General features: G+C 41.9%; 1 protein-coding gene across 8 annotated transcripts; it reads right to left on the reverse strand.

Annotated features, from left to right (window-relative positions):
• Positions 1-1,955: 1,955 nt before the first annotated feature.
• LOC144678843 (ETS-related transcription factor Elf-2-like) lies at positions 1,956-108,086 on the reverse strand. Of its 8 annotated transcripts, none has more exons than XM_078538841.1 (9): positions 107,905-108,086; positions 65,518-65,884; positions 58,103-58,268; positions 34,034-34,147; positions 21,398-21,571; positions 19,440-19,526; positions 16,714-16,906; positions 11,714-12,088; positions 1,956-5,142 (listed from the first exon to the last, which is right to left on the reverse strand). In XM_078538841.1, exons 2-9 carry the CDS (start codon positions 65,593-65,595, stop codon positions 4,503-4,505), a joined length of 1,827 nt encoding a protein of 608 aa, XP_078394967.1. In that variant the 5' UTR covers positions 65,596-65,884; positions 107,905-108,086; the 3' UTR covers positions 1,956-4,502. The 8 variants fall into 8 exon arrangements, with proteins under 8 accessions (XP_078394967.1, XP_078394959.1, XP_078394976.1 ...); XM_078538833.1 differs by having other exon boundaries at positions 107,856-108,086; XM_078538850.1 differs by lacking the exon at positions 107,905-108,086 and adding an exon at positions 106,740-107,156 and having other exon boundaries at positions 1,956-5,139.
• Positions 108,087-137,942: the final 29,856 nt, after the last annotated feature.

The following is a 137,942-nucleotide window of genomic DNA, read 5'->3' on the forward strand; positions in this document are numbered from 1 at the left end:
AGCACCCAAGTGTGGTGATACAATCGAGGCTTTCAAAAGGGAGTTAGATAAGCACCTGAGAAGAAAGCAAATTGCAGAGCTATGAGGCAAGAACAAGGGAGTGGGATGAGCTGAGTTGCTCTTGTAGAGAGCCAAGACATGAGTCAAATGCTCTGCTTCTGTGCTGTAACCTATGATTCATGTACAAGGACGCAGATCCCTCTGGATATCAACATTTTCCAGTATCTCACCAAGTGTTCTATGGATCATTCTCCAACTTATATCCCCCCCACAACTGCTACATTCTTGCCCACTCACTTAACCTGTCAATATTCCTTTGCAGCCTCTATGTACTCACCACCTACTTTCCCACCTACCTTTGTATCATTAAATCTGGGGAAAAAAATACACACACTCCTCTCATCTAAATCATTGATATGCACAGTAAATAGCTGAGGCCTTGCAGTATCCTGTTAGTTATAGCCTATGGAAAATAACCTAATTATACCTATTTTCTAACCATTAAGTAATCCCCAAGCTATGCTGATATTACACACTCAGCACTAATAGTGTATGATAACCTCTTCTGTGGTGCCTTATCACATGCTTCATGAAAATTCAAATACATTGCATCCACTGGTTCCCCCCTTACTCACCCCATCGATTACAACCTCAAAAAAATTCAGATTTGTCAAATTCCATTTCAAAACTTTTAAGTGCCTGTTACCGTTCTTAACTGAATGGTAGTAATGTTCATTTAAATCTGGACCTAAGTCTGGATTTTTGCTACGCGAACAGCAAATAGAAATCAGCACACTTTGAAACGAGTGTATAACAAAATAGGCTATACTTCAAATGTTGAAACCACAAATATTTTCCGTCAGAACAGTGGGTAATCTTCTCCATGATTGTTCATTAAGGAGGGAGTTTCAATACCAGAATGCTGTTTTAAAAAGCAGGTGGTTCTGAAGGGTTTAACATCTTGTTTCCAGGTCCCAAACTCACACCAAGGTGACTAGTTAATTGATGTGGAAAAAGGTCTTGAGTCAATTAATGGCCATGGGGGTAGGGACAGAGGTGAGGCAACTCAACTGTGGGCCTGATTTAAACTCTCTTACTGTGACTACTGTGTGAGTACTCATACTGCAGAGAGATAGATTTCAGATTTGCACAAATGTCCCAGCAAAGCCAGAAGCCTGGTTGCCTTCCTTGGGGCAAGGTGGCTGCCCAATTGTTCCTGACATCCTTGCTCCCCTGCTCTTCTGCCCCATGTTACTAGCTGGGTGACGACACCTGCACCACCCAACTGCTCACTCTCTGTGCCAAGAGTACCTGTTTGTCAAAGTCCCTGTCTGCACCCTTCACCCCTTTATGAGTCTGAGGTAATTCCCTATGGCAGCCATAACTCTCTTCCTTCTCTGCATGCAGGTACATTTACCTGGTCTTCCCCAGACAATATGTACTGCCCCTGACACCACCTCCACCACCCCCAACAATTAACAATCTCAACCAGCTTAATTTCTGTCATGTCCCTTAAACTTATGGTGATGCCCGTTTGAAGTGGAAACAAAATGGCAGCTGTCTAAATGGATGTAATAAAGTTGGGTGGAGCATCCCATCTGTGTTCAAATGCCATGCGTTCACTAAATAATGAGGAAAATACATGGAGCAAGGGCAGTGTGCTGCTGTTTGGATTCCCATACTGACTTGTGATAAAGAAAGATTTGAATTTGGTAATGTTGTGTCATGCCTTTATCATCGTAAATAAAATCCTCCAGCTGTAACTTCAGCAGAACTTTCAGAGAAGCAGCCATTTTAAGCTGTTTCTACAGGGATTCCTTCAGGACAATGCATGGTGATGTGAAGTGTAATCTAACTATTTATTGTCCAGCGCAACACACTGTGGAGTTTAACCATGTAACTAAAAAAAAAGTCAAAACTCCTTACAGTTAATTCTCGTTGCATACTCTTGAGAAAACTGTTCAAATCAAAGTTTATTTAAGTTTTCCATTTCTAAAAAGTGGGGGAGGTGCATTTGCAGTTTGCTGATTTCGGGATATTTACATTACAAAACATTTTTTTTCATCTTTTAAAAAATTAACTTTAAAGAAGATACGTAGACACTGGATATACTTTGTATTTCTTTACCAAAACACAATCAAAACAGGATTCACTGTTATATTTTGGTAAAATCTACTTGAATACACTTTGAAACAAGAGTACAACAAAATAGAATATACTTCAAATGTTGAAACTGTACAAACATTTTCAGTCAGAACACTGGTAATCTCCCTGATCAATCATTAAGGAGGGAGTTTCAATACCAGAATCCAGTTTTAAAAAGCAGGTGGTTGTGAAGGGTTTAACATCTTGTTTTGGTCCATTTGTTTCGGGTTTGAATACCATTGAACAGTGAGTACTGATGAAATCCAAAGGCAGTAACAGGGTACAAGAGCGTTAGTTACCATGTCAACGCTGAAGAGCATTGGTGGAACATTAACCCAACTATGCTCCAGCAATTAACCACATATGGTACCTCCATGTCTTCACGGTCAGACTAAGTAATTGAACTAGCCAATACTATAATATCCCCTGCCAAACGCAAAATAGTTCTTCATCTCTGTGTAAACAGAAATTGATTTTAAAAATGGATGGAACAAAAGGATGTTAATTATAAATTCTTGTAACAGTTTCCTTTTTAAAAATGTTGGGTCCTGATGGCGAGACTTCCTCTTTAACTGAAGTCAGCAGGCTGAGAACTACCTGAAAAAGAACAGCTCATTGCACAAAGCTAGACTGAACATGACCTTGAAGTGGCATTTTTTAAAAAAAAGCGAAATGTTTATACATACACCAAGGCAAAGTGACACAGGCATTATATAAAAAAAAAAGTTTATAACAGAAGGTCTGTCACTTAACTTGACCACAAACCATGTATCTGGCTGGCTCTAACTACCATAAAATAACATGTTACTCCATAACAATACTGTGTTTTGTGTGTAAGATTAAAAAGAGCTTTAAACAAAAAGCTAGGTCTTACATAGCTTATTTTTTCTTAAAAAATGGAAAAACTCAAGCTGTCATTTAACATTGTTCACTAACTGTAATTATACAAATCCTGAAATCCATCTTCATACCCTTCTCTCCAAATAAAAGCAGTAACTTCTATTTCAATTTAATCCTTCACATTCCATACAGTTGTTTTTTTTTTAAAAAGAGAAGTCACTTAGCACCAGTAGAAATAAAAGTACTGTGTGCACACAGTGTTATTTAAGCAAAGGTTGGTATGCATTTGAAATGCAATAGGCAGCATCCAGTTTTAAAGAGCCAGCATCACCAGCAACTTGCTTGCAAGTAACCAATTCAACAAACTTAAGATTGCAAGGCTCCTGGCTAGTCATTTGCTGATGGGCTGTCAGCAGTTCCAATTTCATCATGATTCTGCAACAGATACTTGAACCATTTTACAAATAAACATTTAATGTCAGCATTTTGATAATTTCAGGGACGAGAGCTAAGAGGCTGACCCCTAAATTAGGACATACTAAAGAAAGGAAGAGGACTTGATGAGCATGTTCACAGATATGGAAAACTTGCACCCAGAATGATTTAAGAACTAGGGGATACTGTATAAAATGTCATGGGAAAACAAGGAAATTGGGCAGCTTTAGTTTAAAAGAGTAGACACAGCAGGTCTGAAAAAACTGGATGAAGTCAAGTTAGTACATGAGATACAGGGTTATTAGTTTTATATTTATAATACAAAACCTGATGAGGGATTCATGGAAGGTGTGTACATAACGGCCAAAAAGGTTGATTATCAGCCTGTAAAATCCTTCCAATACGCCTGATGGCAGGCAGTAAGAGGAGAGTTTCCTGGTCAGCCACACTGCAGAAGGCAATGGCAAACCACTGCAGTACTTTGCCAAGCATAATCATGGACCAATCCAATGGGAGTCCATGGTCACCAACACCCTCTCAGGTCATGGTACCTGGAGGAGGATGAGAGATTGGAAGGATTGGCTAAAAGGACCAATGGTCTTCTGCCCAAAATATTAGTGGCTGTAATTTTTTTGAATAGTCTCATCAGTAATATAGCAAAAGGCCAGATCACATTTCAGTTCAAGACCTTCACTACAATGCATAGCCAGGACCTTATAATGAAGTTGTCTGTTGGGAGCAGGTCACAAATTCTTGATAGCACTGGTGCTTTAAAGCTTATGCAATTTTCAGAGAAACATTCCAAACCAGTCTTGAAATATTAGTGTTTCCAAAAATTCTTAGTGTAGACTTAAGATGTAGTGAAACACATGGTCCCTTTTTTGGGGTCAATATGCGTTTAATTGCATATGAATTCATTGAAATCTCATTTGTTCCTATTCAAAGAGTTTGTCAGCATTTGATGGTGTGGCTCAAATCCCACTGTGAAGCATGGGGTGGAAAAAAAAATTTGATACCTGCTGGAAACACTTTTTTTTAAGAAGTCTCACTTGACAACCTTTTGTCTCTTAACAGCTGCGCTATTATTTTTCACCAGTCACCGTGGCTTCTGCCTCTGTTTTCATTGTCAAAGGGAGGGCGATGGCTGAGGGTGCACTGACAACCACCCAGCGAGTCACAGTCTTGCTACCCTCCACAGAACGCTCTTCCTTAATCACAGGCAGATGATGAAGATCTGCTCCCACCTTTGTAGCCACGCCTTCCTGCTTGACCTCTGCCCCTTTGATGACAGCTGTAATAACTCGAGCAGGGCTCTGGCCGGTCGCTTGCTGGGCAGGAACTGCTAGTCTCATTACAGGTGTCCCTCCTGCTATTGACATGGGAGAAAGAGCCCGAATAGCTGCCTGTGCTCCAACGATGTTAATACTACCGGTTGTAGCCAAGCCTGTCTTTGTCTGTAAGTGACACTGGGTGATCTGGGTTGCGGGGATGGTGATGATTTTTGCCGGCTGCATAGTGATTTTGTCTCCATTCTCTACCGTTGGAGCAGGCACCATTGTCGGGATAGTTTGGATAAGAACCTTTGGAGTAGAGATGGTTGTGTTTGCGCTGGTTATTACTGTTGAAACTGGGTTCATTGACTGAACAGCCACCGTTGAAAACTTCTGGCCTGAAGAGGACATTACAACAGGCACCTGCATTGCAACACGAACAGTTCTGCTGCTGGCAAAGAAATGGAAAGAACAAGTTAAAAACAGAGAGCTACTTTTAGGCTCCGCTAATACTTCGTATCGTTCTTCCAACAGCGCCTGATTTTTTTTTATATGAAGACAGCATTGCTGATTACACGCAATGACTACAATATCCTCAGCCTTCAATGCCATTTGTGGGATCCAAATGACAGTTTCCCTTTTTCCGTGTTCATAAATACATCAATTATGTCGTGAATGTATTTTACATAATCTCATTATAGCATTCTTTAACATTTTCGGGACCAATACTACATACTCACTGAATACTTTTTGTAATACCGTTTCAAAACTAGTAGGTGCAGATGGGATAACTGGGAGCGGAGTCATTCCAATGTAACTCAACTCCTGCAGTAATTGAAAACAGGCCTTTTGTAAATCCTAAACAAGTAAAATCAATTACAAGTGCGTAATTTAGAGAGTCGGAATTTAAATGGTATGTTTAATTAGAATATAGTTTAATCTGCAAAACAATTTTTTGTTGTTACTGAATAATTCAACCATCCGTAGAGTTTACCACTAAAAGGAGTTGTTGCTGATAATTAACTGCACCCTCAGTCGTGGACCTTGAATCAACGGGCAGTAATTGTACTCCACATAGGCACCGCCAGTCAACAAGAGAGAAAACTCGATGCCTCTCCCTGGGACGACGTGCAGCACACAAGAACTGTGGCACTCTGACATGACCATTTTCTAAGTTTTATTGATTTTAGCTTCAAGAATAGTTTATTGGGGTTTAACTATAAATCCAGATGTTTACTTAGTTTTTCCTTTCTTCCCCAGTTTCCTTCCAGGTTTTCATTCACCATGACTTTCTAGAACTATGCCCAGGTATTGCTAGAGCAATTTATCCAACACAGCTGAAAAATCTAGCTAGCTCAGTTCTCTGTGCAGATCTTTGTGTATAATGCTCACTGCAGACTCCCATTAAAAGCATGCCCACCATCCCACAAAGCACAACAACATATTCTCACTGCCTATGTGCAGCACAATTACTGCCAGCTGATTCAAGGTCCACCACTGAGGGCGCAGTTAGTCACCAGGCTACTCCTCTCCCTCTTCACTCAAAACAGAGAGGTGTCAGCTGTGGCTCAGTTCATAGCACCCTCGCCTTTGAATCAGAGGGTTGTGGGTTCATGTCCCACTCCCGGAAACCAAGAACTGTGATTGTACTCGAAAGAGTTGTAATCTGTGACTGTTGATAACTCGAAAGAGTTTCACTCAAAACAGCCACTAAAAAAAAAGGACAAGGGGAAATGACAGAAAAGGCTGTCACAGACCAACGAGTGACTTCAAAAATGTTACCTACATAGCTTGATATTCATGTTCACACTAATAAGATCCAATCAACAACTTTAGAATCTAACCCCCTTGTGACATCTAGCATCTTCTTTCAGCTTGTTTCATTTTATGTGGGTCACCACAATGCTGGTTTAACACCCTTCTCTATCTCTTCCTGACAGTTACCCAGTTCCAATCCGATTGCATTTAAGTCTCTCGCCACCGCATCCTTCCATTGGGTCTTAGGCCTTCCCCTTCTCCTTCCTGGCAGTCCCATCTCTATCACTCGCCTCACCACATGTCCAGCTCACTCCCCAACAGATGACTATACCATTTCAATCTCTTCTTTGCTACTTTCTTCGATGCTCCCACAATCTTCACTGAACCCCCTGATGTGCCGGTTCCTGGTTTTGTCCTTCCTTGTCACTCCACACATCCATCTCAGCATCCATATCCAGTCATTGCCCAAGGTTCTGCACTATATACCAAGGCTGATCCCACAACTGTCTTTTAGATTCTTCCTTCGAGTTTCAGCAGTACTTTTCCATCAGATAACACTCCACTGTACTTCTTCCAACTACTCCAACCAGAGATAATCTGTTGCTTAATTTCCATTTTCATACTTCCATCTTCTGCCGCCACTGATCTCAGGTACTTGAAGCTATTCACTTTTGCCAGGTCTTCACCCAGAATCTTTACATCCTCAGCTCACATCATGGGTCCATATGCAGCATATTTATTGAGTCTTTGGTCGACTGATCTTTATACCCCTGTCTTCCAGTCATTTTTTCCAGTGCTCCACTCAGTCATGTTCTCCTCATCCCCATCACATAGCTCAGTGTCATCTGCAAATATCATTAACCATGACATGTCCTGTCTCACTTGCTCAGTTAGAACATCCATGACAATCAGGAACAGTAAGGGGATCAGTACTGATCTGACAATTCTTGCACAGTAATGAAAAATGACAAGGTCGAATGCATAGTCTCCAAGAAAACTCAGAATGGTCTATAAACAACAGAAATATTTTTCCACACTCATTACTAAATCCTTTGTTCTAAGCTTACTTTTCATACTTTGACCCCCAAGTTATTGAAACTGCATTTTATACTGGGACATTTATCAACAAAACATGCCATCTGACAAATTTAAACAAGCGGCCAATAAACTCTTGAAAGTGACCTTGATTTAAACCAAATGATACTGCCTTTTCAGAACACCAGCTGTTGAGAATTTACATATGCAAATTATGCAGTTGCAAGTGTCAAAATCAGATCTAGAGAGTACATTAGAAATCTTGTGCACACTGTTTTATGCAACCGGTCTGTCACACTCAGTTTCTATTTTCATCATACATTAATGGTGTATTTTAGTTTACCTCAATAATAGCACTTCGCCCTCCCTCTAAACCTGAACATCAGCCTGTGGCCCAGGCCAGATTTCTCCCCCGAATGTTACCCCATTTCAAGCATCTGAGAATGAGGCCTGTGATCACATGCATCTCATTTGGGCAAGGGAGCCGCATAGTCACAGGTCACATATCAGGCAACACCATACAGTGGAGTTAACTGCTCATTTCCAAACAGAATAAATTCAGGAATAAAAGGATAATTTCATTCTGTTCTGTAAATCACTGATTCTTGCATTAGTGCTCCTCAGTCTAGATCTTTGACATTCATGCTACTCAATTATTTTGCCTGCACCTTTGGACGTGTGACAAGATAACAACATTAGATGGCAGTATCGGAAATAACTTTGACATGGCCACATCTCTACTGCATCTGTTACTAAAGCAAAACTAATTTGTCTAAAAGTATAGCTTTAGCAAAGGGCAGGAGATGGCTGCACTGCTATGTTCCTCTCTAAATGAAAAGATTCTAGACGGATTTTTGCATCTTTGGGTGGTTTCCTTCCGGTCTTGCAGTTTAGCGAGAGCAGAACTGTATAATGGCTACATAGACATTACATATAATGCCAGACCTCAGAAAATCTGTCATAACTTCAACAGAAGATGGCAGGAATTTGAGAACTTTAACATGTAATAATTCCACTTATTCATAATGGGGCAAGAAAATCATGCAACACAGGTAATATAAAATCGACAAGCACTAGCTGTTCTGGCCTGTGGTTAAACAGAGTTGAGGAAATATTCCAGTAAACTGGAATCAGGTCATTTACAACCACTGAATAAAGTAGCTGCTCCAAGAAACCGTAACTCTCCTAACAGCCGATTGGTGAAGTTGGAAACCAGGAGCCAATCTAAATGTACAGCTCCTGCCGCTACTCCGACACTAGTGTTAATAAGTGTCTCGTTAATATGTGCGCAAGTAATCACCCAATCAATACCCTCCACCTGTATATACTTAACCTTAATTTACACAATTAACAATCCTAACAACATTTTCTATAACAACCACCCCCTACTCGTCTCAGTAAACATGACTGCTCAGTCATAGACAACTATGTGTTGTGTGAACTTATGATCTCATGTGAACTTTTGTCCAGCTGAACCCCCAAAACAAAGAGAAAATGGTTTTGGCTGGTCTCCTTAATTCCTAACAGCATAAATTTTTACATTTGTATAGTACCTCATCACACCTTTCAAGGATGATGTACATATGATTCATTACTTTTAAGGTGAAATTATTGATATTACTTTAGGGGAAGAGGGTGGCCATTTTTCCACAGACCAAAACAGCAATTTATATTTATATACCCCTTTAATAAGGTCCCATGGCAATTTACTGAAGCATAATCAGAAATAAACAGCTGTCAAGCCAAAGATGATGATATTAGGAGGCCTCATAAAAAAGGCTTGATCAAAGAGGTGGATTTTAAACAGAATCTTAAAGGACAGGATGGAGGGATTGAAGGAGGAAATGATGCTCCAGACTGAGGCTTAGGCATCTTAAGGTACGATAGAGGGGGAAATCACAAGAGGCCAGAATTCAGAGCAACAGATAATTTGTAGCAAAAACAGAATTACCTGGAAAAACTCAGCAGGTCTGGCAGCATCGGCGGAGAAGAATAGAGTTGACGTTTCGAGTCCTCATGACCCTTCAGCAGAACTGAGTAAAGTTAGGAGAGGGGTGAAATATAAGCTGGTTTAAGGTGTGGGGGATGGGGGGAGGAGAGAGAGAGAAGTTGTGGGGGGTGGTGGTTGTAGGGACAAGCAAGCAGTGATAGGAGCAGATAATCAAAAGATGTCACAAGGTGTTTACAAGATAATTTGTAGAGTTACTTTGTAGGTTCGGTGGAGGTTACAGAAATAGGGATGAAGGAGGAATGAAGAAATTAAGCAGCAAGATGAAAATTTTCTATCCGAGGCACTGGAGGATCGTGAGCCAATGTAGGTCAGCGAGGACAGGGATGATGGGGGCAGGATATGGGCTGCAGGAGTAGCAAGAGAAGCCCACTGCTGGAAAAACTCCGGCTGTGATCAGACAGGCTAGAGTGAAGTGTAGACAGTCCCTCCAAACTGGACAACAGCAACATCAGAGGAGGATGGTTTAGTTAACCTGACAAAGGCTACAGACGGTCAAGGGGAAACGATGCACCAGTCACAGAGGAAGTTGTTTAGGAATGTAACGGTGCTGTGGCAAAGGCCCTGTTTTGAATTTTAAAACAAGAGTTGCAGGAGAGGCAGACAAGGATGTGGGATGTGGCGGCACGTTCATGGGCTTCGAGAGTCTCCTATGGTAACCGTGTTACAGGAAGGATGTGATCACACGAGGAAAGGTAGGAGGAGATTCACAAGTGTTGTCAGGAATGGAGAATTTTAACTATGAGGAAAGATTGGCTAGACTGGGATTGTTTCTTTGGAACACCGGAGGCTGAGGGAGAATTATTTGAGAAAAGTAAAACTATGAGAAGCCTAGATAGAATGAACAGGAAAGACCTATCTCCCTTAGCAGAGGGGTCAATAGCCAGGGGCATAGATTTAAAGTAATCAGCAGAAGGATTAGAGGGGATCTGAGGAGAAATCTTTTCACCTAGAGGATGGTGGGAGTCTGGAATTCACTAATTCACTGTCTGAAAGGGTGCTAGAGGCAGAAAACCTCATTGCACTTTAAGTACTATAACCTACAAAGTTATGGACCAAAAATCAGAAAGTGTGATCAGGCTGGATAGCTCTTTTATAGTCAGCACTGACACGACGGGCCAAATGGCCTCCTCCTGTACTAGAAATTTTCAATGTTTCGAGTGAAGAGGATAGGGCACTTGAGGATGGAGGGGGTCAGGAGGTGGGAGCTTCCAAGGACAAAGGATAGCCTTTTGAGGGCGTGCGATGACTGTACTTTCAAAAGGAGAGTAGCTGATGAGGGGAAACATTTTCCAATGTCAGTTAGCAGGTGGGAAGCAGTTTAATGGAATTGCAAGTGGATCTGATGAACAAGGTGAGCTTGGAGAGGGCATTATGGGAGATAGGAGAGAAACCAGAGAGAGATCTGGGTTCAAGGCAAGGGAGGTTGGCTGGGAGTGGGTCAGTGGAAGTAGCAGAGGTAGTCAAATGGATTATTCCAAAATCAATGACAATGTTGTCCATGAGTTTATTAAACCTGTTGAAGGCGAGGGTGGAGAAGACAGCAAAGAGGTGTTTAAGGAGACTGGTGGTATTGGAGACAAGAAGCAGGAGCTGGCTTTGCACTCCAGGATGATTCTGGAGTGGGAGCAATTTTGGCAGCAGATAGTGAGGCCCCACAGTGGCTGATGTGGAGCAGCCAGATCTGGTGACTGATGGCTAAACCAGTAGCTAAATACAACAGGACTGTAGTGGAATTGCACTGTCAGTGCTCAAAGGCCATAAGAGCAGAGTGTCCACAGGAGATCGCAAGGTCGGGGAAATGAAATACGGGTTGGAGAGATTATATGAAGGGAAAGGTTAAGGGAGGGCAAGCTGGTGATTAATTCAGAGGAAAAAAAGAACTTAATTTTAATCTAGAACTCAGCTCCTGAAGAGAAGTGAATAATTAACTGCTTTTGGATGCTGTCTAAAGAAGAGTTGTTAGCCAGCATGCTGACAGGCTCCATGCCTAACTTTATAACAACAATTAACACAGGTCACCCTTCAACAAGACTCATCTTATACTTTTGTTTGGTGGTTTCCGAAAGATTAATGAAAAAGGTAGGATCTCTTTAAACATAGGTGACAGTTCCATCACCAGCCCACTATGCTGCCCCATCTCTGGTATTAAACTGACATCCATAAAAACTTTCAGTACTTACACAGACAATCGTAACATTTATCTGTAGAACCCACTAACCTTGGAACCGTTGTGGTTACCACTGGAAGGGTAGTTGTAGGCACCTGAGATAGGACTCCGCCCTGGCCAGACGATGAGACCTTCACTGTTGCAGCCCTCCCCATCTTCACCACACTCTGTTGTGCTGAGTTCCGAGCTCCTCGTGAAGCTGCTATAGTTTTTGATGATACGGGAGAGGTGATATTTTCTACAGATGGAGAAGTTACCCCAGACAAGTTGCCAATTGCATCAGTCCGTATTTCAGACGGATATGATCCTGCAGTGGGATCCGTTTTGTCTTCGTCAATAATTACTAGGTTTTTGGGCATCTCTTTGAATTGGTAGACCAAGCGTTGTCCTTCCACCTTGGCCAGGATCCCTCTTTGGTAATAATACCTAAAGAAAGAAAAAAAGATTTGCATTTATACAACACCTTAGAATACCCTAAAGTGCTTTACAGCAAATCAAGTACTTTCGCAATGTAGTCACTTTAGTAATGTAGGAAATGCAGTGGCCAATTTGAGGCACAGCAAGCTCCCACAAACAGCAATATGGTGATGGCTAGATAGCCTCTTTTAGTTATCTCGATAGAGTGATAAACACTGGCCAGGACACCTGAGAGAACTCTCCCGCTCTTCCTAGTGAAAGCAATACTACGGCCGAAACAAAACTCATCACTAGACTTCAAACCTTAAAGAGACACAAACATAATCTCCTGTTTTTGTTAAAGCTCCAGTCACAAGGGCATAAATGACATTTGTCAATAGACTTAATCTGTGCACTGGAATTCCAATATTCTGTCAGAAATATCTGGAAGGACAAACACAGACTATTACCCACTGGATATCTTTCGGAGCTTAACGGGACGCAGTAAAACAAATTCACACAGCCATCTTTATATTTCGTTTACAATTCCGATGACCAGTGCCAATAAATCGGGACCCACAGGAGAAAACAAGATTAGATACTAGGCTATTTACTTCGACGATGTACGGCGGAGTCACTTTAACGCCCTGGGTCACTGTTCGATGCCTGCTAATTTCCGACCCTTTACTTCAAAATCACGGGTAGCACAGGGACGAGTTGTGCCTCTGGCATGCGAGGCTCCCCTGCTGAGATTGCAAACTCAAAATTACAGCACGAATTGCTGCTTTCCCCCTCATAAAACTGATTTCAGGAAGATGCTCTTTACCCTAACCAAGCTTTCCACTGCTTGGGAGTTCACAATCTATTCTTTAATAATCATGCACTTAATGGAGTTCACTGGTGAGATAAAAAATGTATCAATTTAAACAGGTTTGATCTTGCAGCAGCAAAATCAATATTACTTATCTTTCGATAAAGCACAGTAAACTAGGTGCGGAATTTGTTTTATGCATAGAAAGACCATACTCCTGGAAATTTAATAAATAACTTTCTGTTCTTGCAGTAAGATGTTCCACCACTAGCACAGACATTATAGTGTTAAAACTCATCTTTACAACCCCAGAAGCTATATGCTCTTCAGAAATTAAAAAAAACACAAACTTGCATTTAAATGATGCCCTTCACCACCTCAGGTTTTCACAGCACCTCGCAGCCAACTAAAGACGTTTTAAAGTCTAGTCAATGTTGAAACACAGCAAAATTCAATAACAGCAATGAGGTAAACAACACCACAACTTGTTTTGTGGGTTCACTAGGGAAATCGGCCAGGACAGCCCTGCTTTTCTTCAAATAGTGTCACGGGAGCTTAAATGACAAATTGAAGGTGGGCCTTTAATCTAATGTCCCAACCAAAGGATGCTGCTCTGACAATGCAGCACCCCCTCAAAGCTGCAATGAAGTCTTGGCCTAGATTACGCAGTAAAGCCCTTGGAGTGAGACTTAAACACACGACTTTCTGATTTGGAGGTGAGGATGGTGCTACTGAGCCAAGGTTGACACGCTAATTAGTTCATGAAGAAGAAAATGAAAGAAAGACCTCAAATGAAAAGATAAACAAAAATGAAATTCAAAGTTTTTTTTTTAAAATAGAAATTTCCATAGTTTACAGACAAAAAGCCCTTTGATTTTCCAATTGCAGAGACATCCCATAAACAAGTCAATCATCCTTTAATGGCTTACAATTTCTGACAGAACTGACAACACAGCAAGAACTTAACTGGAGGCTTAAGCCACATGATTTCCATCACCAGAAGATCGCACAACTTTTATCACGGTGATAAGACTTGCAGAGGCTCTCTAGGAGACTCAGTGGACAAATGGACTGTCTGCTATGGTGCCGAGCCAGAGCACGATGGACCCATATTCAGTCCATACTCAGTGGTAACTTAGTTGACAATCTCAGCTACGGCAGATGTTGATCCCTGCTCGATAGTGCACACATCAACACTGAACAAGAACGGGGACAGGGATGGTGCTGGTGGTTACCATCTCTGGCCACTGTCTGAGGCTAAACCAAATGATTCACAAACTCGCCATCCTATCTGAGCCCGTGATGAGTTTCCAACTCCATATCCTCTCCATCTGAAAGGCTAGTATGCAAGTACAGCAAGTAATTAGGAAAGCTAACAGAATGTTATCATTTATTGCAAGGGGAATTGAATACACAAGCAGGAGGGTTATGCTTCAGTTGTACAGAGCATTGGTGAGACCACATCTGGAGTACTGTGCACAGTACTGGTCACCTTATTTAAGGAAGGATGTAAATGCATTGGAAGCAGTTCAGAGAAGGTTTACCAACTCATAACTGGAATGGGCGGGTTGTCTCATGAGGAAAGGCTGGACAGATTAGGCTTGTATCCGTTGGAGTTTAGAAGAGTAAGAGGCGACTTGACTGAAACATAGAAGATCCTGAGGGGTCTTTCCTCTTGTGGGAGAATCTAGAACTAGGGGGTCACTGTTTAAAAATAAGGGGTCACCCATTTAAAACAGAGGTGAGGTGAAACTTTTTCAGAGGGTCGTGAGTCTTTGGAACTCTGCTTCCACCATCTTTTAAGGAAGAGTGTCTTTGAATATTTTTAAGGCAGAGGCGGATAGATTCTTGGTAAGTAAGGGGGTGATCGGTTTTCGGCGGTAGGTGGGCTGCAGATTTCAGGTTACCATCAGATCAGCCATGAGCTTATTAAATGGTGGAGGAGGCTCGAGGGGCTGAATGGCCTACTCCTGCTCCTTGTTCGTATGCCCACTTCCACCTCAGCCTACCTACTGAAACCTTCATCCAAACATTTTTTACCTGCAACCTTGACTATTTCAATGCTTTCCTGACCAGCCTCCTACCTTCCACTCATCCAAAGCTATGCTGCCTAAATCCTGACTCGCACTAAGTCTGGTTCACCCCTGTGCTCACTGACCTACATTGCAGCAAATTTAAAATTCTAATTCTTTTGTTCAAATCCTACACAATCTGGACTATCTTCACCTCTTTCTCTAACTTTCTCCAGCCCTACAACCCTCCCAAGAGCTCTGCATTCCCCCAATTCTTGCTTCTTGTGCATCCTGAGATTCCTTCACTTTCCCTAGTGGAAGCCATGCCTTCTGCTGCCTAGGCCCTAAGCTGTGGAATTCTCTCCCTAAACCTCTCCGCCTCTCTACCTTTAAGACGCTGCTCAAAAACTACCTCTTTTACTGGGCTTTTTGTATCATGCCCTAATAACTCCTGTTGTGACCTGGTGTTGAATCTTATTCGATGATGCTACTGTGAAGGACCTTGGAGCTTTTAACACGTTAAATGAGCTATATAAGCACAAGCAGTCACTGAATAAATGGACTGGTAATATAATCTAGGCTCACACAAGAATTTCAACTTGGGTAAAGAATCAGAATTGTCAGAATTTATGCAGCCAGCTGGCCTACAGCTGGGCAGAGATAAACATCATGTGCACGCACGGTGAAGTTGCAGAATTACTGAACTTTACCAACTGAATTGGAAGACTTTCAGTACAGAACTCAGAGCTGATAAGAAATCTATATATAAAGTATTCATTATACTGGCTTGTGAAATGACAATTCTTAATATTCTAATTTTAATAGAATGGCACAATCTGACAAGAAGTTACAATTCTAAAGAAAAAAAAGCGATATTCTCTTGAATGTTATACTTTCTTCCTTGTTCAGGCAGCCCATACCATTCACAGCTCAGAGAGTAAACTGGAGACCTGGTCCCGGGCCAGGTCACTGTCAACGCACAAGGATGGACAAGGACAATTCATCCTCCAAGTATCTCTAAGTTTTAGTGAACCATTCTAATTGAAGTATAAACTTAGATAACATTCTACACTTCTTTTCAATTAAACAACCTTATATCCCTCCCCAAATGCAGTCCACTGTCAACACAGTGCTATTAATGAAGACGATGCCCAACTTGTTACCAATGTCAAGTTATAATGAGATAGAAATAACATCAAGTCAGTCTGGAACAAAAAGCCTTTGCACAAAGTGTACAGATACGAAGAATTAATTCAACGTGGCATAATCAGCAGTTGACTTTCCTGTATGTCGCAAAATGTATCTGGAGAGAGACCTGCATTTTATACATCTTTAAAGTTTACATATAATTCGTCCGATGCCCTTAACTGTGGTGGTAAAATGTCAACAAATCACCAAGTGACAGAACTACAATAATTCTCTGATCCAACTACTAGTTGATTCAACTGCAACATTGGGACTTTTTTTTCCTTTAAACGCTCAAGTTTAAAAGGTCACAAGTGCAATGATCAGGACTTCCGTGTGGACTATTAAATCGTCTCATTTTGCATACGCATTACATACGCATCAATTCCTCTTCCCCTACCGCAGTGAACAGCTAATGTGATTTGACACTCACTACAAGGCTTTGCACAAAGGGAAGCTAGCACTGCACTTACAAACTCAATCCAACTTATTTAACTAGCAAAGCTTGTTTCAAAAAGAACATTCTCTTTAGAGTTACTCTCTTTACACCATTACATTCTTTTCCGAAATGGAGTAATTCTACAAGATTGTAAACTCAATAACTGCTAAGAACTCCAGCTTTATTGATTTTTTTACAGTGTCGTTACCTTAGTGCCCTACCCATTGTCTCATAGTTCATGTCTGGCTTGTTCTTGTGTTTGCCCCAAAGCTTGGATACTGCCTTAGAATCAACCAGCTTGAAGATGCCCTTCTCCCGCTGAGTCCATTTGATGTATCGGGGGCAGGTGTTTTTGTCTTGTAGTAAATCCAGGAGGAACTCCCAGAGGTACGTAGTGTTCCCTGGTGAAGCAAAGCACAGCAGAATATGCATGGCACACTCCAGACAAGTGTAAAGTTCAAGGGTTAATTACATCAGTTCAAGCTAAGTGGGAATAAAACATATAATCTTCATCAACGTTTCTCATAAGCAATGTAGCACACTGTTTCAGCAAATCACAAGACAAAAATAGTGAGATGCAAGTTTCAGCTCCCCCTTTTCCTCTCCCCACTGGAATTCCTAATATCTGCCAAGAGGGGGAAATGACCAGGGGGCAGCTATCACTCACCTGCTAGGCACAAGCTGACAAGCGTCTGTGAAGGAGACATTCAGAACTAGCTGCTCGAACTCACTTGACTACAGGAGGTACGTAAGAAAGCGAAATTTGAGCAAAGGGACCACAAAATAAGTTGAACATGATCTTCTGAATAAGTGAAGATTGCAATGCTGGTGAGAACAAGAAAGTATAAGTACTTTCTCCCAAGTGCTAGACTTATTTAAACAGCATGGTAATAGGAAAGCTATCATCGGGCTCCTCTTTGACCATTTTAAAATCAACCATTAGGGTGAGGACAAGATACAATCCTGCACTTTTAAAGTTCATATAACACTGAATAAAGGATGATTTGCCCAAGCTCCAAACCTTCTCTCCTGAAGGCGTTTACTCTATGCTGGTGTGTGGTTACACAACAATGTCACCCTCTGATACCCACAAGTAGTCTTTCTTCTTGTGAAACTAGATGGTGACTGTAGTAGGAATTCAGCTGTGGAAGACCTTGCCCAATACCTTACATCAATACATGCACTTTCCAGCAGGGGGGGTCATAGAATTTTCAAGTGGAAGAGATGACCATTTGGCCCATTGCATCTGTGCTAGCTAGTATCCTCTTCATCTCATTCTCCTATATCACTTCTAATGTGTTTTTTTAAACATTTAACCCATGCTCGCTTTTAAAATGGACGTGAATATGTGCCAAAAATTCCTTCCCTTACTTATCTGCCCTCCAGCTGCAATTCACCAACTAGTGGAAATGAAACCTTTTATAATTTTGAACATCCTTATCAGGTCTTTTTAATCTTCTCTGTTCTAGGAATTCCCCGGGTCACAGCCTTATTGGAATACTTCTACTCCCCCTTTTCGCCAGCCCACCTTGGAAAAATCTGGAGCACCAAAGGCTATGAACAAACAATTTCAAAATATTTCATCCAAACTACCACATTTTCCTCAGCCTCCCAGAGATATCAGGATTTGATTCAATTAAATAAAATAGAACACTATTCCCTTCTCATGCACACAACCTCTCCAACATCCATCCGCCCACCCCAACCCACTTCCCCAACACCATCGAACAAGCTTTACTTCAGTCTGTCCTTGGGTCAGTGGTACATAAGTACCTTGCAGCCATTTCTATTGTGGAGGTTATACCACACCTGACGTATGTTTTCTCCCCACAACTGCCCATGCTTTTCTGTATACTCTGCCTTGACAAATCACCAGCTGAAATATGGTTACAGTCACGCATCCTTCTGTTGGACTGTATGGACTGTTCTCCTTCATTTCTTTCCAATTTGGCTTGTGAACTCTTCATCTTCCTCTCCCAAAGACAAGATTCCTTGCTGGGGTAGAGTTCCAGGATTGGGGGGAGGTGAGGGGCAGGGTGGGGAGGATGTTGCCCTTGTGTACCTCCAATCATGAGGCCTTTCTTTGTGAGAGAGTCTGAACAGTGAGTGCTAATGAACCATCTGGCTGCAAAGAAATCCAATGCCCGCAAATATTCATTTTCAGCAGGGGGTTGTTAAATAGCTATCAGATGGGCAATTCTCCCCATCCTAATGTGTGGGCACGGAGGCCAATCGAACCCATTCACCCTCTCTGAATGACAGCCCAGCTGGGATGAGCAAACTCAGCTCAGATAGAGAATGAAACCAGAGACCGTGCCTGGCTGACTCTCAATAGTTTAGTTCCCTCAACGATCGGCTACATATGTTTACTCTCTTGTCTCGCTCAGTAATGCAAACTCTTCAAGGAAATTAAAATGAAAAATCAGTACAAGTTATAAGCGCAAAATGGTTAAGAAGGCATGTTTTAATCAGTCTTGTTAACGGAATTTCATGAAGCAGTGAATAGATATCAAGGCCGGTTATAAAAGTTCACATACATGCCAGCAGGCATCTCACCTCCTGCACATAACAGGAAAATGACAGAGCACCACCCACAATTATCCAGCCATAAAATGTGGGCAGTGCACCCATAACTTCCCAAGATGGGCGGCCACTTGGCAAGGCTCCCAGCTTGTAGAGGAACGCCGGGAAAATGATCCCTCTGATCTCACAGTAACGGATTTAGCAGTGACGCATTAGTGTGGCTATGGAAGATACAACTGCTTTGCCTCCAAAAACATTATCTGGATTTAATGGTTTGTGGTGAACTTTTAACTAATGTTCATCCCGCCAATTTACTAATCTTCTTAATGTGCAATATCCTTACAATTCACGCCCTCGTCCCTCCCGTGGTTTTGTTAGTGTGGGAATTAAGTCTTTGACAGCTACACTTACCCTTCCCTTCTCTAGCCTTCTTTTTCACAGACAGTTCCGACGTACTATTAGGCAACCCAGACTGCTGGTTCTTTGGTTTTCGACCAGCTGTAAGACACATTGGAATGCTCATTTACTATAAATCTTACTAAATCAGTGAAAAGGGCAACTCTGGCCCCAGTTCAATTAAAGGGGGGGGGGGGGGGGGAATAAAAAAAAATACCTGATAGAATGTGGCTTTATTACTGTTGATTTTGAATTGATGTTTACTTAGAAGATTATTTTCTCAATAAAATGAAAATACGATGATACCTTTTTAATCTCAGTTTGATGCTGGCTTCAGCCTGACAACAAATTACTTAAAATCTCAGTGAAACTTATTTATAATCATTGGCCTTGAAAGAAAACAGAAAAAAATCTTTATTTCCCAACTTCTAGGCATTTTTTTTTTTTTTTTTGCCCCCTCCTTCACCCTCATCCCATCCCCGCCCCTCGCTAGCCCCTATATCCCTGAAGAAACTGGTTCTTGCTTGGGCACAAGGCGTATGGGTGAAAACAGTCTTCCAGCACCTTACCCCAATAGGATGGTGCCCATGCAAAACTGTGTTCATAGGCAATTTGACATGGTGGGTGGTGGGGGGCATCGCAGTGTAGTATCATCTGACATTCATTGGTGCATACTTTCTAACTGGACACTCACTGGTTGATTTCCCTCCCCTTTCTCCTTCCAAAGGACATCTGTAGCATTTCAACTCTTACCCCTGGCTGCGAGTAGCACGGATTGTGGGGGGGGGGGTTGCCAGGGATCTTCTAATCCATTTGGCTCAGTACCAGATTAGGCAGTACCTTTACCCACTATGAGAGTGGGAGAATATCAGCAGAAAGTCGACAGCAATGGACAGGCAGTCAAAATGGAATAAAGCTAAATGACTCTGAATCTCAACCTATAGAGAAACACATCAGCAAAAGACCCAAGGGGCTAGCTAGGTCAGTCATCGTACATGAAAGTCCTTCGTGGCACCAAGTTTTAAACCTTAAAGTATTCGTTATCAAAATAGTATTCTTGTTAATAATATGCATCCAAAATGAAGGGGGTCAGTGTTGGAGAATGGGCTTTCTAATTTCCCATTTTTGTACATTTTGGTCTCAAAAATTAGCCCATCCGCAGCATGGCCAGATGCAGAGTTAAAGCTGCCCTACGCTCAAAGAGTGACTCAACTGCATCTTCGTCAGAGCATCTCAAATGCATCAACATAGACATTTGCATTCCCTGCACCAGCCAGCTGCATCCGAGGGAAATTACAATTTCAGTGTCAAACGATGCCAGTTAGGGGCAATTTAATGCTGTGACCTGCAGCCAGTATGGACTCAGTTCAGTTCGGAATATCCAAGTTATTTCGGTTAGGAACATTACCAATAGAGAGAGGCTTTTATCACATCAAATATTACTGTATTACAATTCAGGTGAAAGAGCCATGTACCAATCGCTTTCAGTTTAAAATTCTTGAAAGAAAATCTTATTTAAATTTTCCCAAGAAACAGTAAATAATGTCAAACAAGAACAGGAAAATGCTGGAAAAACTCAGCAGGTCTAACAGCATCTATGGAGAGAAAAACAGAGTTAACGTTTCGAGTCCATATGACTCTTCTTCAGAGCTAAAGCAAAGTAAAAATGTGATGAAATTTATACTGTTACACCCCCCCCATAAACAGTATAAATTTCATCACATTTTTACTTCTCTTTAGCTCTGAAGAGGAGTCATACGGACTCGAAACGTTATCTCTGTCTTTCTCTCCACAGTCGCTGTTAGACCTGCTGAGTTTTTCCAGCACTTTCTGTTTTTGTTTCAGATTTCCAGCATCCGTGGTATTTTGCTTTTACCTTAGTAGATAATGTCCCCTATTTAAGATAAAGTCCAGATAAATTCTTTTAGAAAATTCAGTACTTGCAAAGAAAAAAGGGAGAAAATATTTTGTACCTTTCTTCTTTTTGGTTGGTTCAGGAGTTTCCAGTATTGGTAACACAGGGGACGTGTCCATTGGCTCAGGCTCCTCTGTCGACACTTCCACTACAGTCTCAGTGATCACATCAGGCCTCATGGCAGCATGGACAAATTCTGGAGTCGACACACAGGGTGGCACAAATACCTGGACTACACGGAAAAGATTAAAAAATAAAATCAAACCTTACAAAATAATGATTTTGCCATTCATACCTTTACTCACACTCTCCAAATTACATTAAAATACTTCGATATTCACCTTGCTGACGTGGCACATTTCACACACGGTACTCAAGGGCTCTTTCATTTAGTATACTTTCTGACACCATTGATAACCGACACTTTCTCTCATTACAATCCAAAACGCTTGCTAAACAATCATAAACTGCCCCAAAACAGCACAGCATTAGATGTACGAGGTCTCTGGTTACTCTCCTCACCTTCAAAGTGTAGCAAAGACAACTTCGCATCCATACGCATCACAAGTTCCAAGGGGGCATAATTTTATACCAGTTAGTATCTCATGCACTGATCTCCCCACAAGAAGAGAGATTCAAGTACAAACATGATAAAAGCCATGTTACCTAATCCTGAATGAGCAGGAATAGCAACAAGGTGTGTGAATCTAAATCAAGTAACTTAATCAAATTAAAAGAGGATTTGCAGTTTTGTTTGATCTACAAGTCGGGAAGATTTATGGCATTGTGGACTTGTCTGAGCAGGTCATTAGAAAAGGAGGGTGCTCCTTTTACAAAACCAAATTGTAATATCTGACAGCTGACCATTTTATTCAGTGGGATTTGCTGTTCATACAAGTAGCCTGATCTCCAAATATTAAGCACAGTGATTGGAGACACAATTAATTTTGTGGTGTTCAGCTTTAAAATGACCAGCTGAATGGCCAGCGTCTGAAAGAGTGCAAAAGGAGAGAGGATGTACAAAAGAGACCGAACACAAAAAAGAGAGAGAGAGAGCGTGTGCGCAAGAGGGAGAGAGCGCGAGAGAGAGCGAGAGCGAGAGCGAGAGAGAGAGCGAGAGAGAGAGCGAGAGAGAGAGAGAGCGAGAACGAGCGAGAGCGAAAAAATGTGAAAGAGGGAAGAGAGCAACAGAGAAAAGGGAAACTTTTACTTAAATATCACCTTATCATAGCTCTCAGGTATGCCTGCAACACTGAAGTGCTGCCATGTCAATGAACATGGCAACCATTTTAAGTACAGTAAGGTTCCGTAAAGCACCAAGAGGGATGACCAGTTAATTTTTTTTTTATTATTGACATTGGCTATGACTGGCTGGTGAGGACATTAGGCAGGGTGTTGCTCTTTTTCAATTGAGAGCTACGAGATCTTAAACAGCCACCAGAACAGGCAATTAAGGCTTCAGTTTAACATTTCATCCAAAGAATGACACTGCAGCATATTGTTGGTGTGTCAGCATCGACATTATGCTGCTGTGAGGGTGGGCTCGAAACCTCAACCATCTGACTCAGAAGTGTGATCATCTACACCGAGGTGTCACCAAATCAAATTTAAAGAGTGTTAGGATAAAATGAAGCACAAGTTCTCCTGTGCATGACGCTCTGGATAGGAGCCTCAAAAATGTGCAAACTTCGACCCTATGGTGCAATTTTATATTTCTCGCTTGCAGAATTTTCCATTTCAAATCTCCTGGGCCTGGAAATTTGGAAAGCATTCTGCTTACCGCTGTCGGCCCACTGGTGGGTAAATCTTAAATTAGAAGGTAAGGTTGGTTCATATCCACAGCTCAAAATACATGCAAATTAATACAACACGTTTAAAAACTTAATATGTGACCTATGAAGCTCATGGTATATTGCGGTAGTATTTAAACAGCCCACGAGCGCAAAAAAACTTGAACTCTCTTGCTGTAATTTGCTCCTTTAATTTAAAATAGTAATTTTCAAAGATATTCTTTCGTGCAATTTAAACTAATTACACAACATTTAACTTGGTCTGGGAGACTAAAGGATTTGTAACTCAAATTATAATTGTATTCTAATACTTGAAATGTCTACCAAAGTTAGAGAACACAGACAATTCTGGACTGGACAATTTAATAAACTGCTTTTTTCACAGGATTCATAATTTCATACAAAGCCAATAACAAATTAGACCAAATCGGATCAAAACAAGTAATATGGGGTTTGAAGTTTCACCCATGCAATCTAAGCAAGTTCTTTTATGCATATACATGTAATAGGAAATCTCTCCTAATATTATGGCATATTTGGGCGGGATGCAATCAATCAACTGTGCAAGTTATTGATCTCAACAACAAAGAAAAAAATCCAAGTTTCTTTTTACCACAAAGAAAGCAGCAAAGAAGCTAAACTCTTTAATCCTCCCCCATCTTCCTCATCCTTTCCCACATCCCTCCCTAACATACTCCTCCTCATCTTTCTTCAGTCATTTGATAAATGGTAGAGCACCTCATAGAGATGGGGGTGTTGCAGGAGTTGTAACTCGATCTAGAATTGATACAACAATTTTGGCATCACCTCAAGGATTTTGTTCATGTGCAACACTTGGTCAAAGTGGAAACTCCTGTACTATTGGCAAGGCATTTTTGGTACATCCTGGAGACTACAATTTCACAATCGTAAACTATTCCCCACTTAAAAGAGCAATCAAATTTAGAGTGTCAAAATTAATGGCTTATTAGTTTGCCACCAATTGCTTACAGTTCGGAAGGTTGTGGGTTCAGGTCCCTCGCAGAACACGAGCACATAATACAGGCTGACACTTCACTGCAATACTAAGGGAGCACAACAATGTCGGTGACTTGCAGCTTTGGGTGGAACGCTGAACCCCAAGTTCCAGTCATTCCGATGGCCTTAAAAGAGCCCATGACATTACTTAAAAAGGAACAGATTTCTCCCAGTGTTCTGGGCAACATGCCTTACTCAGCTTAAAAAAAAAAACAAACTAATCAACTGGTCACTTGTCTCTCTGATGTTTCTGGGATTTTCCTGTGTGCCACATTCGCCTACACAACACTGACTATCTACTGGACATGAAGTAATTTGTTAAGTCTTGAGAGGGGTAATAAAGTGCAGAACATATACAATTATTTTCTTTTGAAAGAAGGGGTTCAATCTTCATGAAACGCATTTGCAAACTTGCGACATAATACACAAAGATATTTCTATCCAAATGGAATATACTGCTCTAGGAACAAGATTAAAACTAAAATTGAAAAAAAGGGGGTAAAATTGGCCCCTCTGCAGCCTTCCGCCAAGATCAACCATGCAACCATCCTCTAATGCCTGCCTCTCTTCCAATGTCCTCCACTGCCTTTGCTTGGTTCCACTTCTAACCGAATTCTATCCGAATATGGCCAGTGTACTTCTAGCAATGGCTTCTCATCCCACCCCAGCACCTCACTTCCAAAGGTTCCATCTTTGGCCTCCACCTTCCTCACCTACAATCTCCCCGGAGTAAGGAGTACACAGGTTCAAATCTCACTCATGCTGAGGGAGCAATACACTGTCCGAAATTGTGTCTTTCATGTAAGCACAGGCAAAGGCCTGCCTGTGCTCTTCAGGTGCACATGAAAGACCCTGGTGGAGAAAGAAGGGAGAGGGAGGAGGAGGGAAGGCTATTATGAGATGAGTGTTTTTGTCTAGGAGCAATATCATAGTCAGAAATAATTGGAATACATCATTGAGTAGATGGTATAACACCAATAATTGTAACAAGTTTATCCCGACTCTCAGGAGTACTATAGCAGATCCACGGATCCCGTGACATTATTCATTCATTAACCTGATGCTTAATTAGTCTGATGCTGCATCCCCTGTCGACATCCTGTACTCATGAAGAACTGTTCGATATAAAATGACACCACCAGATCCTGGCCACAATTCCAAAGCGAGAAATAATGAGGAGGATAATTTCATAGCAAATGCAACATGTGGTTTTATAGCGAAAGAAGCATTAGACCAGGTAATACACAAAGCATCATTCTGCTGCCAAGGTTGAACTGTGTTTAAGCTGACCACTCTCCAGGATTCCACAATATAATTGTTACAAGTCACTGGGAATCAAATTCTTGGTTTGGTAAAGGGTTTTGAATATGCTTGTGTGTTTCTGGTTGCACCTCAGAAACACCCAGTATTTCCAGATTGCATTGCAAATCAGGAAGGTTTGCTTGAAGGGCACATTTAAAAGTATATCAGAAACCTCAAGTATAAAAAAAAACTCCTGAATATTTTTCCATCACATTCTTCCGTCTCAACTTGGATGTGGTCATAAGATCTGCTGATACACATAACTTCTGCAAACTGACCATCAAAAGCAAAACATAATCTTGCTCCCAATTATACAGACGCAGGCTCTCTCCCCCAAGGCAAAGCTTTTCTACATTTTTTTTTAAAGTATCTATTACTCCTAGCTTTTTACAGAGCCAAACATGCAAATCTTTATGACAAAAAGAAATCACGCAGATGTCTGTGTTTAGAGTAGTGTAAATACTTCTGATTAACCTATTGTATAGCACATCGATGATTAAGAAAACAGCAGTGCAGCATGGAAGAGCAGAGAAGTTTAACATCAGACTTGTTAAATGAGAAGTGCTTTCTGTAATTTAGGATTAATTTCCAATAGCCCGAAAATTGCTGGAAAGATATTGATGCCATAACTCGCTCACCATTATGAGTTCATAAAAATTCAGCAACTTGCAGCAGAGAAAATACGGCACGGGTTCAGATTCTCCGCAAACCGCTGGACGTTTTACGCAGCTCCTCGACCAGCCTCAACAAATTTGAAAATATTGCAGCCTCTCCTTGAGCCTCTCCATTGAGATTAATTACCAGTCTTAACGATTCAGGGTTTGCTTCGTTAACAATGTCCCGTGTAATTTCTCTTTGCTGTGCATGGTCCATGTGATGCACTAGGCAGGCCTTAAAGGGGTAGCTGCCCGTGCGTGGCCCATTTGTCCTGTGCGCTCAGTCTTGCATTGCTCCATGGCCATGCAGTTTAGAGGGAACGCTGGCCATTAATGTGAATTAATCTGGCTGCAGCCATCTAGGGTTGGCGCAAGGACCCTGTTAATAATGTGATTTACGGCTGCGACATGACACTCAACCTCAGGGGCCCGGCAAGGAAGCAAACTGAAAGCCTTCGAGCCTCACTCCAGCAGGTACTGAATTGTTCCTCAAAGCTTTTGAAACTTTTTCTCTGCCTTGTGTAATTTTGCCCCAGTCTTGCCATCCACTCTCCTGTTAGTGCTGCCAGGTAATCATTTTCAGGGCGTAAAGCTGTTTCGGCACTCAGAAATACAAATAAGATAGACTTATTTCAAAAAAATAATCTTGGGATACAGTATATGAGTAATTTGAGACACAGAAGTATGACGTACTTCAGAGAAAAATGACAACTTAGGGCCTAAGACTGATTTCTATGATTAATCAAAGACTCATTATCATTATATCAAGTGACTACCAGGATAGTAGAAGGTAAATTAAATGGACCCTGGTCTCCTTCATTCTAGAAATTTCTGTGTTCCTATGAAAACACTGTACATGTTCATAATAGACGAGGCCCCTAGTTCTAAGTTTCACTGGGCAAGAATGTTTCTACATTTCTCACACCTACTCTCAATAACTGCTCAAGGAGCAATATAATAGTTCCCAAACACATCGGGTTACAAGATCCTTTTCTCGTTTCCTTACTGCCTCTCGCGCACCCCCCCTCCCCGCCCTCTCTTAACTCACAATCTTTCTTTCCCTCACTTGACTTCTCTTTCTGTATCTAATTTGAATCTTAATTCACCCCATTTCCTTCTCCATCATTCACTTGGTTTCTTTCACCATTTTTAAACTTCACTGGCTCATGTGACAGATCGTTGAACTTGATAGTCACGGAGTCCCAGATTTGACACTGGCAATCATCCTGCCATTATCAATTCACATTTCTAGTAATTTGTGACGCAAGTGCATTGCAATCCACAGAGCGAGGCAAAACGTTCAATAATGGCACTCGCCATAAGAGGCATCATTATCTCTTATTTTTGTCATTCCTAATAACCCGACACTGAGTTCCCAAGTACGAACAGCATCAAATACATGAGCAGTAAAAGATTAAATGCAAAATTCTGCGGATGCTGGAAATATGACATCAAAACAGAAAATGCTAGAAAAACTCAGCAAGTCTGGCAGCATCTGTGGAGAGAGAAACAGAGTTAACATCTCAAGTCCGTATGAGAGTCATACAGACTTGAAATAATAACTCTGTTTCTCCCTGAACAGTAAAAGTTGATAATGCCATCACTCCCATACACTGAAATCAGGGGTTATGGCAATGCATGCTCTTACTTCCTCCAAGGATGACACTATATGCACTAAAAAATTAATTACAATGACCATTATTTTTACTGCCTCAATGGGCAATGCCATAATCTCCTTCAGCTTGGAATAGTAAACATGGCTAAAAGATGTACAATTTCCTCTGATTAATGTGAACAGCATTGTTTTAGATCTGATATGTTGGATTGGAAAATCAATAAACATGTCATGTATTTAGTTTTGAAGATTTGCCATTTTAAATGTCTGCATTTGGCAACCAGTATTCTGTCAGGCCACCAGGTGTCCCTGCAATAGGATTCCCCATTGTAAAGGGAGCAGCTATTAGCTGCCATACACACAATCCAGTCAGCAACTCAGCCAGCATTTACACAGCTTACAAACCTTTCAAGACACAAGAAACAGCCAGAACTACAACCTGGCTGCATGGAAAAAGATGGACATTTTTTAAACAACGTTTTTTTTTTCTTGTTTTCTAAAAATCTGAATTTTACCAGGTCAGGCCTCAGGGTCTATCGCAACTGCACTCCACACTCCAGTCCCACCTCCCCACATCTGGGCCCCTTACTCACTCCACCCAGCCATCTCTGACAGCATCTTGTATGCATTTTTGAACATTGAAATTTTTTTTTTTTTACATGAAATATAAATCCTCAATTTCTTATTTTATTTCTAAATACTACTCATTACATTTTGCCAGTTCAGGGCTCCAATCTCATTATTTCCTGCCAGCCTCTCTCCAGTGTTAGAATATCTTTAGAGCCTGTACTTTTTCACCTTTCTAACTTAATCATCAAACACTCCAACCAGCCTCTATTCTACTTCCCCCTCTAGCGTTAAAGCCCTCCCTTGGCATTCACCTAATAATCCCCTGTGCCCTCTCACCAATGTTCACGTTAAGTTGTGTGGGCAAACACAGGGCTGCCTGGAGGATACTGCGCAGGCCTGGCTCTGTGACAAATACTGCGCATGTACAGCAGCTAAAGGGACTGCACTCAACAATTAAATTTTCAAGGGAACATTGCCTCTAACCCCACTGTGACTGAGAACTGCACTTGACCTCAATTCCCCGTGTGGAATGCTACAGGAGAGGAACTAATTAATTTACAAACCAGAACATATACTCTCAGTAACCTCAGTCGCTCTTTACTTAATGCACTTTTGAGTTTATAGGATACATAAGAAAAGCAATCGCAAGTTTGTCATTGGAATCAGTAAATCATTTTTGCAGACACACCCACACATACAGTTTTTAAAACCATCAATGCAAATTTTATCACAATAAAACTTCAAAAAAATTAGCTCCCGTTTTTCAAAATTCGAAGAAAAGCTACTGAGCATTTTATGCTAGAAGGTAAATAAATCATTCCATCAATACAGTAACTAGCACTGATGTACACTGAAAAATTAGGTATACTACATATAAGTAGACTGTACAATGCATAGTAAACTCATGAGTAAGTTCAGAATAAGAGGAGAAGTAACAAGATGGCTACGAAACAGCAAACACGGAATATTGGGTAACGGTAGTTACTCAGACCAACAGAAGGTGGGTAGTGATGTCTCACAGGTATCGGTGCTAGGACCAGTATTACTGACTATTTATATAACCGATTTTGATTTGGAAATAAAATTTGCAGATGACATCAAATTGGCGGATATAATTAAAACAGAGGACAACTGTAACAATATACAAGATAACTTTTTTAAAAACTTGTAGAATGGATGTGTAGATGGTAAATAAATTTCAATATAACCAAGCATGGGGGTGATACATTTTGGTATGAAGAATAAGGAGAAATAACAGTCTAAATGGGGTAGAGAAGCAAACGGATCTTGGGGTACAGATCCACAAATCATTAAATGTAGCAATGCAAGTTAACAAAGCCATGAAAAGTACAAACAAAACACAAGTTTAGGAACAGAATTGAAAAGAAGTTATGTTAATATAGAGCCTTGATTAGACCTCAATACAGCCTTGGTTCAAACACAGACAAAAGAGCTGAACTCCAGAGGTGAGGTGAGAGTGAGTGAGTAGCCTGGACATCAAGGCAGCCGGGCAAAACTGGAGTCAATGGGAATCCGGGAGAAAACTCTCCGCTGGTTGGAGTCATACCTAGCACAAAGGAAGATGGTTGTGGTTGTTTCAGGTCAATCATTTCGGTTCCAGGACATCAAGGCAGAGTTCCTCAGGGTGAAACCCTTATTCTGGACCCGAGTAGCTTGGAGTTAATTAGGATAAAAATAGGCCCAACCATCTTCAGCTGCTTCATCAAAGAACTTCCTTCTATCATAAGGTCAGAAGTGGGGATGTTCACTGATAGTTGCACAATGTTCAGCACCATTCACAACTCCTCAGATACTGAAGCAGTCCCTGTCCAAATGCAGCAAGACCTGGACAATATCCAGGCTTGGGCTGGCAAGTGGCAAGTAACATTCGTGCCACACAAGTGCCAGGCAATGACCATTTCCAACAAGAGAAAATCAAAACGTCGCCCCTGACATTCAATAGCATTACCATCGCTGAATCCCCCACTAACAACATTCTGGGGGCTACCATTGACCAGAAACTGAACAAGACTAGCCATATAAATACTGTGGCTACAAGAGCAGTTCAGAGGCTAGGATCCTGTGAAAGTAACTCACCTCCTGACTCCCCAAAGCCTGTCCACCATCTACAAGGCACAAGTCAGGAGTGTGATGAAACACTCCCCACTTGCCTGGATGAGTGCAGCTCCAACAACACTCAAGAAGCTTGACACCATCCAGGACAAAGCAGCCCGCTTGATTGGCACCCACCCACAAACATTCTCTCTTTCCACCACTGACACAGTGGCAGCAGTGTGTACCAGCTACAAAATGCACTGCAGGAACTCACCAAGCCTCCTTAGACAGCACTTCCCAAACCCACGACCATTACCATCTAGAAGGACAAGAGCAGCAGACACATGGGAACACCACCAGCTGGAAGTTCCCCTCCAAGCCACTCACCATCCTGACTTGGAAACATATCGCTGTTCCTTTACTGACACTGGGTCAAAATCCTGGAACTCCCTTCCTGATAGCACCATGGGTGTACCTACACCACATGGACTGCAGCAGTTCAAGAAGGCAGCTCATCAGCACCTTCTCAAGGGCAATTAGGGATGGGCAATAAATGTTGGCCTAACCAACGACACCCACATCCCATGAGTGAATAAAAAAATCATAGCTGGAGTATACTGTACACAGTTCTGGTTGCCTTATTACAAGGATATACAGGTACTGAAAGAGGTGCAGTCAACGAAGATTTACGAGGATGATATAAGAACTGCAAAGTTGTAACTGTCAGGAAGGACTTTATGAACTGGAGCTCTTTTGGCTAAAGAGTGACAGAATAGAAGTCTTTAAAACTTTCAAAGGATTTGATGGGGTGGACTAGAGAAATCGTTTCCACTTCTGAAGGGGGGTGGGGAAGGGGGTTGGGTCAAGTGGTTACGGTCATAAATAAAAGATAGCCACTAATAAATCCAATAAAGAATTCAGGAGAAACTTCATTACCCAGAGAGCGGTTAGAATGTTGAACTTGTGACCACATGGAGTAGCTGAGGTAAACAGCATAGATGTTTTTACAGAGAAACTAGATAAATACACGAGGAAGAAAGGAATAAAAGGATATGCTGATAGAGTTTGAAGAATTAGGGTGGGAGGAGACTAGCGTGGAGCACAAACACTGGCATGATTTGTTTCTGTGTTGTAATTTCTATGTGATAAATGTTCAGTTCACAGCACGGCTCTGAGAAAAAGATCAGGTTTCACTGCTGGCTTTTTGAGAGAGGGGCCAAGATCTTCAAGTAAAACCACTAATGAAGGAAGAAGGGCACAAAAAGCAATTCAACTGACAAGTTTACTGTTGTGAAAGAGATATATTTCTGATTTTTTTTTTTAAAACCTTATTTTGGACCCTAGTAACTTGGGAGTTAATTAGGATAAAAATAGTAATTGAAAAATATTTCAGCAAGTATTTTTGAGCGATTTGTAGAAATGTGGTGGCCAGGTTAAGACAAATTCAGTCACTAATTTAAGTACTCAAAACTCATTGCTAATGGAGATTATAATGGAAAAAAAAGCTGACAAATATAAATTGATAGGCTCAGTGATTTTAAGCTGTAACTGTGAACAGGAAGCGCCATCACAACAGGCTATAACTAGTTGGGTCTCACCAGGATCAGTGCTTGGGCCTCGGCTATTTAAATCCATATCAATGACTTAGAGGAGGGTACCGAGTATAATGCATCCAAATTTGCTGACAATACAAAGTTAGGTGGGAAAATAAGCTGTGAGGACGCAAAGAGGCTGCAAAGGAATATAAGCAAGTTAAGTGAATGGGCAAGGACATGGCAGTTGGCATATAACATGGAGAAATGTGAAGTTAGCACTTTGGTAGGAAAAATAGAAAGCGGGTTTTTATTTTAAATGGTGAGGGTTTGGGAAATGTTGGTATTCATAGGGGTCTGGGTATCCTTGTATATCAATCATAGAAAGTTAACGTGCAGCAAGCAATTAGAAAGGCAAATGTTACGTTAGCCTTTATTACAAAGGGTTTGGAGTATAAGAGTAGAAAAGTTTACTGCAATTGTCTAGGGCCCTAGTGAGACTACATCTGGAGTACGACATACCATTTTGGTCTCCTTACCTAAGGAAGGATATAGAGGGAGTGCAACAAATGTTTACTAGACTGATTCCTGGGATGAGGAGATTTTCCTGTGAACAGAGTAAGAAGTGATTACATTGAAAAGTTTAAAATTCCTTAGGGTAGCTGATAGGAGGTTCATCGTGAGTGGGAAATCTAAAGCTAGAGATAGCTGTCCCAGAGTGAAAAGGTCAGCCATATACGCCCGAGGTCAGGACAAATTTCCTCACTGAAACGGTTGGGAGCCTTTGGAATACAGTACCCCAGAGGGCTGTTGGTCCTCAAGTTGCTTAATATATTGAAGACAGAGATCGATAGATTTTAAGATACGAAGAGAATCAAGGGATATGGGAATAGCGTTGGAAGGTGCAGTTAAGGTAGACGATCAACTATGTTCTCACTGAATGGTGAAGCAGGCTTGAAGGGCCAAATGGCCTACTCCTGCTCCTATTTCTATGTTATGTATAACAGAACGTCATGTCAGAACGTGAAAACTGCAATTATCAGTGCTCACACAGCAATTTTGAAACATAAAAACAAAAGAGGGAATTTCCAATAAGTAAAACCCCTTCAAAAATTGCATGTCAATTCCAAATTATTGGCTACACTCTCAGCCCTATTACTAAATTGTGTCTTTTTAATGGATACCCAAAACCTAAAATACCTAAACTTTGGTGGCATACCACCACCAAAAGTTAATTTAAGTATGTGAGAAACTTCCTAGATTGAGAGTATTCATATTTCAGTCTCTACTTCAATCAGACAATACCTGAAATCAGTCGCTCTCTCCCTTCCCCTCCCCACCCACCTACTTGGACACAAATATGCTTTAAGCCTCAGGAGCTTAACTTCCCTCAGACAACAGGCTGCTGCTGGCTGTCACATCGATCCCTGAAGTCCCAGCCTAGCAATTCATTAAGTGTTCCCTCTCAAGTGCTAGGTCATTGAGGCCAAGTGCTACCCTGCAACCTGGGCGAGATCAGTGAACAGCACACAACAAACATGGGCCTGGTTAGCTCAATTTCACCCCAACCTCTATCTGGTGAGCCAGGGAGGGAGAATCTTTTCTGTAAATTAAATTAAAATGTTAGAACATTTAAGAAAAAAAATACAAACTCTTTTGACCAATGGGTTATGAATAAACTTGGCAATTTAAGAAATTTTGATCAAAATTTCAGACGTTCCTGACCTCAATTAAAAATTACAACAGGAAGCATAAACAAAATCCAATTGGTCAATCTCCCCAAAAGTGCCCTGATAAGCAACGTGCATTTTGCTACAGATCTGAACACAACCTCTCCAAGACCACTCCAATATGGCTTTTTAGGTCAACACTGTGAAGTTCCAATTCTGTGATCCATAGACTGCCCTTCTGGACCATATTCTGCAAATTAATTACATCCAAGGTGGAATTCACCAGAGGCACTTTGCCCTAACTTTAGATAAAGAGGGGAATTTCCGTGACACACCACAAGGAGCTTTCGAGCGAGCGTAATTCAACACCAGAAGATTTTCCTTTTATAAGGGTGTTAACCTTTCCAACAGACCAATCATAAATCATGTTCAATAAATAGCGAGCTTGGGAAATTGGTTCAAAGTGAAAAAAGGTATGTGTACATACCACTGTTCTTGTCATCCCTCAGGCTGGTTGGAGAATCCATATGGAGTAGTGCCTCTGCCGCCTCGATAGTCTTATCTGTGCAGTGGACATGACTGCTATTGACAGATGCTTCCACTGTAAGATTAGAGTAACAGAGTGTGTAAGCAAAATTACCAGTTTGAGATCTTAAACCAGCAGAACACTGGAGACTGAAGTTTGCAATAAAATTCAAATTACAGACACGTCATTAAATACAACTGTTGACAAAATTACTAACACTACAACACTCCAAGAGTCCCTTCCCCCCTTCTCCAACACAAGATTGTCTAACACCAATTTCAAATTCCTGCCTACTTGCAGTCGGGTCCTAATTCACAACCTGCCTGTTGGACAACAGTAGTTACAAATACACGACTGAGAGACTCCAAGTGATTTGGAAGGAGGCAGAACCAGCTTGGTGAAGAGTGTACCGTTAAGCTAACAATAAAACTAAAATAGTAGCCTTTGTTCTGAAATATTCTTCGATTGGGATTGGGTAGTGGATTGGTGAGGGGCGGAATATGACAGTGCACAGCCAGTCAAACACACAGTTATTTCACTTCTGGGAACTAGGTTAGAATCCAAGCCAGACAATTTTCCGCACCTTTTAAGAATACTAGGAATTTAGACAATGCCTGAGCATAATCCATAGGGAGCAAAAAGATGCTTATGGCGCAGCACGAGTTGGTACTTGCATTTATGAAGCGACGTGAATGATACAGTACGGGAAATAGAAGAAAAGGCACTCAGGCATTTCTGAGGAATCAATGCTAAATATGGACGGCTTCCTGCTAACTCCGGATGGCAGAAGTAGAAAAGTGAGGAATTTTCCAACACTGATATCCTTCACCTTGTTGAGTGCAGAAGGAAATGATAAAAGTAGTAAGAATCCTTGCTCAGGATAAGCCTTATTTTTAAGCGGGTGTAAAAAAAACGAACACTGGCTCCTTCAAATAGAAGTTGACCTTCAAATCTTGTGTGACTTCCCTGGTTTGAAGCAAGGCATTTAGGCAATTATACATAGAAACAAACTGGAAATCCTTATGTAATGCTGCAACACAAAACAGATAAATGTACAAAAAAGCGACCCATGTTATTTGTGAAGAAAAATCTCACTGAATTATTGTGTCTAATCACTATTTACATTCTACCCCATACAATGAAGTAGTGACTTTCTAGTGACTGCACAGGAAACCACAGTATTTAGCACCCAGAATGCAGAGAAAAATCACAGTGCTGCACAAGAGTCATGCTGCAAATAAAATAATTCAAAAACAGGTTTAAAATGTTGCCTTGTGCCAGACAGCTGCCATAAAAAACCTTTCGGTTTTGTATTTGATCCATGTCAAACATCTTCAAAAAGGCATCCACGTACAGATGTCTTCAACATCAGTATTGTATTTACAATCGAAAACACAAACTCGAAAGAAAATATTGCTGCAGCTGTTAATGGATTTCAACTCTGGGATGCACTTCATTAAAGGCGACATCAGTGGTAATGAAATTCCTACTATAATTCTAAGGAAAAAGTGCATAATTGAAAAAATACTTACTACAAGTAGATTAACATTCCTGCCAGTCTGCCAAGACCATCATTCTGCGTGTGTGCAAACCAGCCAGGCTGAGGCTGTATGTTCCAGCCCACCTGCAGCCTGCTTCATTTCCCCCAGAAAGCACAAACTAATGAAGCAACAAGTGAGAGGGAAGGCAGTTCCTACTTAGTTGCTTTTAAGAACCTAGACACCACATATTTAGATCTACTAAAGGAGAAATGACAGCCAGCACCAAGATTCATACTAGCTTTCAAGATGCAGTAACCAAAATCAGTTTTCACCAATGCATTGCTGCTAGAAGCTGAAGAAACCTAGTTGCAAAAAGCATTTTGTTTCCCAAGGCATCATTAATCCTTAACAAAGAAATATCAGCAGTATATGTCACTTCAACTCTGACATATTTCCAATGTTTAAATGATAAGCAGAAAAACGTTCCCCTGCAATATATTTTCTATATTGTGATTTCAACCTCCGCTGCAAACGGAGACGTTAAAAAATAACCAGGAAATAGAGGCATGGAAAACTTTTAAATATCTAGTCTTTATCAGCAACTGACCAGAGTTTCAAGGGGAGCGAAATTATAGAGTACTGTAACTTTAAAATTAAACTGGGTTCAGATATATTTAATAAAGAAAATGCCACTATGTTTTAGTATCATTAAACTCTCACGAGGTGAAACTACATTGAAAGGTGGACTTCTTAGAAACACGGTAAAATGAGAATTGCAGCATTTTGCTTCAAAGCATACGCTACAGCATGAGATTATTCCCAAGTGATACAAGTGCAACTATGCATCCTTTTCGAACATTGTCTAGAAACTGTACCTCCTCCACAGGACAAAACCAGCTTGTGAAAGCGAGAAGTTGGGAGGTCAGTAGTAAATTGATTCTTCAAGGTAAAAACATGGATGAGGAATCTAACTGCTGAAATTAAGATAGGCAAGCAAGTAGGCAAAGTTCATGAGGTGAAAGAGCACAATCACGGTGGTGGACTGGGTGCGAGGTTGAAAGCTCAGCTCAGTATCAAAAGGAATGCCGAGGCTACACTACACACAAGTTCAGGAGGTTGATGGGGTCATCTCATTTGTAATACCAACAATAACCTTACTGAGACAAACACTTTGAAATATAAAACTAACAATGCATTTAAGATTCAATCCAGCTGGTTCTCCTGTAACACTGGCTCTGATTTTGCGGCAGGAATACCAGTGAGGCTTTCGGCGTCCACCCGAATTCAAGTGTAAATCAACAATGAATTTCAAGCGTCCACATGTGTGCAGTTAAACACTGAAATCCAGGTGTTGCTGTCCGAAAGACCCTGATACTCCAAAAGGTCCACTACACCAGCACCTCACCAATGACTTGGCATTGAAATACATGATGGTCATGAAGTTGTGGCACTTATCCACCACCCACTAAACATGCTAATAAGTTAGAGCTTGTCCGTTTAAGTCTAAGTGAATTTTTAAACACATGATAAGACTTAATTACTGCCAACCAACCTCTCTGGCAGTGAAAAGTAGCTTTTATAAACCTGGAGTCTCATCCCCCAACTGTAATTATTGGTGGAGATTTTTTTAATTAAAAATGTTTAATTTTTTCTTCCTGTCTCCACTCTCTTTCTCAACCCATCTTTCTTTCCTTCTCTCCATGTTATTTGTAATTGAATTAACTATTCTAACTAGCACTTCCTGGTTCAGACTCTGCAGCCTAGAATTGGCAGGAGCAGGTTTACTGAACACAGGACGGAGTTTCAATTAGTAAATCCAGCAGCTCAGAGTAGGGTTAGGGTTTCTCCTTATGTCATAGAGTTTTAGCACCACAGTGTGTGTCTTTTTGTTTTAAACAGGATCACTGCCCGGCAGAGACCTGATAAGTAAACAGGCTTGGCTCCCAGCTGGACATGAAGCACTGCTGAGAAGGAACCTGCATAACCAGAAACGTGGAGCGGGGAAGCAGGTAAACCTTGGTGGGGGAAGCACTTCTGCTCCTCCTGACCTACAAAGCAACGGTCCAGCGGTAGTTACATTTTCCACGAAGCAGCCCTCACCACCCTTGAACAGCCAGGTTTCCTAGGGTCTGGAAAACCTAGCCTGCCATGGTTAAACCTGTAAGTCACAGGTCAAAGGTGAGCCTCCAGCATTATAATGCACTAACCCCTCCAGTCTGGAATGCTTAGGAGCAAGTCATTTCTGGATTTTGAAACTTTCTGGATTATAGAATGACATTAGGACACCCAAGCACATGTGAGAGAGCTGGAAAACAGGATCAATATAAATATTTTACCTGAAACATAGAACAATGATAAAACGTTATTAAGCAGAGGCCTCAAATATTTATGATCCACTGTATATTGATGACGTGAATGACAGGACCGCTGTATTGTAGCCAGATTTGCTGATGATACAAAGATAAGTAGGAAAACAATTGTGAGGAAGACACAAAGAGTCTACAGAGAGGGGTATGGATGAGTTCAGTGAGTGGGCAAGAGCTTGGCGGGTGGAGTATGATGTGGGAAAAAGTGAGGTTGCCCACTCGGCAGGATCAGAGAGGTAGTGTCTTATTTAAATGGACAGGGACTGCAGAATGCTGCGGTACACAGGAACCTGGGTATCCTTGTACATGAATCACAAAAAGTCAGCATGCAGGTGCAGCAGGTGATTGGAAAGACGGGCGAAATGCTGGTCTTTATTGCAAGGGGGTTGAATTGTGGGGTGGGGATGCTTTGCTGCAGCTGTACAGAGCATCGGTGGGACCGCACCTGGAGTACTGTGCACAGTTTGGTCTCCTTGCTTCAGGTCGGATATGCTTGCATTGGAGGCAGTTCAGAGAGGGTCCAGGAGGCTGATTGCTGGGATGAAGAGGTTGTCTTGTGAGGAACAATTGAGCAGGTTGGGGTCTATCCTCATTGGAGTTTGAAAGAGTGCAAAGTGATCTTTTTGAAACATACAAGATTCTGAGGGGGCTTGACAGGGTAGATGTTGAGAGGATGTTTCCTCTCGTGGGGGGACATCTACAACTAGTGGGGACAGTTTAAAAATAAGGGGTTTCCCATTTAAGATGGTGGTGAGGAGAATTTCTTCTTTCAGAGATGGTTAATCTTTGGAATTCTCTTCCACAGACAGCACAGGAGGGTTGGGTTGTTGAATATATTCAACGCCAAGTTGGACAGATTTTTACCTGACAAGGAAGTCAAGGGTTATGGGTGGAACAGGCAGGAAAGTGGAGTTAAGGCCACAATCAGATCAGCTTTGACCTTACTGGATGGTGGAGCAGGCTCGACGGTCAAAATGGCCTACTCCTGCTCCCATTTCTTATGATCTTGTGATATAGTAATAAAAATTGCTTTGCTCATCCAACCAAAATTGAAAGTGGAAAGTGAGAAAGTAGCTGTTCATCAACAGAGAGCGCAGCTAATTCTGGGGCCAGTGTTTCATCCAGTATGCTGGTTGATGGGATTGCTCTTGGTGATGCTGATGGTCTATGTGCACAGGATTTTCCAACCTACTATCCCGATTTGTTGCAGCGCCTGAGCAGTCGAGTGGTGAGTTGCTTAGGTCTGCTCCAAATATTTCTGGACCACTGGTGTTTCTGAACAATAGATTTTCAGACTGGCGAGGTTACAGTGTATTTAAATAGCCAATCTGGGAGCAGGCTAGTTGTCTGCACCCTGTCCCTTTTGTGTTAAACCCAGAAGTTAAGTGTACTGGAGGGTAGTTTGAGATTTTAAAACTTATACAACTCACCGAACACCAACCCACCTGTCTTTGGGAGTTAGAATTTTCCCCTGTGCATCTCCATAAGGATTCTTCAAATCGGACTGGTTAAGGAGGTACACCATTGCTTGCTCTGCTCACAGGTCCCAGACCCCCAGTGGAAAGTGCTCTCTAATAATCACAAGTTCCAGTGCAAATAGCAAAGGGCAAGTGTCATGAGCTGTTAGCACCTTACATTTGCAAAATCCAGGCCAACAGAAATTTCACCAACTGTTGAAAGCTAAAGATTGATGGTCAAATGTGAAATTAAATACAAGCATGAGATCACTTGGTCTCAATGCATCAGGTAAGCACCGTTCTAAAGACCAGTCCAAAGCCAGAAGAGTGCAGCAAATCTGCACCATAAGTCAGCACTGATGCAATTGGATCCCATGCAGCAGATTCAGAGATGTCATGCAATTCTGCATATCCTAATGTACGTGCGTTTATTGACTGGGGGGGGGGGGGGGGGGGATGGAGGGGTGGAGTGAGCTGCCAAAGTTACAAACAAGTAACTATGCTTAATAGCTGACATCAATAACATTGCAATGGTTTGCACCCGAATTTATATATCAAGTCTTTTTTTTTAAAAAAAAGAGAAATCAGCCACTCTGCCAAGAAATGACACGTGGGCCAGAAATGCCAGGGTCAATTTGAAATCTGTTCACTGATCTCAGCCAGGGTACTAAAGTTGTCAGCAGCTGAGAGAAGGCAGGGGTGGAGGGAGGAGATCAGACAGTTCAGTATTCAGTAACACTCCAGCTCTCCATTCGAAAATGCACACACAAACCTGGGGTGAGGTCAGGTTCAAGCACGACCATAATAACCCCTTAAGTAGAATAGCCTGAAGCTACACATTGCGTCACCTTCAGAATAGCAACTTGAGCAAGGTAGTGAGTGGGGCACAACCAGGGCTAGCAGCCCAAGAGGCAAGAAAATTGACAAGAATAATTGATAGATCTCCCAACATTTTATCACTCAGATTTAAATGACTAACACGACTTTTTAATCAAAGTGAATATAACAAACTACGGATCAAAAACTCCTGGACTCTGGTCATTAAAAGCAGCCTCCATTTTACATAATCCATCTGATAAACTGCAATGAATCTTATTCAGAATTTTTAAAAAATGAAATGCTGATACTGACGATGGGACAAACTTTGTTTAAAGGGCAGCTATAAATACAGTTGTGTCGTTGACATTAAATTGGGCGCTGATGCAGGGCCTGCAGTTTTGGATTTCATACAGTAGTCAAAGAACATTAAGTCAGAGCAGTCTGCTGCTGCTCCCTCCCTCTCTCCCTTTCTCTCACACACATACACACAAGCTCGTATAGCAATGCCACCTGTTACAGATCAACACAACTTTCACCAAGGTACCCTGCTTGCGGTTGCTTCCATTTATGGGAATGTGTTGGACGCTAGATCTTGCCTGGTAGGGAATCAAGTGTGCAAATAAATATATTTGCAGTTTGCGCAAAGCGCAGCTCTTGCCTCTCCCACCAATGTGGAGCTGCAGGAGAGAAGTAAACTTTTAATCTGGGAAGGAAGACACGGAATGACCCTCCCTCGCAGAGGACGTGTTCCACTACACGCTTCCATTTGCAAACTCAAATCCGAACAGCCGCTGACATGAACTATTTTCACTAGCTTTCATTTTGCTCGCTATTTATTAAGCCGCACTAAAATAGAAGTTGTTCGAACGCTGAAGGGTTTGTAACGGTGTCACGGAGCACACCGACTGGACCTTGCAACTCTGCTTCCCTCGGGAGGAATATACCGCAAAGGTTTCCATGCGCCCTAAATCTACACAGGTTGATGCAGCATCTGGAACACGACGAACCTTCTTCCCACCCCAACCAGCCAATTATCTGTGCAGTTCCCCAAAATAAAACCAAGTGGCAAGTGTCCAACCTTGGCCGTCAACATTCAACACAAATCTTGAGTGCGGAAGTACCAAGTGCAGCGCAACATCACATTTCATTAATAAAAACAAAGTTTCATTTTCCGTACAGATCGAGTTTTAGACTGTACTTTTGTTAGATCTCTCTTTTTCACCAATAGGCTAATGTTGGATGTTATTGCCCGAGTGGAATTTAAAAATATGAACTATAATAAATCATGTTTGGGACCAGGACTTGCTTAAGATTGCTTTAGCTCCAGCAATGCTCGTAGTGTATGCTGTTGTTGACTTATAGCGGATGGTTTTCGTCATTTACCCTAAAAAAAAATAAACCAGTTGTTTGGGGAGGGGGGTCTCTGAACTTTGACTATGCACGAATACTATTCAAAATCACAAGTTCCTCGTCAGATTCATTTTTTTGGCGAAGCTTTCAGCAGTGTGCGCGAGGGATACTATTTAAGAGGAAAAAAAACTACGCATTGCACTGGTGGAACTGCCCTTCCTCCGTGAAAATAAAACATTTCATAGTAAACACTGTCCACATGGTTACATATTAGGTTAACCACTTCCTCTTCAGTGTTCAAAACGTCAGTTGTACTTTAGGTCGGTTAATTATCAGATTGCGCCAAATAAACGTAAAGAAGGAAAATAAAACCTCTCACCAGGCCAGGAGCCCAGAGAAAGTCTAACACTTTTCTTTTCCCAGGGGAGGTCTCTCTCTCTCTCCCTCCCTCCCTCTCAAATGTGTGGCTAAGAATCACGATTAGGATTCCCACTTTATTGGTTACAGTGACTGGTGCAATTGTCAAAACAGAGAGAGAAAAAAACAAGCCGGGGTTGCTCATCATTGACGGGAGGCTTTTCTTTGTCGCCTCCCTCTCCCCCTTCCGCGTCTTTGCAAGAAGATTCCGTTATTGAATCGCGCGCTTGCTGGGGAGGGGGCAGACTGAATGAGAAAGAAACCGGGGGGGGGGAGGTGTGGTGTGTGGTGGACGGTGGAAGAGCAGCAGCATCGGCGGCGGCGGGCGGGCGAAAGCGGAGACAGCGACTCACTTCCGTATTTACAGAGCCCTCCCCCTCAGTCGCCCGTTCCGCGCTTGCCCTTGGCCCCTGGGCGCGCAACCTAACCCGCTGGCCAGCGCCAGGTTCCATTCGAACCCCGGCGGGGCGTTCGCGTTCCAATTCCGAACGTCGGCCCCATTGTCTCTCTCCCTCCCTCCCGGGCCACGTTCCAATCGAACGTTACATTGTTCTCCCTCCTCTGAAAGAAAACCCTCTCCGGCGGCGCTTCCGCCATCAAGATTGGTTGCAATTAATAAAATGAATTACTTAACGTCAAGATACATTAATCCCTTCCCCCCCAAAAAAATTAACACCGCCCCCTTTCTATATGTATATATAGATATAAAATCTCATTGTTGAAGCGGCACGTTTGCTCCAGCAGCAATTTAAAAGCCTCAAGTATTTGCAGAGCGAGACAGCGTGGCAAGACGTCGGAAAGACAACAATCCACCAGCACACTTCCTGGTTCACTGCCTATTAATATAAACTAACGGCAAACGCGCGCGCACACACATACACAGGGAAGAAACGCATCCCTGCAAATCAAATCTCCCCGGACCACTAATCTCTGCCAGTTTGCATCGACCCAAATGTATAAGGATTTTTTTTTTTAAAAAAACAGCAAGTTTTATTCCCCCCTCTCCCCCTCTGGAAGATCAGGAAGAGCCCAGCTCGCCGTGCAGGTTGCTAACAAGGTGATCACTTCCTGATATCCCCTCCTCCTCCCCTCTCTCTCTCTCTCTCTCTTCCTTTACAGTAACGGGACTGAAAGCTGAGTGCAGTCTTGATATTTCTCCCTCTTCCTCCCCCCACCACCACACCACCACAGCCAACAACAACACCACCACCATCAAAAAAACACTGGGCGACCCCCCCTCCCGCCAGCATGCGCGGGCTGCAAAGTTGTGACGGACGGGTTTTTACCGGCTTGGATGAGTAAATCCAGCTGGTTTTTCCGACCCTCGTGAAGTGAAGTCGCCATCTTCTCTGCAAAGAGCAGCAGCTTCCCAGAGAGAGAGAGAGAGAGAGCGAGAGGGAGGGAGGAAGAGAGAGAGAGAGAGAGAGGGAGAGCTGATGGTATCACTGCGCAGCGACAGGAAATCTTTCACATACACGCAGCCGTATCCGTCCGCAGAGCCACACACACCAAACCACAACTTCCAACAAATCTGAGCCCAGGAGGAAGGAAGCAAGCAAGAAATTCACCCCGGGGGGGAGATCGATGCAAAATGTTCCTTTCCGTGCTTTTTTTTTAAATTCTTCTGCCTGCAATAGGATTGAGCATTTTTTTTTTTACCCCCCACCCCGCCTACCCAAGTAAAATAAAATTCAGCAGAAAGGAGGGATATAGTTTCTCCCCACATTTCAGGGGGGGGAGAAAAAGATCCAGATCCTCAAGACAATGATCCTGCTCTTGTTTCAATGGCAGCCCGCCTCTTGCAATTTATTGTCGGGTGTTTTTGGGCTTCCCTCCCACCCACAGTGGGATAGCAGGTCCGCAGACATGTCCTCAGCAGGGGCGGGCTGATTCCATACACATTCGGAACTGTCCCTCCCCGTTATGAAACTAATGTGGGAGCACCCGAGCGGCTGTGCAGCGCAAGCAATGGATGTTGATTTTTAAATATATTCTCCGCATTCAGACTGTGCACAACTGGATAAAGTCCTGGAATCACTTCCTGTTTCACCCCGAGGATATAGAAAGTTGCAGTGATTCAGGAATCTAGTTCGGGTCATTCAAGTGACTCGGGGAGGCTTCAGGTGACTCAGGATTGCCAGGCTTTAAAAATAAAACGAACTTTATTGCTGGAAAGATAGTATTTTTTTTGTTGTTGTTCTCAATTCTAGATATTTAACAGATCGATACCTGTTTCCTGTGGCATGTTGTTTAATTGCATACAAGTATTTTGTAGGAGTTGTGGGTGTGTGTGTGTTCTAACTTTAAATTGACAGCCTAACAGCCCATCTCCTAAACACAAGCGTTTCAATCACATCTTCGCCAGGCCAAAAAAAAGATTAGTTCACCTCTCTAGCACAAGAAGGTAACGGGAAAGCGGTTTAAACCTGCATTGTTCTTGTAAAGCACTGGGACTGGGTTTAAACTTGTGCCCCTACTCTGTGAATCCTCAAGTCACTTAAAAGGTGAAATGCTGTTACAGAGACTCTTGCAGAATGCCAGGTAGGGTTGCTGGTCAATTTCCACTTCCAGGTCAATCTGCACACTTCCCTCTCCGATAACAATTAAACCCCACTTGACCTCCGCACAAAAATGGCCACAGGAAGAGGAGTTGGCCATTCAGCCCCATTGATCCTGTCCCACCATTCAATGAGAGCATGGCTGATCTGTGACCTAACCCCCAAATACGCACTTGTACCCAATATCCATTAATACCTCTGGTTGGCAAAAATGTATCACTCAGTTGTAAAATAAACTGATCTAACATCAATTGGCATTTGCACCTTTTTGACAATTTAAAGTGTCTCATTAACTTCCTTAGCCTGAAATTTTAAAGTTTTTTTTCAATATCATACAGGAAGGAAATATTAGTGCTACATAATATACAGGCTGTTGAAGCACAAAGGTCACTGAACAGTAAATGGACAGATATTTTACTGAAAAAAGTGATCCATGTAGTTTGGTTGTATCGACAATTATCGCCTAATAAGTCAAACAAAAACAATAGTTTGAAAATTATTCATTTTGTTTCTATTTGTATTTAAAATATAAAGTGTAGAAAATCATATCAAAGTAGACAAATCCCAATTTCTGTGTCACAAGATATTCATGGCTAGAATAGCTCTATAGTAATTTAAAACGTAAAGTCATAGCCAACAATAGACCACACAATTACAAAATAGAAGTGTAACAGTACACGGATGTTTGCCAGTAGAGGCTTGATAAACTTCAGACAGAGCCTGAAGATTAGCATTCTGCTTATTGCAAATGATTTATTTATTAGCGTCAGCTGGGACTCGGCTGCTAACTCACTCACCTCTGAGCCAGTGAGTTCACCCCAGAGACTTGAGCACAAAATCTAGGCTGACACTCCACTACAGTAACTTGAGGGAGTGCTACACTATTGGATGTGTCCTCTTTAAATGAGAGTTTAAACCAAGACCTGTTCTGCCCAATCGTGTGGCTTAAGAGGTTCTATCGCACTATTCTGAAGAGCTGGGAAACACTTCAGTGTCCTGGCCAATGTTTATCCTTCAACAAATATCACAGATTATTTGGCTATTTTCGAAATGCTGTTTCCGAGACCTTGCTGTGTTCAAATTGGTTGCCATGTTTCTTCCATTACAATAGTGCCTTTGCTTCAAAAGGTGTTGAATTGGGTGTTAGGTACTTTGGGATTTCCTGCCATTACAAAAGATACCATATAAATCTTTTATATTAAGTGTCTTGCTTATAGTATCTGCCATTGCTCTTCCTTTCTTATTCCCAACTACAGCACACTAGAGAGAAGTAAGCAACTGTTGCAAGCTAGGTTAGAGGCAGGGGGCACTGAACTTTTTAAAAACAACGATCCTTACAATTTAAGTAATTGTACTCTTTCTATCTCTCCAGCATTAAGCTCTCTTCTGGATGCAAATTACTTTTAAAATGCAGTTTCATCTCTCCCTCAAAGAACGTGCCAACTCCAGAATGTTCACCAATTCTTATTTATTGAGAAGTTGAACAAACAAAGCCAGGGCTCCGAATTGCAGCCTGATCTACAACTATACGCACCCACTTATTCTAAGAATCCACTGAAATTACTCCCGGTATTAAAGGTGACAACACCTATTTAACCATGTGTTAACTAGGGAAGAGTGTTTAAATAATATATTAAAAGTTTTGCCCTTCTTGTAAATGTAACAGTCATTTGTAATTTTCGTCAAATTTATAATCATTCCCAAACCTATTCTAATTCACCCATTTTCCTTTGAAATTTACCTCTGGCAAATATATGACTCTCCACTGACTTCCAAGTGAACACTTCAAGCTGTTTCAATCAGCAAATGGGATCCTATATATTTCATAAGACCGCGATTTATATTGTAAATGGACCTACCCCGACACAGGTAGATGATCAGGGTGCAGCAGCAATAGTGGGAATGGGACACAACTGCCCTGTTTTTGCCAGGCAGGAGACATTAAAATCCATCCTAACATATTTGACCTTTGCCACAGGAGATTCCCTATTCTAAGGGAGAAAAGATTTGCATTTACACAGTGCCTTTCATGAGCTTAGGATGTCCCAAAACACATTACAGCCAATCAGGTACCTTTGAATTGCAGTCATTGTTGTAATATAGGGAAATCTGGCAGCCAATTTATGCACAGCAAGCTGCTACCTACAGCAATGTGGCAATGACCAGATAATTACTGACGTTAATGGAGGGATAAATTTTGGCCATTACTCTGCAGATAACTCCCCTGCTCTTCGTCGAATTAGTGCTATGGGAACTTCTATGTTCACCTGAGGGGACTGACACAACCTCAGTTTAACATCTCAACCAAAAGACAGCACCTCCGACACTGCAGTACACACTGGACTTATCTTCTCAAGACTCTGGAATGGGACTTGAACCCACAACCCTCTGATTCAGAGTTGAGAGTGCTACCACTGAGCCATAGCTGACACTGTAAATATACTTATAGTAAATAAATTGCATATAAAATTGTCACATAATTCATGTAACACCTTTATATCATGGCAAAATTACATGGCAGACTTTTTTTTTAAGTTTTTTGGATTTATACAAACTTTATTCTACCTCAAAACAAATTTCTTCCAGCTGTCTGGGTAGCATAACTTATTTACTGCAACTGATGCACATTTATTAATTGGATTCATTCACATCTCAGTTTGTTAGAAGAGCAGGAGGCTAGTAAAAACCAAATCACTCAAGTATTTGAAAATTCTTGGAACTCCTTCTACCTGCCACTTTTTTTTCCCCCACAGTAACTGAAATTACGAATGTAAGATTTTAAGTTTAATAAAATCACAAAAAATATACATTTTACAATAACATGATTAAACTTGCTTATTAAATTGCACTTGTGTGTTTTGAACAGCTTCCCCCAAATACCTGGGCTTCAAGTTTATATTTTGACTTTAGGTCATCAGTGTGTTAGCTTCATGCATATATTACAGATTAGAAGATCTTGCAGTATTAACATGTGGTATGCACAATTTCACCACTATACATCAGCAGGATTTTCTCACAGTTGTTTGTCATGCAACAGAACTTTTGACTCACTACCTTCCTTCCAAATGATTGCAAAACATACTATGGAATAAGTTTTTCTCTACAGCTATGGTTTAGATCTTAACTAACTAAGCTGAATTAAACTGCTTAAGTTTTACCTCAGAGAAAGCATCGCAGCAACTTTGTTATTTATACCTGTAGCTTGGACAAAATTTCTTTTTCTCAAAGCGAATCAATCAACTCTTGCTTCACTAGAATTAGGAACTTTTCTCTTTTCAGTGATGAGGTGAAATCTAATTTCTCAAGTAAGCTGCGGAATTTTTCTACTTGATCACAAGATTGGTACTGTGCAACCATCGAAAAGTGAAAGGCCAAGAAGGAAAAAGTACAAAAATCAGTGCAGAATAAAAATTAAGGAAGGGTAGACTTGCCTCAGAGGAACTGCGACAAAGCTTCACTCACTTGATGCCTGGAATGAGAGGGCTGTGCTATGAAGAGATATTGAGTAGAATGAGCCGACATACGCTTGGGTTTTTGAAGAATGAGGGAGTATTACATTGAAACATGTAAAATTCTTAGTGGGCTTGACAGGGTAGATAGTCTAGACAACAGGGGTCATTATATCAAGATTATTTGTGGGGGGGGGTGGGGGGTAAGCCATTTGAGACTGAAATTTACACAGTCATAGGATTGTGAATCTTCAGCATTCTCTACCCCAGAAAGCTGCAGATGCTCAGTTGTTGAACACATTTAAGACTGAGATTGATATATTGTCGTGCGCTAAGGAAATCAAGGGAAAGAGTGGGAAAATGGAGATAATAAATAAGTTCAGCTATGACCTTAGAGAATGGAGGATCAGGCTCAGGGGCTACATAGCCTATTCACATTTATTATCCTAATCAAAAAGACAGATAAACAGTGTATGGATGGAGATGCAAAAATTGTGTACTGTTGCTCCTAGACATCATCCTTCTCCATCCCAATTACAAACCCATGTTTACCTGCCTTGCCACTTATTCACAGCAGTCAGCTTCACTTTGACCAGCCTACGCGTTTTGGTTTCACCTACAGATAGCCTTCCTTATTTGTTCCCATCCCATCAGCCTTGGTCCTATCCTGAAGGAAATTTTAAGCACAAAACTCATTTCAATTACCAGGCTTGCTGGCTGTACAGTAGTTCAATGAAATAGCATCAACAGTATAGATTATGTGCTTCAGTCCAGGAGTGCGACTTGAATCCGGAGCTTCCATCCTGTCTAATATTTTTTTAGGGCATCTCCAAATGCAAAGTACCAAAGTTAGTCCTCCAGTGGATTATGCCAGCCCATTCAGCCTTTTCCCCCCCACCAAAATCATTCCTTCTTTCAGCTGCTTCCTTGCCTAATCTGACACAGTCACCCAACCCATCTGCTCTTGGTCTTTCCATCACTTGTGAGATGCTGACCTTTTGGCCACTTTTTCTAAACAGCCCCTTCTACCAACCATCCCACTCACTCTGTGCATTCAAGTTTAGCTCCAGTATTTATCACTGCTGTGCTTGTGGCTGTGGTAAAGCCACAGTAGATCCGTCAGTAATTTGTGTGTGTGTTGAGGTGAGAAAAGAGGAAACAGCATTGTGAATTAATTTCAAGTTCTGGACAATGTTATATATTGCTCCGTCTTCGGTTGCTTGGTTTACAAAGTCACCAGAACCCTTCTATTATGGATTTGTTATTATCAGGGAAAATAAAAGCAAATAAATGCCACTCATAATGAACGACTGTACAAGTTATGGAGGTCCATCATGGTATTATTTTCTACTTATTCAGACAAGGAACTGATTAAATAACCTTTTTTTAAAAACGCATTTTGGCTTCAATATAAATACATGAAGGGCAAATGCAGAGTAAAATCACCCAGCAATTTAACCAACACTTGCTCAAGAGTAAAAGTAAATATTTTGCAAAATTACAGTTTAATGGAGGCTATCATTATGATCATTTTACTGCACAGTTAAGCATTTCAAACACAGGAAAATATTGCTAAAATAAAAAGATAACACAATCTCACTGAATATAAGTACTTAATATACACAAGTCCTGGGGGGATTCAAATTGTCAATAGTCTTTGTTAACTCAAGGGGCATGAAAATGTATGCAATTTCTTAAGCATATGATACATCAAAACACCATATTTGTCAAGTTTCATTACTTGGTTTTAAGTTCAAATTAAAATTGAAATTTAGCATCAAAACCAGCTACTGATGGCAACATTGAGTTTACAAACTGCTCAATTAGTGATATATAATTCTCAAATTTATCAGCAAGAGCCATCCAAACCATCTGTACATTTAATTAACACAATGCTGCGGTGGCTTTCTTCAGGAGCAAGTGGAAAAAGATTTTCATTAAGGTTGTTAATTAATTACAAATTGTGCTATTTAAAATAATACATAACAGCTCCATTCACCAAGTTGATTAAACAAATTCACCACAGTTTTATTAAAATTGTTACCACCAAATTACTCTGTCGCCTTTGGTAGGCTTGTGGTCAGATCGCATCTGAAAACACCTCCATGTCCAAAAAAAGACTAGCAGCAAAACCACTGGCAGGGTTTAGGGTAAGCGATGTATTACACACAAGATTGACAAAGACTTCCTTTGCCATCAATTAAGGAAACTGCTTTTCCGCTGTGGTATTATGACACTAGACTAGTTTCCCCATTATCCAGTCATTAATTACTTCTTATTATTCACCACCATATTATGGCCACAACATTCTCAGCCTCCCTCTTGCTTTAAAGCCAACGTTGCTTGCTCACCGCGTCAAAAAGTAGCATTCTGCTAGCAGAAATAATAGCTGCAGAAACAGATTACCTTAGAATGATATTCTGGGGCATAAATCAAACATAGGTCATATTCTGCTAAGGGACAGAGTAGTGTCGGTATAGTAAAACAAACCGTATGACTGATGATAAAGTAGCATTAGGTAGAACAGCTAACATCCTAGGAAAAAAATCCAATTGTTATTTGGCATACAGTGTTTATATTGCACTTCTTCAAGGGAGACTACTGACTACAGTATGAGACACATCCTCTGTATATGGCTAGAGAAATCGGTTTGACAACCACTGATAGCAAGCTTTTAAATCAGTTAATGACTTTACTCTAGCACCAGTAAAACAGAGATAAAAGCAAAGAACTGCAGATGCTGGAAATCCAAAACAAAAACAAAAATACCTGGAAAAACTCAGCAGGTCTGACAGCATCTGCGGAGAGGAACACAGTTAATGTTTCGAGTCCGTATGACTCTTCAACAGAACTAAGGAAAAATAGAAAAGAGGTGAAATATAAGCTGGTTTAAGTCATTGGCCCTCTATCCAGCTCTACCTGTCCCACCCTTCCTTAAACCAGTTTATATTTCATCTCTTTTCTATATTTCCTTAGTTCTGTTGAAGAGTCATACGGACTCGAAACATTAACTGTGTTCCTCTCCGCAGATGCTGTCAGACCTGCTGAGTTTTTCCAGGTATTTTTGTTTTTGTTTTGTGACCAGTAAAACAGTCGCCAGGGTGAAGAGTAAACAGGAACAATTCTATCTTTTGGTAAAGCAACATTAACTGGCAAAAAGACAAAAGGTGATACATGGTCTTAAACTCATGAATATCGCTGCGAAATAACTATCATACCGGTGTTTCCAAGAAAGCCAAAGTTTTTTTTAGTCCTACAGGTTTTGAAGCATTTCTCCATGTCCTGTTCTCACAGCTTAGAAAGTACTTCTCTAGATTTACCTTTTCCATTCAGTTTACTGTTTCAATTACCTCAAAAAAAAAAGTCACTTCTCACACACTTTCAAGATTGAAAAGGGTTTTTTTTTAATCTTTACTTATAACTCGCACCTTTGACAATCGGGATCAGCCTCATGCACTGCCTCCAACTCTTGGACAACTCCCTTGTGTTTCAGTGACCAGAATTGGACATAGCATTCAAGTTATGTGCGATTTAGAAATACACACACACACCTGGCTTTTATCATCTTTGATATTTCTGAAACCCACATTACTTTTAAACTTTATTATTCTGTGGTTACTGGATGTCACAACTTCCATTTCTTTTATATTATCTGAGTTATGTCAAGGTGAACATTACCTTTTGCAGCTTTCCTGACATAAGGGATAAAGCAATAATGCATTACATTCACCAATCCTGACTCTAAACCACTTTTCCTAATTTATATTTGTTTGAAGTTACCCATTAAAATAACTCTCCTGTTCTCAGAACCCTTTCTATCTTTCTTATGCTGACATAATCATCTGTAGCATACCATGTTCGTTTTTTTTTATGCATTAGCAATTTCTAACTAGAGTGGTTAATTGTCTAGCATTCCAGCTCCCAGTTTTATACAAGGTTACATTTCCTCCTTTTCTATCTACTATATACCCTTATCATTATACCTGTTACCATTATCTTGAATATTGCTGATATTCCTATCACACATTCTAGTTCCTTGCTGCCACAACAATCTCTACTTTAAGCATCTTATTTTAAATACCTCTAACATTCAGATATTTATTGGAGTTTTGCCTTCTTTCTCGGACTTTTGTCTGCTTTCTCATTTTTAGTTCATGAATGGCTTTTGAGTTTATGTTCACTTTGCCTGTTGGTTACATTCTACCTTTTGGTAAGTTTAGTTTCATATCCAGCCTTCACCTACCCCAACCCCACCATACATCTCACAATGATTCGCAATAGTTGTTCAATATTCCTTACAAGATCATGGTTTTTCTTTGTTGAGGAGTAGTCCATCTTTCCTACACTAGCCCCTTATATTCTGAATATTTTAAACAATCGACAGCCATTCATTTACTTTCTCAATTATCTTAATTAATTCCTCTCAACATAATACCAGAAGTACGTCAGAGAACAATACTTTGCATCCTCTATCTTTGAATTTGGGACTTGTTCTTGAGACTTTATGAACTCCGATGTTATTTCCTACTAGGTCATTCATGCTTACACAAACCACCACTTTTAAGTTTGTTTATCTCTGTTCCCCTTCAACTTTCTCTCTCTCTCTCAATTTTCCTCCCCACTCAAATTTTTCTCCTTTTCAATTGTTTTTACATTTTTTGCAAAGTAGGAGACTCTGGCCTGGCCACATTTATCCCTATTTTCCCCAAGGTGATGGGCTTTTTCCTTGAATCCCTGTAGGCCTGGTGGCAATGGTGTTCCCACAATGCATGTTTGGTAATGAATTCCAAGATTTTGGCTCAGTAACAACAAAGGAAGGGCAATACACAGTCAAGTCAGGAAGGTGAGAGATATCTCCCAGTTACCCAATTTTTAATAGGTTTTAATTTACAATTTTAATTGATCTCACACGGCCCCCTTAAATTTCTCTTTCTCATAAGTCCTTCCCTTTTGATTCTGTTACTGTCGCCTGTTTCCCTTTTGAGTTTAGCTTCTCTTATCTGTTCTTTTCTTCTGCCAATTACTACCCATTTCAAAATTCCTTGGGATAGATTACCCTTTCTTAATTCTCCCGTTTCCTTTTGAATTCACCTAGTCTTGCTGATTTTCCATTCCTGTATCTCTTATATACCTTTAAAATCACCTCTCAGGCGTCTCCTTTCCAAACAAACTGTTCTCCAATCTTTCCTCATAACACAGATTTTAGAATATCTCCCTCGTGTCATAGTAACCTGAACTGAAAACAGTGCTCAAGGTGCAGTCTGACCAGAAGTATCGTACAGTTTGATCAAATCCCTCTGATTTATGTTTTGGTTATGTAGTTCAACATTTCATTAGTTTGTTGATTGCTGCTTTGTACCGCGGTATTGGACATGTCGAGCATCAAGCAAAAAAAAGACACCCGAGTCTCTGAAAATTATCCTGAGCTTTTTCAGCACCATTTATTGGGTGTGTCGCCTATATTTCCTGTGTGCGTGCCTGCAGTATTTACCTTTGTCTGCATTAAATTTCTTCGACCGTGGTTCTAATCCCACCCCCACTTCCCACATATTTTGTTTGAACCTTTCTGTAATCTGGGCTCCTGCCTCAGTTTCTAGTTTCAGAATCTGAAGAATCATATTGGACTTAAAACGTTAATTCTGTTTCTCTCTCCACAGATGCTGCCAGACCTGCTGAGTATTTCCAGTACTTTCTGAAGTGACATTGTAACTGGCTGCAAGCTGTGTAGTTCTTTTGCTTAACACAATTAGTATTTATAATATCCAATCTACATAGAGAACAAGGAGACAAAAATATATTTTATCAGCATAAATGGAAATTGGAAGGGTGTCCAATGAAGTGTGACTGGGAAAACATCTCCCTCTTTACTGCTATAACTGGCAATGTCATTCTCAAACTCCAAGGCTGTAGATACAGCACCATAATTGTGATACACATTTTCATTTACCTAATGGACTCAGTCTATAATGGAGGATAAACAGGGCAGCTCCCAGGTCTTGTTCATTGGAAAATGTCATATTTCATTAGCGATCTTAGCCGTTTGCAACTAACATGTACAATAAATCCTCACTTAAAATTGTCGCTGCGTTCCTTAAAGTTGTTTCACTTAAAGTTGTGATTTTAAGTGAAATATTGGTTTCCATAGGAATCAATTGTTAAAACTGTAGTTAGGTTCTCAACCTTCCTTATCGGGGAAAAAAACAAATATTCAAACATTACCCCCCAAGTTGAAATACTTTATAAATTTATGTTGCTAAATTTCTACATTGGTAAGTGAAATAAAATAGGTTTAAAAATATAAAAGAAAAACGTAACTTCCTACTTACAGCATCTCCTGCTCGCCACGGATCCTGCTTCCCAAACCTTCTGCTCCCTGATCCTCCCCTCACTCTCCAACCTCAGAGTTGTGGCCTCTCCTCTCCCCGCACCCAGAGTTGCGGCTCCTCCCTGACCAACCCTCTGGTCAAATCTCCCACTCCCTGGCTCACCCTCTTGCCACTTCCATCCCTTGGACCTGCATTCCTGTTTCAAGATCCAATCCAAAGCTGGAGATCCAACGTTATGCAAGTGCGAGTCCCGACGGTGCATGACTGCCGAGCCGGGGCTGCTACAGAGCATGTTAATTTTTTAAATGCTCCTGCCTTGCTGTTCTTCTTGCAAGGAGGAGAAATTTTTTTTTTTTTTTAAATAAAACATGGATTGTAGCAGCCACAGCTCAGCACTTCTGCACCATCAAGACTCTCACTTCCATAACATCGGAGCTCCGGATTCAGATCAGATCTGGATCTTCAAACAGGAAAGCAGGTCCTAGAGAGCGAAGCGGCGAGGTGGTGAGTCAGCGAGTGGGAGGGTCAGCCAGAGGGTGGGTCAGGGTGTGGGGAGAGGCCAGAACTCAGGGAAAAGGATGGGGAGAGGCCACAACTGGGGGAGCTGGAGAGGGGGGGAGCTGGGGAGGGGGGGGGAGGGGAGAGAAACAGTGGGGAAGAGGCCACTCTAAAATGGTGTCAATCAGGGCTCACAGGAAACAACGTTAAAATGAACCTCGCGACACGAGATTAAGGGGGCCCATTAACTTAGCAACATTAAGGCAAAACAACATTAAATAAGAGCTTACTGTAAATAGAGTACACATTGGGAGTCTGAGCAGTACAAGTCTTTATGACCAAAGCCATTGAAGGAGTTTAAGGCTTAAAGTCTCCAGGCTGTAAAACAATCCACAATGATTACAAGGCTGAGCCAGTGATTCATCCTGTAAAGTGCAGAATTGTAAACCAGGTATTTCCCGTCGTCTTTGCTTCCATGCTCGCTTCTTTAGGCTAGGAGGCCTCCCCCAGAATGGTGGACCCTTCCACCAGCCTCCAATATTCGCCCTCCACCTGGACCCCTCCCTCTGGCCTCTTACACATTCTTGACCTTTTCACCGAGAACAGTTGGTGTGACATTGGCCAATCTTAATTTCTCTGCTCCTCTCACCCACTATAACCTGTCTCCCTCTAAATTCGCTGCACTCCATTCTCTCAGGTCTAACCCTGACTTGGTTATCAAACCTGCTGGCAAGGGTGGTGCTGTTGCAGTTTTTTGCTTTTACCAAACATTTCTACCTCCTTACCAAAATCCATAAACAGGACTGTCCTGGTAGACCCATCATCTCAGCCTGTTCCTGCCCAACTAAACTCATTTATTCCTATCTTGACTAATTTTTCTCCCCTTGTTCAGTCTCTGCCCACCTACAATTGTGATTTCTCTGATGCCCTACGTCATTTCAACAATTTCCAGTTTCCTGGCCTTAACTGCCTTCTCTTCACTATGGACGTCCAATCTCGCTACACCTCCCCCCCTCACCCCCACCAGGTTGGTCTGAGTGCTCTCCACTTCTTCCTTGAATGGAGGCCCAAACAGTCCCTGTCTACCACCACCCTCCTTCACCTGGCTGAACTTGTTCTCTCATTTACTTGTCTGACTTCCTCCAGCAAAAGGTGTGGCTATGGGTACTCGCATGGTCCCTAGTTATGCCTGTTTTTTTGTGGGTTATGTGGAACATTCCTTGTTCCAGTCCTACTCAGGCTCCCACCCACAGCTCTTTTTCCAGTATATCGATGGTTGTATCGGTGCCGCTTCATGCTCTCATCTGGATCTGGAAAAATTAATCAATTTTGCTTCAAATTTCCACCCTCTCTCACCTTCACAGGGTCCATCCTCAACACTTCCCTTCCATTCCTTCCCTTTCCCATTCCCATTCCACCTCACCTTCCATTCCGTCGCCTACAGCTATCTTGACTGCACCTCCTCACACCCTGCATCCTGTAAGGGCTCTACTCCATTGTCCCAGTTTCTCCATCGCATCTGTTCCGACGATGCTACCTTCCACAATGGTGCTACCGACATGTCTTCTTTTTCTCTCAACCAAGGATTCCCCAGCACTGTGGTTGACAGCGCCCTCAGTTGTGTTCGACTGATTTCCCACATTTCTGCCCTCGCCCCTTCCCCTCCCTCCCAGAACCATGATTGGATTCCCCTTGTCCTCTTTTCCACCCTACCAGCCTCAAAATTCCTCTGTCATTTGCACCACCTCCCATGTAATGCCACCGCCAAACAGATCTTCCCCTCCCATGTCAGCATTCCCGAGGGACCGTTCCCTCTGCCACGCCCTGGTTCTCTCCTCTATCACCCCCAACACATCATCCCCTTCCCGTGCAATCGTAGAAAGTGTAACACCTACCCTTTTAACTTGTCTCTCCTCACCGTCTGAGGCCCAAAACACTCTTTCCAGGTGAAGTAGTGATTTACTCATACTTTTTTTCAATTTAACATACTGTACTCACTGCTCACAATTTGGTCTCCTCTACATCGGGGAGACCAAACGGAGACAAGGTGACTGCGTTGCAGAACACCTCCGCTCAATCCGCAAGCATGACCCTGATCTTCAGGTTACCTGCCATTTTAATCCAACACCTTGCTCTCATACTCAAGTTTCTATCCTCAGCCTGTTACATAGTTCCAATGAAACCCAACGCAAGCACGAGGAACAGCACCTCATCTTCCGATTAAGCACTGTACAACGCCTTCTGGACTCAACAACTTCAGACCATGAACTCAGTCCTCCATTTGGATTCTTTTTGGCCAAATGCCAGCCTGTATCTTGCTTTCATGTTTTGCACACTTGTCTTTATTCTGCTACCAACACTTAGTCTGGACCAATGCTTTGTTCCTTTACTACAACCATTACCGCACCTTTTTCCTTTTGTACCATGACATCTTCGTGATTTAGCCTCTCCCGTCCTCTAACCTATTCCTGACCTTCCTTTGTTCTACCTCATCCTCCCCCCACTTTTTCGACAGCATAAAACCCATCACATCTCTCTCCTGTTCTGAAGAGTCATGTTGGACTCAAAACGTTAACTCTGTTTGGCTCTTCACAGGTGCTGCCAGACCTGCTGAGTTTTTCCAGCACTCTATTTCAGATTCCCAGAATTTTGCTTTTAATAACACTATCAAACTCAGCGCTGAACTCAACCAGAACACGGACAACCACAATTGTGTGTTTCGGAAAGCAGGAAAGTAAAAAAAAAAATCAGAAAGGAGAAGAAAACAATATATTGATGTTCCAGAAGGTGGCAGGATACTTACTCATAGCTGGACTGCAACATTCTATGCGCTTAATATTCCCATGGATCTCAGCACTCTGTGAAAACGCAAAAGCCAGGTGTTTTCCGACAAGGAAAATTTTTTTCAAAAGGTGGGGGAGGGGCAATCACTTTGACCTACTCATTCACTTACCTCCTACCGGGCAGTGTGGCTGCATGTTTCTTGCTTCCCCAACACACAGGAAACCAGACACATGACAGAAATATCACACAAAATAATTTAAGATTAATACAGATCAACCCTTTGCACAGAAGATTTGTTACTTTGACATCTGCTCATACCGAATGTGCATTGGTACGTCATTTTATTAACTATCAAAGCAGTTTTTGTAAGCATCTGCCAGAAAAACAAAACCGTTGTGAAAATGTAGGCGCATCCACTAATTTCCTTTCCCTCCGTTTTGGTGTGGCACTGAAGGGTGTGCGTTTTAATCTACAGGATCGGTTGCAAATGATTGTTTTTTTCCCCCCCATTGCTACAGCTCTTACCTGTTTCTGATGAATCTGTCTCAATCTCCTGTTCTTCTGCAACATCTTGCATCAAATAAGTTTCATCATCATAGACCAATATCTGTGCTGCATAGCCCTGGTCAAGCCTGGCACTGGGAATTGGCTCCACGATTACTGCAGGGTAGCCTGTACCCTTATCTGCCTCCTACAGGGCAAAGTATCACAAAACACAAGATAAATTGTAAAAATGCATAACTATAAATAAATAAATAAATAACATTGAATTGTTTGCATTCAGTCACTTAGTCACCCTTAGTATTTTCTGGCAAATCTGCCATTAATAAAACAACTGATTTGCGAGTCCCAGCACAATACGCCCATTAGCGACAGCAGCAGTCATGAAAAGAATGGCAGCCTCGATTTCTTCCCTTAGCTGGTGGTTCCTGTTTGAGCAACACTGACTTAGAGCCAGGCCCAGAGGGGGAGACACAAAAATGATCTGAAGGCTATCCTGTATTCTGTTGCTTGAATCACCTTCCAGTGTTTCTACCTCATATTCAGCCTTTGGACAGAACTCCAGCCCAACTCACCATCCATTTTAGCATGGAAAAGAAAACACTTTCCAAGTCCGATTTATTAATATTTGTGAAAAATGCTAACATTTCTTAAAAATTGAGTATCTATATTTTTTTTAAATCAACATAATATTTAAGGAGCCATGGTTCGACTTGGGACAGATACAAAACATGATCTAAAACAACGTCAAGGTGGTTCGAATGTCAAATACATCGAATGAATCCAACGGCCTGTAAAATTATTCCATTTATATCCAAGATAGTCTCAAATGCTGGAAGGCGATGGATGGGGGTTGTGGGGGGCGCAGGGCCCACTGTAGCCACTTGAATTTTGTACACTTTGAACAGCGGATCTTTCCATATTCCTTAAGTGATTCCAAATGTGTCCTTCAACTGGTCTCCACAAAACGGTGCAGTAAACCTCTTGGTGAGCTACTACTGGCTCCAGTACTCCTTGGCTAAAGGTGGGGGATGTGCAAATAAATCCAGAGTTCCTGATTCCACTTACCATCCAGTACCTCCTACTGAAAGTCCACGTTTGTGATGAACATCTGGCGACGACAGGATTGCACTATGCTATGCAGTCCTCCCAAGTTGAATAACCTGGAAAGACTTGCTCGTACACAAGGTACCAAGGAGTTGTTGGCACCCACGGAAAGGCACCTCCAAAGGAAACAGCATTTCAAGAGGTGGTGTGTAAATGGGTTCCCCAAGGAAAACTTGTCACACCCTGATTATGAAAGATCGGGAGCATGTTGGAACAGCAGCACCACCAATTTATTTATTTTTTGCTATGGCGGAGCCCATTTACTTCAGGTCTCCAACGTGGTGAATGTTCACCTGTGATTCTTGGCTTTGCCAACTTCACAAAGCAATTTTCAGTTGGCTTTATAAACAAAATGTTACATCCATTTGGAACAAATGGGTCATTCCATTTCCAACACAAGTCTGAACTAATTTTGTAACCTGACAATCAAAAGGTTTTCTAACAAATATTTGGAATGGAACAGCATCTCAAAAAATATTTTTAAACCATGGTTTTAGGTCTGAAAAATTAAACTGATGTTCTTTGTGTGCCACTACCAGAGTGTGGGACGGACCTTTAATCTCCTTACTAGACTGCAGTACTAATCCCCAATTACCAAATGCAAACAAGCCACAGCAAGGGTGGATAGATCAACCATTTCCTTCCAAGCCTGTCTGTGCTCCCCCAAAGATTAGCAGAGGCCTAGCAGCAGGTCACCTGCCTGCACTCGTTGCTGCTGGTTTGTGGCCTAGTGAGAAAATAAACACATTCATTTCCTCAAAACATTTCTACAAAAAAAAAAAAATCGGTTTGCTGCTGTTACTGTGCTATTCGAATTTAAAGAAAAAGTCAAACCAAGCCTGGGTTCTTGTCCCTGGTACGAGAAGAGCTCTAGAAAGAAGCACAGCAATTATTGCATATATTGGCGTTTTGCATCAGTCCTTCTCATTCAAATGGCTCAGTACAACACCAGGTTTTGTCAACCCTAACTGAGCCATCGAGGGAGTTATTTAGTTTATGCGGTGATGGTGGCACAGTGGTAATGTCACTGGACTAGTATTCCTGAGGCCCAGGCTAATTCTCTGGGGACATGGGCGGGGGAATTTAAATTCAGTTGATAAATCTGGAATATCGAGACGGTCTCAGAAACGGGGACCGTGACAACCATCATGGATTGTTGTAAAAACCCATTTGGTTCACTGATGTCCTTCAGGGAAGGAAATCCGCCATCCTTGCCTGGTCTGGCCGGCACGTGGCACCAGACTCTCAGCAACGTGGCTGACTCTTAACTGCCCTCGGAAACCATCCAGCCAGCCACACAGTTCAAGGGCAATTAGGGATGGGCAACAAATGCTGGCCTTGGCAGCGAAGCCCACATCCCGTGAAAAAATAAAGCAAAAACAAAAAAAAAAAATCACGAATGCTGACACAATGCAAACAAATACAAACCATTTATACTCCAGCACAATGGAAAGCTCACAGCACATATGTTGTATAAAAACTCCTGAACAAATTCTGGTGGACCACAACAGCCCAGAATATATAGTGGTAAAAATTAAATTCAGATTTAGTAGGCAAGAAGATTTACCCCCATTTGACGGCACCCTACAAGCTCACACAAAAACTAATAATCCATACAATGTTCAATTGGCAAAAACAAAGTTAATTCTTAGCTGCTGTACTACATACTTAGTAATGTGGAATATAAAGTAATGGAGAAGCCACAGTATTGAATGCACAGATACTGAACATTCGTGGTCCTGGCTTGAAAAATCAGTAAGGAAGGATACCACCTGCTTTCGCATACGCAGTATACTCTGACAGAGCAAAACATGCTGCCAGTAAAAACAGACACAATGGACAGCACTTCCACATTTCACCTCAATGCCAATTTATTAGGACACAAATAGTAAAAATAAAGAAGCTTCTATTTATAGAAATAAACAGAAAACTAAGACTGGACATACAGGATAAGAAATACTACAACAGCTAGACTTATTTTTTGTAGATGAGATTCCTTCTTTCAAAAAAAAATCACATTGGTATTTGTCTTTAGTTTGGGCTCCATTAACGTGCTCCATGAAAGACTGCTTGCAAGAGCTTGGATCACTATCCGTTTGAATTCACGCCATCACAGGAAGGGCTTAGCATCCTCTCAATATATCTTAGAAGTTTAATTAGTTATGTAAGCATAAACCAAAAAATTCTCATCCAAGGTGATTTCTGTTTAAACATACAAACGTGCAAATTAGGAGTCGGCAATTCAGCCCCTCCAACCCGTTCTGTCATTTGATGAGATCATGGCTGATTTTCACTGTGGCCTCAACTCCACTTTCCTGCCTACCTCCCTAGACCCTTTAACTCCTTTGTTAGTCAAGAATCTATCTAACTCTGCCTTAAAAATATTCAATGACCCTGCCTCCACCGCTCTCTAGGGAAGAGAATTCTACAGCCTCACAGCCCTCTGGGAGAAAAAAAAGTCTCCTCATCTGCATCTTAAATGGGAGACCCATCATTTTTAAACCCTGTCCCCTAGTTCTAGTCTCTACCACAAGAGGAAACATCCTTTCAGCATCCACCCTATCAAGTCCCCTCGGACACATTTTTTTAATGAGAGCACCTCTCATTCATCTAAACTCCAATGGACACAGGCCCAACCTGTCGTCATTAGTTATCATGGTTGCCTTATGAGTGCCAAGGTTCATTAGAATATGATGACATCTTATTTATTGGTATATAAAAGCAGAAAATGCCTCATTTATGTTTGAGAATAAATGTTTTCAGTGACAATGGCATCAAGTCTGGGTACAGTCTGAATACCAGGTCGAAAGTTTAACACACTGGCAATTCTGAACAGGACTCTTCCTCAAGAGAACAAAGGCTCGGACAAAGTGGGGAAAGTCATTTGTCGAGTATGTCGGAAATCTCGAGAATCCACCTAGTGAAGACATGTACATGCTGCCTCTTACAACGGTACAAAACGGGATGTGATTAGTTATTCAGTCCCGAGTTGTTGGAATGTGCCGAGTGTCTGGAAATGGGAAGTGATTTATCAGGGGATCTGATTTCTGAGGAGATCTTGGAAGGTTTTATGTTTTAGTGGGAAGAAATTGTTGTTCCAAGATCACAATCTGTACCGACACAGCGCACAGTCCCACATTTTTGGAAGGGAACTCAGGCACTGAAAGGAAGCTCTTACTGGACTTTGAATTTTCACAACTTCCCCCATCACATCCCCTTCACCCACCCATGTAACAAAAAAATAAACTGCTGAAAGAACCTACTCAAAAAATCTCCGCTGCTAGATTTTACTTAATGGAGGGAATAATTATTCCCTCCATTAAGTCTCCAATTGTTACCCTATTTTTTCATTGACCAATTTTCAAATTACCAGGACAAAAACTGAAATTGATTTGAAAAAGCGGAGTCATTTTGACAGACTACAAAATTCTGGAATCAACAAACCTTCCCTGCCTATACTCTTCATTTTGTTAGGAAAGGAGTGCAATCGATCCATTTGGTGGAGGGGTATGTAAATCAAGGGAGGAAATCTCTTGAAGCACATTGGTCCGCCTATCACTGTTATTAATGATGCCAGTCTATTTAGAGACTGACTATAGTGGTGCCTCTCCCAAACGCTGTTAAGTATTTCTGGTACACCGATGCTCAAAAAAAAAGAGTAGCATGAGCTCAGAACGTTAATATAGATTTGAACAACACCACAAACTAAATGCAGGACGTTGAATTACAAGTGCATGGAGCACCTGATGCCTGAACCTAGCTAGGCTGAAAACTAAAAGCACATTTTTAAAGAAGCATTTCTTTCCTCGCTAATAACATTGAAATGGTTTGAAATGTTGTTGAAGATATTTTGTAAATAAAGTATATTTTTGCAAAAAAAAAACATAAATTATATTATAAATACTGCAAAATATTCACCAATGCACAGCTTTGAGAAAAATTCTAAATGAAGATTTGTACATGTTATAAACACTGTCCAGAAGTATTTTAGAACGAATTGGGTATTCTACCATTCACTACTGCATGGCCTCTTGGAGCACCTCAGGCATTAATCAACGGAACAACCGTCTTTAAAACATTATTCATGCAGAGAAAGGCAATGAGAAAGAATGAGAGTCAAGTGGGAGAAGGCAGAGGCAGCTGCTTGTCGTTGATTTTGGCCACAAAGTAGTCCATATGTCAGTGTTTGGCATCTCCCTGTTCGGCATGGCTCAATCCAGGGCTGAATTTGAATCCTGGGTCCAACACATTCCATGGCACTTGATGGCCAGCATGCTAAAGTCCACTCATGAATCCTCTTGATTTCTAGCAGTAACTGGATTTAGTCAGGAGGAGATGTCAGCTCCCTGGTAGCTCCATTGGAAGACACAGTGGGGATGCTGCAGTGCTCAGGGGTTAGAGAGAAGTTGTTTTTGCTCTTGGTTACTCTCCAGCAACCGCTGCAGGAAAGCATACTATGTGAGCATCAACTGGACCCCACCCCACTCCACCACCCAATCGCCCCATCCCACTGCCAAACACCCAAGTAAAATAGCCTAGCACCCACTTTATAGGTCCACACAATAATGTTATTCCTCCACAGGGTATTCAGGGCTATGGAGATGACTATAACTATTTGTATTTTGCTGCAAATAGTTAAGTCAGCAACCTCCTAAGCTAAAATGTGTTCCGTTCTATCAGCAAATAGAAAGCCCAGACACACAAATTACCTCTCACGACCCCTGTTGAAACAATCGTGAGAAGGAAGAAAATTTGAAACCATAAATGGTTTCACAACATATTTCTTTCCCATTAAACATCAACAGTGGATGCACATCAATGGAAGCTCCGTTCAAATTTTATCAACAACCTTCTTTAAGCATCATAATGTAAACTATTAGCGTGCCCAAGTATGTACAGAAGTGCTGTTCAAGATTACAACAGAATTTCAATTATCTGCTGCAATGGAGGTCCCTCTCTACCCTTCCCCTTACCTCACTGGCATCAGAGACTGTCAGATAATCAAATCTGGCCCCATTACATAAACTTGACGGCGAACTTTACAACCAAAGCATTACCTTTTAGTCGGCACACAGAACAGCCAATTGGCACACAAGGTTCCACAAACAGCAAGGGAAACAATAACGAGGTCATCGTTTTTCTGTTGCTGCTGGTTGGGTGAGGAAGGTTGGCTCTTTGAATAGTAAGATGGGATCTTTTACATTCAGCTGAGGAGGTAGAGATGGAGATTTAATTGTCTCATCCAAAAGAAGGTGACTCTAACAATGGAGCTCTTCCTCAGTATTTTAGTGCAAAGCCAGGCTAGATTATGTGCTCAAGTCCTGGAATGGGGCTTAAACCCAAAACCTTCCGACTCAGAGACAAGTGAGTTTCTTGTGATTATTTTACATTTATATTCATTCTTGGGATGTGGGCATTGCTGGCAATTTTGGCCTTATACTGCCTAACCCTAGTTGCCCTTGAGAAAGCAGCACTAAGCCTTCTTCATAAACTGCTGTAATCCATGTGGTGAAGGTGCTCCCACGGTGCTGTTAGGTAGGGCGTTCCAGGATTTTGGCCCAACGATGATGAAGGAATGGCAATATATGTCCAGTTAGGAAGGTCTGTGACTTGCACACGAACTTGGATGATGGCATGCCCATGCACCTGCTGCCTTGGTGGACACTGCTGGTTGGAGAAGTATCACCAAGGAAGCCTTGGTAATTTAGATTACCCAATCAATTTCCCTGCATGTTCAGGTGAGACCCATTATATATCTGAGTTTGAAAACAAAATATTCCCAAAAATTGTCAGCGACCACACTTTGACTGGTCACAAATACTCAGACTCCTCCCGTAACTCATAAATGCAAGCTTAAACATCAGAGCTCCTACGAGTAGATTCTGCCAGTTGCTGCAAAGCCAGATATATAGTTAGCCAACTAGGCCAAGGACCCACTATATATGCAAAAATCAACTGAAAGGCCTCAATTCTATTTAAACTGGTTTGTGAAAAAATTAAGCCCTAACTCCCTTAAAAATACTGGTGGATAATAGTGCTAATAAATCCAGTCTGCTCTGTATATTACTCCATATTAAGAGTTAACCAGTTAGGAAAGTTAGTGGTTGTGCACTCAAGTACACACATTAGAAATGCACACAAATTGTGTTGTGAGGAAAAACATTTAAGATTCAATGCGCTCAATATATTCCAGAGGCTGACAGCATACAATATTCCAGAAATACAATTAGTCCTAGAACTATGTTGAAAAAGCATCAAGGTACATAACGGTTAAATAGGATAGAAGCATGGTATTTGTCAAAAAAAAAGAGGGGGAATGCCCCTTTGCTGACCTGTTGCTGCTGGTTCTCCATTCCATTACTGGTAAAGTCAAACACCAGGCCTCCACTATCCACCACCGCTGATGTCATAGCACATTCCCTGGGGCCTCAATGGGTGCTGTAAACAAACCTTCCTCACAGAACTGTGTGCTGCACTCAATGTCTGCCAAAACCGAAAAGACCCTTTCGTTGTGGGCACATATAGAATCATACAGCACTTAACAGAAGAAGTGTTCTTCAAAACCTAACAAAAAAAGACTGTGCAGCATAGAAATAAGTCCCCCCGGAGCACCTTTCCTTTCTGGGTCCCACTTTCTCAGCTTGAATTGAGGAGAATGTCATTCCAGTAAAGCAAACCTCTGCGAAAGGTAACTGGTACCTGCAAAAGAACAAGAAAAGCAAGTTAATTTAATCAGCTTTCGAAGACCACTCACAAAAAGAAAAAGCATAATAAATTTTTAATGTCATATTTTTTAAATTTGATGTCCTTGCGGTTATAAGACTGGAAACACACAAAACTAGACACTTTCCATATCTAAACTTTATTTTAATCTAAAAGGATTGGCAGTATTGAGCGTTGTTGAAATTTATCGCCAAGTTGAGTGAAACACTATTTATATTTTATATCTGAACTGATTTTTTTTTTTATTTGAAAAACAACAGAGGGCACCAGTGAGTAGACTGCCCGCAGGTCACTGCAACACTACACAAGCTCTGCGTTGAACCAGCAAGGGCTTCATTCGGATCAGATAATTGATAAAGGTTGTTCCACTTCATCAATGTTCTTTCACACAAGGTTAAAACTTCAGTGGTGCTGAAGATTAATACACGCAGTGCTTTTAAAAAAAAAAATACAGCCCTCAAAACAAATTTAGGGAGAAGCCATAAATTAGTTCTGCACTGTCAAATTTTATAATTCCTTTTTTGTATTCTTTCATGGGATGTGGGCATCACTGGCTAGGCCAAAAGTTTTATTGCCCATCCCCAATTGCCCTCGAGAAAGAGAGCTGCCTTCTTGAATCGCTGTAGTCCATGTGGTGTAGGTACACCCACAGTGCTGTTAGGGACGGAGTTCCAGGATTTTGACCCAGCGACAGTGAAGGAACGGCGATATATTTCCAAGTCAGGGTAGTGTGTGGCTTGGAAGGGAACTTCCAGGTGGTGGTGTTCCCATGCATCTGCTGCCTTTGTCCTTCTGGGTGGTAGAGCTCACTGGTTTGGAAGGTGCTGGCTAAGGAGGCTTGGTGAGTTCCTGCAGTGCATCTTGTAGATGGTACACACTGCTGCCACTGTTCGTCGGTGGTGGAGGGAGTGAATGTTTGTGGGTGTGGTGCCAATCAAGCCAGCTGCTTTGTCCTGGACGGTGTCAAGCTTCATGAATGTTTTGGGAGCTGCACTCATCCAGACAAGTGGAGAGTATTCCATCACACTCCTGACTTGTGCCTTGTAGATGGTGGGCAGGCTTTGCAGAGTCAGGAGGTGAGTTACTCGTCACAGGATTCCTAGCCTCTGACCTGCTCTTGTAGCCACAATATTTATATGGCTGGTCCAGTTCAGTTTCTGGTCAATGCTAGGCTCCAGAATGTTGACAGTGGGGGATTCAGTGATAGTAATGCCACTGAATGTCAAGGAGCAATGGTCAGATTCTCTCTTGCTGGAGATGGTCATTGCTCAGCATTTGTATGGTGCGAATGTTACTTGCCACTTCTCAGCCCAAGCCTGAATGTTGTCCAGGTCTTGCCGCATATGGGCATGGACTGCTTCAGTATCTGAGGAGTCACAAATGGGGGCTGAACATTGCTAAAGAGAGATGATTGCAGAATCACAGAAATGCCAGGACAGGTTTGGTTTTGGATCAAGATCGTGAGGCCAGAGAACAGAGTAGTTCCTTTTGCTTGATTAAATTCAATGCTGCACCACTACAAATAATGTATAAGCAACAGGACAATGGCAAAGATCTAATTGGTAAAAACAGAGTCATATTTCAGTAACATAGTATGCTCTTTAAACTGTAAGACGGCCCTGGTTTTGCACTGGGCTTACCTGGTCACCACCTGCAGTTTTTACACGCGATCTGCCAAGTGCCAAATGCTAAAAGGTTCTCGAGTGCAGGTCAGACAAATCAAAGAACCGTGTGCCTTTATGGCACATAAGGAGGCAACTTAGCCCATTGTTAACTTGATGCTTTTTGTGGGTATTACACAAAGAGAGAAAGAACCAAAAAATAAACTGTGTTTCAGTTTTAAAATCACAGGTCCTTACTAACGTTGGAAACACTGCATTTGTACACTGTCTCAATTTTTGTTTTTAAACTACTGTATTAAGTGTTAACAGTTTTCCTGCAAGCAGACTTATTTTTAAAACTCAAAAATTAAAAATGCGGGGAGTAGCTAGATCCATTATTGTTACCCTCTCATTCCTCCTCTGTAACTCAGGGTTTTTACTGAGACCATTTGAATGCTTAGCGCCAACACACCACAAATCCATGAAGGCAGTATGAAATCATGTAGGAAAAGGTATCAGAAATAGATAAAGGTTGCAATCAAAGGAATCAAGTTGTTCGTGAATTGAACAACGATGTACAAAAGTGTGAATTTCACTGTTAAAATAGCAATGAGAGATCCCAGTACAACCTCTAGTACTCTGACATAAGTAAGTTTCTAAACAAGAAACACAACACAGAGATCCAATCCCTTGTAAAAGTATTGAGTTTTTTTTAAAATTGCCAATACTATCTACACTGGCTCATGGTCAACTCACCGCATCTCCCCAGCTCTCGATTTTCTACTAGACAATCCTCAGCAGAAGGCTCACTGATACGCTGCCCTTCAAACAGCCTGTGGACTTGCTCACTTTGCAAAATTGTCTCCAACTTGGGCTTTAGCGCTTTGATGGTCCTTTAAGTTAACCTCATCCCATGACAGGGCCTCAGAATTTAAAGGTACACTCTTCCCTACTATCTGCTCCCTCTTTGTTTACAATCAGGACTTGTCCCTCTTAATCTTTGTCTTGCTTACGTAGCTTGAATTCCCTCTGTGTCAATTCGTGTACACATTTTGGCTGCTGCTATAGACTCAGGCCCATCATGCGAACTCTATTTCATCCCCTAATCCTTCATGGACCTTTCTTTCCTGTCTCCTCCTCTTCCTATTACCAGTCATAACCCCCTTTCATTTCTCCACTCAGGTATTTTGCACCCCCCACCACCTCGACCCGACAATTCCTACCCTAATGTCCACTGGAGGCTAATCTCCCCCCACCCCCCACCCCCCCGGACAACCTTACCCCTGCCCCCATCTCACTTACCCCACCTACCACTGCCCCATTGGACTCTGCCAAGGAATCACCATAACATTGCACTCCATACTTCCTTCCACAATATCCTTTCACTTGCAAATAAAGTCTCTGCCATCCACCACCTTACTATCGATAACTGCATTGGCATCATGGCTTTGATAGAAGCTTAGCTCACAAATGATGACATCTTTGCCCCTTTAACGAAGCTTCACTGCTTGGCTGCATTTTTCCATTGGCTTCCACCTAAACTGCCACAACAGTGGTGTGGCCCTTACCACCAAATCACACCTTAGTCTCGTCTCTTCTACCCCTCTTCCTCTTTCCTCCTTCAAAAGCATCATCTTGTTACAACCTTTGATCTCCCCTTTGGAATCCTCTGTCTCTATCGCCCACCCAAGCTGCTCACTCAGGTATCCTTCCTCTGCCTCTCACCCTCAAAGATTTCAATCTCAATTCATCGTTCACTCTTCCCCTTCTAGTCCATTGTCTTGCTGTCTCCCCTAAACATCTTTCTCCATGTAAACATTCCTATCCACATCGACAGACAGTCCCTCAACTTTGTTTTGACCTCCCTGGCCACTGGTCTGTTTGAACCAGACTAGTCACAACCTCAGCATCCTATCAGAATCTTGTCTGAGCTTCCAACCGCATACCCTCTCCTTCACAAAACATTCACCCCAATAACATTACCTGGCTCCACCTCCACCTCAATCCATTTGCTCCATAACACTCATCCATACCAATGTCACCTCCAGACTTGACTATTCAAATGCTGTCTCAGCCAGTCTCCCATTCTTCACCCTTCATAAATGTCAACTCATCCAAAACTCTGGTGCTCATATCCTATCCTACATCAATTCTCATTCATCCATCACCTATATCCTTGCTGACTGGCATTGGCTCCCAGTCCTCCAACACATCCAATCTAAAATTATCGTATTTAAATCCCTCCATGGCCTCACCCCTCCATGTAATTGTAATCTGTACCAGATCCACAACCCTCCAAGAACTCCATTCTCCTTCAAATCTAGCTTCTTGTGCATCTCCTTCTCCTTCCTTTTTTGCCTCACCACTATTTAGCATCAAGAACATTGGAGTTACACCAGACAATAGCTCGCTGAGGGATGGAACACTTGTTCTAGTCACCTAAAGCTCCCAACCTTACCTTACCGTTGGCTGTGCTTGGCTTTGCTCTTTGTTGTCTGGTCAGAGGAAGCTGTTCAAAAGATTTTCTGCGACTTGAGAGGAGGCCAACTCAGTCACCCTCCCAGAGCATAATATTAATTGTGCTTCAGCCAGCCAGCAGCCATCATTCATCTTAACAGCCTCCTGATACACAGTGATGATGCTTTTCCCCTTTGAAGGGCCATTGGCCACAAGATTACAAGGTTCAGCCAGCTTAAGGGGACTCCATGGCTCATTCATGGCAAACCTCACAAAATGAATGATTTAAACAAAAATGTTTAAAAGACATCGTGACGACAACTATCACCCCAGCTTGAACACGTCAAACTTGGTCATTTGCTACATTTTAAGCTAATTGGCAAAAAGCAGCGGTAGTGACATGAGGAAAAACTTTTTTTTTTTGAACGCAATGAGCTGTTGCAACCTGGAGTGCACTGCCTGAGAATGTGCTGGAGGCTGATTCAATCACGGCTTTCCAAAGAGAATTGGATCATTATCTGAAGGGGAAAAATCTGCAGGATTACGGAGTGAAGACAGGGGAATGGGATTAGGTGAGCTGACACAGACACAATGAGCCAAACGGCCTCCTTCTGAGCCTAATTCTATGATTTTATGATACAGAACAGATGTGTGCACTGGCTCATCACCTCAAGAGTAAAAGCAAACTTGAGAAAGTGAAACACAGCTTGAAAAGAAAAAGACCAACACGCAGATTACACTAAACATGTGCAAGAAGCCAAAAAGGGCAGAAACACAGGTAAACAAGAACCACACATTAAACGCACCCTGAACTGTCCAGCACATAACCCCATCAAACTAAACATGAAGGGAGTTACAGTGCTGGATAAATTTCAGCTTCTATAAAGTAAAAGCTCAGTACACACACACACAGGGAAAGAATTTTCTGGTCAAATGATCGCCCAAGGTTTAATTACAGTGGTTAGAATGTGCACTCACTACCACATGGAGTAGCTGAATTGAATAACATAAATACATTTAAGCAAAAGCTAGATAAACACATAGGGAAAATGGAATAGAAGGATATGTTGACAGGGTTAGATGAAGGGTAGGAGGGGACTCACATGGGCTGTAAAGCAGCATTAGACCTGTTAAACCAAAAAAAAACTTTTTGTGCTGTAAATATTACACAATTGAAAGAAAAAAAAAGTGTGGTATTGATTTTCTGCCACTGGGTGTTCCAGTTGGACTTATGTACCAAATACTTGAGCGATATCTGCTGCTGACAAAAATATATTGCATTTTGACAGCATCCTGTCACATCCATGATACATTGCCAAGCTCTCATAGTGAGTTACTGCAGCAAAATGTGGCAGCTATTCAAATCAATGTCCCAGAAACAGGAAATTAAATGGTCATCTGCTCATTATTTGGGTGGTATTTTGAGAGGCAGAAAAGCTGACCTGGACATTGAGAGAACATGCTGTTCTTCCTTCAATAACTTCAAGCAACGTTTTGATGCAGAGTCTCAGTTTAACATCTCATCCAAAAGGACAGACAATTTGATAAGCTTTGTAGCTTCATCCAACTATTTACACCGATTGCTGATTCCAGCAGGAGTTGCCTCCCCACTCATCTCACTATTCCCACCTTCCTCCGTATGATTTTTAGAAAGCCATGCTGTCTATGAGGTCGGCTTCATCATTAGTGCTCTGTGTCAACAACAATTTAAGTGTCTTTAATGTAATAAAATTTGTCAAGGCCCTTCACAGAAGCGTCATCGGACAAAACGTGACACTGAGCCAGCACATAAGGAGATATCAATAGTGACCAAAAGCTCGGTAAAGCACTAGGATTTAAGGAAAGCACTTGCCACGTCGCTCTCCTGTATTATTCCCCTTCAACTAAACTGGTCAACTCCTGCCAGGGGCCAGGTCAAACCAACCTACTCCGAGAGAACTACAGGCTTCAAATGTGAGATTGGAACCCAGTGGCAATCTCAATGCCCTGCGGCTGCAGCTGCCAGGTTGCTGCCCAACTGCACTTGCTTTAATGCCTCTAGACATTTAGTGACTGGACTCTTAGACGAGGCAGCATTTAGACTACAGCTGTAGCATTGGTGCAGTTTGGCCAGGAAGGCCACTTCTTAGTTCATGCTGGACTTAGGGCAGGCCCTTCCCCAAGGAAGATAACTTGCCAAAGTGACTTTATCCAGCTCTAATAAACTTGCTTCCTGTTGTGATAGAAGTGTGTTACAGAAGACAACCTGCAAAGAGTCCTGCCTTTCTGAGTGGGGCACAGTACAATCTGCAAGTCATTTCACATGCACAAAACTGTCGTAATGTCGGTGCCATCCCAATCAAAAGCCATTTTAAACAAAGGTCATGTTAGGATTTAAAATACTTCAAGTTAATGTTGCCCATTTTAAATCTGCATTGCTTCCATTAAGTCCAGCCAACTTTGAATTAGGTAGTCTACACTGTGACTTTCTAAAGTGGAAATAAAAGAATAAAGCCCTCAATATCTGCATAAGTGCAGGAACTATTCAGAAGCCCAGCTGACAGTGAACACAGAGTCCACAGTGGTTTCCAATTGGGAAAATTACAGGAGATCCAGTGCAGTTATTTAACCATGAACAGAAAAATTACTGCTTCAACACAGAAACTTTCCTTCTTCACTGCAAAATCATTGCCCCATATCCCTAGTCAGTATTACATATTGTTAAATACCATTATACCACAGACAACAGTCAAAACAGTGATAAAAGAAAATATCTGCAAAGATTTGACAACATTTCAAAAAAGCACCTTGGAATCTTTGCAGTTCACAAAATGCGCGTATGATTGGAATTGTTTCCTACATTACTTTTTGGCTCCAGCCAACAGAGATGATCTGTCTGCAAGGGAAAAAAAGGATCCCGACTCCTCCCTTAAACACTTCAAGATTCCAGATTCCTTTGTCCAACACCCAGGAGTGGGAGGTATGTCACATGACCTCCCCCAAGCTGCTAGAACCTGTAATATTGCGGTGTGGAACTGAACCCAGGCAGTCTACCATTTTAACAGGTAGCAGCAGAAAGAGCTCTGTCCAGGTAAAGTGTCTGGCCCTCATCTACACTGAACTATGGGAACTTCTGTAACTGTGCCTTCAAGACTTATTCATCTCTACGTACCTGCTCCCATCGTGGAAGTCCTCACTTCTGGAAAGGCGGATCACCCTGCAACAGTTCCAGCCTGCTAACCTCTGAAGGAATACACCATTGGACTTTTTGAGTCTGGACTCTTGACTCACGTGAAACCATAACTCTATTTTCCTCGTGGTCTTGCCCTGTACCCCTTTCTTTCCCTTATCCCTCTTCTATTGTGTGAGTGCAAAAAGGCATGGACATTGCGAAACCCCTTCCTGCGTTTTGTGTGTGTGTAAAATAAACCAACCACCTTATTTTACCTTATCTCGAGTTTGCTGTGGGGTTATTAATAGGGGATTGGTTAATTCTAAAACTGAAGGGTTGGGGAAAATATGCCGCCACCTATAAAGGGGGAAATCAAAAATCAAAGGCATCTTTCTGTTTACAGACGGGTAGTGAGCGGAGAAATCAGAGCTGTTCTAAATTAAACCCCCTCCTGTTCATAACAAACATATAACGGGGGAAGATTCCCTCTGTCAACTCGATCAAAATAGCGTATAAACAATGTGTTTGGGATTTTATTTGCACAGCTCAGAAAATCTTTTCCCCCCGATATGTGAAATCCTCGCATATCACCGGCAAGTCATTTTCCAATAAGCCTGTTGTAATGAGATCACAAAGGACTTCAATACTTATCTGTAGACATCACTTGCATGCAGACATCAAATCCTCCCACAAAAATTATGGCATGGAACATTTTGCTTTGAAAGTTCCAGGATCAGTAATTACTTTAAACAGACCACAGGAAGCCAATTAAAAGCTGCATTGAAACCTAATCTCATGGCTCAGATCGAGTTCACAAACCATGGGAGCTTCACAGTTCTGGCTTAAGATGTCACCTGAAGCCCTCGGTTAGGTTTCAGTCTTGCGACACGTTGCCAGTATCTTTGTAATACAGTTCTTTATGACAATATTCATGCATGCCACTTGGTAATACCTCAGAAAAAAAAATCAGGAGTTTTGCCATCTTTAATGAGACCTTTCCCGCCTTTAACAGAATTAGAAATAGGAGCAAGCTCACAGAGCACAGAAAAAAGTTACTCTATATAAAAGCAGTCAGATTGTAAAAGTGGCTAGCATCTATCCTCCCCTGATCTTCCCCCATCCTTCTCCCAGTGTATACCCTGATAATCAATATACACAATGATCATGTCAGAGTGTTAGAAAATAACTGGCTTCAATACCACAAGACTCAAGTGACTTACAAGTTTGCTTACGAATGACAAAGAGTCCCAAGATGAAAAACGCTGCATCACTTGTAACCCAGTTTTGCAGCCAACACACCAAAGAGAAAGTGCTTTTATCAGGCAAACATTTTACTGGGCATTTTCTAGCCTCCAACACAGCCGCCCTGATATTCTGCAAGCTCTATTATTTCAAGGTCGTTCGTAAAAGAATTGCTGTGACGATGATAGAGCTCAGAACACCGGAAAAAAACATCAACACAAAGCAATCCTTGGTCTCCATTTAGTGATTTAGTGCAAATCATACCACTAGCTCAGGAAGATTTTTTAAAAGGTACTTTCTGCACTTAATCTAATATCTATAAGACTCCAGCACATGTCTCTGTCAATAAGATTGTCATCATGACTATGCTGATACGTGACTGATGGGGTTTGATATTTCTCTCAATATATTTTGCAAGTACCAATTAAAACAAAAACAAACATATCCACCACTTTGTCAGACATTCTCCAAATGATCGGACATCGAAGATTAGACACTGCATTGCTCCTTCCACTACAAGCTATGCAAAACAACTTATGACCTGTTGATGTGAAACACATTCAAGACACTGCTTGAAGTGTGACCAGATTAGCTGAAAATTGCCGGATTTTACAACCCTAACATGGTTGGTTCTATTTTGGGCTCGGAAGTGGGAGTGGATAGGGCAGGGGAAAGGTAGAGAAACAAAGTTAAATGTCAAGAATAAACAAAAGTTGCATAAAACAGCTTTTGACTTCCAGCTTACAAAATGCTGCTAAACAGATCATAGTAAAATAATTCATAATTGCAGCACAAGATCACAAGAATGAGGAGCAGTAGGCCATTTGGCCCCTCGAGCATGTGCTACCATTTTATAAAATCATGACTGATTCGATTGTGGCCTCAACCACACTTTCCTGTCTGCCCTTCATAACCCTACTGCTTTGCTGATCAAAAATTGATCTAACTCAGCCTTGAGCATATTCAATGACCAAGCCTCCACTGCTCCCTGGGGAAGAGAATTCCACAAACTAACGACCCTCTGAGAAAAGAAATTTCTCCTTATCTCCATCTTAAATAGGAGACTCCTCATTTTTAAACTATGTCCTCTGGTTCTAGACTTCCCCACAAGGGGAAACATCCTCTCTGCATCCACCCATCAAGTCCCCTCAGGGGATATATGTTTTAATAAGATCACCCCTTATTCTTCTAAACTCCAATGGGTATAGGCTCAACCTGCTCAGCCTTTCCTCATAACGCCTTCATGCCAGGAATCAGTAGACTGCACCTTCTCTGAACTGCTTTCTTATGCAATTACAGCCTTTCTTCAGTAAGGAGACCAAAGCTGTACAGTTCTCCAGATGTGGTCTCACCAACACCCTGTACAACTGTAGCATAACTTACCCACTTTTATTCTCTATTCCCCCTGCAATAAATGCCAAAATTCCATTTGCCTTCCTAATCACTTGCTGTACCTGCATACCAACTTTTTGTGATTCATGTACCAAGACACCCAGGTCCCTCTGAACCACAGAGTTCTGCAATCTCTCTCCATTTAAATAATATATTCCTTTCCTATTCTTCCTGCCAAAGTGGACACATTCACATTTTCCCACATTATACTCCATCTGCCAAATTTTTGCCCACTCACTTAACCTATATCACTTTATAGACTCGTTACCTCCTCTTGATAACTTACTCTCCTTTGTGTCATCAGCAAATTTAGCAACTATACATTCAGTCCCTTCGTCCAAGTCATTGATCGAAATTGCAAATAGTTGAGACCCAGCGCTGATCCTTGTGGCACTCCACTAGTAACAGCCTGCCATTTCTCTCTATTTTCTGCTTCATGTTAGCTATCTAATCCACTATCCAAGCTAATATGTTAGCTGCTACACCATGAGCTCTTATTTTGTCTAACAACCTTTGATGTGACACAGTCAATGCTTTTTGGAAATCCAAGTACACCACACCTACAGATTTCCCTTTATCCACATAGCTCGTTACTTCCTCAAAATTCTGATTAGTCAAACATAATTCCCCTTTCACAAAACCATGCTGACTCTGCCCAATTGTATTATAATTTTCTAAAAGTCCTGCCATTACCTCCATAATAATGGATTCTAGCCTTTTCCCTATGACAGACATTAGGTGAATTGTCCTTTAGTTTCCTGCTTTGTCTCCCTCCTTTCTTGAATATAGAGGTGTTACATTAGCAATTTTCCAATTCGCTGGGACCTTTCAAGAATCTACGGAATTTTGGAAGATCGTAACCAATGCATTTACTATCTCTGCAGTCACTTCTTTTAAGACCCTATGATGAAAGCCATCAGATCCAGGGACTTGCGAATCTTTAGTTCTAATAGTTTTCCCAGTAGCATCATTTTCCCCCCTAGTAACTGTATTGTTTTAAATTCCTCCCTCCCTTTTAGCTCTTGATTTTCAAGTATTCTTGGTATGTTTTTTGTGCCTTTTCTCGTGAAGACAGATGCAAAATACCTGTCCAATGCTTCCATTATTACCTTGCTTCTCATTATTAATTCTCCTGTTTCACCCTCTACCTGGCCAACACTCACTTTAGTTACTCTTTTCCTTTTTAAATACTTGCAGAAACTCTTGTTTTTATATTTTGAGCTAGCTTTCTCATACTTAATCTCTCCCTCATTATTTTTTAGTCATTCTTTGCTGATTTCTAAACATTTCCAAATTCTGCTCTACCACTAACCTTCGCGGTTTTGTACGCTTTTTCTTTCAATTTGATACCATCTTTAACTTCCTTAGTTAGCCACGGACGGTGCACCCTTCTCAGAGTCTTTCTTTCTCAATGGAATATATCTTCGCTGAGAGTTATGGAATATCTCCTTAAAAGGTCTGCCACTCTACTGTCCTACCTTTTAACATATTTTCCCAGTTCATTTGCCAACTCTGTCCTCAAACTTAACTAAAGGTAATTACAAGAGTAGGACACTAGTCTTAGGCCCACACTCCTCACCCGCAAACTGGATGCGAAATTCTATTATATTATGATCACTGCTACCTAGATGCTCTTCAACTATAATGTCACTAATTAAACCTACCTCATTACATACCACCAGGTTTAGAATAGCCTGCTCTCTGGCTGACTCCAGAACATGCTGCTCTATGAAACTATCCCAAAATCACACTATGAATTCATCATCCAGGCTACCTTTGCCAATCTGATTCACCCAATCTATATGTACATTGAAATCACCCATGACTATCATCATACCTTTCTTCCAAGCCCCACAATATTTCTGCCTGTACACCCTATGCTACAGTGTAGTTACAGCTAGGAGACATATAAATTACTCGTATAATTGACTTCTTACCTTTGTTATTTCTCATCTCTACTCAGACTGATTCTACATCTTGATCTTTAGAACCAAGGCCATCTCTCACTATCGTACTGTCATCCTTATTTAACAGAGTTACCCCACCATCTTTTCCTAGATTCCTGACCTTCCGAAATGTCATGTATATATATTTGTTTTGTTGCAAATATTACAGGTATTCAGATACAGAGCCTTGAGTTCTGTCTTTTAATTACTTATGCAAACTCTGGCCTTATCTGCTGGTGCACTCTTAGGTTTGTATGCTTTGTCCCTTCCTGCCATGCTCTATCATTACCCTCATTGCTACCTTGCTCTCTTGGCCTGTCCTTTGCCTTCAACTTACCACACCTCCCTCAGGTGGTCCCTCACCCTCACTATTTAATTTAAAACCCTCTTTACCACGCTGGGACACCCAGCACGGTTCAGGTGAAGACTGTCCCAACAGTACAGCTCCCACTTTCCCCCATTGCTGGTGCCAATGCCCCATGAATTGAAACTCATTTCTCCCACACCAATCTTTGAGCCATGCATTCACCTCCCTAATCTTATTTACTTGATACCAATTTGCTCCTGGCTGAGGTAATAATCCAGAGATTATCTTTGAGGTTCCACTTTTTAATTTAACACCTAGCTGCTCATGCTCACTATGCAGAACCACTTTCATAGTCCTAAGTGTCGGTACCTACATGGACCACAACAACAGGACCCTCCCCCCCCACTCCAAGTTCCTCTCCAGCCCTGAGCAGGTGTCCCGAACCCTGGCACTGGGCTGGCAACAGAGCCTTCTGAGTTTTTGCTTTCAGCCACAACAAACTATGTCTATCCCCCAACTATGCTGTTCCCTACTGCCACTACATTCCTATTCACTTCCCCCCTCTTGAATGGCTTCCTGTACCATGGTGCCATGGTCAGTTAACTCTGCAGCTCCCGTTCTCATCCATAGAAGCTGCAAGAACCTTGAACATGTTAGACAATTGCAAAGGCTGAGGCTCCTCCACTTCTAACTAAAGCTTCCCTTATAAAACCTTCTAATCTCTTATTTATGTAATCAAATCAATTTGTAAAATAATCAACCACATAACCAGAAGAATTTTTATTAATTTTGCCTCAAGTTTCCACTTTACCTTGCCTTTATGTGGTCCATCTTCCTGGCGATGGACTTTCCACTGACATCTATTACAAACCCACTGACTCGCACCATTGACTTGATTATACTTTTTTCCTGAAACTTCCTGTAAGGACTCCATTCCCTTCTCCTTTTTATTTTCCACCTTTGTGGCATTTCCTCCGATACCACCTTCCCATCCATAACTTCCGAAATGTCCATTTTCCTCAATTGACAATTCCCCTCCACCACAAGAGACAGGATCCTCAACCGTGTGTCTGCTGTTTCCCATATTTCAGCCCTTAGCCCTTTCCTCACCATTTCTCGATAATGATGGGGTGCCCTTTACCCTCACCTTCATCCCAACATCCTCCACACTAGTTGTTCATCTCCACCATCGACAACATATTTCCACCACCAAACACATCTTTCCCTCCACTCCACCCTCAACTTTCCAAAGAGGCCAATTTATCTATGGCACCTTGGATCACTGCCTGCTCACCTTCTCCAATAGCTTCGCATGCAGCCGCAGGAGATACAACACATGCCCTGTCAATTCCTCCTATACCACTATCCAGCGCCTAAGCATTCATTCCAGCAAAGATGGCAACTTAAGTGTACTTCTTCCAATCCAGTACACTCTGCTCACTGATCGCATTAGAGACCAAACACATTATGCAACTGCTTTGCTGAACACTTCAATGCTCTCCAAGTGCATTCCTGAGCTCTCTGTCACTTACCATCCCAATTCTCTGTTCTACTCCACTTTGACCCATTTGCCTTAGGTCTTCTCCAATAAACCTCGATGCAAGCTCAAAGAACAGGACCTTAACTTCACACAAAGCACTTTAAATCCCCACGCCCTTAACATTAACCATTGCACTGTTGAGCCAATACAGCTAACAATGTAGGATGGGTGTGCCAGTGGTTTCCAGTAATGGTGGGGTGGTGAGGTGGTGAAGCAGCAAGTTAGCGCTTGGCACAGGGACAAAGTGCTGGAAGGATGGTCCGCACTCTATCACTTTGCTTTTTTCGGCTCTCAGGCTACTCTGCTTTTGCAGTTTTTCAGGTTTCCCTTTCCAACCTGTGCCCCAACCTTCTACATATTCATACACAATGAAAACTAATCCTAATTTCTTTCATTGTCTCATTCTAATATCACTTCAGCCATTTAGTCACCTCATGTTCGCCACTTTAGCAGCCACAGGTATGTGTTCCATTGTTTTTTAAATGCTGTTCATTCTGACAGAGAACGCCCACACGCTCAAAACATGAACCAGTCTCCACAGATGCTGCATAACCTGCCAAGTATTTGTAGCACTGCTGAAAAGGTTTGATCCCATGCCCATAACGTGCACGTTTTAGGACTATAAGGACTGACGTTTACTCAAGCTGGAAGTCCCGAAACTGATGGCGAGGATCCAAGTGAAAATTCAAAAATTCTTCCTTGCTGGGAGTCATAAGTATTCTTCCTTATAAACAGTTTGACCAAAAGACAGCTTAACACTGTTATTTTCTTAAACTGCGCATTCCTGATCTCTCACTTCAGTACAAAAAAGTAACTTTTGTCAAGAACATAGTGTAGGAAATGCAATGTGAACACAGCAAGATCCCTCAAATAGCAATGTGATAATAATGTTATTTACTAATGCTGGAACAATGAGGAATAAAATGTTGGCCCTGCTATTCTCAAAATACTGCCAAGGCAACTTGGGCATCTTACATGTCCAGAGTGGGCAAACAGGACCCCTGTTTAGTGGCTCACCAAAAGCTCAGACCCTCCAGCCAGTGCAGCCAATTTGCACACAGCAAACTCTCACAAACAGCAATGTGATAATGACAGATAATCTGTTTTATGAGGTCTCAGGGAGGCAATGTCAGGCAAGGCACCTGCTCCAACTGCTGTCCAGTGATGATTGCTGAAAAACATGTGGAGACAGGCGGATGAGTATCAGGCTCAACTGTAATGCCTCCCCACCCCTACTGCTGAACAGCATTCCCACACTTTCTGTTTAGACTCGTGCATGAAGAATGTCCATTTAAGCAAGGCAACACCTGAACAAGAGTCACCAAATTACCATTTAATTCTGCCCAATATTCATCGCTAACATTTAAATTATATACTTTGTCTCCATCACCTAATCCAATCCCTTCAGTCACTCCTCACCCTATAGCCATCCCACTATTGCACTCTGCTCATTACTGCCTCCCACACTACCAAGCATCTGCCCACCTCACACCATGGCTTCTCTTTACCAGCACTTTCTTCTGTTACTTCATTCAAGACTTTTTTTCCTTCCCTCCTGGTCAAGCCTCCTCAGACTACCTGCCATTCCCTGCTAAAAAGGCATTGTCAGCTGATCTCTTTCTAGGTCTCTCAAGCTAACAGTTAAGAAACTATTTATAAAGTACCTTTAATCACAGAATTGTTGCAGCACAGGGGGAGGCCATTCAGCCCATCATGTCTGCAGCGAATGAGCAATTCACCCAGTGTAATTCTCCCGCTTTGTCCCTGTTAGCCTGCACATTCTTCCTTTTTGGATCATTCATGCAAACTCACTGGTGTGTTTGTAGTAAGCAGGCGTATAAGAACTCTTGGTTGGTTGGTGGTGATTTTTCACTAAGCGGTGTATTTGAATATGAAACCAGCAGAGGAGGGCAGGTCAGAAACAAGGGGCACGATTTTCCCTATTGAGCTTCAGGACCCTGACGTCTAGGTTAAATGGTGGTCTGAAGCTTGAACTGTGTGGGGAACAACCTTGTAGTAAAGTCTCCCAGGAACATTATCAAACAAAATTTGGCATCAAGCCCCATTAGGAGATAGCACGGGGAGGTCTTGTGGCACAGTCGTAACCTCTGGGTCAGAAGCTCCGGGTTCAAGTCCCACTTCAGGACTTGATGGCCACAAAATGCATGTTCATAGCGTGGCCAAAGAGGTTGATTATCAGCCTGTAAATCCCTCCAATAAGCCTGATGGCAGGCAGTAAGAGCAGGAGAGTTTCCTGGTCAGCCATACTACAGAATGCAATGGCAAACCACTGCAGTATTTTGCCAAGCATAATCATGGACCAATCCAATGGTAGTCCATGGTTGCCAATGCCCTCTTAGGGCATGGTACCTGAAGGAGGAGGAGATATTAGGGCTGAGGCAAGTTTTAAGGAACATCTTAAATGAGCAAAGAGAGGAAAAGAAGCAGAGGGGTTTAGGGATGGAATTCCAGAACTTCAGACCTGAACAGCTGAGGCACAGCCATACAAACATGAACCATTTGCTGTCGCTTTCCATTTTGTCCTTTCCACTTCTCTCCCTTCCCAAAATCCTCGGAGAAGCAGCTATACTATTCCAAAGCAAAATATTGAGGATGCTGAAAATCTGAAATAAAAATGGAAAACACTGGAAAGACTCAGCACACCTGGCAGCATCTGTGGAGAGAGAAAGAGAGTTCAACGTTTCAGGTCATGAAAGGTCACAACCTGTAAACATTAACTCGGTTTCTCTCTCCACAGATGCTGCCAAACCTGCTGAGCATCCTCAGCATCTTCTCTTTTCATTACGGCAGTTACACTCACCTTGCCAACCTTCAAACCAAGCTCAAAAATTCACTTCACAAGGAAATGTCCACAACAGGTGGGGGAAAGAAAGAATAAGAGCTATGGGGATATAGAAAATTATCCTGCATTCAGGTGGGAGGCTGTGGAAATATAACCCCCTCACTTGTACGTAGAAAGAAAACATTTGATTAAAACTTCAAATAATCTTGTTAAAATCCAATTATGTGGAGTCTTTAAACTGTTGTAGAATCTTGCAATGTAGCAAGGGTAATAAATTCTCAAGCCGATAATGAGAAACTGAACAGAACCATTGTAGTGCTTAAACATTTATTCAGATAACGTCCTGACCAGGAGACTCCAAAGCCGTAAAAAAAACACACAAGCAATCAGACCGCTCTTAATTCTTCTGTACAGCTGTCATCCCACTCTCAGCCCCCACTTCTCTACTTACCGGAGACACCGTCTGCTGCATTTCCACTCTGTATTCTTTCCACAGCTTTTCGCAATCAGATTGTGTTGGAGGCACTCAATCCCTCTCCTCACTGCCTTGTGCCCATTTAACTGAAACTTTTGTGTTCCACTGTCTCATCACTTCAGGATCATGATTTCTCTCCTCCTCTACCTCAAAGATGAATAATACAGCAGCGTTATGCAGTTAAGTGATCCTGTGCCACTGCCTAAACAAGTTAAAAGTCCCACCATCGAACGATTACATTCAGTGACATGAGGACTTCTTCACTCAACGTTGTCACAATTAAGATTTCTGTCCGCCCAATCTTATATGTACAGCTGTGGGAATGCACCAAGCAAATACCAAATAGTTTGCCCACAGGCAGGGAGTAAAAAAAAAAACAGCAGTGACTCAGCAAGATTCTCTCACAGGCCTAGTAATTTGAGTTTAACACTTGAAGAAATCTGGGATCAGCTTGTTTCTCAACAACGGGGAGAACCAATTGGGGGGAACTGACATGCTGACCATTAAAAATATATATATTTCCACACTCGCTGGAAGCTGATCTTCACAATTGAGAAGCGATTTCTACAGTCAAAGCTGTCACAAGGGCATTCAGATCAGTCACTTAACACCTCACTATACGATAGTGGAAACACCTGTATTTTTCTATCAATTCATTAAGTTATTGGTTTCAATGCTGTTTAAAATGCTCATTCTAGTTTTTAAATCCCTCCATGACCTCAACCTCCCTCCCTATTTCTGCAATCTCTTCCAACCCCACAACCCTCCAAGGTATCTGTGCTCCTCCAATTCTGGCCTCTTGTGCATCTTGATTTCCACCAGTGGCAGCTGCACCTTCAGTTGCCTAGGCCCAAAACACCTTTCCTACAACTCTCCACCTCACTTTCCTTCTTTAAGACTCGCCTTAAAACGTACCTCTTTGACCAAGCTTTTGGTCATGTGACCCAATAGCGCCTTTGTGGCTCGGTGTCACACTATTGCTTTAATTTGTGAAAGGCCTGGGGGCATTTCATTAAAGTTGCTATGTCATGAAGCAAAGAACATAACTTAAAAATCAGTCAACAGCAAATCCTTTCAGAATTGGATGGATATCATTTCAGTGTGTTTTTGGATTCAATACTTCAGTTATTAACGGAGGAAATATAATTTAGTTGAATCAAGAGATAGCAGTATTAATTGAGTACAGGGCAAAGGCTTCAAGGCTTTTTCAAATTTCCACTACTGTGAACAAAGAACAAAAAGACGATTGTTTGAGGCATCAAATATTCTGGGTACTGGGCAGCACCTTACAATGATGAGGAAAAACCTTTCATTTCTGGAACTTGGACTCGAATCAATCCTGGACGGGCAGCACGAGAACCTCCTCACTCCGCCATCAGCAAGTGTCCTGCCTGAAGTGAACGAGAGCAACCTCAAACTATCTTCCAGTGCGATGGCACATAGCTTTCCATAATTTAGTCTGATTAGTGAACTTCACTGATCACTTGTGCAAAATAGAAATGTCACAGTTCTGAAGGAAGAGATCCTCGGAGACTGGACGTCAATATACACTAATGGGGCAGACCTGAGGAATCTTTACTGTCTGTGTGTAACCTAAGCTATAAGTGGCCTGGTGCAACTCAATACAAATACTGGGTATAAAATTGTAACGTGGAATGGAGGTACAAGACAAATCATCCTTCATCCTGACTAAGCCCAAACTTTAGCCAGCATTTGGAAAAAAATGCATTAGGTATCATCACAATGCAAATGAAGAACATTTTATGTGAATATTCAATACTTTTACTTTGCATTCTTACTTTTGTCAACAGGGTCAACTAAGAGCACAAGCAGTTCATTCTCATAAAGACTCGCCACTCAGGCTGGTAGACATTTGGTGCTTCTCCGTTCAACATACGGCTAATAGAGAAACTCCCCAATCCAGAGGTTGGAGTGAAGCGGACACATCGCAACCTCCTCCTGAAGCCTTTGGATGATTCAGAAATATTTACACCAGCTCCAAATGGCCCGTTGCTATCTAATTTGCATGTTTGTATATTCAGATGGTGAGTCAATGTCTGTGCACATATAATTGCATTCTTGATGCGAGACAAACTGTGTGAAGCAGAACATCACAGAAAGTACCTAAAGACATTATCAAGCATTACACAAGATCTCAGAAAATCAAACCAGTAAAAATGATTCAGACCAAGCAGACTGACCATTTCAGAGGCCTGTGAGGGGATAGCTGTGTATGAACCCTGCTGCAATCAAAACTACTCTTGAAGCTGATTGAGACTTTCATATCACTTTCTTCCAGCTTTATTCAGCTGTACATCACCATTTTCACAACTACTAGTCATTACTTGTCAAGAGTTTCAATGGGATTTTCATTCAATAAAACACAATATTAGGCTCAATGTGTAAATCGACCATGTGGTCTGGTATGGAGCACACAGTAGAAAGCTTCCAGGTTTGCTTCTTTGTCCAAATGTTTATAAACTACATTAGAGATGTTCCAGCTTTCCTCAAAAATCTCCAGCTGGACTTGCCACTTCTGATCACTATCCAAGTCAGGAAAAACATCATGTAGTCATGAGGGGAGAGCAGGACGGGCGCAGCAATACTTCCATGGGTAAATGCTCAAGGTACCAGAGATCAGATAGTACCCATGCACAGTCAAGTTGATGTTGCCATCTTAGAGACAGGAAGTGAGAAAAGGGGTGGAAACCAATGCGGGGGGGGTGGAAAGCGGAGAATGGGGTCAAATTCATCCCTCATGTGAAGGTAGGATATGCTTCAAAGTTCTCCTGCATGGCAAAGGAGTTCTTTCTGCATCTCTCTTCATTCAGAGCATGAATATCATTACACTCAGGAAGAAAACAAAGAAGAAAAAACATAAAATGGAATGACTTGAAGCCATTTAAAATTCAGAGTGTGCTGGAATTGGGATAGCACCATACTCTTTCTTTCACTGTAGTTTATTGGCTGGATAGCTTGGGGCTTTCAGAAACACAACACAATAAGCACATTTAGAAGTAAAATCACAAGAGTGCATTTTAATTAAAAACAAATTAGGTTGAGGCCTCTTGCATCCTTTGATAGGCATTGTTTCTATACAACTAAACAAACAAAGACGGAATTGAGTCATTCTCAAAACAACTGGGATGGCTTTGTTCCCCTAACTTCTAAAATGAATTCCACTTTTTGAGCCCTTTTCCTCTCACGTGCTCTATATGCTTCTCCTAAATTTTGACAGAATAGAATATTAAAAACTTTTTTAAATCTCAATTTTTTTCTTTTCTTAAGGGAACTGCAGTCCACTGTTTTATGCAGTGGACTGCCACATAAAACACTCAGCATTTCTACAATGTAGAGGTTAGCACATCTACCTAACACAAAAAAAAAAGTCCCTGGTTTTTAAGCAGGCAGAGGCATTTTACCAGCATGGACTCAATGGACCAAATGGCCTCTTTCTGTGCCGTAATGACTCCATGACGCTAGACAGGCTTAGCACTAACCCAAGTCATCAGTACAATTTACAGCGAGTTAAGTGCTTAAGCTAAACGAGTAAATTACAGCTGGGATTTTTAACCATAATCATTGGCTGCAGCTTCAACCTGATTGTTATGGTTTTAAAGCAATTACACAATTATGTGATAGTTGCAACAGAACATTTGATTCACATTTTGTCATTGCTGACTCCGGGTCAGGCCCAGAGAGTTCAGCACAAAGCAAAATTCTCATTTTAAGTTGGATGAAGCAGGAGCCATTCAAGCACTGCTGAGTAAGTATTTCCAACATCCTCTTCAAGCAATGTGCCAGAATCACAAAACAGCATTGGGAGAAATGACCTGCCACAGCACAGGGAGATTTAATGGACACCTTCTTCTGCAGTTGTGAAACAAATAGAAGTTATGATTAATTTTTTAATACAATAAAGGTGCTAATTGAATAAGCGTTCACATAGGACTTGATGGCACCGTGGATTAAAACACTTGCCTTTCACCTCCAAAACCTAGGGTTGAATTCAACTCAGGATGATAAAGTTGCACAAAACACATTTTTAGGTGGTTGTAATGCAGTTCTTGGCAGGCAATTGCACACATCATAGAGCTACCTTCAATTTGACACTTAACTGGCAACCTCACTAAAAGAGCAGCATGAAAGCTGATGTGGGAAATTTTCAGCAGAGGGAGCACAGAGGGATTCATTCTGCAAGTCACCCTACCTGGCAAGTTCGACGCTGACATCAGATGCCTGAAGTGGGGAAATATTAAATTTTCCATCAGCAGCAACCCTTACATTGATAAGCACAAATATTCATCTATTTTTTTTTTTTTAAAACATTCATAAAAAAGTAAAAAGTTCATAGTTAATCCTATCCTATGATATTAACCTCTTTTGCAAATTGAGTGAGATAAGTTCCTTGTTCAATTCATTCTGAGAGTAATGCAAACCCCCATCTGTTGCTTTCACCGTTTTAAGAATTTGGCGTCCAATAGGCACAACATCAGCTCTCATGATAATAGTGAGGAGATGCTTCAGCAAAAACAGCTAGCCCAACATACCAATAATACTGCTGAAAATAGCCTGTGACAGCACTATAATATTCTTCGTTGTTCATTCTCAGCATGTGGGGATCACTGGCAAGGCTGGCATCTATTGACCGTTCTCGCTGCCCTGGCTATATAGTTAATTGTCAATTACGATAGTGTGGGACTGGAGTCACATACAGACCAGACCGGATAAGGATAGCATGTTTCTTTCCATAAAGGACTTAGATTCAACAGATTCCTCATCACTTTTACTGGTACCAGCTTCAACACAAAAACTGGAATCCAAGTTTTCAAACTACCATGGTGAGATTTAAATTCAATATTATTTGGATTGTTCATCCAGGTGTCTGGAGTACTACTGCAGTCCAGTAATATAAATGCTATGCAACTGCAGCAGTGTAATTTTGGCTATTAAAACCTAATCAAATATATTGTTCTGTTGAATTTTGTTTTCATTTTACGATTGTATTTTCCAATTTTATATCTACTTTTATACATTTTATTGTTTTCACGGAATGGGAGCGTCACTGGTTAGGCTGGTTTTTTATTGCCCATCCCTAATTCCTCTCGAGAAGGTGGTGGTGAGCTGCCTTCTTGAACCGCTGCATTCTATGTGCTGCATGAACACCCAAGGTGCTGTTTGGGAGGGAGTTCCAGGGTTTTCACCCAGCAACAATGAAGAAATGATGATATAGTTCCAAGTCAGGATGGTGTGTGGCTTGGAAGGGGACTTGCAGGTGGTGGTGTTCCCATACATCTGCTGCCCTTGTCCGCCTGGGTGGTAGAGATCGTGGGTTTGGAAGGTGCTGTCGAAGGAGCCCTGGTGAGTTGCTGCAGTGCATCTTGTACATGGTACACACTGCTGCCACTGTGCGTCATTTATGACTCTCCAGTCAAGGAGATGGAGCAGGTATTCAGTTTCCAGATCCCTTCCAATGCCAGACAGTACCCAACTAGTAATAGGTGCACAACATGGTTGCGCCTTCTGGTTTTCTGCCCATTCCTGTGGGGGAAATTCCTTGCTCTTATCTGCCAAACTGACGATAGAATTTTATGCGGAGACAAAGAAGCACAAACTCATGACTCCCCAACTCTTAGTGCATTGCATTCGAAACCTAGCAGCAGCTAGGACAGTTCTAGGTGTACCGATCATAACTCACCTCCTCAGTAGATCAAGCATCATGAGCAAAAGTTTCTAATTATGGCTGTTTAAAATGTGGGAAGAACCACTAACTAGTTTATGAAGGAAACACTTTCACCGTACATTCACAGTGATACAGCATCTGTGGCTTTTAAGAAGTTTTTTTTTAAAATATGCTACTTCAACAAAACAAAGTATTTTTAACATTATGAAAACCAGTCTTCTGACCTCATTAACTCTTCCTCATTCCTTCAATCACAGGAATGAAACAATCTAAGCTGTGGTTATCTCCAAGGATGTCATTATACACCTTCCTTAGTTTGAACTAACAGGCATATTTAAAATAAATGGTGCGGAGAGGATTTCTCTCAGCCGGTTTTTTTTTTCTCCACCCGTCTTGCTCTCGAGGAAAAGGACAAATTTGCTCCTGAGGCAGATGAGCAGGGATATCTGGTCATCTCAGTGGCACTAGTGTTTCTCGCTACTGGCCTGCCTTTAGCCACGTGCCAAATGCCTAATATTTTAGCTTCAGAGCTTTTGACACAAAATGCAATTAGATCTGAACAACAGTACCCAACAAGAAGTCATTCCTGGTACAGATGGAGGAGTAAATGGTGTCCTGATATCAATTATCACCCAACACCTTGTACAACATACAAGAGAAAAAAATATACAACCTGTAAACGGAAAATCAACGTCACTAATTACAGGGCAATCGCGGTTTGTTTTCAAGTTAAACTTAGCCCAGAAGAACTTCTGGCAGATCTGCGGAGTCTGGCAGAGCCACAATATCCTGTGTGAGGTTAGCAGATAAAGAAACAATAAGATGTTAACGGCTCCAGAGAATCTCAAGTGTCACCTGATGTCTACATATGTGCATTTTCCGAAATAAGTCACTGGACTGCATTTATTTGAAGGAGCCACAGCTCAGAGAGGATATGATCAATTGTATCTACTCCACCAATCCGGCCACTGAGGTCAAATAACTAGCCAGCACAGAAAAAGATCAAACCAAAACTTCTAACACTGCCCTCTTTCCAAGTGTTGATTCGATAACTGGATATATCAAGTAGTTAGATGAAATGATGGCGGATATTGTATACAGAACAGTACAGACTGCTCAAAGTGTTTTACGGTCAGAGTTTGCAGCAAAAAGCTTGGTCTACTCTAACCAGTGTACGTGTAACCACGCTTTAATGCATCCCTCTATTTCTATTCCTCTTGCCAAGTGGCAGTGGGAAGAGTATTTTCCCTCCCCTTTCCCTATAAGGATACAGTTTATGTTACTCAATTTAGCTCACTACGGCTAAGTAGAATAAGCATGCAATTTGAGAAACTGGTTGCTGTGGCCTTGAGTCCCAGCACTGTTAGAAATGTTAAAGTTGTCCTTGCAATAGATTCATTCCTACCCAATATCCTGAGTCGCGTATTTTCAAAGGTATGAAAAGGCAGCATGAAAGTACTTTGCTGTGCACCGAAGCTGGCAGGCAGCCAAAGCATTTGCAAACAGTGAAACATATCTTTGAAAGGGACTTGACTAAGTGGATTCCTGATCCTTATAATGCACGCTACAAAAGTTGCCCAACACAGTGATAATGTGGGCTTGTGAAGCCTGCACTTATTAGCTGAAACGAGGATTTAGATAAGTTGAAGTTTACAGACCTAAAACAAGGGGTACTTTTTAATAACCAACTGATTGATGGTAAATCCCTTAGTGCTTGAGCAGATATAGTAATACATGCACAAACAGTGCAATATTTAATAAAGGGAGCTTTTCCAAGAACAATGCTGTCTGAATATAAAAATAGATTTAAAATTGAGCAAGTGATCTCCAGAAAAGGAGCATTGCTTTTTCTCTCTCTCTCTCTCTCTCTCATATTTCAGGTGGGAGCTTGGACTCAGACTAACATGAAATTTTCAGAGATTAATATTCCTGAACAAAACTTAACCTCAGGATTTCTTGTCACAATTGCAGGATGATAGGATGCACTGTTTTTTTCAAATTTATGTAAGAGTGAATAAATACATTTACTTTAGACTTATGTGCGCATTCTCGATTTATTTTAGTCTTTTTTTAAAAAGGTGGGATGGGGTGGGAAGCCAATCTGCTCCCAGATGGTGAGTTGACAATTTAAATATTATAAGGCTGTGTTCCTCATCGTTCATCACCAGTTTAAATTTAACCCTGGCCAATCGAGTTTTCCAAACCTTGGGAATAAGTGGCTAACGGGAGGCAAGGTCTGCTAGATCCAGGAAGTAAATGCCTTTCCATTTATCTGCTGGGGTCCAGTTTACCTGCTTCACTACTCCTCGCAATCAGACATTCCTCCAATCTCCATCCGACTCCACCAATCTTTCCTCAGGGCCTCTGATCTCCCACAACCTTGGCCTCCAATCTTCCTCAACTCCAGCCTACGCGATCTTCCCCCCCGGCCCTTAAATTTACTCTGACCTCGGCCTCTCATCTCTCCCCCGCCCACCCTGGCCTTTCTGATCCCTCCCTCTCTCCTCTCCACTCTCCAACTGTGGATGGGAACCAGAGATAAGAACCACAAATCAGGTCCTGCTATTTACTAAATTTGGTAGGGGAGGCTGGAAATCCAGTCAGACTAGTTTCCCAACCTCAAAGCAGCATTCTGCCTGCGCACCCTGTCACTGAATTAGCATTCAGCCCAAGACATACAAAGACCTGGTGGAATATCCAGTCAATCTCGGAAGTGAGACTTAGGCTCAATGGGCAGCAATCAGGAGCAAGAACTGCTGTCAATGTTTTCTTTTGCATAGCCCAGAGAGGCTAAAGCAGATTCTACTGCCTCTACAGCCAACCTAGCTGAGATCAGCTATCTCAGCATAGATCTGAGCATCGGGCCTGGAATTATCTTGCTCTGTATAATACCCTGCAGTGGACTTCCTAATTGAGTCACAAGGGAAGAAAATGAAGAACATTAATTGCCTGAAATTTGTGTTAAAGCTAGGGGAAAAAAAACAAATTGAAAAATCTTCACTAATTACCTATGTAAACAGGTGGTTGCCTTACATTGTGAATTTTCTATAGCTCAGTGGTTTAATGTATCATGCTCTCATGCAGAGCAAGGTGTGTTGAATGAACTGATCCCAGATGGAATAGCAGAAGAGACACTATAATTGGCCTCAGCTTTTCTGGATGAAGCAAGGAAAAAACATATTCAGTTTCGAGTTCCTGAAAATCCCATGCATGGGCCTAGTTCAGTTGGTAATACTTTGGTCTCTGAGCCAGAAAGCTGTGGGGATTTAAAATCCACTTTGAGCATGTAATCTAGGTTGACAGTTTATTACAATACTAAAGGTGTGCTACATTATCAGCGATGCCAGCTTTCGAATGAAATGTTAATTGGAGGCCTTGTCTGCCTGCTGAGGCAAATGCATAAAATCTCATGATACCCATTGGAAGAGCATGAAGTTAGTTTCCCCGTATTCCAGCTAATAGTTCTCCCTCTGAACAGCCATCACCAAGAAACAGCTAATCATTGATCTCATTTTCTGTTTGCAGCCTTGACACCTGCAAATTAGCTGCCAGACTTGCCTGCACAGCCACAGTAAAAAGAAAGTTCTCTTTACACCAGCTGCTAACTACTGCCTTGTAAAGGCAACAGATTCAATCAATATTTTTCTTCACAGCAACTCAATAATTGGGTAGCTTGCCCCCTTCTTCAAATGTTACCAGGAGGACAGAGTCCTAGAGTCACTCCCAAGTATGTTGGATCACGATCACGCTTTAGTCTCTGGCCATCCACGTAGATATGCAATTCTTTTTCGGCACTTACTGTGGCTGGCAATAACGGCAAGGGTTAGTACTGAGAACAAGTTATCCGCCTGGTGAGTCTAAGTGTAGAATCAGGTCAGGAGAGGGAGGGAGGAGCAGAGACCAAAGGAAAACAGGGACCTTTATACAATACAAAACCCATACCTAAACTTTGCAATCAGGAATCCCAAGATGAAAACCATGACCCAAAATATACCTTTTTTGCCCATATTAATGGGAAAAAAAAAATAAAACTATGCTTCTCTCTCATCCTGCAAGCAGTAATCATTGCTGGCTAGCAAATGGAGTCCAACAGCAAAATTTAAAAGCTCTAGTAAAGATCTGAAATGCTATCAGTAGTGGAACAGAGTGGAAAGACATGGTTAATCCTGAACACAAAACCTTAGCTTCTTGCTGAGTCAGGGTAGGAAAAAACTGGCAAATGAACCACATCAACACAGTGATCCCAATTTCTTTCAGCCTAGCAACAGCTATTGCCATGACCTGCAGGATAAAGGCTTGACCACAATTAATCATACCTGCCACTCACGCCCTCCACGTAGAGCCCATGACCCATACCCCACCCCATGGATAGTTGCAACACTTCCAAGAGTTTGTCAGTTAAAAAATTGAGAGAAAGAGAGAGCGCGTTTACTCTGTACACACCCTTAATTAAACCACAACACGACAGGCAAACTTTCACTTTTGCACAGTGCAGTTTTAGAAATGATGTCAGACATCAACTCTATTTACATTTCCAGCTCAACTATTCCTCAGAGGTCTCTCCTGGACTCCACGAACAAAAACATCATTGATTTTAAAACCAGCACTTGTAAAAACCCAACATGAAATTATACTATCTTTGCTCACTATGTTAAAAGGTAACATGAAAGACATTGGTTAGGTACTGCAGCTCCACCTTTAAGGCGAGCAGCTTCCAAACCAACTCTAGCTGATATTGGAAATGGTTCCCTCGCCCTTTCAAATCCTAAAAAAAAAACACCCTCAACCCCTCTGTCCCTTTCCAAACTCTGTTCCAAAGTTCTCGAATATATAGTTGCCTCCTAAATCCAGACTCATCTTTTCAGCAAATCCAGATTGAAACTTTCTAATCAAGTTTTCGCCCCACAGCAGCACAAATACAGCCTTATCCAAGTCACAACTGGTACCCTGGTACCCTTTGTGACCATTAACCCTGAGGCATTATCCCTCCTATCTTCTCTGCAGGGTAGTTAGGAACAAATGCTAGCCTAACCAGCAACTCCCACACCCTGTGAAAAAATAATTTTTTTAAAAAGTTCTATAAATCAATCCCATTGTTAGCACTATGGAATGTATAGTTACATGAGGAATTTGAAATTTCCTACTTATAATTATACTTATTGCAGCATTGGTATTTTACTTATAAGGAGCATATAAAGCATATAATAAGGAAAGATAATTTTTACTCCTACAGACCCTATCATGGATTCTAGCCCGCCCATTCATCTTCTAAAGTAAAGATCTGCACAAATACACCCTGATCACTAAAGAATGCCAAACAAAAATGAAAACATTCATCTGTCCTGCATCTTTAATACATAATTGTGGCCTGTTCACATCTCGCCCCCGAGCCCCAAACCCCCTTCCCATCTACCCTGCTCCCTACTGTCAACAGCACAAGATCTCTTGTGTCCTATTTAGCCTGCATTCAAACAGTCTTCACAGATCTTCTAAAACCTCTATTCTACAGCCTTACAACTAGACAAGTGTTGCTTAAATTAACCTCACAATACATCTGTGATGATACTCATGATACAACCACAAGTTAGAAGTAACTGGGGCAAAAAGCATTCAGCTTTGACCACAGTACAGCAGTCTTCAGTGTAATGCAATGTTTCGCAGCAAGCATGAGGGGAGAGCACAACTTTTCCCAATCAAATGGAGCGACTCCAGTGATAAAGCCAAGGACAGGAAGATTTGATATATTGCCATACAAATGGTGAAGGTCGCTTGTTCAACTCCAGGGCTGAAACCAAGTTACGTGATCTTATTTGGGAAGTTTAAGATAGAGAAAAAAAAAACAGCCAGGGTTCCCATTTTATATCAGTTTTCCATGAGCTACTGCTGGATGTGCGTGTGTGTGATTGATAGAGGACTTCAACATTCAGCTCAGTTACATGGCAGCCTTCAACTCAACAGCCTTCTGGTTGTGCCTGTGGAAACAGTACAAGTCACCACCATCAGGAGAAGAGAGTAGAAAACAAGGATATATGCAGTAACAGTAAGCCCAGATACATCTCGGAGCGGAATGTAGGGGGAAGGTTGACTTCAACTTTCTTTTTCCCTCCCAAAATAATTTTTGGGGCTGAAAAGGAATCAAGGGTTAAAAATGAATACTTTTGGGATTGCTTTAAATGGTGGGAGACCACCAAGAAAATAATAATCATGTACCTTCTGCAAGCCAGGTTGATGCAATATTGACAAGGACTGGAAGCAAGATTTCTGCCCATCACCTAGGGCACAGCACAGGCATACTTTGGAAGACTGGGAAGAAAATTGTGGACCTTCAATCATCAGAAGAGGAGAAAAACCTCAACTCTCAATCACTACTTCAGTCAGAATTTCACATTTTCATTATGCACAGTTGTGTGATAAACTCTCTGCACCTTGAGAAATATCACTGGATATATTAACATAATTTAGTTCTAAAAGTAAGGAAACATTAAAACAATTCTCCTGCAATTCTGAAGCACCTTCCATAATTTAAATTTCCCAGTCTCAGCGATATGCCAGTTTGTTTCTTCAAACAGGCTGCAGAACACTCAATTTAAAAAGGTTACATCTTTAACTATTTGAGCTGTAACTCCAGAGTTCCTACCAAAAACTGAGATTCAAATATAGCTATATAACTAAATTAGATCAATTATATATGAAATGATTAACTCACATTCTAAATATGCCATAGCACAAAGAGTCACCAGCTTGGCTCAACCAACACTAGATGTTAAAAAATACTGATGCACACAATTGTAGACAGTTAGGAAAAACTAATGATACAAACAACTATGCAAAACGAAAAAACTATTCAACTAAAGCCATGTTAAGTTAAAACCACTGGTATGCAGAATTTTGGACAGGTAGGAAAATAATCACACATTGACAACCATGCAAAAACAAAACTATTCAAATGTTTTTTTAACGTTAGAACTACCGACCACAACAATCAACCAAAAATTTGACAAAAAGTGTGTACTTTTAGTAAGCCATCTTGCTTCTCTATACAACTAAAAACATGCATGATGCAAGTGTAGACCTTTTTTTTTTGAAAATACATTAAATGCTTGCATAATGCTGTGTGTTAAAATTGCATCCCAAAAGGTTCCCCTGTGCAGATCCACACCTCTCTCTGAGATCTGGGGGTCACATTCTGCTACATTCTCAAGTGTGTGCTGCAAATTGGTCCAAGGGAAAAGGCTCCACCAACCAATGGACTCCAGTGGGACTTTGTGGTGGACTCCAGCTGCAAAAATGCATGAGAATTAATAATACTATTTGATAAATTCCAGAGGACACCTAAATCTGGCACCTTCCACTAAGTCCAAAACTAAACAAACCAAAGCTGTGGCAAATTTTGGGAAGGCAAAGACTCTACAGCGATCATGAGAACAAAAAGATACTTGCACTTTTAAGAACAAAATCACATTTATTTTTAGACTGGATAGATCTTTTCCTCGCAGACAGCTTTCAAATGGAAATTATAGCCAAGAAAAAAATACATATAGAACAATTACCCCCACAGCATGTCACATCCCTATTGCTGCTAAAGAAATCTGTCCGATTATGATCCCTGTAGGGACGGATTAAAGAGATGAATTTCCCAGCGACTGACTCAAAGAGCCTTCACATTTGAGACTTTTACTGTAACAAACCAAAATGAACAAGGGTCAAACATTAACTAATAGGCAATTAATATATCAAACCGACAAAAATGGGTAAGTCTTGCATTAGATAACAAAGGCAACAAAAATATGGCTCAGAAAAACCCTTTCACTGTACGCCACACATTTCTTAGAAATGTAGCATTTCAGGGAGTCCCACAGTCATTCCCAGCTCTCCAGCAGGTTCACTTCTTCCCCCCACGCCAGGTCAAACTTTGCAGCGTCTTTTGACAGTCAGTCAGCCTGAGTTTTCCCAAATATGATTACTGCCAGCAAGGTGCACTCCTTAAAACTTCAAGAGCCCCATCTGTTCTGTTCCCTTTCTTTTGAACAGAAACTGAACTCTCACCAGCATCCTGTTTAGTCAGTAGCAAAACACATCCCACCTGCTTCCCCAGGCCTTTTTTGTCTCTCCATCTCAAACAACAGCTGTCCTTTTTTCTGTTAGATACTGTGGAAATGTATTAAAGTCACCACCCCACTTCTCAACGGGTTTCCTGTTTGTTTCCGTCCCCATGGCAACTGGATCACATGGGCACTTCTCCAAACTAAGGCGTTTATCAGGACTTCACCATCCTCTTTTCAGAATGTTCTGTTTCACCTTAAGTTGAAGGGCACATTTTAAAACAGCGTCCTGTAAAGCTCAGCATTCATAACACCTATCACGGAAGATTGGAGGACAGGGAGTGAGGTGAAAACCAGGTTATCGGCGGGATCACGAGGAGGACACCAAGGTTTCAACAAACATGAATTGGGTGCATTTAATAAATGGCTGCACCCACATCCAGTAATGAGCATATTCTAATAAACCTTGCTGTTGCTTTCCTGCAACTGGGGGTGCGCAGTCAGCTGGAGCCACAGTGAGGTTGTGTTACATTAACAATAGTCACCAGGCTCAAGGTACGTCCGCGATTCCAGGGCCCAGGGAACCGAATCCCCTCCTGCTCCTTCAAGGGTGAAAGCAGCAACAACTAAGGCAACAATCACAAATAGATAGAGGCACCTGCAAGGAAAGGCCAGGATCGTATAAAAACCATGGGAGGGATACCAAAAGTACTAGTACTCCTGCTCATGTGGGTCTAGGTCTTGCTGTCCAGCCTCATCCAGCTCTTGGCGCAGTGGTGGTGGGGCCACTCACCGCAGGACATTTCAAATGTACACAAGGGAAGACAGTAATTACAGTAAACTCTGCATTATCCTGTGGTCTATCAACCAGAATTCTCTACTAACCGGAATTTCTGATATGCCCCTTATATGAATCATCGCTTTACCAACTGGAAGCAATTACAAAGTTATCCAGAATCCATACCTGTACACTCAATTACTTCATACTTTAATTTATGTTTTAATGTCATGTTGAAGTTTACAAGTAAAGAGAATACTGTTCTTTGCTTCCTGAGTACTTCCATATTAGCTCATGATACGAGCATTGTGCTGCATTCCATTGGTAAATAGAACACACTGTTAACAGCATTTTTGATAAACCAGCACCACCCATTCCCCATGCATGCCGGATAATAAAAGATTCTACTCTATCAGCAAATGCTTTGGGGCACAGGTAGATTTAGGGCCTTGACTCTAGCCCTACCCAGGGCAATTTTCATTGCAGGGAAGAGTTACTTATAGCACAATAAAATTGGTATTATACTATAACTATCTTCTTACAGATTGAGCATTGTCTAGTCTTGTTGTTATGTTACAGAAACTCACCAAGGCTCCTTCAACAGCACCTACCAAACCTATGACTTAGAGGGGCCAGGGCAACAATTGCATATGAACACCACCATCTACAAGTTTCCCTCCAAGTCACTCACTATCTTGACTTGGAACTATATCGCTGGGTCAAATTCCTGGAACTCCCTTCCCAACAGCATTGTGGGCGTATCTGCACCACATGGACTGCAGCGGTTCAAGAAGGAAGTCACCACCTTCTGAAGAGAATTAGCGGTGGGCAACAAACGTTGGTCTTACCAGTGACACCCACATCCGAAGAATGAATAAAAAACAGATTGACACTGTATATACATTATGTTAACTTACAAAATAAGATATTCTTGTTCTCAACACAACTTTGAACTTGAGCAAGTGGCAGAAAATGGGAGTAGCGGATCAGCCATCTTTTACAAACCCTTCCTAATTTTCCTTTCCACTGAACTCAATCGGAGGGGGTGCATAAACAGGGCTGCTCAGAAGAAATAGCCACACCTGTGGTTACAGCTTTACTGCTGTTTCTGCTTTAGGCAGATGCACTGATTTTAGCAGGAATCACCATATACACACAGAACAGGTAAATGTACTTCACATGTTTAAACTTAATTAACAAATATCTATCACTATTCAGCAACCAAGGGGGTAAAGCACTCAAAATTTATAACTCACGAGATTATGTTTTTTCTCTTACCATTTTAACAACTAACCCACAAAAAGATTAAATACATGTACTTAGACCACACAAATAGCAGCATTGAGATCACATCGACACCATCATGTTTATTGTGTGTATTTTTTCAAATCAGAGGCAAAAGTGCAACTATCCACCTCTGTGGCTAGCAGCTAATGTATTTGACAACACTGGTATAACAGGGCAACTATCAGGCAGAATGAGAGGTGTCAGCTGTGGCTCAGTTCATAGCACCCTCGCCTTTGAATCAGAGGGTTGTGGGTTCATGTCCCACTCCCGGAAACCAAGAACTGTGATTGTACTCAAAAGAGTTGCAATCTGTGACTGTTGATAACTCGAAAGAGTATCAGGCAGAATGACAGGCAGACTATCACCTGCTTTACGCATCCATTTGTTAGAATAGGCTGTGGGTGCGCATGCTAAGATACACAGGTGAAGGGCATTGTTTAATTTAATACCTAGAGTACTTATAAAGGGAGACCATTCCATTGGTAATTTGATTTGTGTTTCAATGCCCCTTTAAGGGACCGTCACCCCACCAATTTTGTTAATCGTATTTGGTTAATTTTGTTTAGTTGTTTCAAAGGAGTATAAAGGGAGACCACTGGGGCACTAGGGTGGGGGTGGGGTTAGATAAGGCTGCATTCTGCAAATAAACCTATTATCAAGAAAAATAGCAGCATCTAGATACTTCACCCACTGGCTTGGGATCCATTTAACACACGGGACTTGAATTTTCAAATCGGGTTCAGTAAAAGAAATCCTTGGGAATCTCTATGAAAGCAGGCAGTATTCAGTTTCCCAGCAAGCTGTACTTAGCCTATCCTGCTCTGAGAGGGAGGCTGTTGCAGAATTCTTGTGTTTGAAGGGTTCATCAACAGTGCAATCAGTGGAACTTGCTTAGCAATAAATTGCTCACTGATGCTCAGTTTAGGTTGTGCCAGGGCCAATCAACCCCAGGCCTCATTATAGCCTTGGTTCAAACATGGACAAAAGAGCTAAACTCCATAGGTGAGGTTAGAGGGACTGCCCTTGACATCAAGGTAGCATTTGACCAAGTGGGGTATCAAGCAGCCCTAGCAAAACCGGAGTCAACAGGAACCAAGGGCAAACCTCTCCGCTGGTTGGAGTCATAGCTAGCACAAAGAAAGATCGTCATGGTTCTTGGAGGTCAACCATCTCAGTTTCAGGACATCATTGCACAGTTCCTCAGGGTAGTGTCCTAGGCTATCTATCTTCAGCTGCTTCATTGACCTCCTTCCATCATAAGGTCACAAATGGGGTTGTTCACTGATGATTGCAAAATGTTCAGCCCCATTTGCGACTCCCGAAATACTGAAGCAGTCCCTGTCCAAATGCAGCAAGACCTAGACAATATCCAGTCTTGGGCTGACAAGTGACAAGTAACATCCGAGCCAGGCAATTACCATCTCCAACAAGAGAGAATCTAACCTTGCCCCTTGACATTCAATGGCTGAATCCCCTATCAACATCCTACGGGTTACCATTGACCAGAAGCTGAACTGTACTAGCCATATAAATAATGTGGCTACAAGAGCAGTTCATAGGCTAGGAATTCTGCGGCAAGCAATTCACCTCCTGCCTCCCCAAAGCCTGTCCACCATCTACTAGCACAAGTCAGGAGTGTGATGGAATACTCTCCACTGGCCTGGAAGAGTGCAGCTCCAACAACACTCAAGGAGCTGACACCATCTAGGACAAAGCAACCTGCTTGATTACCCCACCCACAAACATTCACTCCCTTCACCACCATCACACAGTAGCTGCGGTGTGTACCATCTACAAGATGCACTGCAGGAACTCATCAAACCTCCTTAGACAGAACCTTCCAAGCCCACGACAGCTACCATCTAGAAGGACAAGGGCAGCAGACACATGGGAACACTACCACTTGGAATTTCCCCTCCAAACCACTCACCATCCTGACTTGGAAATATATTGCCATACTTTCTCTTTCAAAATCCTGGAACTCCCTCCCTATCAGCATTGTGGCTGTACCTACACCACTTAGACTGCAGCTGTTCAAGGCAGCAGCTCACCATCACCTTAAGGGGCAATTAGGAGTGGGTAATAAATGTTGGCCCAACCAGCAATGTCCACATCCATGAATAAATAAAAAGAGAAAGAAACATTCGTTATTGTATGAAATGCATTGTTGAAATTCGATGAGCACTATTTTCGCAAAGTCAAAACAATACATTTTGAAAGAGCATCATGCAGAATTAATGTGTCTTCCAACAGATCAAGCCAGCCACATTCCAAAAAAGGTGAATGCCACTCTTTGGAGTAAAAATGATCGCTGTTCTTGCTGTATCAGCTATGTGTAATGAATGAATGAATGAATGAAATGAATGAAGGGTTCAGTTTGTATAAGCAATAAGCCACAGAATTAAAGACTAGAGATCAATTCAGCCATTTCACGCTTTCTTATTTCAATTCATGACAAAGAAGAAAATACAGATCACAAAACCCACCCGATTACCAAGGCTGCAACGGAAAGCACTTCAGTTCTCGTCTTGATCTGTTCTTTTCTGACAAAGCCAAAGTACAAAATTATGCAGCTTTAAAGGTAACGCTAAAGAACATCATTTCTTTGCTTTGTTGCGACTGCATACAATTACTACATTATATTTAATCACACACCCTGAGCCAAGCAACGTCTAAGCACTTTGCTAAAATTAACTATTTATACTATACTTAGTTTTAATCATGTTTTAAGAGCTTATTATAGCACAATTGTTGACCCCCACCGCCGCCGCACCCCCCCCCCCCACCACCCCCCCCAAACATATATACGCAAGGCAATCCATGCAAGAACAGAAGTAACAGAGCAAAATCATAATTCAGTCATACTTTTGGAAACAAGTGTAACACTGGTAAAGTACTTGATGAGGATAGCGAACCCCTAAAGACAGAAGCTCCAACATGCAAGTATATTAACCTATCAACTTCATTAGCATTGCAAGAGCAATGAAAACATTTCACCCATAAGCATGACTAACCAGAGCTCCACAAAATCCAGATGAATCAAGTTTTCTTTATTCATTCATGGGATGTGGGCATCACTGGCAAGGCCAGCATTTGTTGACCATCCCTTGAGACGGTAATGGTGAGCCATCAGTACTTAGGGTTAAAAGATGAGACAATATTTTGAGGTACTTTATCTTGACCTCAATATCGGAGTGGGAATGCAAGGGCCTTACAGTTTTCAATCAGCAAACTCAATCCTATCAATCCTTCAAACTCAATCCCTCTTTCAATATTTAAGACAGACACAACTGTTCTCATAAGCAGAAAATATATCTCCTACCCCTAAATTAACACAGCTTCACAATCTTGATTCAACCACAACCAACATACAAGAACCTTCCCTACGCAATACATCATGGAACCAACTGTAACTTTTCACTGCCTTCATTCTTCAGTACAACTCCCTGTCACAGGAGTCCTCCCCCTTTCCAACGGGGGCCTGGGGTGGAGGGTGTTGCACATAGCAGTCCCATATAATCGTAGGACGTCGGTTCACGGACTCCCAAGATGCTTGCATTTTTTGCGGCCTTGTGAAGTCCGTGGACCACGCATATGTAGGTTGTTTTAGGCTGCGCTCCCTTTTTAGTTATTTGAAAAACCTTTTGCTTCTGTTTTGTTTGCACTTCAGTCCCACGCTCCTCATCTATGGGCACCCGATGCGGAGAGGAACAGGGAGGGAGGAGGGCCTCCTTTTGAGCCTGCTCCTGGGCCTAGCCAAGTTGGCCGTTAACAGGTCCAGGCAGCAGATAATCGAGGGGGTCGTCCAACTCAACTTATCTGCCCCTCTTCCGCAGCTATGTTCACGGCCAGTTGACCCTGGAGAGGGAGCACGCAGTATCCACCAGCACCGTCACGGCCATCCGTGCTTGGTGGGCACCGTGGGGACTGGGATAAAAGCACTAAAGACCGTGGGGACTGGGTTGTTTTATTGACTCCTTTGATCACATTTTGGTTTGATGCTTGCAAGTTCCCTTTGAATTTTGTCTTTTGTTTTTGCAGTTTCCCTTTAAGGGGCTGCCTTTTACTTTATCCCTGATTTTGTTAATTTAGTTTAATTGGTTGTGACCCGAAAGAGTTACTTGTCCCTATATTTAATTCCCAGTAGTGTACACAATGATCTTGATTGCTTCAATGCAGCATACTGAATAATCTGGATCAACCTCAGTACATGAAGCTGCCATTTTTATTGCATTTAGTTTGCATCCTTATGTTTCAAAGTTTACATATGGCATTAAGAATAAGAAAAGTTTTTCCCTCATACTTATAACCTAAATAAGTTTACCGTAATTTTCATTTATTAAGTTAACAATGTAATAATGTAAAACAATTCTCTCATTAGTGTTGCTGTGATTGGTTCTAGGACTGTGGTAAAGAAACCCATTGCATCATGATAAGGTTTTCTTCAAATAGCAGAGAGATGTCCTGCCCATTCCTTTCTGCCAGATTTAGCACCAACCTTTATTGAACAGAATATACTTGTAGTAACAGTTGGCCTCAACCCTCCATATACAAGGCCCATAATAAGCGTGCAAGCCTTAAGGGAAAGTAACAGGTGAGATGGTGGGTCACAACAGTGTCATGGCTTTAAATGTAGCAAAATGGATGAGATGAAAGGTTTGTCTCTCTGCCGGACATAAGGGTTGACACAAGTTTGGACGAACACCACCAAGTTCAAGTGGACAGTATCACAGAAATAAATAAGCGGTCTTACTCAAAGGCTATGAGGAGGGGAGTGAAAAAGGTCACACCGGTTGAGTAGAAGATGTTCCACAGAAGGTGGAGATTAGATAAATGCACATTGTTGGAGAAGACTACAAGATTTACTCTGCATCTGGCTGACCTTTTATTCTTCAGCTGACCAAGTAATTGGTGTTGGCACCAACTGCCAGAAATGAAAAGTCATTCCACAATCGACACTCCTTATCTCAAGTACAAAGCAAATCCCTTTTTAAAAAAAACAAATATAATACATGACCAAAAACTAGGCATAGACAAACAGAATAGTAAAGAAACAGATGATTTCATTTTTAATGATTGGATCATAAATTGTGCAATTTTATTGCATATATAAATATGTAAAAGTATAATTTAGAAAGAGAAAAAAAGCATACGGTTTAGATTGGATAGCCCACCTGGAGCACTACCAAGCAACATCAGCAACTAAAAATACCGTGCATCTGTGCATTCCAATGCACCTGTACCTGTACAATCTACTGTCCCAGGCACAGGCTCATAATCACATCAGTCACTCTACCTGGCCCTCAGACTACAGAGGAGCAGCTGATATGAGCTATAGTAAATAATTGCAAACAACATCCATCACTAAGTAGCCTATTTTTAATTCATCCAAAATACTTCACATTTAAGGACAAAGCTTTTATTTCCACCCCCAAATATTTTGAGTTTTCATTGGCTTTAATCTCACAACTCAATAATGAGCGTCAATTTCCCTTTTTGCAAAAGAGTGCACACTTACTTAGCTACAGGTTTAGAAACATAAAAAATAGGAGCAGAGTAGGTCATTCGGCCCTTCGAGCCTGCTGTGCCATTCAACATGATCATGACTGATCCTCTATCTCAAAGCCGTACTCTCGCATTCTCCCCATACCCCTTGATGCCTTTAGAGTCTAGAAATCTATCTACAATGCCATTTCTGCGCATACACACTGTGCACAAGTCAAACTTGCTGGAGCTATGGAAAAGGATTACATAAGTGCATATCTTTTCAGCTTTGCAGGCTATTATTTTGTATTTTTATTGCACAATCCTACTTACTAACATATGTGCGAGTTACACTTAAAAACTCAGTATGCTGGATGCAAACTTGTACCCTACACAGGTTTAAGGACGCTAATCAAGACACCTCCAAGGCATAATTTCAGGTGCAGCCATCTCAAATGCTAGATATATATTCCCAACAGCATGTAATGTACTTTCTCATTACAAATTTCCCTTTTTCTAAACCATCTGTAACTGTTTTCAAAATAAATACAGCTAACAGAGCACTGAATGGGTAATTACCTAAAGTTGCACAGGCAAAACCACCCACATAAATGAAACCGAAACTTTAAAAGGCAAGGGAATTTGATCCTAAATACCACTCAAATACCATTAACATCCTCCAACAACAACAGCTTGGTTCTATTGGTAACATGCTGGTTTCAGAAGGCGGTCAGTTCTAGCCACACATCAGAAATTGTGCACACAACATAGGTGAGCGCTCCAATGCAATACTGATGCCACAAATTCATACCCAGTCTGCCTATTCCGGAGGTTCAAGTCTGCATTAAGAGCACTAAAAGAGAGCGCCTCAAAGAGCAAAGAACTCCCCTGGTGTCCTCCTTCCTCAGCCACTAGAAACAAGTTCTTCTGAGACCTATTTGCAAGATCTGACATTACGTAGCACAGATGCTGTGCCTACCAACATAATGGTCACTGCACTCCAAAAAGTAAATAATTGTATATCATGCACATTGAGATTGAGTAATGTGATAAAGTGCTATGTAAATGCACTTGTAAATGTATTTTTCTTTCAGCACCACTGTACACAATATTAAGAAGCTACCTATATAATAAGACCATTTTAGGTCTACTCTGAATTTAGCCATTGTGGATAGATTTCAGTACACTACTGTAATTAGTGTACATAAACACCAAGTACATCATATACTTTTTGAGCAGCAGTAAGGGAGGCAGCGGGGAGAAAGAGAGATGAAAGAAAGCTCAACTGATCCTTCTCTGGACAAGTGAAGAAACAAACCCTTTTCAGATAAACTGCAACTGGCCTTAGGCAGCAACAGGAATTAAATACAAGTGCACGTCAGTGCAACATACTATTGGTTTAATTTCTGAGTTAAAGACACTTATTTATTAATTCATAAAAGCCTCTGGCACAAAATATTTTATGAAAGAGCCTCAGAATATCTGTTGACCATATGACAATCATCTGGACACTGTAAAAGCATGTTGTAGGCACGCACTATTTCCCTATCCTAGTAGGCTCAGGGATACAGTACAATCACACTCCAGTATTAATACTGTACAAGTAAAGCTTACAAGAACATCCATGTACCACAATGATCAATTCAGAAATAAACATTCCATAAGATTATCCCACAATGGCTAAAGTGTACTCCCATCACTGGATTAGAACTGAGCAAACTCTCAGGCCAATTACGATGAAAAAATTCTATTCATTAAAATATACACGTAAGGAATAACCTCCCGAACCTATTCATTTTGTCCCTTGAATAAAATGAGGCACACTATATGAAAATATATAATTTGCATTTTGTGCAGGGGGTGGCCCGGTAACGATCAACATATTGTTTAGGGCGCTATTCGGCCTTTTACAGTAGAAAACATCAATTGCTCAATCAATTTAGCTCTGGTATGCAATTGTGCACTATTTGCTTAAGCATGCTGCTGTCCAAAAAAAAACCCAGCAACTTCAGATTAAAAACTACATTTTCACATAACAAAAACCTAGCCTTACCCAAAAAAAACAGGAAATGAAAATAATTTGTTCCCCCAGTTATTTCACAGTAAAATAACAGGCCAGAAGAGACCCAAGTCTCTCCCACCACAGCAAACCATAAGTTTCAAAGGGCTTTCATTTTCCTTTTTAAAACCTTCACTGTGTGAACCCTAACTTTCAAGCATAACTGATCTGCATTACCAGCCAGGATTTTAAAAGATACAGATATTTAAATATATTAAAAAGGGAGAAAAGGTGACTTTCATTTTCCACCACGTTGTGGGCCGGTTGAGGAGGAGGAGGAAGAGGGAAAAGGGGGGGGGGGTGAAAGAATCATCGTTCTCCCTCGGCCTAAGTCGTAAATCAAACCGAAATACAACAGCTCACCGCAAACAAAACTCAACAAACACTAGGATTCAACTCACGCCGAAACCAAGCCCCGGGCAATCTCCAAGTATATTCGAAACAAGCTATAAAATACCCTGCAATGTTCACTGAACTTTAGAGGTGAAATAAGTTACAGACAGGCTAGGCTGATCATGTCCAGCCAATTCCTCCAAGCTGTACGGGGTGTACAAAGTGAAACGAGCTGAAAGCTACTTTCTTACCTCTCTCCGGGCTTTCAAATGAGATCCATATCCAACTGCGGGGAGGAGGAGGAGATGGGGGGGGGTGTTGGTTAAAAAAAAAAGGGTCGGTGTTGTTTTGCAGTGTCTCCAGGATGTCGGTGTTATATGTGTGTGTGTGTGTGTGTGTGAATGTTTGACTGTGGCAGCCCCCGGTGGTTGCCGTCCTCCTGCAGCTTCCCCAGACAAGCCGGAGGTTTCACTTTACAGGGAAACGAAGCAGCAGCACTCCGCTCTGCTCTGCCTCTCCCCCCTCTCTCTCTCCCTTCCAAGGGCTTGATAGGCTAAATCCAGGTCACATCTCCCCCAGCCTCCCAGATTCTTACACAGCAACACAACGTCGAGCCAACCAAAAAACACCCCCTTTCCCAGAAATTATCCCACTGGCTGCGAGACGAAGAAGAAGAAGGAGGAGGAGGAGGGGAAAAAAAACCCAATCAGCTGGTTTGCATCACCCACCAACCATCTTTCCAAGTTGCAGTCAACGTCATCCGTGCTTTTCTCGCGGGTCACTTTCCAATGTTATTCAAAAAATAAAGGGACTGCATTTTGCAAAAAAAAAATTCCTTATTTGAAATGGGTCACAATAGCTTTTTTTTTAAAAAAAAACTTCCCCCTGAATTATGCAGTTATTTAAATACTGATTTTTTTTTTTAAATTTTTGCCCAGCGCAGTTATATTTTCCGTACAAGAGTTTGTTTACATCCCCTTATTTCCTCTCGTGTTATTTTTAAATCGACAAGGCAGGAAGAAATAATATGGGCGGTTGTCACGAGATCTGCTGAATGTACTTTTTTGGGTTTTTTTTTAAAAAAAAAATAAAAGCACATGGGTAAAAGAAATTTTAACACAAAAACAAGGGTGAGATGTTTGGGTATCATGAAGAAAGGAGGATTTAATTTTTGGTTACGGGTTACGGCAGCAAAGGCCAGGCCGGTTTGCAATGTTCAAATAAATGAAGAGCTGGCAGCAATTTAAAAAAAAGAGTAACCCTCGTCCTTAATGTCGCCCTTAAAAGAACCTTGGCTACCCAACGTTCGAGAATGGAACGGGCAATGCCCAGCTTTACGTTCTGAATTAGAATGTTCGGTGCCCAACGTTCGAAAAATAGAACGGATTGCCCAGGCGTCGCGTTCTAAATAAGAACCTTGGCTGGCGTCGCGTCCTGTGTTGGACTTTGCACCTTCGTGTTCTCTGTTCATTTGATTTAAGGCCGGGTTCTCCTCGGCAAGTGGAAGCTTCACCTCTGTATATTGTTTTGCTTCCCCCCCCCACCCCGGCCGCCGGTGGCCCGACGAAAAAAAAAACACATCCGCCCCACACGCTTTCTGCCAGAGTTTTGTCCGTGAACCTGCAACTCGGGAAATAGCAGCAGGCTGATGTTTGTGTAACATTGCTGGGTCGCTTTTTGCAGTACATTAACCTCATTGACAGCAGGAAATCCCGCCTCTGGTCCATCCAGTATTGGTGCTTGCACTCCTCACCGTTTTACTGGGTTGAGGTGGATGGTGTAATTTAAGTTCACTGTTCACTGTGATGGCAATGACATACGTTCCCGCACATAGGATTTTTCTCCCCCCCCCCCCGATCCGTATAATTTGGTGGGCTTGCAGTGGTCATAGATGGTCACGCTTTATTAAATGCGTGTGTATTCATCCTATTCTCCATGCAGGGTGGTAGTGAGATCTCTGTGGGGCCCAGTTGGCTCCAAAGTGAATCACTTGGCAATGTAAATGTGTAACCGAGTTAGGTGGCCTGGGATCTCACGGAATTGTAGATTAATCTCCAGGACCCTGCGGCCAGCAACGCTGAGGCATTTATTTTTTTTTCAATTTTCTTTATAAAAATATTAAAGAGGGTGAAAAAAGGCTGCCTGACTGACTGTTAAGAATCATCCAATTGAGTGATGAAGTCGTTTCGCTTTCCAATTGGTGTGGGAAGACAGCACACCGTAAGGATGGGTGTCTCGGATGACCAATGGCAGGAGTGTGGGGGCAGGGCAGTTAGTCACTGGCACATGATGAAACTTCCTGGGATACATGCAACCAGAGTTGGCAACCCTGAACGGAGTTGACCTACTGCAGCAGATTTAGTCAACAAATACTTGGGGACTGCAAGTCTGCAGAACAGGGCACTATGCATAACGAGCCAACTAACTTGGTTAGCGAGAGCTGAAGGAGGGAAGGGGTGTCAGGGGAAAAGCATTTTAGTGGTACCAACCATAATTGAATTAAATTTAGTATAGTTGTGGAAAAGGACAGGGATAGACCAAGAGTAAAAGTTTTAAATTGGGTAAAGGCCTATTTTACTAAGCCGAGTTGTGATTTGGTAAAAGTGGATTGGAAATGGCTACTTGAAGGTAATTGAGTGTCAGAGCAGTGGGAGGCAGTCAAGGAGGAGCTTGGAACAAATAGGCTCCCACAAAGAAAGGGGAAATACTGAAGGCCCTGGATACTACAAAGGCTATGGGCCCTGACAATATTCCAGCAATAGTACTGAAGGATTGTGCTCCAGTATTTGCTGCACCCCTAGCCAAGCTATTCCAGTACAGCTACAACAGTGGCATCTACTCAGCAATGTGGAAAATTGCCCAGGTGTGTCCTGTACACAAAAAGCAGGACAAATCCAACCCAGCCAATTACCGCCCCATCAGTCTAATCTCGATCATCAGTAAAGTGATGGAAGGGGTCATCAACAGTGCCATCAAGCGGCACTTGCTTAGCAATAACCTGATCACTGATGCTCAGTTTGGGTTCCGCCAGGGCCACTCAGATCCTGACCTCATTACAGCCTTGGTTCAAACATTGACAAAAGAGCTAAACTCCCGAGGTGACTGCCCCTGACGTCAAGGCGGCATTTGACAGAATGTGACACCGGGGAGCCCCAGCTAAACTGGAGTCAATGGAGATCTGGGAGAAACCTCTCCAGTGGTTGGAGTCACACCTAGCACAAAGGAAAATGGTTGTGGTTGTTGGAGATCAATCATCTCAGTTCTAGGATATCACCCTGAGGAACTCCTACAGTGATGTACCAGAACTGAGATGATTGACCTCCAACAACCACAACCATCTTCCTTTGTGCAATGATGTCCTAGGCCCAACAATCTTCAGCTGCTTCAACAATGACATTTCTTCCTTCATAAGGTCAGAAGTGGGGATGTTCACTGATGATTGCACAATGTTCAGCACCATTTGCGACTCCTCAGACACTGAAGCAATCCATGTTCAAATGCAGCAAGACCTGGACAATATCCAGGCTTGGGCTGACAAGCAGCAAGTAACATTTGTGCTACACAAGTGCCAGGCAATGACCATCTCCAACAAGAGAGGATCTAACCATCGCCTCTTGACATTCAATAGCATTACCATCGCTGAATCCCCCAGTATCAACAGCCTGGGTTTTACCATTGACCAGAAACTGAATTTGACTAGCCTGTGGCTACAAGAGCAGTTCAGAGGCTAGGAATCCTGTGACAAGTAACTCACCTTCTGACTCCTCAAAGCCTGTCCACCATCTACAAGGCACAAGTCAGGAGTGTGATGAAATACTCTCCACTTGCCTGGATGAGTGCAGCTCCAACAACACTCAAGAAGCTTGACACCATCCAGGATTAAACAACCCACTTGATTGGCACCCCATCCACAAACATTCACTCCCTCCTCCACCACCGTACAGTAGCAGCAGTGTGTACCATCCACAAGATGCACTGCAGGAACTCACCAATGTTCCTTAGACAACACCTTCCAAACCATGACCACTACCATATAGAGGACAAGGGCAGCAGATAGGTGGGAACACCACCATCTGAAAGTTCCTCTCCAAGCCACTCACCATCCTGACTTGGAAATATATCATCGTTCCTTCACTATCACTGGGTCAAAATCCTGGAACCCACTCCCTAACAGCACTGTGGGTGTACCTACACCAAATGGACTGTAACACTTCAAGATGGCAGCTCACCAGCACCTTCTCAAGGGCAACTAGGGATGGGAAATAAATGCTGGCCTGGCCAGCAATGCCCACATCCCTTGAATGATCAAAAAAAGAAAAAGGGTGGTCTTCCTAAACCTAGACCTCATTGGATGTCCAAGAACATATAGAGTAGAATAAGGTTAAAAAGGAAGCTTATGTCAAATACTGAGAGCTCAATATTGCAGAAAGTCTAGAGAAGTGTAGAAGGTTCAGGCCTAAAATTAAAAAGCAAATTAGGAAAGCAAAGAAATGGAAGAAAAATTGGCAAGTAAAATCAAGAAAAAAACCAAAGATGTTGTATAAATACACAAAGAGCAAGAGGATGAAGATTAGGGCTGATTTGAGATGAAAAGGGTGTTATGATCCCCCAGCTGAGGTTACCCCTGGACAAGCCTGATCCCAGAGTGGAACGCAATTTGATGGATCCTAACTTTTATTTGTTTGTTTAGATACCTGGAGAGTAGCAAATGAACAAAGTCACAGGAGTCAGCTGATGAACCTTTAACAAAAAAAAATCTATTAAACAAGAAAAAATGAACTATATCACAATACTCCTTCACCCACAACTATTCCTTTACAGATACATACAGATTTATAAGGATAACACAAGTCACAAAAGCTATCTTATATTCTAATGTCCACAGTAACTACACAGTCCATATACCAATGGGCATCCTGTGGTCAGACACACCACAATCTGAAACCAAGTGACAGGTGCCAACTCAACCAGATGCTATGGATGCCTCCTCAAATCCTCCCCCAAACCCTTGTCACATCGTGACCCATCCAGCCTCACTGAACTCCGTCTTTCACACGAGGGTTTCCAATCTCCACTCTCTAAGAACTCGCCTTGGAATCTTCTGACAAATCAACGCTTTCTCTCAGACTCCTTCCACTAGGGGTCACCTCCAGGGTTTCAAATTCTCCTTCCGATGTTCATCTTCCCTGGCTCACCACATACATTCAAGCTGTCTTCCACACACTCTTATCTCACCGACTCAGCCATCAACAGTACACACTGCTTCAGATTCCCAAAGCAAAGAGTTACAGACCTTCAGTTGATTCTTTATGACTTTATTGTTGCCATGTGTACCATTGTCACCCCTTTTCAACTCTTTTTTAATTGATTTGCCAGCGTGAAATCACAGTTGGAGCCGGATCGCGGGCGGTGGTTGGTCTCATGGCCGTTCCCAAGGCCCACCCGCTGCGCCCACCCGACAAGGGAAGAATCCTCCCCCATGAAACTATTATCAATTGTCATAAAAAGCCATCTGGTTCACTAATGTCCTTCAGGGAAGAAAATCTGCCACTCTTACCTGGTCTGGCCTACATGTGACCCCAGATCTACAGCAATGTGCTTGACTCTTAATTCTGAAATGGCCTAGCAAGCCATTCAGCTCAAGGACAATTAGAGATAGGCATCAAACGCTGGCCTTGCCAGCAACACCCACATCCCTTGAAATAATTTTTTTTTAAATTAAAAACACACCCCATTCACGAGTATGCCACCAGATTCGGAACAAACCAAACAGGTTGCTCCTGTTCAGATTTCACATCTTTGCCAGTGAGTCTTTCATTGATCAATAGAAAAGAAAGGCACTGTTGAACAGGATGACAGGATCCCAACTCATAATTAGGAACAAATGCAAAGGTGTCAAGCTCTCCTGTAAAGGATGCTTATACTTGGTGAAATGATACAGAGCATATTGTTTTTAAATCATTTCAATTTTTAACTGAGCAAATAGTCAATCCTAATATAAAATGATTGAGGCCGATAAAGAAGCTCTGAGCAGATCTGCTCATGGTAATGCTATTGAGTAGTTTCTCTACTGATTGCATGGAGCTTCAATTAGAATCAAGAAAACCTGCTTCTAACAGAAGGTTTAGACAAATAACAACAGAGAGTGTTATGACTAAAAACAGAAAATGCTGGTAACTTGCTGAGCAACACTCAGCAAGTTTCCAGCATTTTCTGTTTTTATTTCAGATTTCCAGCATCCGTAGTATTCTGCTTTTCGATTAGTGTGTTATGACTAAGTTTGACGGTAATTTGTTAGCACAGCACTAATTTATGGCATCCTTTCAAGTACGCTGATAATTGGAGATTTTGGACTGCTTACAACCCTGATTGTGCTTGAAAATGGGGCAGTGCTGGCTAGAAAATAAAATGATTTCCTCCCACCAGTTATTGGGGATTTTGTAACAAACCTGAATAGTCAGGGAGTAAAATTCCTGGCAGTCAGAGCTCCTGTCTAAAACGAGTAGGAGCTTCAAAACATCAGGGTCAAGTCACATCATTGCAAGTCTGAAACTATTTTCTGACCTTACTGCCTGACTAAAGCCACTTCCCGCTCCTGGCCATTAACCATGAGGCAGCTATTTCAAATACTATTTAAAGGAATCCCCAGTTGCTCTCATAAAAAGCTGTATAGAGCTTTTGGAGCTATCTTTCTTGACTAGAATGAGAGTTTTTAGATCTTAAGGGATTTCAAAGTGATTGTAGCATCTATTATAGGTTCTGACCTTCCAAAAGCAGCTTCCACACATACTCTGATAATACCCTGCTTTTATCACAACTACCTCTCTTGACCAAGCCATTACATTGGTGCTGTCAGACTGCTTGTTCAACATCCAGCCTGGGTAAGCCAAAATTTCCTCCAATGAAGCATTGGGAAAAGCAAAGCAATTGCCTTCAGCAAATACTCCATTCTCCAACCATCAATTCCATCTCTTTCCATGGCCACTGTCTGAAGCTGAATCAGACCGTTCACAAACTCAATTTCCTATTTGATGATGGGCTGAGCTACTTATCCCATATCTCCATCATCAATTCTGCCTGCTCCCACCTCCATAATATCTGATGGAACTGCCATCCTTAGCTGGTCTGGCCTGTATGTGACTCCAGACTAACCTACCCTCTGAAATGGCCTAATGAGCCTTTGAGTTTCATTCACCACCACCTTCTCAAGGGCAACTAGGTTTGGGCAATAAATGCTGGCCCAGCCAGTGAAGCCCACATCCCATGAATAAAAAAAATGCTGCCCATTTCCTAACATGCATCAAGCCTCAATCACCCCCATGCTCATTGGCTCCTGGTTCCCAAATGTTTCCATTTTAAAATTCTCATGCTTATTTTTAAAACCCTCCATGTCCTTGTGCCCTTCCTATATCTGTAAACTCTTCCAGTCTTATAACCCTTGGAGAACTCTACAATCCTCTAACTCTGTCCTCATGTTGATCCCCTCACAGCAGCAGCATTGGTGGCTGTGCTCTCAGATCTCTAGACCATAAGCTCTGGAATTCCTTCCCTAAACGTCTCTGCCTCTCAACCTCCCTCTTTCTCCTCCTTTAAGATGTTCCTTAAAAGCTACCTGCTTGGCCAAGATTTTGATTGCCTATCCTAATATTTCCTTCTTTGGCTCAGCGTTAAGCTTGGATTGATTATGCTTCTGTGACATGCCTTTGGACATTTTACTACATATAAATGCAAGTTATTGTTGTTGATCTGTTAAATGTCTTCTGACATTGCAGTTATTTCTTGATGGGAGTGCTTCACTCTGAGAGCAGAAGTAGGAAGGGAGCAGGGCTGCAGCTGGAGAGAAAGCAAATAGAAGGAGGCATGTTCATAGAAACCCTTATTCTCAAGAGAATTTATAGGCCTAGAAGAACATACCTGCAGTTCTCAGAGGAACATTGCTTAAGGAGCTTTGATTCTTCAATGAATAGTGTCACATCACACAAATCATTCTCACTTTAGTTATCCCAATGTCACAGGATGAAAGTACTTTCAGATGTGGAGAAACATGCACATGAATAGTTCAGGGTTGAGATAAAAATGGTGGTTGACACAATCAAATTTGTGGTAGACTTGAGTAAGGTCATTCAAGATTGATGCTGCTGAAAGAGTGAAAAAAAATCTGCAAGGTTAAAATGGGCTTTTTGTAATTAAATAGCTTGGTAAATGAATGGGTCAGTGCAGTTAATAGGTGTTTTTTTAAATTACTGATTCATAATGTTTTAATAAGTTGAATGATGTGGTGGTTCGGGTTAAAACGTAAGACTCTTTACTGTCTGGTGGATTCTCAGCAGTAAACATGAAATATGTGAGTATTCACAAGATCACTGAGCTGGTCTTTTTGTTTCATAGTGACAGAAGTCACAAGGTTATTCTGACCCCTGAATGTGGAATACATTCTGAATCAAAATGGGGATGTAGCTGTGAAAAACCAGTGTTAATCGATAATAACATTAAGCATTTCCAACAGCAGCAGAGTTAAAACTACCACTTCAAAGTGACAGTTTGTCAATACCACTAATTCTGAACCAATCAGAGAAATCTGCGATCCAAATGATTTCAATATAAATATAAATACTTATAACAGTTCCATTAGAAAATTATTAGCTGGTCAATTGCAGCTTTTAAAATTAATTTCAATGATTAATTCAGGACTGAGGTTTTGGGTGGTGTGACTGAAAGGCTAAAGAAGTCAGCAGAAATATGACTGAGATGTGAAAAACTGGACCAGAGGTTAGCCGAATTAAACCGTAAGAGGGGAGAACAGGGCCAATCACCAACACCCCAATAAACTACAATCAAATATTGTAGATTAGGGTGACAGTAAAAAAAGTGTGCTTAAATCTAAATGAAAATAAACAATTCGGGGAGATGAGGGGGAGCAGAGTTTTCACGTAACATCATGTGCTGGAACAACTGCAAAATATTGGTCCAGAAATCCTTGATCCGCTGGTTTTCTGGGAAAGTTCATTCCGGAGCAATTGCAGAGCCAATGGGAGGTCAAGGGGGGTCATGACCTCCCTAATCAGTTTGAGGTCAGCCAATTGTGGCCAAAATTGACTGCAAATAACTTTCCTCACAGCTTTACAATTCCATATTGCAATCACATTGCAGTTTTGAATCTGACATGAACGCCAAGACGATATTAAAGGATATCATCATGCCTGTTCTGTGCCTGGTTGGCCAATTCTGAAAGTCAACTCACCCCGCCCTTCAACCCCAGGGAAGCAAGTTGTTTTGATGTGGTTTTGGGTTATTCTGTGTGCATACTTAGGGGAGAGAAGTTACCAGTTTTCAACCATTCATCTCCTGAAGAGTTTGGAATGAATTTTCGTCTTCATTGTTGGGATGGTAGTCTGGTGGGGGAGATTGTCAGCCCATTTTCAAACCCATCCTATTTTCATTCTATTGATTTCAATGGAGTAGAAATGGCGGCCTGCTAACAGCAGAAAAGGGGTCAAAAATTAGACAGCAAAACCTACTAGCTTCTCACCACCTTGTTCCCCTACCTCTCCACCATCCCTGCCTGAACTGCTGTCAGTGACTTTACGCACCAAACCCCACATGAAAATTCAACCTTTAGTGTCACCAACCTATTTGGATGTGGCCATTGTAGTAGTGGTAAGGTGGTTTATATTACTGAACTAGTAATTGAGAGGCTTGGACTAATGATCTGGGGACATGAGTTCAATTAATTAACTAAGTATGGAAGAAAAAATTATTAGCAGTAATCGTGACCATGAAACTACTGAATTGTTGCAAAAACCCATCTATTTCACTAATGGCTTTTGGGAAAGGAAAACTGCCGTCCTTAGCCAGTCTGGCCTGTATGTTCTCCAGACCAACCTACCCTCTGAAATGGCCTAGTAAACCTTTCAGTTTTATTCAAGAATGTGGCTCATCAGCACCTTCTCAAAGACAATAAGGGATGGGAAATAAATACAGGTCTTACAAATGACACCTACATCCCGTGAATTAATTAACAAAAATCCTGCCCTCACTGCTCCACATGCATTTTCCAGCAGGTGTTTCCAGGTCGCAACTGAGAACAGGAATCCTGGCCAATTTTGTATCTCCCTAGCTCGTGCACGTAAAATGCGGTACATGGCTTTTCTACCCACCCCTCCCTGTCTCCCATTTTATGGAGGGCATGTCGCCATCAGATAGCCCGCCTGCCCTTGGATCTATTGAGGACCTTAAGTGGCCAATTACTGATCACTTAAGTGCCCCATTCCGCCTCCGTTTCTATTTTACCCACGGCAGGGATTGGCACAAACCAGGTGGATAGCCCGGCAGCTTTTATTGCGTGGGCTGGTGTCAGGCAGGGAACCTCCCTTGTGGGGCCTCTGTGCCCATTGGAGGCACCACCCAAGGTAATATCTCTCCTTTAACCTTCCCTCGCCGGCCTCTCAAACCCAGCCCCCAATCTCCTCAACCCCCTTGCTGGGGTCGTACCTTGAAGCCCAGCTCCAGAACCTCCTCTTGTTCGGGGACTGCCTGTAGTCCCTGCAGTGAGCACCACTCAAATCTGGCATTGCTGGGACTAGAGCTGCTGGCCAACCAGACTGGCTGGCAGCTCGGACTTTCTCCCCAAATGCAGGCGGAAGTCTCACCCTGAGCCAATTAACGCCCCTCCAAGTGTAAAATGGCTGCAAGGCTGTCGGCTTTTTGTTGGGTGCGCTCCCAACTGACCTTTTAGTCAGGGTGGTGGTGGGGGAGAGGGTGTCGGGGAATACAGTGCCCCATAAAATCCAGCTCCTGGACTCCAGCAGTTAAATTACAAGGAAAGGTTACTAAAACTAGGGTTGCATTCCCTGGAATTTAGAACATTAAGAGGTGATTTGATTGAAGTTTTCAAGGGGAACAGAAACAGTGGATAAAGGGAAATTATTTCTGCTGGTTGGGGAGTCTAGGAATAGAGATTATTGTCTAAAATTAGAGCCAGGCTTTCAGGAATGAAATTAGGAAACAATTCCACTCACAGAAAGTGGTAAAAGTTTGGAACTCTATTACGCAAACAGCAACTGATGCTAGATCAATTGTTAATTTTAAATCTGAGATTTCTAGAATCTTGTTAGCCAAGAGTATTAAGGGATATGGGGAAAAGGCTGGTACATGGAGTTAGGTCGCAAATCAGCCGTGGTCTCATTGAATGGCAGCACAGGCTTGAGGGGCTAATTGATCTATCTTCCAATGCTCCATGAAAAATACTTCTAATCAGTGCTTGAGTGCTAAACCTCTAGGTGTTTGTTTTTGCAGCTCCAGCAAGTCTAAATAATTGCCATGCTAAATAAGCCCCAAATTGCAGACTGACACCAGATTTTTAAACAGTCATGTTTTCTCAATACAGCACCTGTTTAGTACTTGTTTTCACTCCTTCACAGCCCCTGGTAAGTTTTACTGGTTCTGAGGGCACTCTCACATAAAAGACCTGTGTGTTGTGTTCTGTTGAAAGGAGAAAGTTGAATGTCTTAAATGTTGCTTTAATACAGAACAAGTGTGTTGTGTATTTACATTATGATCATTGGCAAATTCCTGGAGATTTTAACATCTATAAAATTTAAATTAAGCTCACTGTGACGGTCAGTTCTGTTACAAGTATACCAGAGCAACTGCATTCAGCTCGCATTTGATAGATGGGACAAAGTGACAAAAAGGCAAGGGAAGGAAGCAGCAAGGGAAACAGGTGAAACAAATAGGCCAGGGTCTGGCAGTACAAGGAACCCAGCATGCAGAACATGAATGCTTCCCAAACTATAATGGAGGGAGAGTTTAATTGCTTTGTTCATTGGTACTCTCGAAAAGCCTGTGGATGGAACTGAGGCGTCCACTTCACAGTAGCAGTTGAAATGATAATATCTGTCCTATTAGTGGTATAGTCTGAAGGTTCTCAAAATATTTTGCAATCAATCTCCTCCACAAAAAAGCACAAAGTAGTTAACAAGACCCAGAAATATCACTTTCACTGTTCCAATGTAAACCATTATTTCAAAATTCTTGCCATACAGACCTTATTCCTCGTCATGATTTTTGTTACGTATTTTATTTTGAATTAAAAATTTGTTCTTCACAATGAGGATAGTTTGCCATAAAATCTTTATGCTGTTGTCTCATGATCAGTCACAGTATTTAAGCACTTTCTGAAAATATTGGACATGCAGCAGGTCATAGTGGTTGTACAATACTTGTTACACTTCACCCAGACACCCAGGGTACCACAGGAGAAAGCCAACATTGAGTATCTTCCTCACGTAAAAATAAAATTCTATCTGTAATTTTTTTTTAAATTATTCATTCATGGGATGTGGGCTTCGCTGGCTGGGCCAGCATTTGTTGCCCCTCCCTAGTTGCCCTTGAGAAGGTGGTGGTGAGCTGCCTTCTTGAACCACTGCAGTCCATGTGGTCTAGGTAATATTTTTCTTATTTTCTATTCTCGGCCACATTACCTTACTGGTGAATATAGAACAATCCAAATCTTCACAACCACTATCAAATGTGGCTCACCAAAAGGTGCACTTGCAGAAAGGGGTTCATGCAGATGAGCTTTATCAGTGACATCACACAACTTAACAGAGATAGAGAAATGTTGCTTTTTGGGGAACATTTGATTGTAAATATCAGTCTATATCATGATTCATATCCATATATCATGATAAATATGGATGAGGAAGGCCATTTGGCCCATTTCTGCCCAGAAAGATTCTACTGGCCCCCATCACAAAGTCCAATTATTCCTTATTTGCATCTTACTGGGGAATCAAAGCACAGGAACCACCACTAACAGATGGCTCTTTACATGACTTTGTAATGCAGTAAAGATTTACAGATGTAAAATGTACACTTAGTTGACCATGTTATATAAGCATACTGCATGAATCAGCAATAAGGTCTTCAATAATTCAGTAAGTCAATCGCTAAGATGAATACACTGCTGTTAAACACATTGAGTGCTTTAATTTGTTCAAGGTCCCTATTGACAAATAGAATCTGTATGTTTTTGGAGCCTATATAAGAACCATAAAGTAGATAACTGCAGAATCACTTTTGAAATATAACAGATGCTGTAATAGTGCAGGATTTTAAGTAGGATTAAGGTTACCTCAATGACCAATCAAATTGTATGTTGTAACATCAATAATCTGCTTTAAGATATTAATGCAATGCTAACTCAAACAAACACGAATTCTATTTTCTATTCTATTTTAACAGTAAATGGTTATGTTTCATAATTTATTGTATGGATTAATTCCACTGAAGGGAAACAGCATTTTGTTTAGTAAACCTTTCAAAAAAAAGATAAATGTTAACCTTCAGTGGGTTGTTCGGTTGGTTCTACTTATTTGTAAATTATTATACATTGTCTTTCCTTTCCCTCTGCTAATTAAGTGAACACTGCAGCCTATTCCTCCAGGAAGTATATGAGGGAATGCTGTTGTTCACAAGCTGATGACGTGAATGCCACAAAATCCTGACTTTGACAATACAACAAAACAGCAGCAATGAGGCCTAAAGAGACTTATCATTGAATTCCCCATTCCTCCCTAGACTTTACATGGTGGCTTCTTGTGATAGCAGAGATTCAGAACTTAACACATGGGAAATTACTGGAGAAAACCCACCTCCCATTACTGTGGCAAGTCCTGCTTTGTTTGGTTTGTGTGGGTTTGAGTAAGAAAATTTCCAGCAACCCATTCTTTCTTTAAAATGCATCAGTTCACAGTATAAGTTAATGCATAACAGAATGACCATTTTTTCGATTTGACATGTCAATCAATATGCTTACCTCTAATATGCAACACATCTGTGAACTCTGCTTGTGTTAAAATTAGTACCTAACCAGAAAAGCTCACCTCAATTACACAGGCACTTCTAAAACTGCCATTATAACTATTTTGCTAATGTTGAAAATAGGAATGTTCTCAAAAGTTTATAAAGTAACCGCAACATTTTATTCCAATTTCCAAAGTGCTTGTGACAAAGCCAAGAATTCCACATTACTGTACGATCATTTGCTGTAGATCACAAGCTGATGATGTGAATGCCACAAAATCCTGACAGTACAACAAAAAAGCAAAAGGAGGCTTAGAGCTGGTTGCTTAGTCATGAAATCGGCATCATGTGAATGTCAAAATTCATTAGTATTTTTAAACAGGGTTCAAAATAAGCCAGAGAAGAGCCAGCGACCCAAAAGGTAAGTACACAGGTTGCTTTTTACCCTAAAGTACTGCAAAGCATTTCATTACTATTATAAATGCATTATGCCTTTCTCCCTTACACAGCATACTGTTAAAGTAAGAAAACTGCTATAATACATGGTGGGATGGTGGGTGGAAATGGTTAGGTTTCAATTTGTCCAAATATCACACACCATGTAATAGACAGAATTTGCTATGATAAAAAGAGGGCTTGTGTGAGCACAAAGCATGCACTTTAAAATCTTTTGCTTTCCAAAACTCCTCAAGTGCAATTTATAGCACATGTTGCAAGTGTTTTGAAAATTGTCCTGTTCATTTACACTAAGATTCCTGTGATTCAGAGAAAGCTCTCGCTGAACTGGTGACCCTATTTCAGTATGTTGCATTCTCCCGCAGAACAAGATTAGAAGAAAACACCAAACAAAAACAATAATTAAAAAAATTTGTGAAAATCCGGTTGGTTTTCTTATTCTAGTTCTTCCAGGATAATACTTGAAGTTTCCTACCTACTGTAGCAGAACTCTGTTCAGCTTTGATCAGAAAGCTTTACTGCACTAGGCCTCTCCTGTTTGTCCGAGCATTGTGTAGCGTTGAAGGCTAAATCTAAGCTGGAGGCCAAGGATTTTAGATTACTGAAAGAAAACAAGGTAGAAATGCCTCAAACCCTCAGTGCTTCCCCCTCCTGACAGAAAATCACATCTCAAAAGCAGTTGTACATTGTTGTGCCTTGCTGCTTTTTTTAAATCCAGAGGACAGCCAGTGTAGCTTGTCCTAGCTTAAGGTATAAACTCATGTTGAGGACCTGCTTTGATTCCTATCTCTCAGTGTACGAAATTCATCTCTACTCAACAACAACTTGTATTTATATACCATCTTTAATGTATTAAAACATCCAAGGCACTTCATGGGAGCATTAAAAGTAAAATTTGACAGCGAGCCACATGTAGCAATATTAGGCAGACAGCAGCCAAAAGCTTGGTCAAAGGGGTGATTTTTAAGGAACGTCTTAAAGGAGAAAAGGGAGGTAGAGGGGCAAAGATGTTCAAGAACACAAGAAATAGGAGTAGACCATTCGATCCCTTGAACCTGCTCCATCATTCAATACAATCGTGCCTCACCTTCTACTTCAACTCCACTTTCCTGCTCATTCCCCGTATCCCTTGATTCCCTGAGAGATCAAAAACTATCAACCTCAGTCTTGAATATACTCAACTCTACAACCCTCTGGGACAGACAATTCCCAACATTCATAACCCTGAGTGAAGAAATTTTTCTTCATCTCAGTTCTAAACACTCGACCCCTTATCCTTAGACAATGCCCCCGTGTTCTAGATTTCCCAGCCAGGGGAAACAACCTCTCAGTTGTCTAACCTGTCAAGCCCTTTCAAAATATTGAAAGTTTCAATGTGGTCACCTCTCATTCTTCTAAGCTCCAGAAAGTTTAGGCCCAATTTACTCAGCCTCTCATCATTGGGCAACCCTATAGGAACCAATCTGGTGAACCATTACTGCACCACCTCCAAGGCAAGTATATCCTTTCTTAAATATGGAGACCTAAACTGCACAGTACTCCAGGTGTGGTCTCGCCAAAGCCCTGTCCAACTGTTGCAAGACTTCTTTATTCTTGTACACCCCTTGCAATAAAGGCAAACATGCCATTTGCCTTCCTAATTGCTTGCTGAGCCTACATGTTAACTTTGTGTTCTTTGTTCGAGTGCATTCAAGTCTCTCTGAACATCAACATTTACAAGTTTCATTTTTTTAAGATATATCCTGCTTTTCTATTCTTACTAACAAGTGAATAACTTCACACTTGCCCAAATTATACTCCATTTGCCACCTTGTTGCCCACTCACTTAACCTGTCTATATCTCTTTGCAGCCTTGTTGTGTCCTCCTCACAGTTTACACAACTTCCTAACTTTCTATCATCAGAAAACTTAGATACATTGCTCTGGTCTCTTCATCTAAGTCATTAATTTAGATTGTGAATAGCTGAGGGCCCAACACTAATCCTTGCGTCGCTCCATTAGTCACAGTCTGCTCATTTATCCCTACTTTTTGCTTCCTGTCTGTCTGTTAACCAGTGCTTCATCCACACTAATATCTTACCCCCAGCTCCATGAGTCCTTATCTTGCATATTAAGCCGTTGTGTGACACCTTGTCAAATGCCTTTTGGAAATCCAGGTATACTACATCTATTGATCCCCATTTAACTATCCTACACGTTTCCTCGTTCCATCCTTTCTTGAATAGCAGTGTTTGCTAACTTTCAATCAGCTAGGTCTGTTCTAGAATCTAGAAAATTCTGGAAAACATAATCAGTGCATCCACTGTCTTTGCTACTATCTCTTTTAGAATGCTAGAATGTAAACCATCAGGTCCTGGGATTTGTGAGCTTTTAGTCCCTTATGTTTCTCCAATACTCTGTGCATTAATTATTTTAAATTCTGCACTTATTGTTCCCTTGGTTACCCTCTATTTCTGGTACGTAACTTGTGTCTTCTACTGTGAAGACAGACACAAAATATTCATTGAACACCTCTGTCAATTCTTCATTCCCCATGATAACTTTTCCTGACTGCATTTAAGAGACTTTACTTTAGGTACGCTGTTCCTTTTTATTTACTTGTAAAAGCTCTTACAATCTGCCTTTATATTCCTAGCTAGTTTACTTTCTTTTTACTACTTTTTGGTCACCCTTTGCTGGTTTCTAAAATGCTCTCACTCCTCAGGTTTACTATTATTTGCACCCTCATCCCCATTTAATTTAAGTCTCTTCCTTTAATCTAAATTCTTTACTCAGCCAAGGATGTATCTTTCTCACTGCGATTTTAAAAAAAATTGCATTAAAACATAGAACACCACTTGGAAATCCCCCTCCAAGTCACTCACCACCCTGACTTGGAAATATATCGCCGTTCCTTCACTGTCGCTGGGTCAAAATCCTGGAAATCTTTTCCTAACAGAATTGTCGCTGTACCTACACCACCTGGACTGCAGTGGTTCAAGAAAGCAGCTCACCACCACCTTCTCAAGGGCAACTATGGATGGGCAATAAATGCTGGCCCAGCCAGCGAAGCCCACATCCCGTGTACGAATAAAAAAACATGTCGTTTTAGTTATAAGCTCCACTCATTTCTTGCTTAATGATTTGTCCAATGGTATACTACTGTTAGGGGGCCGACAGAACTCCCACCAGCATTTTCTAATCCTTTATATTCATAATCCCGAAGCATACTGTTACAAAACCATGCTCATGATGAATGACTTCATGCATTTATTAACTGAAAACCACTGATGGAATTTTAAGTAGATTGAGGCAACTTTCCAGTGACTTGAAACTGCAGATTCAAGATGGCTGAACATTTTGCATCACTGTACATGACAAATTTCAAAGCCATTATGTTGAGCCAACCTGTCTAGAAAACCCCAGCAGAGACAACTACCTTCAAGTAGTGCAAATGGAATCATCTCATAACCCATTCATGGAACATCCAGACAATCACCTGGGTGGGGACAATGCATTAGATGCAATCACTTCAGACCATGAACTCTGGCTGGGAAAGGAATTTACCCAACTATCATCTAATCCGAAACCATCCACCCGGAATACACTAACTGAACTTGCTAGGTCATTTCAGAGGGCAGTTAAATCTCAGCCACATTGCTGTGGGTCTGGAATCGCAGATAGGACAGACCAGGCAAGGATGGCAGATTTCCTTCCCTAAAAGACATTGGTGAACCAACTGGGCAGTTGATGAGAGGGTCACGTGACAAGCTAGTTAACTCTCTCTTATGTTTTAAGAAACTACTTTCTCCAGGCCAGGCACGGAAGCAGAAAAGATACTGAAGTGGGAAAGCCCCTGTTTAGGGCTCCCTCTGTCTCTCAATCCATCTTGCAAGCTCAAACCCTGTCTGCTGTTTGACTGTCCACGTGCCAAAGGCAGATATTTTTAAAAACATCAACCCAGCAGCTGCTGACCCCAGAAGAACAGATAAGCCATCCATCTACATTTTTAAACTGCCTCGATGCCAAAACCAGAAGGACCACTGAGGTCAGCCTGGATCCAACCAAGTTAGATCTAACCAACCTATGAGAACGATATAACTTTAAACTTTATTGGGCTTTCAGATACCACTCAATCTATCCTCCCACTCCGTAATCTATTTTTTTGTGTGTGTGTGTGAATCTGAATGCATGTGAGGGGGAAGGTTGGAGTGTTTTTTATTACTTTGCTTAGACCGGGTTAAGTACAATAAATACTATTCTTTCTTTTTAAAAAAAACGCAAGGAAACCCATCTGATTGTGGCTTTTATAGTCACAGCACGTAAACAGTTAAACACTCAGTGAATTGGCAAGCATATCCTTTCTTAAAAAACCTATTGCGGCCAAATAAAGAGTGTGGAAGAGAGAAGCCATTCTACCCTTCCTCACCTGATCGTAACAGTACTGACTCTACTTCCTTACCTTCTTAGCCAACGTACTTTCTCACTGTTGTCCTTATATTATCCTTTACTATCAGGGCTGCTCTCCTTCCTTTTCCATTCTGTCTGTCTTTTTGAAATATAGGGCAGGATTTTTCAGTCGGCTTGCAGGGCAGGCCCAACACGCCAACACGTAAAATGATGCACGATGATGTGATGCACGATGATGTCGGGCATGCGTCCCAATGTCATCGCGCCGAGTAGCAATGTTTCGTTCAGTGGGTGCGTGCCGGAGTCGGCTGTGCGCCCGCCAATATGTAAACGGCCTATTAAGGCCATTAAGGACCTCATTAAGGTTATTGTAAACGCTGCTCGTCCAACCTTAAGGTTGGTGGGCAGGAGAAAAGGCCAAGCGGCCATCGCGCTTTCTTAGCAAACCTCATTCACAAGCAGGATGAGGTTTCCTAAAGCTTTTATTAAATAAATAAATACATTTTCATAAATATAAAAACATGTCCCATCTCATGTGACACAGTCACATGAGGGGACATGTTTAAACAAATTTATAAACCTTTTATTTAATCATTTCAGAAGCCCTTCAATATCCACGAGGCAGCTCTGTGCCTCAGGGAGATTGAAGCGCTCCTTCTCCTGCATGCGCATAAGGGCACTGGCCCCGACTCTCCTTCCTCCCCCCGCCCGCACAGGTAGCGCTGAGCGCTGAGCGCTACCGCTCACGTATTACGCTGGGCTGGCCTTAATTGGCCCGCCTGCGTAAAATTGTGGCGCGGGCAGCAATCGGCTCTGCGACCGCCCCCGCTCACTCCCGCCAACCCCGCCCGCCAACTGAAAAATTCTGCCCATTGTATACCCTGGATTATATATTTCCCAACCTTGGTCATTTTGTAGCCATGGGCTGGAGTTTTAGACCCAGATGAGGTCAGACATGGAGGCCAGTGGGTGCAGAATTTTATGAAACTCACTAGTGTGCTGGTTTGCTGGCACCATCCTGCCCTGGGGCCATTTCCCGGAGGCTGGGTGGTGGTGGGCAGGGCCACCCATCCACCAGCGATGGGTAGACACTTAACAATAGTTAAAGGTCATTTAAGGTCTATTGTCAGAAAATTCCAGTCAGCCTCCAACGTATCAGGACTCGGTCAGTAACCTGGAAGCATCTTCCAGACGGCAGACCGGGGCCAGCACTTCCATGAGGCATGGATTGGCCAGAAAGAATGTCACCTCCAGGAAGCCACAGAGAGACTGCTTCAATGGTCTCACCATGCAGTGGGGTTGGGGGGATGGGGATGTGTGGCGGGTGAGGGAGGTGATGCCGGTAAAGTCCTGGTGTCAACGTAAAATGGCTGTAAATTGGCCAGTTAATTGAGTTAATCGGCTGCCCGCCTCTGGTGTCAGGCCGCCAAGCCACTGTCATTCCTGCTTCTGGCAATATCATTTGGCAACAGGAAAATGTTGGGCTTCCCTCCCTTCACCTTCCTGCACCATTTTACAAGACCTCCTGCTTCTCAGAGCGCTGGTAAAATTCCGGCTAATGACTTCGGTCTTCCAATATTTAATTAGAGGAAATTTGACACACGAGCAGTCTGATAATTTAGCAACAGTGGAGGAGTTGACAGAAGTGGTAGTGAGGTCGACCTAGGCGTCATTGGCATACATGTAGAATATGATGCTCTACTTTTAGGATAATGATGCCAGGGGGAAAAATGTAGATGAGAAATGAGAGGTAGCCAAGGATAGATCCTTGAAGGACCCCAGAGGTAACAGTGTAGGATTGGGAAGAGAAGCCATTCTAAGTGATACGTTGGTTATGAATTGATAGATTTGTTTTTGTTTTTTCCAATAATTTATATAGATTTTTCTTTTCCCACCTATTTGCATTATTTTTAAATGTATTCTACCCATCGTTTATTTCACCCCACCCCCACTAGAGCTACCTTACTTGTCCTGCTCTCCACTCTTAATTAGCACATTCTTTTAGATAATATCACCACCTTCAACACCTCTTTGTTCTTTTGTCTGTGACATCTTTTGGTTATCTCCTCCTATCACTGCTTGCTTGTTCTCCCCCCCACCCTTAAACCAGCTTATATTTCACCCCTTTCCTATTTCTACTTAGTTCTGTTGAAGGGTCATGAGGACTCAAAACGTCAACTTTGCTCTTCTCCGCCGATGCTGCCAGACCTGCTGAGTTTTTCCAGGTATTTCTGTTTTTGTTTTAGATAAGAATGGAACCAGACGAGTGCGGTCCCACCCAGCTGGATAACTGTGTAGTGGTGTTGGAGGAGGATGATGTGATCACTTGTCCAAAGGCAGACAGGTCAAGAAGGATGAGAAAGGATAATTTTCCCTTGTCACAGTCACATTCATTCATTCATGACTTTAATAAGAGGTTAAAAATGCAGTACGCTTGATTTTAAAAATAGGGCCATCATGGATAATGGAAAGTTTTATTTCTATAAATCTTAGAAGTAAAATGGTCAGGGTTGTCTAGAATTATTTTGTGACTGGCTCGTTAGGGCAGTCATCAAGCTCTAAGTCTTGCAACCATTTTAACAAATTAATAAATGTAAGGTTTTGTAACTTGCATTCTTTAGTTGCGATTACAGTAAAATCACATATTCAACATCTCATCAGTCCAAAACCACAAAAAGTATGAAATGAATTGCTCTCTTAAGTTTGTATTGCAATCTTGATTTTAATAGAAATAACCTCCCCATCTCTCACCATAAATAATAATTTATTTGCTTAGAAAAAGAAGTTTGAATTAATAAAATAGGTTTATTGAGGTTATTATTTTTCTAATGTTTTTGAAAAGGCACATGTGAAGAAATGAAGAGGGTCTATTCAGAAATATATATCGTACTTGGGCACGCTTACACCCAGAACTTAGCACCACATCTGAATTGGACCACCAACTTCCTCCATTGAATGTGGGTTTGATTGCTAATAACTAACAAATACCACAGGGATGGCTTGGTACCAAATGACAGGGCGAGCTTCAGTGTAGCTACATGATGAAGCTGTGTGGTAACACATTGGCACTGCTTATGATTTAAAATTTTGTGGACTGGATTTTTCAGTGCGCAGGGGTCCCTGCCCTCACCTCACAAAACAGTCGGGGGCAAGCCCACCCCTCACTCCAGTGGCTTGCTCTGTAGGGATTGAACTACTATTGATGAATGGACATGGCAGGACTGCAGAGCTTTGATCTGATCTATTGATTATGGAACTTCTGATGAAAAGTTATTGTTGTGTTCAATTGTTCAGTTGTTTTGTGTTTGATTATGTCTGGTAAGTGATCTGTGCTTGATTGGCTAGGCCTGGGTGCGGACTCAGAGCTAAGTGAAAAGAAACCACAGAAGCTACGAGAAGCTAGAGCTGAGATAAGCATGAGTGCAGGCATCTTACAATTGCAGACATGTTTTAAATGTCTTGTACACACTTAAAAACTAGTGTCATTTCTGCATTTCTGTGAGCTATATAAAATATACAACAAAATTGTCAATGAGAATGGTTGAAAAAAGTTTAATTTGCCAACTCCAGCAGCATTCCCTTCATTGCTGGGAGATCCACCCATGCCGTGGAAGCGATGGATTTCAGGGTTCAAGATCTATCTGCTCACTACAGGGACGGACAGTCCTGATATAGCAGTAATCCATAAGAAGGCAATGCTTGTACATTGACTCAGAGCAGAAGGCCAGTGAATATTCGAGTAGCTCACAGATGACACGTCTACATTTGATGCAATAGTAAGTGCTCTTGAAAAATACTTCTGGCCAAATACTTCTGGTGTGATGATTAAGCAATTATATATTCCATCAGAGATGCCAGGAAAATGATGAATGCATTAAACTATTCGTGACAGTGTTTGTGGACACCAGTTGGCTTCTACATGTAAAGTTGGCACACTAACCAACGAACTAATTGATGCCAAATTAATTGAAAAGACTTCAATTCCACAAATTAGAGAATGTCTCCTCGTTGAGGATGATTTAACCTTGGAAAAGGACCTTTGCAGTCCAAATTGAATCTACCATGTTTGATTCAAGGAGGTTATACAGAAATGCACTGTCATACTCGGGATTGCAGACACAACTAGTCCAACTAGCTCACATGCAAGGGTCCCCATCATGGTCAGATACTTTCAAAACCGTGCCCAAATTATGGAGATGCTCAACGATTCCTAACGCCATGTCCAGCTTGAGGGAAGAAGTGTGACTCACGCATAAAGTGGAAACATTTCACAAAAGTGTACAAGTTCTAAATTCAGAAATAAAAACACCAAGCCTCAAGAGGTTTTTTTACATAAACTAAATTAAACATTTATTAATTTAACAAGAAATTAAACACATACACATGTCTACAAATTACTACCACAATAACTTTTAAACAAATCCCAAAATTTATCAACCCAGGTAAATATTCACCAAGGCAACAATAACCCATAGGGCAGGATTTTTCCTTTGGCGGGCGGGCTGGGCAGTCCACGGGCAGGGATGGGCGCGGAGCTGATCGTTGCCCGTGATTGGCTGCACACCACCATTTGACGTGGGCAGGCCATTTAAGGCCCACCCAGCGTAATACGCGATCGATGGCACTCAGCGCTACCTGTGTGAGTGGCGGGGGAGGAGGGAGAATCGGGGCCAGCGCTCTTTCACGCATGTAGGCGAAAGAGCGCAACAATCACCATGAGATTAAAGAAATGATTTAAACATGTCTCCTTGTGTGACTGTATCATATAAATGGAGACATGTTTTTATATTTATGAAAATTTATTTATTTAATAAAAGCTTCAGGAAACCTCATCCCGCTAGTGAATGAGGTTTCCTGAAAAACGCAAAGGCCGCTTGGGCTTTTTGCCTGCCCCGTCAGCCTTAAGGTTGGATGGGCAGCGTTCACAAGTGGTTCAATTAAGTTCTTAATGGCCTTAATAGGCTGTTTACTTTTGGCGGGCACGCAGCTGACTCCAGCGCAAGCTCGCCGAACGAAATATCGTGATGGCGCGCGATGACGTCGGGACGCACACCCGATGAAATCGCACATCATTTTACGCCTCAGCATGTCGGGCCCGCCCCTGCACGCCAACTGGAAAATTCTGCCCATAGACTTTAAACAGACACCAGGCAAAGCACAGTTGACCTTACAAATTCAAAATGAGGTCCCTTGCAATTTGGTTCCTTTGCAGACACAGCTGTAGGACTTACAGGCTGCTTAGATCTTACATGCCTCTGATCTGTACATGCAAAACTCCTTTCTGTTTATACCTAGCCTTCCCTTCGAATGTAAATTCTCCTTGTATCACTAGGTCTTTGAACTCCACCTCTTCTAACAAGGTGGATTTTATTAGTAATATAAACACATTGCTTGGTGTCTTCTAGCTAGGTGCAAGATTTTACTCCCTTCTTTTGAATGGTTTATTCAACAAATGCAAATGTGCTCTTTACCTTCTAGCCTTACGTTTATCTAATTAACATCTCAAACTACTATACATCAAAGCATCCAGACTAGCTGGCTTTAATCCAATTAAGCCACACACAGACACTGACCCTATTACAAGTCCAATTTTAAAATAATTTCCAATAACATTACATACATTAATATCTCTTCATGATATGTCTTAAAATATTCAAAGACTCTGCTTCCACTGCCTTTTGAGGTAGAGAGTTCCAAAGACTCACAACCCTCTGAGAGAAAAAATTCTCCTCATCTCTGTCTTAAATGAGCGACACCTTGTTTTTAAACAGTGACCCCTAGTTCTAGATTCTCCCACGAGAGGAAATAATCTCTCCACACCCACCCTGTCAAGACCCCTCAGGGTCTGTAAGGTTTCAATTAAGATGCCTCTTACTCTTCTAAATTCCAGTGGATACAAGCCTAACCCGTCCAGCCTTTCCTCATAAGACAACCCGCCCATCCCTGGCATTAATCTAGTAAACCTTCTCTTAACTGCTTCTAACACATTCATCTTTCTTTAAATAAGGAGACCAGTAGTGTACCCAATACTCCAGATGTGGTCTCACCAGTGCCCTGTACAACTGAAGCATAACCGCCCTACTTTTGTAATCAATTCTCACAATAAATGATAATATTCTATTAGTTTTCCTAATTATCTGCAGTACCTGCATACTAACCTTTTGTGATTCATGCACTAGGATGCCCAAATCCCTCGGAATCTGAGCTCTGCAATCTCTCACCATTTAGATAATAAGCTTCTTTTTTATTCTTCCTGCCAAAATGAACAATTTCACATTTGCCTACATTATACCCCATTTGTCAGATCTTTGTCCACTCACTTAACCTATCTATGTCACTTTGTAGCCTCCTTATGTCCTCTTCACAATTTACTTTCCTACCTATCATTGTGTTGTCAGCAAATTTAGCAACCATACCCTTCAGTCCCTTCATCCAAGTCATTTATATAAATTGTAAAAAGTTGAGGCTCCAGCACTAATCCCTGTGGCACACCACGTGTCACATCCTGCCAACTAGAAGAAGACCCATTTATTGCTACCCTCTGTTTCCTGTTAGCTAGCCAATCTTCTATCCATGCCAATATCTTACCTCCTACATCATGAGCTTTTATTTTTTGCAATAACCTTTGATGTGGCACTTTATCAAATGCCTTCTGGAAATCTAAGTATAGTACATCCACTGGTTCCCCTTTATCCACAGCACATGTGACTCCTTCAAAGAACTCCAATAAATTGGTTAAACATGATTTCCCTTTTAGAAAGCCATGTTGACTATGCCATTTGGCTTGAATTTTTCTAAGTGCCCTGCTATAATATCTTTAATAATAGTTTCTAACATTTTCCCTAAGCAAGTTAAGTTTTGTTCTCATTGCTCATATTTATACCTTTCTCAGTTGATTGGATCATTAAGCTTTTCTTTTGGGAATAAAGAATATAGCTAAACTTGTGTATTTAGTCTTTTCTTTTTGCAGCTTCTTATTGCCCCTTTGCATCTCACCTTCATTAAAGCATTCCAATGTAGGTGTCTGTTCCTTGATACTGTGGCCTGGATTTTCACCGAGTCGGATTGACTCGGGAGCCCTTTAAAAATGGCAGGCGGGTCCCGATTTTAGGATTCCCGGCCCCATCCCCAGGCTGTCTAATTTTCAGGAGCACCTTTAAAGGGTGTGGGCTGGCTCCTGTCAAAAGCCTGCATCTGGCACTCCCGACCTGTCTGGCTCCATTGCAGGGACAGGCTTGTCCTACTCCTCCGCAACTTTCATGGAGTTGGACCGGGTTTCCAAAGAGTCATGGCTCACAGCCCCTGAGAGGAATCCCTAAAAGATAAGTTCAAAAGGTTCCCCTTATACCAAGCTCTGCCCTTCCACCCACCCCCTGTGCCAGTCCTTTAGGGATTTCCTTCCCTAGAGGGGTCAGGTGGGATTTTCCTGATAATCAATGATAGTTTCACATTCACCATTATTGACACTAGCTTTCAATTTCAGATTTGTTAATTAATTTGTTTTTTTCAATTCCACCAGCTGCCATAGTGGGATTTGTATCATGTCTCCAGGGCATTAGCTTGGGCCCACTGGGTTACTAGTCCAGCGACATTACCAATATGCCACCATCACCCAGCCCCTGAAACACCTATAGCACCCTTAACATGCTAAAATACCCCTAAGCACTTAAAAGTTAAAAGATTATTTGAGAATGCCTGCATATTCAAGCTGCCACATATTACTTGGATCAGTTCATGAACTGTCCCTTTAATTCTGTGCGGAGTGCTGATTTGTAGCTCCACCCTTTTCAATGAGTCACTGCAGAACAGCTAATTGATCCCTGGGAGCAGCTCAATTCTGATGAGTTCAGCACAATCTTGAGAACACAGATACTTTAACTCTTAATAATTTTGACACACGGTGTTTACTTTTGACATGCAGCTGTAACCTAAGAATAGAACATTTGTAGACTTCAATCACTTTGCCTTAAATACCACAACAGCAGCAAATTACAAATTTGACACCATTAATGAATTCTTGCTCACTCCGTATTCAGAAATATACAGTACAAACTTAATTGTATACTAGGGCCTGGAAAATAGTTTAGACAGTTTGGAAGGGCAGATGGAATGTTTGGAGGCTCCAAATATCAATTCAATTTGGTTATTAGGCCTCACTTGTATAATTGTACTGAGATGCTGGTGCCTGTTGTACCTCCACAGACAGCTCGACTGAGGGAAGAAAGGCTCAAATTCGGGCAGGCTTAACTCGCTGATAGTGTCCATCAGTGAAGCTCTCAGAGGATGGTACAGTGTGTGCTGGCTGGTTTTGACCTGTGAAATCCAAGTTCAGAGCTGCTGTGACTAAGGTTGCCAACCCTCCAGGATTGACCTGGAATCTCCAGGAGTTAAAAATTAACCCCCTGGACAAAACTTGAACAAACCCAAGAGAAAAATATTATTTGAATACTTTAGTTGGCCAGTTGTAAAAAATTACTGGAGATGAAAAAAATGCTGTTTGATTGGGCCAGTAGGTTCAAGGCAGATATCAAAATTTCCAGGAATACACTCAACCCGACGAGTTGGCAACCCCCTGTGACTGAAGTTCCCAGTTCAGAGTTGCCACCTTCACATGCAACCAGAGTCCAAGGGACATGGGGCCTTTTAAAAGTGGCAGCAACTGGGGAGCCTAACCACATTTTGTGCTGTGCAGGGAATTTCTGGCTATAGTCTCAGGGTAGCTATCATCAGAATTGAGGATTACTACTTGTTACAAGCTGGAGTGTTACCTGTGTTGCTATTAGTTATCAGTACAATTTCAATTAAGTGATTTATCATTGGTAGAACCATAGCTTCCCCCACCTCTGACTTCCTGTCCTGTAAATTCCACCCACCCACTCCCAACAACTGAACTTTGGTAACCCCTCTTCATCCATTCATGGGTGACCTTGGAACATCTCACACAATGGTTCTGCTGAAGGGTCATGAGGACTCGAAACGTCAACTCTTTTCTTCTCCGCCAATGCTGCCAGACCTGCTGAGTTTTTCCAGGTAATTCTGTTTTTGTTTTGGATTTCCAGCATCCGCAGTAGTTTTTTGTTTTTATCACACAATGACTACTGGTGCAAAACCACAAGCAAAAATTCTCAACTGTAGGGGACCTAACCTAAATAAGGTAAAGGCAGTACATTTGTAGAGGTCATGTGATCAGATAACACATGATGGTGCATTGTGCAATCAAATACTATGTGTTTAGAATGTCACATGATCAAACCTCCTGGATTATATTCAGCTGGAGTTGGTAACTCCATGGGGTGGGGGGTGTATAGCAGGAGGGGGGGTCCATTACAGCAAGACAGCACGTCCTGATTCCACATCAATTTTATAAAAATGAATTACTCTTGCCTTTTCAGTGATGGTCACAGCTTAGAATGGGAGCACAGAGTGGAACAAATGCTAACTTGGGAATTTGCTGCAGGTGAGAGTTTGGGACAGAGGGAGAAGGAAGCTGCTTTCTATACATTTCTTTTCATCCCCCAGTAGCTGTTTACTGTTCAAAGGTTTTAATTAGGTGAGCAGGTAGGTGATTGTTTGTTGAGTTTTTAAGATTTTATCCATCTAGACGATGGGCAGCAGTTTAAACTGGTAGTGTGGTATTATTGCTTTAGTATTGCATTAAATTTATAGCTTAACTAGATAAACTGCTTAATATAACTACAGATAACAGTTGAGTGATATTTCTAAACTTGAAACCCTAATTAGTTAAAGAAATCACAACAAAGATGGCAAGACAGGTGATGTGTTGCAGTTGTAGCATATGAGTTAATGGTGGACACCAGTGTGATCCATGGCAACCACATCTGTAGTAAGTGTCTGCAGCTCGAGGAACTTCAGCTCAGTTGATGAGCTGGAGCCCAAGAATTCGAACATTGCAATGCATCAAGGAGGGGAAAGTTACCTGGACAATTTGTTCCAGGAAGCAGTCACACCCCTTAGGTTAAATACTTCTAATTGGTTTGTTGTCAGGGACAGGAGGGTGTGACTGCGAGTGAGGCAGGTATACCAACACACAAGGTACAATGGAGGAGCCTCAGCCCCTGCAATTGTCCAACAGGTTCAAGGTTCTTGCAGTTTGTGTGGATGAGAGGAGGGATGGCAGGGTGAATGAGCAAACTGACCACGGCACCATGGTGCAGGGAGCCATTCAAATGCGGGGAGTAAAAAGGGATGTAATTGTGGTAGGGGACAGCGTAGGCAGGGGGAATTGATACTGTTCTTTGCATCCAACGGCAAGTCCCAAAGGCTATGTTGCCTGCCCAGAGCTAGAGTTAAGGACATCTCCGGACTGGAGAGGAACTTAAAATGGGAGCTGGTGCACATGGGTACCAAAAGAAATAGGTAGGACCAGGAGGATGGTTCTCCTGAGGGAGTTTGAATAGCTAGGGGCTACAAAGATATAATTTCTGGAATACTACTCGGGGCTCGGGAGAAGGGGGTACACAAGTGCTAATCGTCATGACCATCCCTTTGGGGGGAGGGGGCCAGGTTGAGCACCACCACTCCCTCTCCTAAGTGGTCACTTCAAACCTCAATGTGTTCGCAAACAAGTGCACAGTGGGCATTCCGCTCCAGGACAAAGTTCTGTAGAATAAGCAGTTATTGGAGTGAGAGCCCCAGTCCATACAGCCATTTGTTTTGAAAGCCAGGGTGCATTCTGGGAGATGCAGTCAACCCTTGGCCGTACTCTCGTTCTCCCTTGCAGGCGCTGGCTCACTAATGGACCACAGGAGTGAAGATGGCGGAGTGAGCCACAGAGACCAGGTTGCCGCAGGACCTGGGGCAGCTGGAGCGTTAGACAGGGCAGGGATGAAGCGTGCCTTGCCACCTTCACAGTTGTCCTGAACCCTTCCTCAGCAAGAAAATCTCCAAACCTCCTGGGCCTGTGGGTTTGAGGGAGAGAGCGGGAAAGTGGGTGGAGAGGAGAGCGAGATGTGCACACACTCCTCCTCCTTCCTCCCTCCACCAAAACCTGGCTGAAAGATAATCCGCTCCTGACTCCCCTTTCACTCCTTAGCTCTGCCCCAGTCCCAAGTTGAGGCCTTTGTGTGACCAATTATTGGCCTCAGTTTTGAAGCTAACGGGAGGAGTTCAGGGGCAGGTGGAAGCCTGGCAGGTCACCCTGCTCAGGTCTTTGGCAAGGAACAGGGAAGGAGAGGAGGACCTCCCACAAGTTCCCCCTTTCTACTTGGGATGCTCACTCTCAAGTCTGTCCCCTATGTGTGTTCCCTTCCCCCTTAAGACCCCCATCCTCCCTTAGGCCTCAACTCGCCACCCTGCAGCAAGGCCCTGTGTACTTACCTGGTCCTGGACTCTGGAATTTAGAATCTGGAGACTGCTTGTTTTGCCCAAGTGAGGGGCAGATGTCCCATCTCCAGCCAATTCACACTCCACAGAGCATTAACTGTCAGCGGGGCTGCTGTGATCAGTGGGATGCATTTCCTGCAGACTCTTCAGGTAGTGGGACAGGAAACCCCACCATCCTGCCCTAAGCTTACTGAAGATACAAAGCAAGGTGGGAATGCAAGCTGTGAGGAGGACACAAAGAAGCTGCAAAGAGACATGGACAGCTTCAGTGAATGGGCAACAAGGTGGCAGATAGAGTATGATGTGGGGAAGCGTGAGGTTATTCATTTAGGTTATAAGAATACAAAAGTGGACTATTTTTTAAAAGGCATGAAGACTTGAAAGACTTGAAAATGTTGATGTTCAGAGAGACTCGGGTGTACCCGGACAAGGAACACAAAGTTAGCATGTACAATTAGGAAAGCAAATGGCATGTTGGCCTTATTGCATGGGGGCTGGAGTACAGGATTAAAAATTCTTGCTACAGTTGTACAGTGCTTTGGCACACGTGGAGTACTGTGCACAATTTTGGTATCCATATTGGTATCCATATTTAAGGTAGGATATACTTGTATTAGAGGTTGTACAGAGCGATTTAATAGATTGGTACCTGGGATGAGAGGGTTGTCCTATGATAGAGGCTGAGTAAATTGGATCTATATTCTCTGATGTTTAGAAGAATCAGAGGTGATCTCACTGAAACATTCAAAATTATGAAGTGGCTTGACAGGGCAGATACTGAGACATTGTTTCCCCTGGCTAGGGAATCCAGAACAAGGGGGCACAGTTTCAGAATAAGAGGCTGATCATTTAGGACTGAGATGAGGAGAAATATCTTTATTCAAAAGATTGTGAATCTTTGGAATTCTCTATCCCAGAGTGTTTTGGATGAGCCATCCAAACATATTTAAAGCTGAGATAGACAGATTTTTGGTCTCTCAGCCAATCAGGGGACATGGGGAGTGGGTGGGAAAGTGGCAGGGGAAGCTGGAGCCCAAGATCAGGTATGATCATATTGAATGATGGAGCAGCCTCAATAGGCCACGTGGTCATCTTCTGCTCCGCTTATGTTCTTGTGTTCATGTTAGTTGGCATTCATGACGCATTTGTGATGGTTTGATGTGACATTTTGATCACTTGATATCTGATCATGTGATTTATTTATCCCATTCCTTTTGAAATGAGGTTTTAGTCTCAAGCTCAATAGCTTCATGTGATAAATTTATCCCGTGGTCCACTTGCCTTGAGTTCAACAACATTCCTCATCCCTTCACTCTCATTTCTTCAAGTGAGAATCCTTCATTTCTGTTCCCTATTTCCCCATTCACCCACCAGTAGAAATAAGCTTTCACTATTTACCCACAATAAAGTCCCCAAGTTTCATTTTCTCCTTTTACTGGCTTCTTTTCTCAGTGTCGCTC

The sequence above is a fragment of the Cetorhinus maximus genome, chromosome 1, assembly GCF_964194155.1.
Source record: "Cetorhinus maximus chromosome 1, sCetMax3.hap1.1, whole genome shotgun sequence".
Lineage (NCBI taxonomy): Eukaryota > Metazoa > Chordata > Chondrichthyes > Lamniformes > Cetorhinidae > Cetorhinus > Cetorhinus maximus.

What these genes read in the sequence shown, in the direction of transcription:
- LOC144678843 (XM_078538841.1), bottom strand. Translation starts at nt 65,595, where the DNA reads ATGACATCAGCGGTGGTGGATAGTGGAGGCCTGGTGTTTGACTTTACC. An exon ending in TGGAGAACCAGCAGCAACAG is followed by an intron (nt 58,269 to 65,517) that starts GTCAGCAAAGGG and finishes TTTGCCCTGTAG; the next exon opens with GAGGCAGATAAGGGTACAGG. An exon ending in ACAATGGGTAGGGCACTAAG is followed by an intron (nt 12,089 to 16,713) that starts GTAACGACACTG and finishes TTCTTTCTTTAG; the next exon opens with GTATTATTACCAAAGAGGGA.